The sequence below is a fragment of the Molothrus aeneus genome, chromosome 10 (genome assembly GCF_037042795.1).
Source record: "Molothrus aeneus isolate 106 chromosome 10, BPBGC_Maene_1.0, whole genome shotgun sequence".
Taxonomy (NCBI): domain Eukaryota; kingdom Metazoa; phylum Chordata; class Aves; order Passeriformes; family Icteridae; genus Molothrus; species Molothrus aeneus.
Window position 1 is genome coordinate 12155109 of NC_089655.1, and position 144179 is coordinate 12299287.

The following is a 144179-nucleotide window of genomic DNA, read 5'->3' on the forward strand; positions in this document are numbered from 1 at the left end:
GGGCCGAAAAAAGGGAGAGCCCTTGAGCTCCTTCACACCTTCACCACAGACAGAGAGATCTGGGCATTATTTGCTTCTTTCCAGCTGAGAAGGAGTAAGCACAGCTGAGCTGAATTCCTGTGGATCGTGTAAATGCAACATTGTTCTCCAGATTTAATCACTTCTGGACTACTTTTGGAACAAGCCTGCTGCATAAGAAATTGTTCCATAGGAATAAACATCTGCATCTTGCCAGATCAACCACAGTTTACAAGATGGGATTTATGCTGACTTTCTTCTAGCCAAGGGAGGGGAAGAGATACATGAAGTTTGCTGGAATAAAAGCAACTCTTCAATTTCTTCAGCAGTTTTTAATGGTAGAGTGAATTTTTTTTTCCATCCTTTGCCTGACAATGGGAAGGTTCAGTCTTGAGGAACTCGAGACAAACCATTCTTGCTTGAAATTTGATGAAGACCTCTCCCTTGCCTAGGCTGGGGTGAATTTGTCTGGAACAGCCTTGTTATAAAAGAGTTTAGTCTTTGTCACTAGTGTGACTCTTCCCATGTTTTGTCACTTCAGGACTGCAGGTCTCCATTTCTGTACCAGACTGAATTTGGGACCTATCTGCATTCTGAGCTGTGGCTGCATCTATTTGGGGATGGTTGGTCTCCAGCTAATCTTCCACTTCCTAAGGACAGGGTAAAGGAGCAAATTCCCCACCAGCAGGAGGTAGGAAACACTCCAAAAATCAGCAATTCGCAGAGCACAGACATTATTTAAACACTGGGAAACTAATATTTGATTTCTTCATGCCAGAAGCAATAGCCAGGAGACAGGATGGGATTAGCTGGACTATGTGAGAAAAGAGCTGTTGCAGTGTTTTGTTAAGTTATTAGGTTGGTTTGTTCCAATCCCCTTCTGTCTGAAAATGGTTCTGCCCCAGTTCTCCCTTCCCGCCTTTGGAGCTGTCTGTCTTCCTGGCTCCACCTCAGCCAACAATGTATCCCCTAAACTCCGCCCTGGTTTCCCTGGAAACCCTTGGATCTTTTCTTCTGATCCCTCCCCGGTACCCCGCCAATCACTCTCACTCCCCACCCTTACTGCTAGAATGTTCCAGCAGGGGAGTTCGATGGTTGGCTGAGGAACCGGGGCCCCTCCCCGGAATGTTTCCCATTGGTGCTGCCCACGTGTCAATCCCTTGGACCCCACTCCCCACTTCACCCCCATTGGCCCAATGCCTGGCACCTCCCTTGTTCTCCCTACCCCTTAAAACCTGCTGTCAGCCGCTGCCCCGTCTTCTCCTGTCGGTCCCTCCGGGGTTCATTAAAGCCTGGATTAAGCCACAGTTGGAGGCCGCCCTCTTCTTTCCGCTGGTTGCAGCCTTTACCAGACTCCGTCCTGCCCAAGGTGTGCCTACAGCCGCCAGCTGGGCACTGCCTTAGGCGCTATCCCGAAGGCAGCTCTCGGGAGAAGGGCCCCTCGTGCTGCTGGCAGTGCTGGAGCTAGCCGGACGCTGACAATTGAGAGCCACTGATGCAAAGAGCATCTCCTTTTCTTGTGCTTAATTCATGAGTAGTGAGAGCTGAGGAACACAGGTTAATATAGCTTGTTTTGGTACTTACATTGCTAATTAACAATTGTCTCTGCAAAACCCCAGCACTGTCACATCTGTTACTCCAACAAAGCTGACTTCCCAAGACTCCTCTAGGAGCAATGGCAAGGAAAAGGTGTTTGAGGCAGCTGCAAGAAGAACCTGAGCTCCAATTGCTCTTACCAGAGCAGCACAGCTCAGGTGTGTGCCAGGGTCATGGGGCAGAGTTGGTCTCACTAATATATGATACTGATATTTATGGCCCTCAGAAACAAAATCACATCAAGCACAGAGATTCAGGTTATTTAATTCTTGTGAAGATGCAAGCTGTGCATAGCAGTGCTCCAAACAAAAGGAAAGGGGTTCAATCTTTAAGCAGCAGGACTTGACTCTACACGCAGTTAACATAAAGCAATAAGCTGTGTAGTCTTGGATCATTGGTAAAATCCCCCTCTGAATCCAGAAATGCACTTTGTGGCTGGGTCTGACTGTTGCCATAGGCCAAACCAACATCTTCAATCCAAACACAACCTCAAACAGAGGAAGCTGAGGTCAGACAGTTGTGGCTTGGGTTCATGTCTGCTTGCTACCAAGTCAAAGGCTTCCGTCTCAAAAACAGAGTGCTAATGATCAAGTGACAATCCAAATGCAAACAAGAAAAAAGCACCAAGACAACATCTGGAAGCAATACTGGTAGGAAGAGAACATGAAGACGTGGCCAAATGCTTCGCTGCCAAAGAGGGGTGAAAAAAAAAATATTTATGACAAGGGGCTTTTCCCTGCCTGTGTTCAAAGAACATCAACAGAGCATCTGTGCAGAATAAAAGACAAGGAAAGAAAGTACATACGTGGCGAGGGAATGAGGAAAGTAGAAACTGCTAGAAAAGCAACTCCTGGCTAGCTAAGGAAATAGAAGCTGATTAGCATGCAGTCAGTTGAGATCCACACAATAAATAGCATAATCAGCATTCATACACATCTGTCCAATAAAGCCTGAAGGAGCCACCATTTTCCCTTAACAATCTCCAAGTTTAAATCAGAAATTACCATGCACTGGCAAAGTCAAATTTCTGAAATCTTTCTTGCCACGATCAATCCATTGATTAAGCATCAGCATAACACAAGGAGTCAAATTAATAAAATCCTCTGGAAAATTTTACACTAGTGCTTAGGCTGTAGTGACTGCTGAAACAATGAATGCAGAAGAATTCCAGAGATGAGCCACCAAAGAAAATACACTGAAGCAGAAGGAAATTTTTAAAGCAAATCTGTGCATTTCCTGAAATGGTAATTTTGCTGGATTTGGCTTCTGACAAGGAGGAGGGAGTAAAAAAAAAAAAATTTAAAAGTTACTTTTCTCTCCTCTTTGCAGCAACTTTAACAGAAACATTCCTCTTTATTTCCTGTCCAGTTCTTATACCCACACACCTTCAGAGCAGATTTCCAAATGCTAGGAGATAGAGAGAGATTCAGGACAAATATTTATTCTGTTCTGGGAGGGAGGAAGCGAGGGACAGCAAAACCCAGGTATGTTGTCTTAAAAAAAGAGAGAGTGATGGATGTTGCCAAAAGCACCCATGGCTTGGTTTCCATTTCCCAGCTGCCAGTGCCTCTCTGCAGGAGGCTGAGGCTCCCAGTGCTGTGGGGAGAGCCTGGCAGCAGCCAGGGCTCGTGGTCTCTGTCCTCAGGGATGAGCTTTGGCACAAGCCTTCAAGCTGAACTTCCTCCTCATGGCTGCAAACACAGAAGCCAACACCCATTAGAGTCAGGACATGGAAAAAGCTGTGGTCTGTAAAAGCTGCTTTTAGAAGACCTGGTTCTGCAGCTGAAAGCACTTCTAACCTACTGTTGAATTATACAATGGAGCAAGAGACAAATTTCCACCCCTGCTTGAAGTGAGTTTCACAGGCTTTATTCTTCCTCTGAATCACTTCAGCTCTGAAACAGTCTTCCAGTTAAAAAGCCATTTCTGAAAGCACCTCCATCCAAATGACAATTCAGATAAAATATACTACACACATTTATTTGTCCTTAATAGTCTCTTCCTTGATGGATATATACTTTCCATACATCTACAAAATGAAACCTGACCAGAGATGTGAAGAATTCCTGAGGATGCAAGATCTGATGAGTGAGCAGCTGCTTCATCAGCAGCCATACAGCTCTTGATTTAGAGGCTTCATTCACTCAGAGCTGAGGAACATCTTCTGTGCCTGATGCTATAAATGTCAGTCAGGACTAGAAATGGCAGCAGGACATTTCTGTTGTTGCTTCCCAGGCTTGTCACCTGAGCCCAGTGAAGCTGAACAGGTGATGGAGGGAGCAGATGCCCTGACAGTGGCACAGCAGCCCAAATATTGCATCCACACCTCCTCCTGTGCTCCTGCAGCGAGGATGGCTGTCAAGGGAAAGCAGAGCCAAAAAACAAAGAGGTTTCCCTGCACCCACCCACAGCCCAAAGCACAGACTGAACCCATTCCACATCTCCCAACTTTCCAGCGAAGGGACAACAGCTCTCCAGCACTGCTTCATCCTTTCACAACTATCTGGGACTGCCAGATCTGCATTGATCCCTGGCCAAGAATGACCTCTCAGGATAAACACAGCATGACCTACCCAGCTGACAGCCCAGCTGTGGTTGCAAAGGGCTGCAGGATAACCAGTGTACGCAGCACTGCGGCGCTGGTGAGGCAGGGCTGACACGTGGCACAAGAGCCACTCCATGCACCTTCCTCTTTCCAACACTGCTTTCTCTGTGAAGAAAGTTGTCCTTTCCCCCTTGCCCCATCACTCTGATTTAACCTGACTCATTACTACCAACGACAGAAATCCCATGATAAATAAAGATACTTGCTACGTTTTCCATTCTCATAGGAAAAAAGGTTCTTAACCCTTCACGTGCTCCTTTAGTGCATTTAAAGGAGCAAAACATTAAGTAGCCACCAAACAAGATAAGGATTTTTTTTTCTGGATTAATCTTTAAGGCCAGTTTAGGAATTCCCTTATTTTCCAGCTATTTTTTTAGAAAATGCTATTCCCATTTCCATAGCTAGAAAGGAAATCCCACAGCAGAGAAAAGGCTCAAAACTGTAACTTCAGCTCACACAGAAGATGACATCAACAATCTCAAGTAAGAAAAAAATTGCAGTTGTATTCTCTGACCTGCCACACCCTTAAAATCAAAAGCCAATCCAAAAAATTTAAACTGGCTTTACTCACAAATAATTTGCCTTTTCTGATAATGACTTCCTTTGACAATAAAGTTACATTGAAACAAGTGAACTTTGCCAACAGAGAATTTATGAGGTAACACAAAGATTTCACATTCTATTAGTTAGCAGCTCAAGATCTTTGATTCCAGAGCAGATAAAGAAACTAAATTAAAAATTAATATTCATAAAACATAATAGCCCAAGCATTTTACAGGTTTAAGGTGTAAAATGTACATAATTTTTCCTCTTTGTATTTTTCACTGAAGCCTACAAACCCCATAATTGGTTAATGCACTCACTGAAGTATACAAAGTTTCCATTTCAATTTTTCTGACTTGACTGAGTAGAAAAATACATCAAATTAGAGCTGATGAAAATTGCTCTATTCACCTTCCTCTTGTTAAGAAACTTCAAGACATGGGTCTGTGCAATTTTTTTTTAAATATAGTTTTAAGTTCTATATTATTTTTTTGACCTGGCTTTGAAAATGTACAACTAAACATGTATGTCAATGGTCACCTGAAATATTTGAGTGTTTTGGAATTAAGGAATTAAGACATTTTAAAAATAAATTAGGGTTTCAATATTTGGAACAGTCAATAATTTCAAAGAAACATGATGACATTTTACCTCCTGGGAGGTAAGTTATTTTCTCTTATCCAAATAATTAGCAGAAAGGCCTGGAAAAGGGGTCACACCTCTCCAGGTAACTTCATACTCACCACCATACATCATATGGAAATAGCACATTCAACCACCATCTAGGAAAACATTAACCAAATAATTAGCCCCATCATGTATTAACACAACCTCTGTATATTAACATTCAGATTTACAAAAGCCCTGACCAAAGACAGACCACAGCAGTGAAACATGGCACAGGTCACCTGCTCCCAGAGCCACCAGCTCAGGATGAAGGGCTGGCCTGTGGGAGCTCAGAAACTGCTCTTGCCTGGAGCCCTCTGTGTCCATCTCATCCCACTGGCTGCACAGACCACTCACAGAAAATCCGGAAACCTCATCTGTGCTTTTTTACAGAGCATAGCTCTGTCGAGCTCTGAAGAAGCAGTTTAAAAATTTACACTTCAAGAACACTTGAGAATAAAGATCCCTTGTCTCTGCCTGCCTTGCTCCTGTCTCCATTGATGCACAAGCCATCGGCCACCCATGCTTGTTTTTGTCCCTGGAAAGCTGACATCTGGCAAACACATGAGAGCACCAGAGTCAGAGGTAGCATTTCATTAGAAGGTAGAACAGGTACAGGAGAGGCTGAGCACAGAGCAGGAGGGTGAGGCTCTCTGCTGATCAGGGAAGGGAAGAGATGCTCCCACGGCATCGCTTTGGCTCTGCTGCCGCTCTTGGCTCCCGCAGTCCGGCTGATTTTGGGCTCACACCAGAAGACATTTTTAGAAAGTAACAGAATAGCACCAGGAAAGAGATCCTGTCCTGCACCAAACATCAGCTTGTGGGGAAAGTTTTGCCTTTGTTTCCTTGCTGTGCAGAGGGAGCTGGCAGAGGCTGTGTCTGCTGTCCCTGCTCGGAGCCCCTCCTGCCCCAGCCCCGCTGCCGGGAAGCGCTCGCAGCACCCGCAGCCGCTCACCCAGGGGCCAAGGCCAAGGCTGGAAACTGAGACTCTGCAGCCTCTTCCCAGATTTGCTGCCAAATGGAAGGAACAAATCAGTTCTGAGCCACAATTTTCCCATCAAAAGCTTTGACGCACTCAGATGAAAGGCTGTGCGAGCGCTGCTGTGTTACCAGACGCTATTTCATCCTCTCCCAGGTTGCAAATTGCAACTTCCACCTAGAAATGTGGGTATGCAAGTATTATTCATGACATTATTAGGGGCATGTGGACAAATGCACTGCACAAATATGAGCACATTGCTTGACTTGACTCCTATAACTGTACCTTTAGTATTATGTTGGAAGTATTTTTGCAGCTTTTATTTCTGTCCTAATTTCTATTATCCAGACCCCATCCTGGTTTTAACAAGCATCTGTACAATTCAGTTTTGGCTGCAAGATGGCAGACAGGATAAAGGCACTAGTTTATTTGCAACTTCTACTCACCAGAGAAAAAGTACATGGATAAGACAAAGTCTTTGTTTCCTTCCACTGTCTCTGCTCATACATTTATTAACTGGTTCAAATATTTTGACCTCCCCAGCAAATTACAGAAGAGAGCTTATAGAACACACAGATCCTGAAATTAAATGAGAAAGGTCATTCCCAATAAGCTTACGTCAAATGTGCAGAAATTCAGCATATTGCAGGCATGGCCCCAAAACGGGTCCTATTATTTCATTGTTCATACACTTTAAGTGTTTCAAAATCATGGTTATTTAGTCCCTATTTATCAGTTTTAAACATTATTCCTGTAAGCAGCCTTCAGTAACCACCAAATAAATCAAATAATGTTCTTGTGTTATATTTATGCAATACATACCCAAGATAGCAGAATAAATTACCAGAAGCTTAGCAGACAGGAGACTATTGTAGGACTATCCAAAACTCACTCCTAAATTATAAGCATTTTTTCATGCTGTTATTATTCTTGGTTTAAGTTTAGCGAATATGAGAATTCTAGTAGCCTTCTGCCCCAAGTTCTCATGAAAACGAGCACAAAAAGCAACTTTACATATTCAGAGGGCCTTCTTTTGAGCTTCATGTGTTATCATTTAACTAAAACATAATGCACTCCAGCTTGCAGAGGGCAGCAGTTCAGTTCAAAGAGTTTTAACACACCTTCAAATAATTTCCTGAATGATAAATACAAAATTGACAGTATGCAAAGCTGTTCGTCCACTATCTATGCAAGTCTTCAGACAGTCCTGAACTTACAGCTAGTCTAAAAAGGAAAGGAAAGTTCTATTTTGGCATTTGGTTTGAATATATTTATTTCTGAACTGAAGGAGGGATGAAGAGAGAGGAACTGGGGCCTGGAGAAGCATACCATGAAGAAACCATGCTTCACATTTAAGTAGCATTTTTATTGCCAGTGGTATTTGGCTGTGTTGTTGGACTGTTTTCTCCTTTCCCACACCACTCTACTACACAGAAAAACATTCATAATTCAAAACTTAGGCAGTTGGAAAGCTAGATGAAAAGGAAGAATATTCTCTTTATCAAGGTTCACTTTATACACAGGGCTATCAACATGCTGAACTCAAGCCAGGTGGGAGCACAGAAAGAAGCTCTGTATCTTCAACCAACTTCCAGGAATCCAAGAGAAGCAGTGAAATGTTCCATAAAACAGTGAGGAAAGACTGCAGGCATCTCTGTAATCACTTTACCAGTGGACCACAGGCGTTTAGGAAAACACTGGGTTCAAGAAAGGAGTTGGCACAAGGGATGGAGAAGTGCCATGGCTCAGCAGTGCTCTGCTTGCACCATGGGACACTGCAGCAGCAACACACAAGGAAGGCAGCACAGTAAAGGCAAAGATTAATGATTAAATTTATCTAACAACTGCTGGCAAGGAAACAAAGAATAAACTAAAGGTGGGGTGGGAGAATGTGGGGGTTCCAATTAGTGGCCTTATAAATAATTCTTATTGTTTCAACTGGCCAAATGTGAGAAATGACAGCAGAGATGCCTGCTGGGAACTCAGCCCCTTACAACAGAAAATGGAAGACAATAGTGGAGCTGTTAACTTCTGACATGATCAATACATTTCACTCTCCATTACAGCCTGGCAAGTGGATTGAAATAAGACATTTAATGTTATTTTTTGCATGAAGGATAGACTGTGATATGCAACGTTGTCACTTGCTCACTCAATTCCACTGCCTTGCACTTTTTCTAAACTCATTTCCTATGGATTAAGATTTATAACTTTGCTTTGTATACATCTACTTGGTTCCATTATTAAAGAAAAAAATCCCAACAAACAAAAACTCAAAAAATCAAACTCACAAACTTATTTCCTTCCTTTTAAAAATGAAGCTGAATCCCAAATCAGTTTTCTTTAGTAGGGTTTTTTTAAAAAAAATCTGCAAGCTTCAGTAGTGAGAGGAAAACATTCTTATCATTAGCAACAAACACTCATCACTTCTTAGACATTTAAAAAAGATAAAAATCTAGTAAACTTTGCTGTAAGTTTTTATCATGAGCAGATTTTCTGTGGAAGATACTCAGTCCAAAAGAGCTTCCTTGGCTTGCCTTTGAAGTAAAGAAGCAGCACTACAATACAGCATGCTGCTCATAAAATCTTCAGCTTGGAGATAAGCACATCAAAAACAATAGGGCAAAGGCAGATGGGAATATTTGTAAAAGAATTATACAGAAGCAAAATTTATATTTGAGATACTTATCCCATGAAGCTTGTCCAAGACACCAGAACTGTGGACCTATGCTCTCTCAACCCTTGGCCTCTGTGGTCTCACTATCAAATCACACCTCCTGCTTTGCAGGAAATAGATAAATTAGCACATTAGGCCCAAGTATTTTGCAAACTTCTTACCTGTTCTTATGTATCCACAAGCCGAGGACATGAAGCTGTGTGCAAAAGCTTGCTCTAGCTGAAATTAATCCTTACATTAACAACCTGCACTCACAGATGCAATCAGGGTCAGTACTCCATGAAACCTGTCAAAAATACACCTGTCCCTGTACTTGACTCCTTTCTGCCTGCTAGCTCAGCAGAACTTACCCTGGAAATTTAATGCCAAGCATGAGACTGGGCAGGTATTAGAGCATTGCATGTGGGGGCATCTCAGCTAAGGAACCTTGACTAGGTTGGTAGTTTGGCTTTATTTCTGAATACATATGTTTTTATGAAATCCCTCATTTTGGTTGTACATGAAGAAAAGACCCTTCAGGAATAAAATCTGCAACTAGAAGCTCTTTTTAAAGAGAGTTAAAATTATGCCAAAAGAAAAAAAAAATTGTCTTCAGGCTGTGGTATTTTGATGACATTGCTCAAGTGCCATCTCAGGGCTCTGGTCATAAAATCCTCCATGTAGGGAATATTTTTGTTGTCTCAATGGCTGCAAAGTTTTTCTCTCTTCTGCAATATACTCTCTATTTATTTATTTTGAGCTTCTGATTTCCAGCACTCGAATGCTGCTATAGCAGTACATTGATGTACTTTTGTTCCCTTGATACTAAAAGTAAATAAAAATGGAAACAGCTTGCCAAGAACAGATCCATTTATTTGCTCAGAAAACATTTCAAGAACACCTGCACAGCTATTCTGGAAACATACTGGGAAGTCCATTCAGCCTTTCCTGTTTGTGTACTTTCAGGTAGATTATGTCTACCTAATGCTGGAAAACAGAGCATTTTCCATAGCACTATGTTCAAGCTAAAAAACATCTCATTTTTCTTACTTTTGTTATTTGAACAGCTAACATGGATCAATTAATTCATGTGAAGTTCATATTCGTATCCCCTTTTTTCAGTAATAATTAAAGAAAAATGAAGCCATCTCTGTGTACTCTCCTACATGCCCTAATTTTCAGAAAAATGGAATAATTTTTTTCAGCATGAGCTGCACAATGAAAAACCCCTATTTGCAGAACAAGGCCAAGCTACAGTTAGGCTATAGGAAAAAATGAAGCACAGGTTTGTGTTCATACACATACATTGATAGATGATGAGATGAAGGCTAAAAAGCCCTGACCAAAGACAGGCCACAGCAGTGAAACATGGCACAGGTCACCTGCTCCCAGAGCCACCAGCTCAGGATGAAGGGCTGGCCTGTGGGAGCTCAGAAACTGCTCTTGCCTGGAGCCCTCTGTGTCCATCTCATCCCACTGGCTGCACAGACCACTCACAGAAAATCCGGAAACCTCATCTGTGCTTTTTTACAGAGCATAGCTCTGTCGAGCTCTGAAGAAGCAGTTTAAAAATTTACACTTCAAGAACACTTGAGAATAAAGATCCCTTGTCTCTGCCTGCCTTGCTCCTGCCTCCATTGATGCACAAGCCATCGGCCACCCATGCTTGTTTTTGTCCCTGGAAAGCTGACATCTGGCAAACACATGAGATGTGGAGGGGGCACAGTTTGGATGGAGAGACGTGCACTGTATGCCTGAGCGATGGGAACACAGGCAAGGAGGCTAAGAGAACTAAAAGTTCATAGCACATGTGGCCAAAATGCTCTCATGCAGATTAACACATGTGATTGAAGTATAAGAACTGAGAATTTCCTCTATTTTCAAGCAACTCTATCAAAATCTCCAGTTTACAATTCGTGATGGCATAGCAAAGATAAGTCTGCGACAGCTGGATCTCGAAATTCTACAGCAAATCACTATTTTATATACCAGGACCTAGCCTACTTTACGTGGTACATGTTTTAAACAATGACCAAATGCTTGAAATAGCTGCCTGGGTGAATCACAGTGTACAAAAGGGATTCAGAGATGATGAGTCTCTAAATTTGGCTGTGCCAGAAGTTCATTGTTGCACTCTGTACCCGTCCACCTCGTACATTCTCCCAGCCCTGCCAAAGAGAAATCTAGCTTCTAGTAGCTTATACTTAATACTCTCTGCCCCAGCTTCTCATGCATTCTATTTACTTCATGCTGGAGTATCTTCCTTTAGAAGGGACTTGTTACAGAAATAAGTGCAATACACTTCTTTCCATGTCTATGTTAGAAGTCTCTGAGGAAAAAGCAAGTTAACCCCCCAAATCTTCATCTCTCATAAGCTCAGAGATTTGATATAATTTAGGAACTAAAACATCAGAGGACTTAATCTTTGAAAAGCATGCTCCATTTTCTCTAAGCTCCTTATACACATCCTGGGGCAACTAAGTTGGATCAAACTCTAGCAGTAAACCCTAGATTTCTCTTTAATCAGTGTGCTTACTGTGGGATCAGAGCAGGATGAAGCTTACTCTCTCTGGTACCCTCACCAATTTCATCTCTCCATCCTGACTACTACCACAAGAGGTGGAGAAAGACCTATCGTTCAAATATCAACATGACAAGCTGAACACTTTGAAGTTGAACTTTCCCTTACAGAAGAGTGATAATTGTTACCAGTCAGCAATTTGCTTTAAGGAACAAAAGCCTGAGCAGTTATTCTGCTAGTCCTGCTGCCAGACACATGGAGAAGTGGAAAACAGCAAGGCTGCAAAGCTCCTCTTCACACACAGTGATGACCGTGTGAAGAGAGAGACCAGTGACCCATGTCTGTGGAAGATGAAAGCCTCAAGTGTCAGCAAAGCCCACTCTGAAGGGTAGGTCCTGATGTTTTAAACTATTAAATATGGTAAACCATCTCATGGGCTTACATTACTGCTCACACTGATTGTCATTCCAACTCAGGCTCTGAAAACACAACGCTTTCATGCCCTGTCTACACTACAGACATTGCAGCAAGGAAGTAGCTTCTAATAAATGTATTCTGCTCCTCTCTCTCTACAGACTGCAGAAACAAAGTGGAAACTTAACAGAGTTACTGGTAGTTGAGCAACTCCTCTCACAACTAAGCAAAATTCTGGCAAACAGGGGAACTCTGGTTTGAGGCAACAGACCAGTTCCTGAGTCTGTTACTCTATGACTATACATCTCCCTTGCCAACTGCAGGCACTCAGACATTCAACAACCATAAAACAGCAGCAAGTGGAACAGGCAAGTACAAAGGGATGCACAGGACCCACAACACAAGCAGGTTTTTTCAAGAAAGCCCAGTTTTCCCCACTGCCTGAGCAGCACAGCATCACCCCAGGCCAGGACCCTCCTCGCTGGCCAGGCTCTCAGCTTTACTGCTTCTGCAGCTGCACTGATGCCAGCACAGGCTGTAACCATGCTGACTGAAATCCTACTTTTGAATTGTTGCCACACTCTATTAAATAACTTAAGATTAATATGATTTTATCAGAGAGCTGATCTTATATTTGATCCCTGTGCAAAATAATCCTGAGGGGCATTGCTTTAACACAACCAAAAAGCTCTTGTGAAGTTTAATCCAGAAAACTCGCTTTCCAGAAGCAATAAATTGCCAAGAGAAAAAGATGGTTTTCCAACATGTTGTGCATTTTGGCATGGTAGACTTTGAGACAGTCAGCATCAAGTTTCTTTAAATTAAGAAAAAGATAAGTATCTCAAATATAAATATTTCAATTTTTTCTGCAAATTAGGGCACATAGGAGAGTACACAGAGATGGCTTCATTTTTCTTTAAATATTACTGAAAAAAGAGGGGATATGAATATGAACTTCACATTAATTAATTGATCCATGTTAGCTGTTCAAATCTTTTTCCACTTCTGGAAAGTGAGGCTGCATTTAACAGCCTTTGCATCATGCCAGGATATCAAGTGCTTCTCAGACCTCCTCCTGTTAGCTGTTCGTTCCTTGTCAGTAGGAACAGGGCTCTGTGCAAACAGCTGCAGAAGGAAGGAATTGTGTAGGGTGAATTCTGAACTTCCACCCATCCCTTCCCTCCTTCTGCCCTCCCCCTAGCCCTGAAATACAATAAAATGCAGCCACCACCTGTAAGTGGGATGCACTTATACAGATTTGACCCATATGTCAAATAGGAAGAGAATTACACACAGAAGAGGGGGAAAAAAAATTAAAAATAGACAAAGTGCCAAATACCTCACTGAAGAAAATAAAAGCTTCTCTTTCCATTTCTATTTAAGGTTTTGACCTAGGTTCTTCAGAACTGCTGAGCAAGACTATCTGCTTTATTATATTCCAACTTCTTACATTAAGATACAGAAAGTATTTGTGTTGGAAAGCCATTTAAGTGGCACTTCCACCATCTAGGTACAACAAAATCCTGGCAGTCATAAATTCATTATTTATTTTTCCAACTCTACAGTTGACACTACTAGTGTAAATCTCATCTCTAAGAATTACCAATATCAATTCTACAAATGTATTTTTGTGAAAGCTCTGCCCTCCAATTCATAGTCTGCTGTGGAATCCAAAAAATTCAAAAAAAAGTACTAGTCAAGTAATTTTTTTGACACCTCAATCATAGGGGCTGCTGAGACAGATAGTGTCTTCCCTTCCACTCTCAAAAATAGCAGAGCAGCTTACTCTGCCATGCAAGAAAGTGAGAATTCACAGAGGCAAAGATTCAAAAAAATACTTACTCATTCCAGAACTGAATCCACTGAAGACCATATCAGAAATAAATCATATAAAACTGAAGTTCTTCAAAAAGCTCACTGCAGTAGCTAAAGAGAAAAATCTAAACCAGTTCTTTCAAGCAGAGAAACAAAAGCAAAACTGGTTACACACACGTGGGAGGAAAGAAGTACAAGGGTCCTTACTAAATTTTCTGTCTCTTCAATATTTCTATCTGCTGCAAAAGAGAAGCTGCTGTGGAAGCCCTGCACTGAATTAGCATTTAGTCCATGAATGCAGCAGACGTGGGGGAAAAATCATTATAAAGAAACAGGCACAATCAAATAGGTTTCATTATTATTGCCTCACTGAAAAAAACCTATTCTTTTGGGGCTTGTTAGTCTTACTCCTACCCACTCCCAGTAAGCATGAAACAGCAATCCTCTGGGAACAAAAAAATGAACTGGCAAATAGATAGTGGAATTACTTGTTGAACAGTGATGTTAAAGAAGATTAAATGTGTAAAACAAAACCAAAAGCACTGAACATTTCTTAGGAGTACAGCTGGAATAGCTCACAAATATGAAATAAAACCAAGCTACATTCAGTATTTTTAAGCAAAAGGAGACTTCAGAAATCTATTGCCTATAGACTGTTCTCTTACCCACACCACAGTCTCTCCAAGCACTTAACAGTGAAAAGTGAAGCCTGATCAAAGCAGAACAAACAAAATACTTTACAAATGCCTCATCTGTTGCAGAGCACCCTTATGTCCCTGTACTCCTGAGGTTTCTCATGCACTGCTGGAATTTAATTGCTGCTGTATCTTCTATGCCCCAAAACAAACTTTACTAAAGAGAAACGAGAGTCTACGTGCTTTTAAAAGTAACAAAATATAGAGAATCTTCTAATAGTGGCACTTCTGTTTAGTCTATGTGATTTCATATCCTCACATTCCAACAGGAGGGCAAAGCTTTCAGGACTGATTCAGGTGAACTGTTCAGAAAAAAAATTCTTTTCCTGGCCTGTGTGAGTTCCCAAGAAGTTAATGAGAACACTTCCATACCTGCTGCTGTCCACTTGAAAGGCAGCTGCCACCCTTTGCAAATACTTTATTGAAAGAAGAAAGAAGAGAACATTAGTAACTCGAGCATGGCAATCACATTTTCCCTTCCAACAAATGTGCAGCACAGTAAACACAGAGTTACTTGTCACTACGTGACAGAGTAAACTAAGAGTTGCAAACACAAAAATTTAGCAGTAATTAAAGCCCTCAGGGTTTTCTTCAGGCAAAATGCACACAGAAAAGATAAATTTTGCTGACAATTACAGAATGCATAACTAAAATACAAGTTATGGGGGAGAGGAAAAATTCTGCAGAAATCCAGAAACTCCCCTGTGCTACAGGATTGTATTTCTGTGATTTTTTTTCCAAGAAATCTCCTCAAAAGAATAAACTGCCTGTTAACTGATCCAATGGTAAAATATATTATTCTGTTCTAAGTTAGCCTAAGAGACCACAGACAAATGCTCAGAAAAAGATTACTAACAAAGGCTGTTTTCATTCTGAAGGCTTGAGGACTTTCTTATCTGTAAGGTTTGTCTAAGCACAGGCAGTAGAGAGAGAGACACTGAGACAGCTGTTCCACACCAGGAAACAAAGCTGAGGGATGGCAACCCCCAAATATTAGCCTGAAAAGCAGAAAAGTTAACAGTGTAAAGAGAAATTGAAAGAAAACAAAAAAATTTCCTGTCCAAAGCCATCCCTTTTCAAACTAGCCCATTTTAATATATTATTGAGGTTAACTCACTTTGATGTATTTGCTTCAGCATAACTTTAAATATGGCTAAAACTCATTCCTCAAAACTGCAGAACAGGGACATAAGCAGATGTGGTTATTTTCAGTAAAAGAAAAATATTTGAAACCCTCTCCTAATCCTGTCAGCTGCAAATAAAGTTTCTGTTTAGAAAGTGTGATAGAAACCTTCTATAAAGATACACAGTTAAAAAGTGAACTGCTGTTTAGATCATCAAACAGCCTCCATATAAAAACAAACCCAGGAACCATCGCTCCTGCTGAGGTCGTTCTGCAAGTCTAATGCAAGGCTTGGTACAGAGGAACTCACTGAAATAACTCCAGTAGCAAACAACCCAAAATCTGACATGCCCATCTCCCACCTAGATGGGATCATTAGAAAATATTTGTCAGTAAAGCAGTATTTTAAGAACAGTCACAAATGCAAAGAAACTACCTGACACAGTCAAGTAACAGCTGCTCCATTAATTTAAAATTACCCTTTATTTTTCTCAAGGTTTTCCAACGTGTTGTGCATTTTGGCACGGTAGACTTTGAGACAGTCAGCTTCAAGTTTCTTTAAATTACAAACAGTAGATACAGTAGGAATATTTTAAACCAATTTCTTCAAAATAAATGTCAAGTTATGACCCTTAGCTTTAAAAGAGACTGCCACCATTTCATTTTCCTGATACAAAATTCAAGTAATTTTAAGAGTAGAAAACTGTCCCTATAAAACATCCTATTAAAATTTACCAGCATTCTGAAAATAAGCATCAAATTTCCAGTATCCATTGGGTGCAACTACACATTTAGAAAAATAACTCACTTTAAACAAAGGTCACTTGCTGAAGAAAAGTAAGTTTTCAATAGGATAAGTTCTCAGAACAAATGATAAAACATTTCCTCCTTAGATAAAGGATTTCATCCTTGTTCCATCTCTGCAATTAATTTATTTTTTTCTTCTAAGGGTGTACATTTCAGTATTGACAATGAATACAGAGACGTTTTCCCTTCGGTACAAACCAGCATATAGAATTATTGCTTACCAGAAACAACTGTAAACAAGATTCATTTGATTTTGTTTTTATGCTGTGATTTTCCTTTCTTTGGTTGGCACCAAATATACAGACCACCAAACTTTAGCTGTGTCACTTAACTGAATGAAAACCACGATCAATTTTTGCGATGATTTTGTATTTAGCATTCCTTGGGTTTTGGGTTTTTTTCAACAAAGAAATGGGTTCACTGTGCTTTTCCATTTTCTCTCCTTACCCACTCTTTAGGACAGCAGAATGGAAAAACAAGTAGGACATGTTTGCTTTGGGACTCAAGGCTCAGAGCAGATATCAAGAAATCTCCAACAATATTAGAACATTTTCTGTTTTCCTCCTTTTAGCCCAAAGTACCTCTGCTGTGTAGTAACAGTAACTTAGTTTCTTTTATCACCATCTTCCAGAAGAGATCTATAAATAAATGTTTATGTAAAGAACACTGCTGTTGAAGAGGACAAAGAAAAATAAAATTAAGGATCAATGAACGATACTGCAATGTATCTTGTGCCATTCAAGATTGGAAGTCCTTCGTGTAAATGTGTAAGTCTTCCTGGGTGCATGAAGCTCCATCCTTTCCTGGGGGACTCAATGGAGCAGTTGTACCTAAGGAATTTACATCCACCTCCCTGTAGTAAAAACACAAACACAATAAACCCCAAACATTTATCTTGGGCTTTAATAAATTCCTTTTTATAAATCCATCACTTCAAATAATTTGCTATTAACAGGCTGGGTTTTTTTCTTTTACCATCCCTTAGCAAGGTTGTTTACATGACACCATCTTTAGAGCATTAATTAACAGACAAGCATTTGCAATCAGATTTCCCCTTGTCTTGCTTTAGCATTCACTGCATAACAACTCATTCAAGCAACAAATCTGACAAACAGATCTTCAATAACTTCACTATAGATTCTAGCAGAGAGAAGCAAATTGTGTTCACAGGTCTTGGTTCAGGACTGCACCCCTACCCAGGACAGCACTTAAACAAATCTTGAATGAATTAATCTGGCTGCTGATTTCACTCCAAAGGTGTACTTTCTAAAATAGTAAGTGTGCCAAGCACATTTATTAGTGTTAAGTACTATGAATGATAAAGGCTTATAAACACAACAGGTTAAATTTCTCTGTAAGTAAAAGTTGGATATTATTGCCACTGCCCTGCCTAGCTCCACACTCTGGGGAATGTTTTATTTGAATCAATATCAGACCAGAAAATAATTTAGCTCAGAAAAAACCTAAACAGATATAAGAGTTATGAATTTTCATACTGTGGCTGATCTAAAAAAGAACCATTAAAAATTCTACAGAAAAAAAGTCACTTGAGTCAACTTGGCACTTTTTAAACTCTTTTGAAAAACTGGTTTTCACTGTACAGAAACGAAGCATTTCAGAAATGTTAAAAATGAAATGACTAACATCACCTAAGTTTTTCTTCAAAGCCCTTCTCTCCCACCATCTGAAACCAGTCTGATCAATTCAGCCTGCCTGCATCAACAGTTCTGGATCCTGAAGCTGAGCAAATTTAGCGCTTGTCAAAAAACCACAAGGCAATTTGTGATGTGCAACTTTTCCTTCTCAGCTGGGTCTCTATATGTGTTCGTGTCTAATATTAGATCCTCAAAGAGCAACATTTTTAAAGCCAGTAACTCACCTGGAAGTCCTCTCCTACTTTGTTGAGGGCGATGTTGATTGTGAACGTAGAGGAGTCGTGGTGAGGTCTGAGCGACCGCTGTCTGTCAGGGCTGTATTTCACAACAAAGTTCAGCAGAGCATAGCCCTGCAACAAAACACAGCCAGACCTCAAGCTGTGAACTGTCAAGTCACACACAGGATTCCTGGGAGTTTGTTTAAAGCCGAGTTAAAATAAAAAGTCAACAACATTCATCTTTAACTACTGCTATGCCATACATAAACTCCCCAAGCAAACCAAAGAGGTGTATTCATTAAAATACTTAAATTTAGTCACACCATGGAGTAATTTCTGCAAAAGCTTTCAAGCCATACCTTGGTATAGTAGCCAGCAAAGACTTTTAGTGTGACTGGGGCAATGAACTCTCGTATGAAATGCAGCCATTCATTATCCAGTCCTATTTGCTTCATGTGAATGTCATCGGTTGGGACATTTTCATAACCTCCAGAAATGCGGCTGTCCTAGTGAAAACACCACAAATAGCTTGGAAACAGGAACATGGGATGGTTCTGACATTTCAACAAATATTTATTTGAAATCTGCAGAATCACAGAACTGCAACAAAGCAACGTTTCAGGGGCTGTCTGTACAGCAATTCCACAGCTAACTGCCAAGGAAGAAAGTGTGCTGAGAGCAAAAATCCAAAGATTTTGTAGGATGAGGCAATATTCAGATGTGTCACCTGTAAATAAAAGGGCTTCTTGGGATAATAAGTTTTATTTATTGAGCTGCAGATGCAACTGAAATTCAATCAGATCAAGAGACTTCAGGCCTCAACCTGACAGGGTAATATATGATGAAATAATTTGAAGATAAAAATATGTTAAAATTCTTTCCAGAGGCTCCTACCTACATAATAATTATGACTATAGTTTCTCATGGTACCACATTTGTGAATAAGAGAAACATTCCTCTGATTTTAGTGGTAGTTAATAAATACCTTGAATTCTCTGAGAATGTTGACACAGTATCTCATAACATTTTCAGGTAACTCCTTAGGGGGACAAGTCTGACAAATCAGTACTTAAGAGGTAAATGAATAAAACTTGTCTGAACAGTTATCAACAGCTATCCAAATTCAGCCTTGGGTAACTGTCAGGTGTCTGCTACAGAGCTGCACCACTGTTGGTGTCCAATCTGCTGATTCCAAGTCTGTCCTGGGTTTATGTGGCACAGCTTGGGCAGCAGGAGGGCTGCAGGGGTGGCCTTTGTGAGAAACTGCTGGAAACTTCCCCTGTGGAGCCAATGCCAGCCACATCTGCCACTGGCCAAAGCTGAGCCCAGCAGTGACAGAGACAGCACCCCTGTGGTGGCAGTGCCTTTCAGAAAGGGGATAAATGGGGGGAAGGTGTTCTTAAAAGGTTGTTTCATTGCTCATTGTATTACCAATTGAACCAGAGTAGAAAGTAAACTAATTTCCTCAAACTGAGTCTGTTTTGCCCTGTGTTGGCTATTGAATGAATCTCTCTCTGTCCTTATCTCTCTAGTAAAACTTTTTTTACTTTCTCTCTCCTGTCCAGTTGAGGGCAGTGACAGAGTGACTTTGGTGGGTGCCTGGCATCCAGCCAGGGTCAGCACACCATAACATTAATTGAAGAATGCCTCTAAATCTACTGAAGAAGCAGCAGTACACGGTAGACTAAACTAAGCACTTCATACCAGGAAGCAGAAGTTTCAGACCATTGGCAATTGTTGGAATGTTTGTTTGTTGCAGGACACTGTGACTTACTGTTGTAAAAGTAGTTAAGATCACTTGTTAAGATTATGTTTATATAGGCTGACACTTACTTGGTGTTTTCCACCAGACCATTGCCCAAAATGTTCCATTTCTTCTACTAATTCATCACAGGCAGTGTCAGAAAATATGGGAAACCAAAACACATCTGGACAGGGCTACAAAAAAACAATTAAAAACTTGATTCTCAAGCACATTCTCACAAAAGCAAAAACTTTGAGCTACATTCAAAGCCCTGACCCAGCACTAAGAGTGTATCAGTGCACCCAACACCTTCTGTGCCTTATGGCTCTAAATGACAACCGTGGTCTTCCACATTACAGGTTAATATGGGAAAACAGATTAAAACTGAATATTGCTTTACACAGAGAAAACTTATCCCAGCTTTTTAGAGAGGCAATGTTCATTAAATCACTGTCCCTAATTGTCACAACTGACCATCCAACACAAGTGCTCTGTCCAGATCAGTTGCATAAAAGCAAGCAGCCTATATCAAATGGCAAAAATTCAGTTCTAATCCAAAACATTAAAAAACTGTTTAGTCACAGACCAAAACAGCATTTGCATGGAAGTATTTACTGCATGCCAATTTATTATCAGTCAGTCACACAAACTTCTAAAAAACTACTTATACTCACCTGTTCTACTATGTTATCAGTGAAGATCTTTGAGTAGTTTGGATTTATGTAAGTTTCCTTCCAATCCTAAAAAAAAGTTATTTAAAAAAATATTACAACAGAACAATGACATTTGCAAGTGATAAAAAATTATTTATACTCTATTCATTTGCTTTACTGAAAGCACCAGAAACAATTTTAGAATTTCATATTCTCAAACAAACTCATTCCCATCATGTCAAAAATCATGAAACCTGTTACCTCAGGGCCATATCTCCAATTTCATGCTCTGGTCACCAGCTGGCTTGCTGATATGATATATTGTCATTTGCTTGGATGGGTAAGAACACCTTTTAGCACATGATCAATATTTAGCACACAGTAAACAAAAGTTCTCCAAATAAAGCCTTTAAATTTCAAGCCCTTAATAATATATAAATTTATACTTTTTTTTAAAATGAAATAACTTCTTAGCAATAATTAGATGCATACCACAGGATTCTCAAATATCTGCCAGAGATCATTGTTGTAGTGGGAAGTATTGTAATTGGCTGTAGAAAGAAGTCTTCCAAATTCATGTCTGTTGGTAATGTACATGAAAACACCCTATACCAATTAGAGAAAGCATCATTAGCAAAACTGTCCATCTTAGCAAAGCTTTAAAAAGGTTTTCATGATTGTGCTTTTATAAAATATAATCACACATTTTTACACATATATTGTAAAAGTGCATCCTAATTTTCAAAGGGTTGACTCTAATCACCAACTACTCTTCATAACCTCTTTTTTACAAGCATTTACTTGCATTTATTTTCTAAACACATTAAACTAAAACATATATTGTTGAGAATATACGTAGAGTTATAGAAAGGAAAAAGCAGAGGAGTGATTGTTTGATTTGCTTTCCAGAAAACTTAAGCAGACACACTGAAAGAATCTGATCTCAAACTGAAAATGCTCACACACAAGAAAACCAACATCTAGGGTTTAATTTCAAATTAAAACCTGAAAGAATAAGCTAACAATCAAAGGGTTCATGAGAGTCAGAACAAGAAACTTATTTCAGAGTATTCACTACATGATCCATCTGGTGAATTGGCCTGAAATAAAAAGATATTGGCAAATACAGCACACAAGAATATTCAGATCAGCATCCAAAACAGCTGAGCACTGAAGTCTGTTCATGTAATTATATGGAAGATATCAAGTAAGATACAGCTGTATTATCAAGCTATCAACAGAAGGTATTAACAGAACTCTCTTGATTAGAAGTAGTAGCAGAAAATAGTATTTTTAAAAGAAACTTAGGTTCTAAGTTTCTAAAAGAAACTTAGGTTCTAAACTTTTTTAGTTTAAGGTTTTTCAGACTAAAACTTTTTTTCTGAAATATTTGCAACTTGGATTTGCAGCAGATGAAGACATTACCATTTGGGTACTTTGGTACTTCTGTCTATGTTTTTGTCTGAAAAAGAGTTAAACTGTTAGAAAGATAATGATTATGTTAAACATGCCCAGTACTGGGCACTTATCAAATCATAAAATAGCTGCAGCAGAGAGAATAAGGAGGGCCTGGGTGAAAAAAAAACAGCTTAAAGTGACAATGTGGTCACTGAGGGGGCCTGGCAGACCTACAAGTGATCTGAGCTTTACTCCTTCCTAGGACTGCTCCATCCATTTTAGCTACAGAAGCAGTGTCAGCACACCTTGACCTCAGAAGCACTGAGAAACCCCCCTGAGGAAACAAAGAGCCCCTCTGAGATGCTTTCAGCTGGGCATGAAAAACCTGTCCCTGGCAAAACCTGAACCTCAGCAGACTGAAGAGAAAGCCAGAGCAGTGTTTCATCAGAGGAAGTGGACAGAGGAGAAGTGTCTTCCTGGGGTAGAGTGATACTGCATGTAATAATAACTAATTAATAAAAAACAAATAAAGCAACACCTTTGGGGCTCTGAGCATATGGAATGTTTCCGAAGAAGGGGAGTCTTTTTCCCTTTGTAAAGTCTAAAATGAAGGAGAATCATCATCAGTTTTCTGACACAATCTCTTTCTCTTTTCCCAGCTACTTTTAGGTTTCCACAGGTACATCAGGGAAATAGCAGCCTTTGACCAAAAGCTGAAATGCCTTTACAGACAACATGCATCTCCAAGCAAAGCTCTTCATACACATGTCAAAGCTGCTTCCACCAGCCCCTTCTTATCTGCTGCAATACAAAAACAAGCACGTACCAAACCCTCCTACAGCCCAGACTGACAGAGAGGAAAAGAGGAAGCAATTTTCTCATGAGCCAGTCAGATTAGTTTAATGAGCACATGGAAAGCACAGGTTTTGCAGGAACTGATGCTGAGGAGGTTTGGATACAACAGGACTGGACAGGGATGTTCTGAAGAATCAGTACAAACAGAGGAGATCATGCCTTGTTATGAGGGAATAAAAAAATTAATACTTGCCAACTTTTCTTGTTCAATTCAGCAAAAATATTTTTCAATGCTACAGTGTCTGGAAATAGGTCTGGTTTAGGTCTTATTTGTCTCTGTGCTGAAACTAGTGTAAATATCAGTAGAAATATGGATTTACAGATTCATAACTCTACAGTACAAATAAGTTCTCTCATTACTTCCAGGTTAACACAAGTAGTATTTATCTGATACAGTTTTAATCTATCTAGAAAAATTAATGAGTAATTCATGCTCCCTAAGATTCATACCTTTCCTTAAATCATCTAGGCTTTTTATTTAACACTGCCCATCATTAGTTTCAATATATATCTACTTCATAAAAAATGGCAAAACATTCCAACTCAGTCTCCTGGAAGTTTCACACTGTATAAAAATGTGCACAGTAGAGATGATCCAAATGCATTGGCAAATTTTAAGTCATAGACAGCAGAGCAGGTGAGCTCTCTTTCATCTACTGAGTTTGTGCCAAGGAGAAAGATATTTTAACCTCAACAGAAATTTCCAGGGAATTTAACTAGAAAACACCATGCATTCATTGCATCAGTGCATTGACCTTGAGAAAACCTCTGTTCTCAACAATTTAAAAAAATACACCTGAAAAGTTTTATCACACAAAAATTGGCCAGTACTTTGAATTAGAAGTAAAATATAATATCCAAGATCAATCAATGAAGCAGTCTATGAGTACAGCAGGACACAAAGAAATGTGTGTATTTGCAAGCAAGCTGTTTCAGATACACCTTACCATCTCCCTGGCATTCCTGCAGAGTGCCATATCAGGATCCAGCTTATCACGCATGAAGTAGTTCTTTTCTTTCATCTCAGATCTCAGAGTCTGTCCCTTAATTAAGTATATATTAGCCATGTAAGGGATATTCCATACTCCTCTGTTGAAAATGAGAAAAAGAAAAACCAACACAAAAATAGTTTAAAGCTATGAAAACCAATTTGTTGCCTATTCTACTAAATCAGCATCTCTGTATTTGCTGACAAGACTAAGCAAGTTGCAAGGAGAAGAAGCTGAAAGGTTCCCAAGACACTTGGAAAACTACATCTGGACATCTCAAAAGTAGGCGTAGGCAGTAATTCAATTTTTATGAAATACTGTTATAAAAATATTGCAAGGTCAAATTCTCTGTGGAATTTTAACTACACGTGTACTTCATGTTTCCATAGTTAAGGCCATCAGTCAAACTCTCTTTTAATATTATTTTACAATACCAGATGGAGAAAGTAACTCCAAAACAGATTTTTAAATGAGTTTAAAGACTTCACTGAGACTCCACATAGCTGGTCTGACCTCCTCACACAAATACCCACAGACCACAGTAGGCCATGTATTTATGTGAGTTGAGCCAATTTCAACACAAAAGCATTGCTTTCAAAATGCTCCCTCTGCAGATTTCCCCCCCTCTCGGTGCCACAAGCACATCTTTTAGTACAGCAGGACTGAAAACAAGCCAGTCCTATTCAAGCAGTCTGTTTCAGACCCTTTTGTTCTTCCAGAGCAAAGAAAAGGCATCCCCATATGGAACAGTCAAGCTTAGAACAATTTATATCACATTAATTTAGGGGAGGGATAAACCCAAAAGTTTATCCTAGACAAAGTATTGCTGAAGAACTCCTTAAGATATTTGTGACATCATATACAGGATGAAACACACAAAGCAATTATAGCTGTTCCATTGATTAAGCATTTGCCCCAATGAGTTGACAGTCATTTAATGAATACAACAACCATTCCTTTTGCCTGAAGTTCCAGGGATGTAGAGTTTTGGGTTTGCTTTTTGTTTATCTTGCCTATTTCTGTACTGTACACTGACACCATCAGACAGGTACCAGTAATGGCTGTGTCCAGACCTAACCCCAGCTCATCACATTAAACACTTGGCCTTTTTTGTCAAGCTGTGAGTGGGAGCAAACAAGTGAATTTCTATGAAACAAAAACCACAAAACAATATATCTAACCTCATCTCTCCAGGAGTAATACCATACTCATATATCTTCATGCAATATGTTGCTAATAACCACTGGATGCCCTGACTTTAAGAATTAGTTTGCAGTTACTTACACTCTGTTCCCTTGGACAATGTCCACATAATCTTCTGATCGAGCATAATAACCATCAGGGCTCAGAGCACCCCAGAAATTGGACCAAAGCTTCCCGTGGCGAGTTACTAGTGGAGCAATTATCTTCCTGTGAAGTGACAGATTGAATAAGAAAATAGGAAAATCTGAAACTGAAATTCACATCAGGAATTGCTGTTTGACAGGAATAAAATGCTTTGTGAATTGTTGGCCCCCAAGCCTGTTATGAACTATGGCAATGAAATACCACAAGTAAACAAAGAGAATTTAACTCTGCAAAAACAAAATAGGATCATATTTTCTCTGGACAGACCCCAGAGAATCCTGTCAATTTAGAGGAAATTCTACAAAATAAGAGATTTACTATACCTGTTCTGTTCTATTAGTATTCTTAAAGTTTTTGGGTTTGTCAGCACGACATCCGCATCTATGCTTAAGTAATATTCACACGTTTTATCCTGGCGACAAAGGTCCCTAAAAAGACAAAAAAGAATTATTAACTCATGTTAATAAGAGTGTCCACATGGACACATGTCCAGAAAAAATTCACAAACAAAACAAACACAAAGCTTTTTAAAAAACCCAAACTACAAGTAAGTACTGAACTGATTCATTGCATTAAAGTCCTCTGCAGCACAGTATTGTAAAGAAAGGTGTCTTTAGACTACAGTAGTTTCCTTAACTAGAAGATTAAAATACATGGATTAGATGACTTATATTTTTCTTTTAATTAACTAAGTGGCCTCTAGCCTTTCCTAAGTCCAGTAATGCCTTCTATAGAGTGCCCTAATAGAAAATGGGGCAGGGGGAACGTGCCATTAATTTATACAGCTGGGTATCAGTACAATCACTTAACAGTGAAGAATGACCTTATTTAGTAAGCTCCTCTAGCTAGTGGCTGTAATGCTGTCTTTGGAAAAAGATTCCACAGATGCAATCTGAATGGTAATTGAAACCTTATGGAGAGTGTAAGACAAAAAGTTATAAACTTTTATAAAGAAACATATATTTAAAGACCTCTTCTTTGTCTTTTTGACCTACAAGAACAACAAAGTTGGTAAAGAGAAATATAAACCAATTGCAAAGGCAGTGAATTTATACTGGAGAAAGTAACGGAATGTCCCCATACACAATTTCTATCAGTTGTGAATTTGATCTCAGAAGAATAAACTGCACAAATTCCCATGCCTTCAAGAGAAAGACAAAGAAAACACATTCTACTGTAAATATGAAAGATACACAGACTATGTTTGTATGTTTCTGGCAGGGAGGACTTGCTAGGCCAAAACTTGGTATAGTGAATTCAGTTTTCCTATGCCATCAGAATAAGAGGAGATTATCATACTTTTAGAGAAGGTGGAACAATCTCCTCAATCAATACTACAGTGATAGCTTCCTATCATGCAGGTAGCATTACTGAATTTGTCTATTTTCCCTATTTTAATTCCACCATAACAGCTTGCAACATTATCTTAATTCTTGTTTTAAAATATCTATAATAAGTGCTTTAGTTCAATTTCCACTTGATTTGATACCTTTTATACTGCACTTGGCATTAGATGTAAAATTTTTTCCAAAAACATTCAGCTCCTTTATCCTTATTCTAGTGAGGAAAATAGACCTGAGACCAGACTTGATCCCAGTCCAGGGTTCCAGCCACAACACTTGCCAGCACTGCCCCAAAAGCAGGTAAACCCTCTGGTGCTAACAAAAACATGAAGAGAATTAATGCTTTTAATTATGAAAATGTGATAAAGTGGAACAAATTTATATTTAGTTATAGGCAAATATACCTGGAAAATTACTTACATAATAGCAAAACGCATCATCCTTTAACTTTTGCCTTTTTTTCTGCCCCCATCCCTTTTAAATCCAGACCCAGAAAATTCTGTTCCAACTGGTCCCTGTGCTTAGTGTTAGAAACCCTCCTGTGCCTCATTCACATAATAATCCAAACCACAAAATACTAAATTAAAAGTTTTGGTCTAAGGCACACTCAGTCATTCAGTACTCAATTGAGAACTCTCTAAAATCATTCCTGTCCTAAACAGTCAGGAAATTTCAAGGTTACTATTCTGACTTATTTTTTCCTCCTATTTCTTTCTCTACAGTGTTGGACTGGATCCCCACATGGCAGAACTTATCCTTCACATCTGACATGATGGCTTGTATCTAAAAATGCTGGAAGAATTATGCTGCAAGCATGAAGTTTTGCCATTTGGTGATCCTTGGCACTTTAAGGTCACTTAAAAAAATATCTCCCCAAAACACTACAGGTTTCACATGGAGGGAAAGAAAGTGATAAAAGGATGAGTCAAAATTAATAAAGCAAACACAGTCTCCAGAAATTAATGCATCTTTCCTTTAGGCTTTCAGTGTTGCCCAGTAGCTTTGCCCAAGGAAATAAATGTAACCCTTTATATTCTCGTGCTTTAGAGTATTACATTCTTACAGTGCATGCTAACCTCTCCAGAGTTAGAAATCCCAGATTATATGTGAAACTATTGTATGCATACCCAGGTCACTCCAAGGAACAGTGGAAATTGTTTTCTGGCAAAGCTCATGTGTAAAATGCTTCCTTATCTACATTCAAAGGCTAAACCCTTCAATCTACTTGCTTTCCACCCCACCTGCTCTGAAGTAAGACCAAATGTTGAAAAGACAGATGTGTCCTTGTACATCACTTAGGACAATTTCAGTGCAGCAATTAACAACAATTCAGAAGAAAGCCAAGATTTTTGGTTGGCAGTGTGAAGTGAAGCTCATCAGTTTAAAGTATTTTGCAACCAGAGTGATGTTTGACTGAGTTTACAAACCACAAGTCCATCTGGAACAGTGACCTCATCTGAAAATGGGAGAATATCACAGCTCTTCCCTTCATCACACTTTCCACTGAGACAGTCCAAGGATCTGCTTGGTTGTGACAGAGACATATTGGCCACCCAATTTCTCTGCCATTGGGCCATCTCTCTTTTTTTTTAGACATAGTTTAAACTTGTAATTAATCAAGTTATCATTTTCAGACCTCTCAGTTTGGAAATACAATTCTAAATATGGACTGCAAGCCCAGAGGGAGAACACTTAAATCATTTGACAGACCTCTGAAAGAAAAGGTGTTCTAGATACAAGTCTGCAGCCAAAAGCCTGGGTGACATCTCCTGCTATTTAGGGTTACATTTTGCATCTCTCCAGACAGCCACAACGTGCACATTCCCACTTAAAACCTGAGATAAATGGCATTTTTTATTAAGTTTTGGAGAATTCCTACCCTGTTCTGTTACTAATATTTTTGAGGGAGGAACAAAAAAGAACCAACTACCCCAAAAGAGAAGTCCTGTAGGCTGTAAGTACCAGGAGCAAAAAATATTATGGAAAGCATACTTTTTATAAATAAAACCTCAGAAGTGAATATTTCCCAACTTCCCGTTATTACTTGAACATATTTAATTGCTTTTCATGTTTTCTGTCATAACAAATTCTGTAACAGCTGGCTGAAATCTCATCTGCAACCAAGGCAAAAACAAAGATGATTTTTCCTTCAAGAAAAAAAGAACTAACTGTAAGAACTCATACTTTATAGAGAAAGGCTAAAAAAAAAGACATGAAACACTTGAGTGGCATTTCCAAGTGTTGCTATAAGTCAGTAGGTTCTACCAAAAGATGACAGGTTTCCAGCTCTTTGGGTGGGATTTAGTATTACTATAGATATTGATGGCACTGAAGATCCTGCCTTATGTTGTTCATATAACAGCAAAGAGCAAAAGGCAACTCCAGAAACTCCACCTCAGTTACACATAACATGCCCCAAAAAAAGTTTGTCATGACTGTACATCTGCTTTAGAGAGTATTAGAGAGAGAGAAAGACTGATTTATAAACATGTGAAAGGGTGCTTACACTACCACTGGCCATCTGCAGCATTTCCTAGAAAGGCAAGGGGAGAGGTGTGGACCTCAGCCAGAGATCAGCCTTCAGCACAACAAGGCCCCATTCAAACAAACTTCCAACAACACCACAGAGACTCAGGACTTCATTCTTTCAGCTGAGCCTATGAACAGCCTATGCTCAACCTCTGAACAGAAATGGCCTTTTGAAATTAACTTCTGTGCTCTGACACTGGGGGAAGATCTGGCAGAAGAATGAGTCAAAGTTTTATGATGGAATGAATCCATTTTTTACTGCAAATAAACATTTTTTTATTGCAAATGCTGCAGGGCCACAGCAAGGTGGGATCCTGCTGGGATCCTGGGCTGAGAATTCAACGGCATCATGTGTCTGATGTGCTGGGAGAGCCACAAGCACTCTTGCAGGGGCCAGCTGCAGCACTAAAGGGACCCTGTGACAGGCAGGGCAGACAGGGGATACAAACTCCAAGGTTCAACTGGGGCACAGAAAGTGCCAGGTTAAAAAGCTAAAGTTTTCAATGCTCTAGTATGAACAAAAGAAAAAAGCAAGACCAAACATAAGATGAAGTCAGTTGTCTTTGTGAGAAATTTCTGCTTGAGCACTTCTGAAGGATATTCCTGCCCCTTTGAACCACAGGAGGAAAGAGAATTCAGTCACCTGTACATCCAGGTCAAGCTTTAACCATATGCTAACTTAAATATAATGTCACTTTAGAAAAAAGAAAAAGGAGTAAACACTAGGACAAGGAGCAATTGTTAAAAGCATATCCAATGCAAAAATGAAAAAAATTCTGCAGTAAGGTAGCTGGAAAATAAAAAAAAATACCATGCATTGTCTAGGCTATCATCACAAGACAAGATGACAGACTATTGAAGTAGCCCAAACCAGAGAGATTTTTTCACAATGATCAACAGCTTTTTATATTAGACAGAAACCATACTTGACATACCACACTTGACAATTCATGTCTTATGTCTAGATCTTTTCTACCACAAAAGCTCCCATTTTCACAGGTGAAGATGTAAACATTAAAGGCACAAAATAATACACGTGGCAAGATGAAAAAATGTGAGTGTATGCACCACTATAACACATTTAATAAATTAGAACCTACATTCCCATGTTCCGGGCTTCTGCTTGACTCAGGTTTTCTTCAGGTCCAACAATTTTAATATTTCTGATAATGTTCTTGGCTTTTTCCCAGAATTTCTTGATGTGCTTTTCATGATAAACCTCCTGTAATCATGTAAACATTTTTTATTGCAAATGCAAGGCACCAGTAAGTATGAATCATAAACACAGTGTCCAAGAACACACTGTATTCTGTCCTAAAGAAACAGATGCCAAACAGTGTTTGAAGATATTCCAGTATATCTGTCATTAAAATGAACCTCCTCTGTCCAAAACTTTAGGAAAATAATCCCACACATCAGCAGTATTAATCAAAGCTGTACAACAATGCAAGATGCACAAACTAGCTATGCATTATTTTTCAGGATATATATGTTACAGTCTTTAGAACCCACCCTACAACCTCAGTGGCATGCTGGAGTTTTTTATGCTTCTCCAGAATCACTTTAAAGAGGGAGCTGTACCTGTACCAAATTGTACAGGCACAGCCATTGTGTCTTTAAAATGCAGTCCCACTGATTGTTCCTTTACTTCCTATTTACCCTCCTCCTTACCTTTCTATTTATCTCTATTTAAGAGCTCTCAGCTGCACACAATCATTCCAAACCAGTGCCCTCATTGTAGCTTTTGCCTATTATGGCTGCCATTAGAATAATTGAAATATTGGGTAGGGGTTTTCCCCCTCTATAATAAAAAGCTGTTCAGTCTATATTCTATTTCAAACACCATAAAACTTTTGGCTGAAGCTACAAAACCAACACAGGCTGCAATTCCCATGTGCCCATCACATTTATACTCTCAAAATCCCCTTACAAAACCACAATGAACACTTTAGAGATAAGCTCTACTTCTATCACTGATCCCCTTTTTGCTATCATATCAACAGCAATGCACGCACACTGAAAAGGGGTACAACTAAATTTTACTCCCATTTCTCTTCCAGCCTCATGTTTTTTCCAAAATAATTGCACACATTTGACACCTCACTCATTAAAATCACAGAATCACAGAATTATTTGGGTTGGAAGGGACTTTAAATATCTCCTTCCAACCCCCCTGCCTTGGGCAGGAACATCTTCCATTGGACCAGGCTGCCCAAAGCAGCAATACTGACTGGAGTCACTGGGGAAGTATCAGCAATGCCAGATCATTAGGTAATTAGCACAAAGAATTCAAAAACAACTTATCTGCAGTGCCAGCCAAAATACATCTGAACACACCAATCTTTCCATGGGACCCAGCAGGAGTGCCAACAGAAATAAAAATGCACTGGGATAGCAGCAAGATGAAAACAAGGCCCCATGTCAACTATCAGGTGACAGTTGTTAATTTTGTGTCACTGATGCTCAGTGCTGAGGGGGTCAGCAGTTGGCTCAGATGGTCACTGCAGGCCCCTTCCAGCTGGAACTGTCCTGTTCCTATTTTACTCTATTGTTGTATGTCAGTCAGTACTTCCTCCAGAAGCACATACTTCAAAACACATTTTTTTCATTAGTAAAATAATCTAAGCAGTTTCTTTAAATAGAATTCAGCAAGTCCTGACACATTTGCATTTAATTTTTCCAGCTCTGCATAGTAAATTCTGAAGGATTATCTCTTCCTATGCACTTTAACTGTGTTCTTACATCAAATGCATGTACTCCACACTTTGATTCATTGCATAATTTCCAACACTGAAGCTTTGTACAATGATAAAGTCATACTTACATTATTATGAACGAAGATACTGAGTGCCTCCCGTGGGTAGTCCAGAGTCAACAGTCTGTCTAAAAATTTAGTTAGGAAAGGAGTGGGTTGTTCAATGAAAACACCAATTTTTACTCTTGGATATTCCTAAAAAAAATGATATTTTGATACAACCAATAAGACTTGCCTCTTTTCTAAGATTATTTATAGTAAAGAGCAACTAACGTCATGTAGTAAACTTAGTCCACACAGCTTTCACACAATCAAAACCAGTGTGCTCAGAAGTGCTATGCACCCCATTATTTTCACTGGCTTTACATAATAAGGGAAGACAACAGATTTAATATCGGTATAAGACACACACTGGAAGTAGAAAATAATGTAATATGGTTTTAAAATTCTTACTTTAAAAAAACCCACCAAAACAGCAAAAGAATCATTTAAGGAAATACACCTAAAACTGAATGGCTTTTTTTAAAGGTACAGACACAGATTACATTTACAAGAAAATATAGAAGAGAGCAGTTTTTTAAAAATAGTTAAAGAATAAATACCACTAAATATTTTACTCAGCTGTACCTTAAGCCAAAGACTGCAATACCCTTCTATAAATGTATATGCACTATTTCTCCCCATGCATTTTAACTGGGCCCTGCATTCCTTCCCTACTCACTGATTTTAGAAAGATCTTTACTAAACTAACAGAGCTGCTATCCTTACATCCAAGAATACTGAACTTTCATGGCCCTTATTTTAAAGTGAATTCACATATTTTGATGGTATTTGGCTGCTTTGTATGTGTTTGATAGAAATCATGAGATCATGACCACTAAAAGAAACACAGACAGCACTTTTTTGTAGTCCTGAAATGTATTACTGCATTTTAACCTTCAAAGGCCTCAACTCCTACACAAAGAAATACACTGACTAAAAATTATTTCCATCTCTAAACCAGACAATTACTATAAAAATCTAGTCCATTACAAGGCTCAGAGAGAAACCTTATATGAGCATAAAAGGCTGCCAGCTAGCTCTTTAAACAGGCCAACACCCACTTGAGAAGTGTCTGGATAAAGCATCAACACAGGCTGAGGTTTCACAGCGTCACTGTCTACATGGGAACCCAGAAACACCCAGTGCCCTGACCCCTCCTGCTCACAGCTGCAAAGCTCATAAGGACTGCTGGGGAAGCACAGACACCCCAAAACCTGCAGAGCAATCAGCAGTGCACTGCTGTGTCTCCAGCAAAGCACCTGTGCCCCTCTCTGGTGGCACTGCTGAGGCTGGCACAGGCACTGGTGCCTGTTGAGTTTGAGAGGGTCCCCAGGGCGAGGTGAGAGGTGAGAATCTGACTCCATGTTCTCAGAAGGCTGATTTATTATTTTATGCTATTATACTGTGTTGTATTATGCTATATGATGTGCTATATTATATGCTATACTGCAACTATAATAAAGAAAGAGAAAGGATACAGACAGAAGTCTTAACAAGAATGAATAATAAAAACTCATGACTGACTCCTCAGACTCCAACACAGCTGATGGTGATTGGTCATTGTGTAAAAAGAATTCACATGAAACCAATCCAACATGCACCTGTTGGTAAACAATCTCCAGCCACATTCCAAAGCAGCAAAACAGGGAGAAGTAAATGAGATAATATTGGTTTTTCTCTGAGGCTTCTCATCTTCCCAGGAGAAGAAATCCTGGCAAAGGGATTTTTCAGAAAATATGACAGTGACAGGTGCCACTGATGGCCAGGGACAAGGAAAGCTGCCCAGGCTAAGCTGGGCACACTGAGCTACAACTGCTGCAGCCACTGTACTTTGTAATTTCTCTAACTCAGAGTCATCTCCCCTTGTTCTCCAGGGGAAACAGAAAGAGGTTCAGGCTGGATGTGCAAAGGCTATGGGGACAATGAGGAATTACTGACACTGCTTCATTACACTGAAATGTGAACCACTTGGCTCTACACTGACATCTCAGTGTGGCCAAAGCACAATGGTTAAAAAATTAGGGGGAAAAATTCCTGTAAACTGCATCTCCTCAAAGCACAGAGTTCATCAATTCAGACCTTGGTTTACCACAAAGAGTTGTCACTGCATAATCTGAATCTAGGTCACAATGAGCATTTTGAGTATGTGAAATCAAAAGTTTCCTCTCAGCAAAACCACTTTGGGAATACCCAGTTTGCACCCAGATGTTGCATTTTCTCTGACAGATTTTCTCATTTCAGTGAGGTCATGTTTTTGACTTTTAAAGTTCACTTTTTAATAAACAGTAGTTGAGTGTAAGACAATTTTTGGAAGAAACACAGGACAATGTCTCAGTACAATTGCACAGAACAAAGTCCAGGATCTCTTGCCACAAGAGTTGCCAGTGAAATGAGAAAAGGAGTGAGATCATCCTTTTCAGCCACACTGGAAAGTCTCCACACCAGTAAGAAGCTTTAGAATTTAAAAGCATTTCTAGGGAGGTTAAGTTGGGGAACAAACTTAATTTAGGTTTCAGAAAAAAAAAAAAAAACCAAAAAACTGCAAAAAATCCTTAAGAATGTAGCAACAATTTGCAGTCCAGGTGCCCTCTTCGACTTATTTTCCATTATGCTGCTTCTACCTGAACAGGTGGTTAATTTGGGGGTGGCAGAGGCTGCTGACATTACCAGAGGAGAGCAGTTACTGAGTTTTCCCACACCTCAGTCATGATTGCAGCCCAGAAGATCCTGTTTCTGTCAAAAGGACAAGGACTGAGCAGAGACCTTGCACATGTACCCCTGAGCTCCTTTGTAGGCACTCCCAAAAAAAAAGGGAAAATCCTCAGAAGATATGAATGTATAAATGCAGGCAGTTAAATAAAACAATATGGAGAAAATTATTAGAGGCACAGAAGAGGAACTGCTCTTTTCACTGAAAATTTCTTGTTCAGTAGCACCCAGATTGGCCTGAACAGAGAGCACGTTCAGAAAATGAAATCCTGCTGGTACTGAGAAATGCCTGAAGTAAACACCTCCCCTGAGGCCAAGGAAAAGCCTTGTTATTTCTTCTGGCAGAGTGAGTGAGGCATGAAGTCCAAAGAATGCACTACAGTAAAGAAGACACATTCCAAGCAGATGTATATAAACTATAAGAAGCCTTCCAGTAAATCATTGCATCCCCCTTACTGGCTTTCAGATTTAACTGCTCCAAAACCACATCTTAAATACCAACACCATTGGAAAAAAATCTTTGACAACATCTTTTCCTCAGGTAAAATTTATGATGGGAGTACATATGCTATTTAATTGTAACATCATTCAAATGTTTATCTTAAAAGAGAAAAGAAAATTTAAAAACAGAGAAAGAATCTGAAAGTTATTAAAATTCCAGCAAAAACTTTTTTAGTTTATATTCCAGTCCATTAGCTACTTATTGCCCAGAAATTCTTTCACTTTTTCCTTTCATTACAAAGATAACAAGCCACTATTTCTTCATGCTATTCTTAACATGATCTTCCAAAGACCTGTTTTCATTCAAACCTTCAATACAGAACAGAAATGAAACATCTGCTGGAAAGATCCTGTTAGACATAATCAGAATTTACTTTTTCGTCCAAGTCTTACAATTCCACATGGTAGAGGTCAGTATTTACTCTGCCTCAAATTTACTGTGTACAAGCTGAAATATTTACAGAGACATGAAAGACATCATGCTTGGAGTGGAAGAGCCAAAGCTGCCAAGTACTGGGAACACACACATGCCGTGTGTGTGTGTATTTGTGCTACAAGAATGCTGAAAACTGTACTGAAATCCAGAGCTTCTTCTACAGAAACACATTTGCTTACATAATACAAATATTTGCATTTTCCTCTACAAGGCAAAGCAGTTTTGGACTGTTTAATTTCAGAAAATAGTAACTGTAGGCATGCTGGTTGACTATTAAACTCGATTTGCAACAAAGTTGCTCAAATGATGTATATTGACTGTCGCCCTGATTTTTTAGGATTTTCTAAACCTTCTGATGTTTACATTCTTGTAACAAACTTTGTCACACACTTTCTGTAAATAAATTATTGTTTTGCATTCTTTTATGGAGGAGGAGAAATTTGATGGACTGTTGGTTTGTCCAGTGTCATTGGAGAGGTGGCACTTTCACCCTCCAATCCACTGTCACTTTTGGAAAACTATAGATGTTGGAGTCAGAAAATAAACTTCCCTTTTCTTCACCTTGAGAGCAGCAGTGTGTGCCCTCGTGTTGTTTCGTGTCCTATAGTGACATCTGACTATTTTGTAGGTCAAAAAATCTGAAATATCTAGAGTTTCTCTACCTCTTCCCAAATTCTAATAACTCTCTAGAACCTTGCACAATTCAAAAATTGTTCATTCACCCTCAGTGAACAGAGGTGAAAATCTGGAGGTCTTTTGGGTATGGCATCATCTTCAGTAACACTGTGCAAACCTGTATTAAAATAGATGTATAAAAATACTCCTGAAAGTAGTAAAACACATTGCATGAAGAAGCCATTTGGCCTCAGGAATCACTGAACATCTCTCAGCTGCACCCAAAGGGCCTTGCTCCAGTGCAGGGTGCTCTTACCTTTACTGCTGACAGGTCTAGTAAGTCCAGATCACAAATACTGCAGCCAGCTTCCCGTGTCCAAGCATTGGGAATATAGTTTCCCAAATAATTCAGGTGAATCTGATACATAAATGAACAATTTAAATTAACAAAATATGCATGCAAAGGATGATCTGTACATTTCAAACAATTCAGGTTTACTCATTCAATCACTTGTAAGTAAAGGCAACTGACAGGAAACAAACAAAAAAATAGCAGGTAAAAACTTTATCTTAGTCTTTTTGTTGAAAAAAACAGATTACATATGTACCATGAAGTCTACAAAAATAATTATATCATAAAAATTACATGCACTTGAGGTGAAAAATAAAACTATTACACATCAGAATGTAAAAATTATTTGGTATACATTTTGAGAAGTGTATCTAACCAGAGCAATTTACTAATCTGCAGATTGGAGAGATTAAGTACAAAGCAAGAGTACCTCATGAATAAAACACTTTTATGTACTGGGAGTGAATTACGGGATTTTTTTTTAATGCTAGTCTATTTACAAACTAGAGAAAACTTTTTGCCTAATATACTATTGCCCCTTTGATTCCATCCTGGATTTAAAACAGAAGAATTTAACCACACTGACAAAGTGATGCGTCACAAAAGTTTCCTTTTTGTTTTTAAAACATCATTACAGGCAGAGGTGGAGTGTTGTTTTTTTAAATGTAGCATAACTCTTGTATTAATATAAGAAGTTCCTGTGCAGTTTGCCCAACTGTAAAATACAGAACCTTTCCTTTTATTGGCAACACATCAGCAAAGCCACTGATGACAGAATTTGAGGATTTAATTGAGGCAAAAATTGAAGGAATTGGTGATACATTTCACCCCTACTGAGTAGTTATAAGGAAAACAGATAAAGGCATCATAATATTCACTGATTCCAAAATCAAAATACAATTATAAAAATAAAGAAGAAGCAGTCCCTGGGATATTAGTGGGTTCATTCTCCTGGAAAGGCATTTTTCTGAAAATAAGGACCTACAGTAAGGGACATCTATTCAGAAGAAATTAGAAAGCAGCCATGGCCAATCCTTCAGCCAACAGACACTATTGTAAATGATCCATCTGTACACTTTGCACAGGACAAAGAGATGCAGCTGCCACATTACCAAAACACAGCCATTTCTCTGAGAAACTGTGCAGGGACCTCTGAACCACTGAATCCTCACACATGAACAGAATCTGTCCAAACAGCTATTTCACAAGGCAGACAGGGCCCTACAGCCTGCCCAAAGCTGACAAGCCATGGGCACAGTGACAGCAGTGATCAGTGACACTGAAGGCAATGGCAAAGCCAGCCACACCTGTACCCAGACAGACACACTTACACAGAGGCTTGTTCTTTTGCCTAAATGCAATGTATTTTTTATATATGTGTACACACACACACACCTGTGTCTAGGGTAGGAACAGATGTGTTACTCTTTTGTATCCCAGCCCATCACTCTTGGCTAGATTATCCTGCCCCCTATTATTCTGATTTAATAACCAGATGGACATTCTTCACTGGCTTCAAGAACAGCTCTGTGCTAGTGAAAAAATTAACAAAAGCTTACTTGCTTCTAATATCCCATGCTAGGATGAATCTGGGAGCAAAATGAGTTGTTTCAGCAACAATATCAAGCTACAGTGACAGCAGAATAACATGAATTCAAAGAGGGCTTTTATCCTCCCAATTCCTAATAACATTAAATGGAAATGTGCACTGGTAGTGTGCTATGACTGTTTCATACTCCCCCACTATTTTATTTTTTGCCTTCATGGATGTCTTGGTTTTACATGAAAATAAAACCAAATTGTCACTCACTTTAGTTGGACCATTTCCATGAATGGTGACTGGTAGGGTGTCATACACTGAATTCCTTGCTCTTACTTTTCCTTCTTCAAATTTCAAAAGGACTTCATCTGAAAATCAACAAAGCAGTACAGTAAGTTCATAAAAAAGCTAAAACTTCAGAGTTTTTAAGTCCTTGATGATAAAATATACCTTGCTGTTGCTATCATTGTCAGTATTATTTATTTAGAAGCTTTTGTTCACTTTTTCTAACTAGATCTTGAATTCTAAGCTCCTTATGATAAAAAAGGTGATATCAAACCTCATAGTTTCTCAACAGTAGTAGCTTCAGTATTGCTATTTATAGAGAAATCAGTTATTTCAGATACGATCGGACTACAAAAAAGTTGTTCCAAAGTTAAAGGTCAGATGTAAGAAAGGAAGTTTGCACAGATGCATTTTTCCATTTAAATTCATGACAGTTAAATAAAGAGAATTCTACATTATTCAACTTCATTATGTACAGCTGTTTGCTTGAAAACATCTAAAATGCAATTTTAATTACTAATCTTACTCCTGTAATTAAGTTTTGGAAAGGCAAATAGAAAAATTATCCTTAACTCTATATTTACTGCCAACTTCATCTATTTAAAACTATTTTTCCCATTTTAAACCAAATATTTTACAATAAGAGCATTCAATTAACAATCAACCCAAAAGACCTGTAACTAATCTGGTGATCAGCTTTACCCATCCAAACACTTCCTTAAAATAAGCACATGTTTAAAGAGCTACACTCATGGTTAAGCAGAGGAAGAAGTGTTAATAACAGTTAATGAAACACACAATGTGCCAATCACACACTTACCAACAGCTCCATTTAGGGTCTGGAAAATTGTACATTTGTGGTCCAAAGTAATGTTAATGCGCTCCTGAAATCAAAGCACCAGAGCTGTTGAGGCATTCTAAAAGCCAATGTTTTTACAGCCACACTGCAATTATACCACAGTGGCAGCAAGGAATCAGGGAAAATGTGTTCATCAGATTGCTATATTTGTCTGTATTCCCAAGTTGTGCAGTTCTATACCAATCAGTTTTGCATATGCAGAAACTTTAAACTTGAAGGATAAAGGTCATAACTCTCCACAGGAACTGCAATTTTGCAGTATAAGCCAAAGAAAATTTGTGTCTTAAAAAAAAACAAACTAACAAGTCTTCGCCAAGAAACAAAACATGCTGTGTTTCAGAGTCACAAAAATATAAAAGTCAAATTTAAGTATCATGTCAGAATATAAAACACTGGTGGTTTTAAAACATGTTCCTAATGTTGTATTACTAATCCTAGCTTACTTTAAATACCACGTTTTAGCATTTTTAAAATGCTGATTCAGGTATGTAACATTTAAAACACACTTAAAAACAGATTACGTCCTTTTTTTTGGTCTTCCAAGATCTTCTAGCACATTCTACAGCGTTGGGCACATTATTACTACCCAGAGAATCAGTGGTGATGTACAGTAAGCACCATGGAGGTGTTTTGAATCCTGGTGCAGCAGTGCTCTGCACAGACACACAGTTTTGGTCTAGAACACAAACCATTTAGACAACCAATTATGTTACTTCTGACTTGGATGCAGAATCAGCTTTAGTATCTCTACACCCTGTCTCTTCAATTGCATACCTGGCATCTGACTGGACTTGCATGTAAGCAACTCAGTCATTAGAGGCTGGAGGGAATTTCCCATGAGGAGCAGCTGAGGTTTGTCTAGTTTAGAGGAGCTGCTCCCTGCAGCTTCATGAGGAGGGCAAGGGGACAGGGAGGTGCTGAGCTGGTGGGGATGGTTCAAAGCTGCACCAGGGAAGGTTCAGCCTGGACATTAGGAAGCATTTCTTTATGAACAGGGTGGTCAAAGCCTGGATCAGTTCCTAGAGAGGTTGTCAATACCTCCAGCCTGTCAAGTGCTTAAAAATCATTTGGGCAACGAGCTTAGTAACACACTTTAGCTTTTGGTCAGGCCCATATTGGTCAGCCAGTCAGACTAGATGATCACTGCAGGTCCCTTCCAACAGAAATATTCCATTCTATTTCTGAATCTGTATTCCAACAGGCCTGATTTGCCATTAAGTTATGCCAGAAACAAATGTACATATTTCAAAAACTTTGCATCTGCCTTAAGCACACAAATTACCAAAATCCTTCTCAAAATTCTTCTGTATCAGTTTCTAAAGTCTTTGTGCATCAATATATTGTCAGCTTCCCTTATCCCTCTTTTTGCAGCACCAGGGACATACCTCTAACACCTATCACGCTTCAACGCTGCAGCTCAGCAGAGAACTTTGTTAAGTGAGGACACAGGAGGTCTTCACCCAAAATTTACAATGCAGCTTTATTGAACTTATTTGCACAGAAAGCTGAAGGCAGGATCTGAAATGGCAGCAAGCCAAAGTATAAAACACTGGATCAGCAAGTAGTTCAGTGACACCCTGGCAAAATGCCACATTCTCTGGCCGTCAAACTGCCAAGTACAGGGGACCCTCATTGAGATAAATGTGTCTGATCATATACCTCAGAGCTGTTATTTCTAACAATGAAGCACAGCCTGCCTGGGGCTGAAGGCAGCCTGAAATAATAAATCAAGTCATGACCCTTTGGGAGCCTGTTCATCATTGCAGCAGTAGGAACCTCAGGAGAACAAACAACTGTCAACATGGCACTCCAGTATAGACAGCATTCCTGTCTTTTCATCCCCTGGTGTTTTATGAGGAGCAGCATGTTCTTTCAAGCAGAAAGAAAAGAGAAAGCAAGTTACTACCTACCCTTGCCAATGGGTCAACATAGATTTTGGTGTAAAATAGCTGGTCATCATCATTATCCTGCAGATTCCATTGCTGCACAATACGATTTATGGATGGAGCATAACCAATAAATCCTGCAACATCACACACAGAGGTTATTTCCATAAAAACACTACCCTGCCAACGCTGTCCAGCCACCAGGTATTTCATTCTGAGTGCTGCCAGTAAAGAAAAACTATGAAATTTATGAAACTTGGCTCAAAATCCAATCTTCTTCCTGAGGTATGTAACAGGTCTGTTTCAAAAAGTTAATTAATAATTATTGGCTATTTTTATACTAATGGTATTTTAAGGAAAAAAATAAATCAGATCTGTCCAGGATAGTTCTGAGAAGGCCAAAGCATGATATCAGACTATCACTTTCTCAAGAAGCCCATCTGTGGAAAAAGATTCCTTTTCATCAATCACTTCTTACTGGCAGAGACACCAGAATCTAATACTGCCAGAAATACAATGAGAATTCAACACAAAACCAATATACACAAAAATAAAAAAGATAGGACAGATAGGTGAGGAAAAGAAGCAGGGACATTCCCAGATCTGCACACTGAAGAAGGGTGCCCCAGAAATGACACACTCAATAGCTTCTGCACAGCACAGTGTTTGTATCAGTGCATGTATTAATCAAGTGCTAAATTATTAGCAAAGCTGGCATTTAAAGGAGGATTCCAGAATTCATCTGTCATTGAGATTACAGGGAGTAGCTCCCACTCCCTGTAGAAGGAGCTGTGTAAGGCATGCTGCCAGGCCAGGCAGAGCTGCCAGCACATCCACCCTGTGTGCAGAGACCTCCAGAGTTTGGGAATTCTGTGACCAGGCTATAAATAGCACGTGCTGCTCTGCTGGGCCTGTGCTCTGCATTGTTCCTGCAGCAATGGGGTCATCCTTGCACAGCATTACAATGCCATGCACAGCTGCTTGCTAGACCCTGACATATTTATCTGCTTTTTACAAGTTATTGTCAAACACACATTGTGCAAATTTGAATGGAAACTATGCCTGAGCACAGAAGAGGAGCTATTCAGGTGGGGAGGAAGATGACAGCATACCCAGTCATCAGTTTTGCACTTGGGTAATTCAGGAACAGCTCCACATACAACAAGTACACAGAATGGATAACAGAGATGGGTCATGCTCAAGTTCAAGTGTTTGAGGATCCCACTTGCCTCCTGAGTTCAGGAATCGTTTCCCACTCCGGACAACAGGATATTTGTCTGCCAGCCTTTGATCTGGCCAAATCAGTCCATCTGCTGCAAACACCACCTTGTGATTGGTTTCCTGAAACTTCTTTAGCAGCTCTTCAGGGCCCCCGGCAAAGATAACATCATAGCTTAAAAGGAAAGAAAATACATCCGTTAGGTTGGTTTAATTTTAATGTTTCTGTGTTCAAAACTGGACTATTCAAATTTAAAAATCAAACAGCCCTTTTATTCTGAAAAATGATTCAATTAAATCATATTTAACAACCATGTAAAAATTCTATACCCTTCTAGGAGAGATACTTCAATCAGTACTACTTCTCCAAAGTAGTTTCTCCTCCTGCTTTTTAGTCTGCCACATTTTGGACATTCTTTTTTCTTCAAATTTTGTTTATCTGAAATTGATTTTCCTATTTCAGGTATTTTGCTTATGTTTTTAAGAACAACAATATAAAATATCAAACTTTAACAGATGAAAGGTAGGACTGAAAGATGACTTAGATTACTAGATTACTGAGAAAATCTAGATGATCTTGTTCCTAAACACAACAGCACTGACTCTTAGCTCTCAATGAAGTCTAGTTGCCCATAAAAAGTGTATTGCATCCTGACAAGGCATAGATTTCTCCTTCAATCTCTTTAATGTGCTAAAGACTTAAAAGGCTCAAAGTATACAATACCTATTTATGAAAAACTTTACCTGCCTTTGAGTCACAATTCCTATTGAGAATCAAGGCCCAAAGGTGGGGCTCATCTTTGGGTGTTAGACACAGCCAAAGGTCAGCAGTGTGCCAAAGCAGAAAGAAACCTGCCTGGGTTTGGCCAAGGTCCTGTAAGAATGGAGCATCCCAAGCCTGGTGGTTTCTTGTGGCTGAGCCAAATCTAAATCAATGCCTGGTGGGCACAGGGGGTTGGGAACACACCAAGCAAACAAACCAATCCCCCCACCATGGGCAGGGACGCCACACACTGGACCAGCCTGCTCAAAGCCCCACCCAATCTGGCCTGGAACTCGGAATTTGCCAGGGATTGGGCATCCCCAGCTGCTCTGGGTCACCTGTGCCAATGCCTCCCACTTCAAGGTTCGCTTAACGCAGCATGAAGAATGTCACAGTGAAATTGGAATCACATCACAGATTAGTCTCTGGCTGAAGCAGCAAAAAGTTTTAATGGCAGCATCTCAGCCTTGCAGTTTCCTCATCTGAACACAGGAATATTCTTGCCCTACACATATATCTTAAAGATTGAAAATCACTAGCCCTGATATCAGGCAAAGTAACAGTAGAGCTACCAAAAACCAAGGTCTAACCTTGACCAAGACTTGTCTTGCAAAGCCTTTTAGCTGGGCTTACTAGGACAGCAGCACTCCCACCTGCAGTACACAGAATATTTTGCATTGCAATGGATTACCCAGAAATAGTGCCAACAGATCAACCATTACTGACTTATGGTCCCCCTTTATTACAGCTCTGAAATTATTCAAGATGTCATTTCTTCAAAGAGGATTTCATGAAATTGGCCTAAGAGAACTGAACAACAGCTGGCTTACAAATGTAAAAAAATATTTTCACCACAAAGCAAAGTATAAACCCTGGAGAGGAACTGTGTTATGTAGTCTATATAAGTACGTGGTTTTCTGAAAACTCTGCTATGTTTTTCTGCAACTTTGGCAGAAGAACGCATGAAAGAAATTGTACGTTTTGGACCTTCCTCAGTTTCACAAAAATGCCTGGTTCTGCCCAAATTTACAGGAATACATTTCGCTCCCTTTTCCATTCAATTTCTACAGCCCGTCTCAATGCCAGAGCAAGTCTGTAGAACACACAAGAAACAGGAGACACATTGAAGACAGACAAAAAGAGATCTGTCTGAGGCTTTAGCTTAACAGCTCATGGCAGGCTGTGCTTCTCCTCTGTGACCAGGGTAGTGCTGCTGCTGCTAGGGCTTACAGCTGCAGGAAGGAACCAAACACCCTGGAACATTGCTTCCAAGGACTGTCATTCTGTGAAAGGAAGCCAAAGTTGAGCAACAGGCTGGGCCAGCCACAGGCTCTGCTTGTCAAAGGGATATGCTACTTAATAGAGCACAGTTTGTAACCCTAAACCCAGAGCTGAGCTGCTAAACTGCAATGGATATCATGCAGCTCCATTAACCCAGCAGGAACCTACACTTGCCAGTAATGGTCAAGGCCCTCTTTTCAGGAGGTGATTTAATGCCACCACACCTCTTCCTGGGCAGGACCTCCCCCTTGCTGACAGGACCCTCATCAGCTGCTTTATGAGGCTCCTACTTTTCTTGTCAAGCAAAAGGAAAACTTCTTAACACCTGTAAATGCATCATTTGCTTTGTTTACCTGCTCTGTCACGTAACATTTGGCCTATTCAGACCCCATCTCCTGCTGGAAGAGGGGATTCACTTCAGGTCTACACCACTAAAGCCATCACAAAACAGGCCCCAAGACTATCCTTGACAGTTTATACTGTTATTAGAGGTGACACAATGACTTACTTTAAACAAGACTTCAAAATTTGACAGGGAAAAAGAGTGTGGACGTATCCAGGAAAAAGCAGGCTTCCCTGGCAAGCAGGAACAGCTCAAAGACTCTTTTATTTATTCTTCACAAATCCTTCAAATTAAATAGAAAGCAAGAAGAAAAAAAAGAAGAAAGAAAGAAAGAAAAAAAACCCCAGAAAGTTTCCACAACCTAATCCCATTTCCTGAAGCTCCCAGATGGCAGATGCTTGGGACTGGAATCCACCCCTCCCTCCCTCCCTCTCCTTTGCAGCAGCAAAGCATCCTGGCTATGCACCCTGCACCCCCAGCAACACAGGGAAGCAGCAGCAGACACTCAGCTGCTCTAGAACTGACCATGCAACCATGCAAGTTTTGCATCCACAACTTCAACAATCAGAACTTGCTGCTAATGGAGCTGCAGGGTGAGAGCTCAAAATACAAGATAGTGCCTACTAGTGCCTAGCAATGTCACAAAACAGAGACAAAACTATTTTGTCACTTAGACTCTGTCCCCACCAGGACCACACCTTAACCATTTTGAGATACATAGAAAATATAATTATTCCTTCGTTTCTGATGAATGTTAAAAAAAAATTTACAACAAAACAAACAACAAACTGAGAGGCTTCAAAATTCTTCCACGATACAAAGAGATGTCTGTGAGAGTTCTGGATGAACAGTCACAGCACCAACCAATTTATCCAGTCTACATTGGCCATTAGCCAGTTCAATCTGAAATGGTCCAAAACAAGCCAGAAGTTGGCTGAAACAAAAACAAGCCTAATTTCAACCGTGTTCCATCTGCAGGCATTTTGCTATCTACACATAGGCACAAGCTGTCCACAGAAGAAGCTCAAACTATTTCCAGAATTGTGAGCCATATAAAAAACTGCTGAAAAAAAAAACCCCAAACTAAGAAACTAAGTTTAAGTAAACAGCTCCCTAGAAATTACTTTCCTAGTTACAGTAAGCAAACCAGACATTTCCTTTCCCCATCCCCAAGATTAATATTCCAAATGCTTCACAATGAATATAATAAAAAACACTTGAAGAAGAAAGGAAGTTCATGACATTTGTCTTTTCCAAACTTACTGCCACATTGATCAGTGTTTAAATTGCAAACCAGGATTTCTGGAAATGCAAAAGCTCGTTAGAATTAAAATATAATGCTAGAATCACCAAACTGTTTTTTTCTCTCCTGTCTGGAATCAGTTCCACCAGCTTTAAACAAATATGTACTTGGGATTTTGGACTTCAGGAACTTGGGAGGCCTTAAATCCTGTGATTTTTCATGGGAAGAAAGATTATGGCTTTTGCACTTGGACACACATGATCCTCTGTACTCTCTCATCTGTGCCAGCAGACAGCCTGCCCCTCCAGAGAGCAAATTATGGTGGAGAAAAATTTGAGCTAGACCTCTGTATCAATGTGATAATAAATTTGCATATTTTACCACATAGGAAGAAAATAGTGATGAATTAGGATAATAAATTCAGAAACAAAGAAATTCAATGTAAGTAGAAAACATTTGGGAAATGCTTGTTTTATCTGAGCTTTAGCACAGAACAAAATCTTTGAAATTAACCTTTAAAAGTTTCAGTTCTGGTATGATTAGTAGGACAACACTATGAACAAACACATAAAGTATTTACTTTTAGAAAGATAGGTTTTTCATTTAGCAAATGCAAAATTGAACAAGTCAATAAAAAAATAAATTCAAAAACTGGATGTGCATCTCCAAACTAGGTAACTTTTACAGACCTAAGCATGCATAAAAAAATATTAAGCATAATAGGCATCCCTTATAATGCTTATTTATAAATTAGTGACAATTATTTAGATTTTTTTGCTTTCCAGGTATTTCTTTTACTCATCACAAGAGGAAAAATTGGAACAGAAAATTAAGTAATGTATTTGAATTTACTACCAGTTTAATGGCTACTCCAACTTTCCCAAAGTGTTAACTTATGCAAAACAAATTAACTTTCCATAAATTGCCAGTGTCCAGACACTTTGCCTCGTGACGATGTCTGCTGTGCAAAACCTGCCAAGCCCTGAAAAAGTGCCCCTAAGTTTCTTCAACTGTCAAGTTTTCAATACATAAAGCAGTTAAAAGCTGGAATAGAATTCTGGAGCAGACATTCCAGCATGAGGTGGCACAGCAGCATGGGTGAACTCATCCAGGACTCTCTCCAAGCTCACTCTCAGCTGCGCCTCTCCAAGGCTGCCTGGCACCACTGGAGCTTCCTGTCCCTGATTCCAGACATGGCCCCACACTTTCCTTGCAGTGATTATGTCAGAGCTGTGACCCTGCTCTGGTTAACAGCAGTGTGGAAGAGCCTGGTGGCTGCTGCAAGCTGGATTCTGAGCTACTCTGGCCATGCTGCTGTCACAGGAGGAAAATAACAGGAAGAGAAAAAGCAGAGGGAAGCAATAGAGAAAGTGTGATTTGAACACATTTGAGCTCTATGCTTTCAGTGACAGGAGAAGCCTATCTGGCCTGCAGGGAGGATGTTCAAACGTAGCTGTGCTGTGAGCTATAATCTGGCACCTGCAGCAGCACTGTCTCTCCATGCTTCCATCACACAGGGAGCACAGGCACCAGGCTACGTCTGACACCAAGACTCTTGTTTCAGCTCTCTAGCACAGACATTCTCCTGTTAAATGCTTTCCTCAGGGAGCCATTTTCCAGCTTCCCCCATATCACTGTTACTTCATGGAACAAGATTATGCCTCTGGTCCCTACTGGACACTTTATTTCTGGAGCTGCTTTTGCTCCCCTCACATCCACACTCCCAGCCTGCAGCCACATCCTGCTCTCACTGCAGCTGAACAGCGAGAGGACGGACAAATGCTTGCCTGAAAGCCTGTCAGCTCCCAGGAACATTTTTTTACCCCCTGGAGGCAGCAGAACTATGAACAACTCTTACATCTGTAAATCTGTTAAAAAGTAACAATTGCTCCAAAAGCAATCCGCTATTTTTATGAATGAAGAAAGATGCCAACTCTCTCAAATAAAACAGTGAAGAACAAAAGCATCATGAAACTTTCAGCATGTCACAGGAGCTACTTTTGCATGTCTACCCAGAGTAAAACACAAAGACAAGAAGCCAGGTTTGCTCACCATTCCACAAACAGTACAACCAAGTCCTCTTGATCAGCATAGCTTTCAATGCCCTCCTTCAGCAGCCGAACTTTCTGCCCTCCGCCAATAGAGTTGGGCAGCTCACCACCTTTCCATTCTTCACCTTTTCCAAGAACCTGCAATAAGAGGGAAAAAAAAAGCACTTTTTGCTAGTACCCAAACCCATGAGGCTTTTTTAAAGCAGACCCTTATTGAAAACAGATGCTAAAGCAGAAGCAGCAACACATTGAAGCCAGCACTTCCAGCATTGTAGGTTTTCCATGTCTGAAGCAACATTCAGCACAATGACATCACTGCAAAAACATGAGAGAGACATTTCTTAACCAAATAAGAATCAAGCAATTGCCTGCTACTGCCATTTACTCAAATGGGTCTCCTTCAGGAAAAAAAAATAGAAAAAAAAATAAAGCTAAGGATTGTTTCAAACTCTGTATTAGAAAAACATTCTGAATGAGACCTTTAAAATTCAATAACATCCCTTTAGGAACAGGAGGCACAAAAGACCTAGGTGGGTCAGGGTATAACTAATTCAAATTGCAAGTTTTTTGTACAAAAAGGAAAGTATAGGTTTTCCAGTATACAGCTCACTGCTAAAACTGAGTTAAACATAAAACTCCTCCCCAGCCAAGCAGTATAGCAGATTACATGTCAAAAAAGGGGAAAAAAAAAGCCCTTTATGTATTTTGTACTTAAAGTTTTTGGAACATATAAAGCCTGGAAGAACTACATTGCATGATGTTTTGGACAAATCTGCAAAGCTAAAAGATGTATCCAGAGCTCAGGCTGCTCAGGTGCTCTAGTACAGCTTTATCATATTAGGGAAGGTTTTCTCAGTCCTCTAAATTCAGTGGTAGAAGTCAAAGACCCAAATAATTTCCTATTTATAGTGCAGGCACTGTGGTAAGTAAGAAGAAAAATTTCATAACAGCATCTGAATTCCTGGATTTTCTCTTGGCAGAAGCAATTTTGGGGAAAGTTTAGAAGGCTAGTGCCCTCCCTTTTTCCCAAGGTCATGCAGAGGCCAACCTAAGTACGTGACATACAGAGGCATGGAGCAAGGCAGAAAAGGCTGGAAAGAATGATAGAGACACATTGTCCTCTCAGAAATTACAGGCTCCTGGGAAACACAGAAATTTTCAGTTGTGAGCCTCCCTCCTTCCTTGCAGCAGTGTTGCAGCCTTGCTTGAGGAAAGAGATCCAAAGCCCTTGAGTGCAGTACAGCTCCCAGAAGTGTTCATACAAACAAAATCAGCCACACTGAAAAACAAGGCTCTGTGATAAAATGTGCCAGAACCTGTGGGTGAGGAGGATGCTGACCATGATAGCTACAAACCCCTGAAGCAGCTCCTAAGGCAGTGGAAGCACCTCCCTCCCACGGTGGTTCAGAGGGACATCAGCAGGTAAGCTACAGGGAGAGCAGCAGGTGCCCTTCCTGCCCCCCAGCTCTGCTGTTCCCTCTGTCCCAGCACACAATGTAGCTAAGGCAAGGTCAGCTACCAATTACTGGTTGTGTTTTACAGCATGGACAGCACAAACATTTGGTACAAAACACACACAATACCTTCACTGTGTAGTTGAAATGCTTTGCCGTTCGCATGAAGCGGTGAAAGCCATCGGTTTCTTTAGTTGCTACAGTAAAGACTAGAAGTTTATCTGAGGAAGAAAAGGAAAGAACACATGTATTAATATGTTTTCAGGGCACAGTTTGTGACATAAAATGCAATGAACAGCAGCACTAGCTCAGGGGGCTCTATGACTTCCTGCATTTCATTCAAAGAGAGGAGGCAATGATGCTGCCACAGTTCAGGTGTGAGACATTACCAAACAACAACTGCTATGGGCAAGGTGCAGTATTTAAAATTATCCTCTGGAAGAGAAAGCAAAGAAGCCTATCTACTCTGTAAACAACTAGTTCAAGACACAAAAACAGTGTGAGTACTAGACAGGAAGAAATCTTCAAAACAAAAATAACTTACTACTTTTCAGGCTGAGCTAATCATGTTACCTCTTACCACACAACTGAGTAGAGGTAAGAAAACTTCACCCAACCCCAGTAGCTCCCTTGAAAGTCAACAGTGCATACTCTCCATGAAAATAAGCCAAAAAACCCAACCAATGAAACCAAACCCCCAACAAACAGCATTTAGTGCTTTTAAGTCCTTGGGCAGAGACAGAAGAGCAAGGAGTTTCCTTGGTTTGTTTTTTTTTCAGAGCATAGGTACATTACAGCACTGCTAATTTTGCCCTCTTATTGCACACAGGCAAGTGACCATGCAACCAATTTCCTCCTCACATTCCAGAGCTTTTAACACAGTTCAAATGGGGTCATGAATTTCCACTAAATAGCTTCCCAATTAAACCACTGAACAACATTTAGAAACCTATGTAATATGCTGCATAATGAAACTAAATAATTTGAAGCTATGAGAAGGTTTTATCCCTATCTGAAATCAAGTATTTAATCAAATCAGCCTAGATGTCAGAGTACATTGCAGCTTCCCCAATTCAGGCCAAGTTCAAGCAATAGCTGTGCTCTAACCAGAGCCCATGAGATGAATCCTAACAATAAAATAAAACTAATCACCTATGATGAGTATTCCAGACAGAGTGCCTGTTACTGCATTACTTGCCAAAAAAACATCTTCTGGATTTACCTTCCTTAATCCAGTAACATGTGCAAGAAGTGTCTGCTGTGGAAAACATTCCTATTAACTCTTCAGCCTCATCCACCACCACAGGCTCAGCAGCCCTCAGACAGCCAGGACATCATCCTGAGTGTATTCAAACCACTCACCACTCCCCATTCTGTTTTATGTGACACCAGCAAAAGTTAACACAAAAGATGATGACCCAGTTCCCACGTTATAGAAGAAATGCACTTTGCAACTCACTCATGCAATGCTCTGCAGCCAATACTTCAAGTATATTGACACAGGCAGAAATACCTGTCAGAATACAGACATAGTTTGTAGAGCAGCATAAAACCCCCTGTCCTCATGAAATTCAAGTCTGTCTGAAGTACCCACATCAGGCAAACTCTGCAGACCAGTCTCAGGTGGCACTTGTACTGTTTCCACTGACACACAGCTCAGACTCAGCCCTGGTCACCTCCAGAGCATCCTGCCAGGTGTGACAGTGCTCTGGCTGCTCCGTCCTCCCCAGCAGCTCCACTGGTGCACATGGGGTAGAGCAGGGATAAGACAAGCACATGGGATACCACCTCTGCTTTTGCTACTGGTCTCAGTTTAAGGGTGCTCCTGACCCAGGTGGTGTTCCTGCAAATTGCAGAAAACTTGATCTGCTTTGTGACCCTGCTCTTCCCCAGACACCCCTTGAACAGGTGTAACCTTTAAGCAGTGACAGCACCCTGTGCCCAGTACCTACAGCACCAAAACCAACCTGTGCCTTCAGCAGGGCTCCTGCAGTTTTATCTGACACTGCCCAAGCTCCTCAGCTACAGACAACATCTCTACCTGCCCTCCCCACTACACACAATTTTCGGGATTTCTCTCACATCCTGCTATTGCCTTTTTTTCTTTTCTTTATTTTTTTCCTTGGGTGGGGGTGTCTGGGAGGCATGTCTGTGAACAGGGGGGCAAGGCACAATCCTTTTCCTCAAAGGTCCTAGAGACAATTTTAACTGCCAGCTCTACCAAACCCGACACTCCTGCAATACAATATGCAACAAAGAAGAAACTAGAAATATTATAACTTCTTCCATCAACTCAACTTGAACCTCCAAAAATTTTGGAAAGACAGATTTGGAAGATAAGAGGGGGAAAAAGGTGGAGCAAATTAAGTGCTAGCACACTTTGGTAGCAAAGAATCAGAAGAAAATCTTCCAAATACATCTCAAAAGGACAGGAGGACCTCACAGTGCAATGAGTTCACATGGACTCACAATGAGACAGAAACAGAGCAGTAATGACTCAATACCTTCCAAACAGTTTATTACAAAGATCATGCAATTTCAAGTAATTCTACTGAAATCACCACAAAATGAATAAAGAACATTGTATCTTAGACTGTGACTAAAACGGAACTGAAGGCAGAGGAGGATTTTCCTCTATAAAGGAAATTAAGACTACTTTGTTCAAGCACTACATTTTCAAATTACAGGGAACTGGAAAAATCTGATCATACCAGAATTGCATCATCAAGCCAACTGGATCCATTATTAAAAGTTTCCTAGGTGACCAGCTCACTGACTCTAACCATGGAATTTGGTTTGAAGAAGGCATATTTCACACCTACACATTGCTAAGAAATGCTAACAGCAAAGATCTCAAAAATCTGTACTTGACAACATGATGGAAATGACAGAATGTGGGCTGCATCAGATTCCTTCCACAGTTACTAAGTCAAAGAAAGTTTAAACTAACATACAAGTACAGTTTGGCAAGCAAAAAATAATCTAGTGTTCTTTATGGGATATTGTTACTCTCTCTTAATGGAATACACATTATTCATATATTTCAAGATTCACTATGGAGTCTGGTATGTTACTTGACTTTTGTGGAACAGGAGGAAAGAGAATAATGTGCCAAATCATAAGGGATTTCAACCCGAACTATACAAAATGAAGAAAGCTGAGCAGGCAAACAGTTTATACTGATATGAAATGGTAAATGAGCCTGTACTGCACCACCAGACAATGAAGCAATCTAAAAGGGCTGCCAGATTTGGAAGATAATTGCGGAAGATAATGGTGGTTGCAAACAGTCACAGAACAAAAGAAAGCTATTTTAAAGGTACTGTTTACACCAGAAATGTTATCCTTTTAACATGCTTATCCATGGTCTTTTTTTTAATTAGACTTGAAGAAGTTGAAGAGGCTTTATTTTATGCCTTTGTTGCACCACTCACTTTTAAGTGCAGGTGGTACTTAAATAATTTTTTAAGTGCAGCAGAACTGTAATTATAGCATTTGAAGTCCCCTTAGAATTGGAATTTCTTTCTAGATTACTTAGTCTTCACTGGGGCCTCTTTTGATTTGTTTGGTTTTTTCAGTGGTTTGGTTTTTTTAAGTTGTGTCTGACCAAAGAGCAGAGAAACATGCTTTTATTCTATATATAGTATAAATAGAGAGACAATGGAAACTGCAGCAAATGATAGTTACCTTGGCACATTATAGAGGGCATTATTAACCAAATGAGAAAAGCAGAACCATCCTCCTCCAGCTAATAAAAATATTAACCTAGTTCCTGTAGGTTGCTGTGATTATATTTAGATGTGACAACTTGAACAGTTTCACTGGCAGATTTCCACTAAACATAGCATGGGAGATGTTTGTTTCTTCCAGTGGAAGTGAGTGAAGAGAATGCTTCTGACCACTAAATACTTCTGCTAATTTCTTTTCGACCTTTTCAACTTCATGCACTTTGAAAAAAATCTATTCCTTGCTTACTACATTTAGGTACAATAACTTCTTGGAACACTTATCCCAGTTGTGTGTAGCAACATGGATACAGTGACTTCCATGATCTTGCAGGAGTGTCAATGTGAAGCACACCATTCCCAAGGCAGTAAGTTTATCCAAGTGTCATTTCCATTTTGGGACGTGCTCAGCTATTTCAGCTGCTGCCACCCACAGTGTCCCTGGGCACAGAGCAGGTTTGGCCCCAGGATGCCCTGTGGGTGCAGAGGCTCAGGGCTGCACCAGAGCCCTCCCTGCACAGAGAGGCTGAGTGAGCCCCCAGCAGCATCCCTGTCTCCAGCTGGGCAGTGAAGACCCAGGCACAGCAGTGGAAGCATGTCTGCAATTACTCAGACCCCAAGCTGCCTCTGCAGCCTGGTACTCGCCAGTGAGAGCACTGCAAAATCCCCCAAGGAATTCCAGCTGCAGCCAGACACCATTCCTGCTTCACCCTCCCCTCCACAAACCCCCATCCTCCATCAGGGTGTCCCCCCAAGGAGCTCTGCGGTGTGATCTTCACACAGGCTGCAGCTCTGCAGTGCAACCCTGACTATCCACCCCACACAGGGACAAATACAATCCTGGGAGTGTCTTCCAACAGGAACAGCATCCTCAAAGTTGAGCACAAACTTGAAGAGCACAAACTTGAAGAGCACAAAACCCAATTTTTCCACATGCTTTCAAGACAAGCTGAAGCTCTGCAGACAACTAGAGAATCACCAGTGGTGCCAACTGCAACTTCCCCATTTATATGGGCTCAGCCTGTATGCTCACAATCCCAGGAACCATTAAGACAGCTTCCATGAGCCCAAGAACACAGCAGGTGGTGCCCCTGCTTCCCACTGGCAGGGTGCTGAGATGCCACAGAGGGCACGGGCTGGTGGCTCCCCCACACACAACCTGCCAGAGGCACCTTGGCACTCACCCAGGGCATTGCTGAGCTTGGCAATTACTTCCACAAGTCAGTTTGTGTAAAAAGGAAATGTAAACCCTATGCTGAAGTTCAACAGGAAGGCACGAAAAAAAAAAATCTCTCAAGAGCTCCATGCCAGGTATGCGTTCAGTTACTAGGACGAAATTGTGTCAGACAGATTTCCGATAGTCACACCCACAAAACAGCTGCTCTGTTTTGAAAACAAGCCTGAGAGGGCACAAGTTTAGCCAAGAAAAGTATATCCAGTGACTAACAGAATTCATTTTTACATGCAAATTAGAAACCCTCCAGCACACAAGTTGTGAAAGACAACAGCACTGCACACAGAGCACATGCAGCGCATTAGGAAATCCAGTGAAAGTTTATCAAAACAACCCACTTCTAGACTTTTTTTGCTGCTACTTCCAGGGACCTGACTGCATCATAAATATTTATTTCCAGAAACAAGATCAATAAACCAGGGGCTTTGCCTTCAGTGAATTGCCTGGCAAGGTCTAAGCCAGGAATTGCTGTGGCAGGACTGCTTTAAGTAGCGGTGACCTTTCTCCTCGTATCCTGGCAAAGAAGCATGCAAAGAACTACAGTCATTCCTCACACACCCACATGGTTCTTATTTATCTTGAATGAACGCTCTCAGAGATTACTACATAATTTCTACCAGGGGTTGTGGGCACTGGTATAGTAGCTTCAGAGCAGCCAACACTGAGGATATTGCTCACAGCCACACAGAAGCTGACATTTAGTCCTTGGATTCTACTACAGACTTCTCTGGAGTAGAAGTGAGCTGCAAGATCAAAGGACATCTGTTCATGGTACCCCATTATGACATTAAAATCTATCTCTATCTTTAAAACTAGTGGCTTATAATGGTAAACAAATGAAGTTTGGTACTTGTAATACATTTTTATCCATATTCTAGTGTCTACATGAAACAGCTTACTTTCCTGTTTGCAGATTACATCCCACCCTGAGCTGCTCAACACAGGAATGATTGCTCATTTAATGGAAAGACTGATACCCAAAGTCAGTTATTACAATATGCAAAATAAATTAACAGCAAGCTAATAAATGAGTTGCTAGATATCAGAGAAAAAGCTTGGAAACTGAAGGATACTAGGAATACTTCTGTGGGTTTAAGGAAAAAAAAAAAAAACCAGACAAAATGGAAAAGAAAGGTCTGGTAGTACTAAAGCATAGGCTGAACAGATACCTGGAAGAAGCACATGGATGTATCCACAGTCATTGATAAAGCTGTGTAGTTATCTACTCTGTCTCCTGAATCTCTGGTACTGTGGGAAACCAACAGGATATAGTTTCCCACAAAAACAAACAGAAAAAGAAAAAGAAAAAAAAGGAAGGAAAAAACCCCAAACAAACTCCAAGCAAATCACAGACTTGATTCAGCATGCCTTGACACCTCACAGAAGTATGCTTCTCTATCATTGGAGATATGCACTAAAGCTCAACACAACTGAAAAACGTTTTCAGTATGGATTCCTCTTGAACTTAAAGAGCACAAAACCCAATTCCTCCACATGCTTTCATGGCAAGCTGAGGCTCTGCAGATAACTCAAGAAGCACCAGTGGTGCCAACAGCAACTTCCCCATTTATATGGACTCAGACCATATGCCCAAAACCCCAAGAACCATTAAGACAGCTAAAATACCACAGAGCACTTTCAAAATCCAGATCTTTTAGCACAACACAATCTTACACTTATCACTGACAAAGGCAATATTAGACTTTACAAAAAGGAATTTGGATTTTCCACTATGAATAGGAGTTATTGCCTAAACTTAGGATTCCATGTCAAAATATTTGAAAATCCGCATACTCTGAAAAGATGTCAAACAGCTGGAGATGGGAAAAACCCATCATAAACAATATAACCATGATTATAAGTTATACCTACAGACATATGCTTAGTTACTGTAATCCAGCAGCAAACAAAGATCTGAAATACACAATGAGAAAAACACAAACTATATGTACATCTATGCATACACACATCCAGTGAGAGTTTGTGATGTACATGTGCTCAAATAAAGCAGTAAGCCAACAGAAGAGTTTCTGGTCAAATAAAACTTTTGGCATAAAGAGAGAAAAGACAGAGCCATCCAACAGCTGTTTATTTTCCCCCTAGGATTCTTTAGAAACACAACAATGTGCTGAAATAGCAAACATGGTCATCTTCTTTTCTCAGGAAATAAATGTGCATTACGCTGCAGGAGGGGGAAAGATGACTGGGGCATAAAACAATACTACTTCATACTTGGGAGTCCTGAAGTTTTTTTAATCTCATCTTTATACAATGCTCAGTTCAGAACACTGCTGCATGCCTCCACTCATCCCACACTTCACTGCTTCCCCGAGAGGCAGACTGGCTTCAAAGCCCCACTAACCATAGCCATGATCACATTATAAGATTGGATTCTCTGCAGTTCAGTAGTATGGTTGGATTGATGCTAAAAACTATCCTTGGATGGGAGAAAATATGCTTGAAAAGCTCATGAGCGATCAGAAAGTGGTACAAGTTAAAATACACAATAAAATTAGAATTAAAAGATAGCAAGTTAAGAGCAGTCATGGATTGCCAAACACCTGGTACATACTGATTTTCTATACCAATACAATTCTTGTGTGAGAGAGAAGGTTTTCTAGGAACCAAAGCCTTTAAAGGCCAGAATTTGAAGAAACTGACCTTACTGTACAGACCTCAGTATCTGTTTTCCTCTGTATGACAAATCTACCTTTAATCACTGCACTTCTATGCATACAGGTCTTACTGCAAAATACAGACAGTAACACAAACATTACTTTTGTAATTTCCAAAAACTTATGAGGTTCTTCTAAGGTACTTCTGTCTTTAAGCCGTTGCAAACAGTTTATAGCCACAATTGGAATTTATGATTATTACTGGCATCTATCAGGATCACTCAATGCATGGGCTGTCTATGGATAATCCTTCCTGTGCTCTTCCACATTATCTGTAAATCTTGCTGAGGTTACTGAGCAATAGCTGCTGGTATTGAAGCTGCCAACAGTGTCCCAAGATAGCGAATAGATCTAATAAAGGCAAGAAGCCTTCAGAAGCTCTCTGGGCAAAGAAGTATACAAAGTATCATTTCCCAGTTTCAAATATCTGTATTGTTGTAACTTCCCCAGCTACAGTACACGCTGCCTGTTCCAGGGCTCTCCCTCTTCTCATGTGTTTCACAGGAACAGAGAAGCTGAGTTAGCAAAAACACATCCTTGCACTAAGCAGGAGCTGCTCTCAATTTTCTCACAGTAGACAATCTATGTTAGATTAGCACTTGCTAACACACAGCCCCTGGACAGGACACTATAATTTTTTTTCCCTTTTTTTTCCTACAAACTGAAATTCCCTCAGGCTGTAATTCGCAGCATGCCGTGGTGTGAACAGGCACTTTCCTCTCCCGGGCAGAGTGACTCAAATGGCAAGCGTACAGAGCTGCTGCTCACTGCTGTCTTTTAGCACACTGGTTCTGATGTCACACCATTGCAGCAGCTAAAACACTTACATTAAAATGATCAAATGTTGAAGAGAGCCAGTTCAAAACCAATTAAATAAACATTTATGACACACAAATCACAGCTCTTTCTGTGTATGTCTATCCATACCTACACACACTTTCAAAGGTTAGCAGGAACTCTCAGCATACAACTGGTTTCAGGAAACATTTGAAAGCTGATTATGTCTCGGCTCTTAACTTACTTGCTTTAATTCAGAAGTATTGAATATATAGTCAACAAGAGCTCATTAAGAACTGTATGTGCACTCATCAATCACGCAGTCAGCCCCGAGCACAGCACTGGCCAGTGCTCAGGCCTGCACTCACTCTAATACAAGATTTCCTTGTTTTGATAGTTAAACAAAGCCAAATACAAGCAGCAGTAAAGTGCTTTTCCATCAGCTTCAGACGACTTGGATGAGACTCTGCATACTGAGTCAGCTATCCTGCAGTAAGGCAAAGATAAGACGTGTTCCTTAGTTCCCAAACTAAGAAAAAAATTAAAATCCACTGTTTGTAAATGACATCATTGCCATGCATGAAGGAACTCCTAGCCGCCTAACTTCCTGACAAATGGGGAACAGATCAGGTTGCAGCTGTTTATGGGTGCCCAAATGAAACCACAAACATCTTGAAAGGCAGTGGATGGAGTCATGGCACAGGCTGTGCCTTGCCTGAACGCACGGCTTGGAGAGCCCTGCTATAAACTGTCATCAGGGCTGTGCAGCTGAGAGCAGGATACAATTAGCATCAGCTGGCTAAGTGAGAAAGTTTACTCAGCTTCTGCCTTTGTGCAGCCTTGCCCTCTCTTGTCTCTCTCATAAATATGTATCTGCAGAAGAGCATGTTCCTTCTCGGGCTGTTGCTTAACAAACCCAGCTGTTTAAACAGAAGCAGTCACACACAGCACCAGGCATGGCTGAAGTCAATCTTTTGACAGTTAATCAATCCATCAATGAAACTCAGCGGTTAAGATTTGCAATAATAGTTTCTCCTTCAACTAGTCTTTAAAAAAAAGAGAACAGAGAGGAATTGAGCTGGAAGTGGGGCCATCCTGAAGACCCACAGCTGTCCTTCATCATCCTTGGTGCCTGCACTGCGGTTCATGTTGTGAGCAGATGCTACCACCCAGATCAGTCAGTTCATTTGAAAAAGCTGCCCTACAGCTTCACATCTGGCCCTGTGTCCGAACACTGGGCATGTAAAATTCTTCACACACAAGAGACACTACCCCAGAAATAAATTAAAAAAAAAAAAAAAAACCATACTTTTTGAAGTTCCCTTTTCTGTGTGAACAAGAAATTCAAACTCCACACTTGTGCCCTGTCCTGTACAACTCAGTTGTTCAAATCTTGAAATAAAAATTCTGTCCTACTTGAGACACAAGACACCATGACATGGCATGTATGATGTATATTTAAAGGTATTTTTAACATCATACATTTCACCCAGCAGCTTCAGGTATTGAAGTTATGGGCCTGGTTCTGATGCAACACAATAGCTTTACAGTGAAGTAAGGCAGAATTAAATAAAATGCTTACAAAGACACTGTATTAAAGTTTTATGTGAATTACAAAATTAATCTACTTTTAATTTACAAAGAAGAAAAAATTAAAAGAGCAATGCTATCAAATGTTGATTAGTTTCTGCACAGCTGATTTCAGCAAGAATGGGCTAATTCAGCACATTAACACAGAACCACAGGTACAGAATTCATTCTCAGAGGAGTGGCACTTAAATAACAAGTCTATTTTTGTTAAGCATTTTTTTGTCTTTGTTTCCTTACAGTATGTTTCCTTTAATTAAAAACACTGCTGCTTTAAAAACATACTTGCTCTTTCCTTACAAAAACAGATATCTGGAATAAAACTGCAACCTTTTGTATTTAGTCTCCTTATCACCAGTATAATCCATATTTTTAAAATCAAATTCACCTTAAAGAAAAAATCGAGAAGCAGGTGTATTAATCCTAAAGCTACTTGTAGTGTCAGGCTGTGCTTGCAAGCACGTATTCCTTGAGAGTTAAGTGTCATTTATTCTCCAGAACTACATTACTACACATGAGATACAAACCTGCTGCTAGTCTGGTCAAGCTGTATTTTGTGCTGGAGAGAACCCTGCTACTGTTTAAATTAAGAGGGATCAAAAATATTCTTTCCTTTCCGACCTGTTTGCAACTGGTCTCTCAAAAACTATAAAAAACTGACATTATAAACAAAAATGCCCTTACTGCAACCATGCTAATTCCCCTTGACAAGGGAATTCACTTAAACAGCATGTCAATTAATTTGTAATTCAGACTGGCAGCTCTAAACAAATGGAAAGATACTGCTTTTGATTACACAGTGCAATAGTGCTAATTCAACAGACAAACTAAACATTTCCCCATGAAAATACAAAGTCACTTATGCTTAAGTAAGCAGCAGTGAAGGAAAAAGCTAAAAAACTTGCCCATAAATGATAAATCCCCACAATATGCTACCAACCAAAAGAAAACCCTGAGAAATAATGTTAGTTTAGATCCTTGACAGAAATACATTTCACACAAACCACCCCTGGGTCAGATAAATATAGTGGTCATTCCACTGTGTCCCTTCAGTGCAATTTACAGCATCCAGTGCTGATGATAAAGGTCACAACTGCTTCACTTCTCCTTGCTTTAACTGAAAATGCATTTTACAATCAAAGTTGCAGTAACCCCACCGTATATCATAGCAAAGCAATGACACATCCAACCCTGTGGTGTACTTCCACAGCTTAATTATTACATTCACCTATGAAAAGAAAGAAATAAATCTACAGGATTTTTTTGTTTGGTTGGTTTGGTTTAGCTGGCATTGTGCAGCCTCTAACCCAAGTGCTATAGAGAATTCAGACTGCAAACCTTAGGTATCCTCAAGGATGAGTATTTTCCAGGAAAAAATACACGATGAAAGCACAACTTCACTGCTCTGCCCCTCTACCACAATGTTCGCTTATTTTTAACTGACTTCCAAACACCCACACCTCCCACTACACACTGTTTCATTTGTCATTCACTATTTATTTCAAAGCTGGAAGCTAAAGATATCTCCATGAGTAGGTAATAATTCCATCTAAGTGGTGCACACTGCTGGTACCGGCATGATGTGCCCCAGACACAGGTAACCCAAGCGCTGCCTACTGCAGTCAGTTCTGCCTTCATCACCCTCTGCTTTTCCCCTTCTCCTCTAAAGAGCAGCTTTTTCATGCAGTCCTCACAAAAAGGGTACAAAACTCCCAAGAGATCTGGAGAAGGTTTTTCCACAACACAGGTTTATGTAGCAGTTTTGGGTACTGTGGTGACAAAAGGTGACAGAAATAGCACCAGTAAAGAGGCAAGAGACAGAAAAGTGGGCAGAGAGACAGAGGCAGGCACAGAGAGCTGTGCTTATGGCCTCTCCTTCCCCAAGCATGTAGAGTCTGTCAGTACTTCTAATAAGTACATCAGGATGGTTGAATGACTAAATTTTCTTGTTTGGGCACCACGGGTGACCCAGAAGGAAAGGCCTATTGATCGCTGTCACTCAGAGCACTCGGGCTGAGCCCAAATGAACAGAAATGGCAGCAGTACAAGCTGTAGCTCAAAACGCAGTACATGCTGGCTGTAACTCCTTGCAGAGTTAGACCAGCCAGCAGTTACTGCTGGAATCATTTGTGACCAGCACTTGAGGGACGCTGGGGTGCAGGAGAGCCCAGTGGCTCAGTGCTCCATAGCCAGCCAAGCCACCACACCTCCCAGCCCAGCTGCTCTGGGAAGCCACCCACGCTGCTGGAGCCCCCAGGCCACCCCTCCTGCTTTGGGAGGGCACACGGACAACCTCAAACCACGGGGCCCACTTCAACCCCTGCCTGACGGCCGCCATCACAACCTGGGCCCCAAGGCCTCAGCGCAGCTCCGGCCGAGCCGCCACAGCTGCGCTGGGGAACAGACTCACGGGCTGCAAAGGCATTTTCCTGCAAACAGCTGATGGATAAAACATCCTAGGTGAGAACATCATTTACATCTGCTGCCAAGAGAGTGTCTGCCTCTCACACAATCACAAATGTCATTTCCACCGACTTTCTGCGTGTCACAATAAGCAATCTGCAAGCAGCAAGCGTGGTGCAATGAAAATATTTCAGCGCTGATGTTTTAACACAGAAACTTTTGCATCTCCAGCACACAGGAGCCAGTGTTTCAGAGCTCAACAGTGCTCTTCTCTGTATGGCCTGAAACATAACCCTGCGGCCAAGGAAGGAGCAGAGGGATTTCTGCAAACACACTTTGCCACAGGGCCGCACTGATTGCTCCTTGTAAGCGGTGCTGTGCAACAGGCAGCTCTCCCAAAATCACTTTTCCAAGCCTTTCTGAGGAAGGTCTGATTAAGAAATAAAGATGCAGCTTGGCAGTTGGTTCCAGACAGTCTTGTTAGAGCTTTTGTTGCAAGCAACACTAACGGACTGCAGTAAAAACTGACATGTAAATTGCAATTGTAAATTGACATGTCTTCACCAGCTGTTTTACACTGAATTGTACAAAGTATCAATAGACTAGAAATTGAAAGACAGATTTCTAGAAATAGAGGCACCATAAGGTCTGTTTACTGTATTACTTCTTCAAGTAATACAGCACAGACTTAGGGAAAACATTTAAGGGTTAAAATTGGAATAAAAACAAGTAACACAGCAGGCAGTGTCTGAGGTCAAGAAACTGCTCTCAGAGTGGTTCAGTTCAGCAGAGAATTGCTACAACTCAGGCTGCTCGTGTCTAAATTAAAAAGAATTAAGATCTTCCTGCATGAGCACCTTATATAAAACTACCAGTGCTTTCTTGCACTGTAACTTGTGTAGAATCATTTTTATTATTGATACAGACAAGGCAGTCTATTTTTGGGCTGCTGAATCATACATTGCTGTCTGGAATAGGGACTCTGCCTTGCACACATTTGAAAAGCAGAAGGATCAAAGAAGAATCCTTACCATGCCAACTATTAGTTCACACCAGCCTGAGAGCCCACATTTCAAGTGCAGTTAAAACAAAACATTATTTGAACAGATATGTTTGCGGGAATAACTGTTTGCCACAACTAATTTCCAAAGAAGTTCAACTTACAATCTCACTGCCCTGAAAACAGGGATAGGAGCTCAGCTTTTTGCTCAAACCCGTCCCCTGGGGGTGCATTCTGAGGGGCAGCAAGGGCTGAAGAGCAATGCTCACACCCCCCCAACACACAGCAACCACATCATAGCCTTCGGAGAAACACTCTGAACAGACAAAAATAGCAAAATATTACAAAAACTGGAAGTTAGAACTTCATTGAGTTGTCTGGAATTCTTCAACAGTTTTGGTTTTTATAAATTATTTTAACTTTTTATACTACTTATCAACTAAAGCAGTAGTTTTAATATCAAACTTAGAACCTGCTGACAAAACTTGCTGCTCAAATAAAGAAGCCTCATTGTTCACCCCAGAAGAAATTAAGCTAGGTATTAAAAATAACTTGATAACTCTGGAGAAAACAAGCCAAGAAATGAAACTATTTTGGATTTCATGCGATAATAATGTAGTGGGATGAAATGCTTAGAATAGAAATCAGAAGTACAGACTCTAAACAGTCTTAGAGCAAAAAAGAGGTTTTGGCATATTGTTGGATATCCATGTGTTTGGACACCTCTCTCTGAGGGAATTTCCTGTATATATTATTTTACATGTTGAAGATAAAATTTCTTTCTACATCCCGGCTCCTTGAAGCAAACACCACTACACGAGCGAAAGGCAGGGAAGGCTCTAAGGCTCTGCAGGACGGGAAGGGGCACTGGAGTCTCCGGCTGACTTTTGCACGAAGATGAACCTCATCAGCAGTTGCTCAAGTTCAGAGAAGCAGTGACTGATGCTAGTGCTTTTTTGAGCACTGGAAAAATATGTTCATCAACACCTTGTCTCGTGGAGACGGGAGAAAAAGGGCGGGGGAGCTGGCAATGAGAAAGTTTAGGAGTCTCAATTCCCCTTAAGGAATCCTTTTTCTTTTTTTTCTTTTTTCCCTTCCCTTAAGTGGAATTAGGCATCTATGAACTCCTGGGCGGGTTAAGACAGTTTCAGCCGAGCGGTTCGTCTCGACAACAACCCGGGGAGCGCTGCCCCGGCGGTCCCTTCCCCCAGCGCTGAGCCGCTCCGCGTTACCGTGCGGGGCAAGGACGGGCCGGTGAGGAATAAAAAAATAAATAAATAGAAATAACCCGGCCAAGCGGCGGGTCCCAGCGTTCCCTTCCTGGCGGATGTTGCCGAGCCGCAAGGCACAAAGGGACCGATGCCGCCCGGCCAGCCGCGCATCCCCGCCGCCTCACACACCTCCTGCGGGCACGGCCACCGCATCCCGGCCCCCGCACCGCATCCCATTCCAGGCCCCGCACCGCATCCCATCCCGGCCCCCGCACCGCATCCCATCCCGGCCCCCGCACCGCATCCCATCCCGGCCCCCGCACCGCGCTCACCTGCGGGACCGGGGCGCCGCTCCGCCGCCGCCGGCAGCGCCAGGGCCAGCAGCGCCGGCAGCAGGAGCCGCGGCCACCGGGCGCCGCTCCTCGCCATCTTCGCCCTCCGCACCCGCCGGCCTGGCCGCGCCAGCAGCCCCCGGCAGCGGGGGAAAGGGGCGGGCGTGGAAAAGGAGCGGGGAGAAGGCGCCTGGGGACGGCGGCGGGCAGACAGCGCTGCTCCTCCTCCTCCTCCGCCTCCTCTCCGCGGCGGGCGGCAGCCACGGGCGCTCCCCCCGCGCCGGGCTTTATACGGCGGTGGGAGGGAGGGCCGGGGCACCGGCGGCGCTGCAGGAGCCGCTGTCGGCGCACGGTGCCGCCACCGCCGCCGCCGGGGAGGGGCGAGCGGCCAAGCCCCGCCTCGGCCCCGCCGCCGCGGGCGCTGCACAGGCGCGGCCCCGGGGATGGGAGCGGGGTTCGGCCGTGCCAGCTGGGTGCTGCTTGCTGTGCCAGCAGCTACACTCGCCTGCCCCGCCAGACACTTGCTCAGTGCTTTCACTGGCCATTATGCGTCGATAAACGCACTCCCAAACATGTGGTTTTGTTGGGAGAGTGTGAGTGCCTGAAGCCGCCACGCCGTGAGCCCATAGAAACGACGCGACCCTTCCGCCGGTGTGCCCTGATGGCATCGGGAGCGCGCTGCCCATCGCTCTGCTTGAGAAGGACGCGTCTGTCAAAACCTCCATCCCCTCAGCATTCAGCTGACTTGGTACAAAACAAAACACACAAGACTGCTACATTTTTACCATTAAATAATAGCTAAAAAAATCACCGCAGGCAAGCTCGGTTATGATAAAGTGTACTGGCCCACCTTCACTCTTTTTCTTATTGTGATGCAAAGCATATTCAAGTAAATACCATAAATGTCTAAAAGTGACTTTTAAAAACATATTTATTACCATAAGTGTTTAAAAGTGGCATAAAATTTTAAAAGCAGATGTCAACCTATTGACATCAGTGTAGATTTACACCTTGGAAATACTATTTGAAGACCAAAGGCATTATCCAAAACAAAAATTAGTGGTGAAAGTAAGATTCATGTATTTGAGTTCCATGTATATAACCATCAAAAAGACACCTCATTTTTTATCTGAAATGTCTCTATGGGCTTAACAGATGTTCTTTTTTGGACCTATAGAGAACAGAAAAAAAAGGAGGGGAAAGAAAGGGAAAAGTTGACCTGGGCTACTACGGCTCTAAGTGCGTGCTGTTATTTGGAACCTAGGGCAGACACCAGAACCTGCATTATTCTCCCAGATGGTTTATGGTTAATCAGAAGAGCTCATTCTTTCTAGATCAGACTGCACAGACAGCAGAGATGGAGAGTAAGCCAAATAAAAGGACTGGGTCCTTGGTCTGAAGGAGCTTCTGCAATGTAGAGGCTCATGAAAGCAGCAGCTGGGAACTAAAAATGTAATTATGCAATTGACGGAGAAGCAAAAATGATCCTCCAGTTTTTGGGAAATTACTCATTATGTACTTTTTCCTCCCACCTCTTCCAGGCACACCAGAGAACAAATATGTTGTGAATGCAGACAGTATGACCACATTACTGCACACATCCATGAACAGCCTCTGCTCATTCCTCCAAGAAGCAGCACCACTGCTGCTGATCACCTCACCACATTAGCTGAAAATGATCAATGCCATGACTGGGTTGATCCTGCAAGTACATCTGTCTTCAGGGTTGGTTTTTCAATAAACAAGTTCAAGAAATTTGGCTAATGGAAAATGAAGATGGAAAAAATAGTTAATCTGTCACAGCTGTAGTTTTAAGGTAGAAAACAGTTTAAACAAGCATTTCAAAAGAGGTCCTCAACAGATCAAATCTCACCTCAGATCCAGTACAGCTTAATGGTAACACTTATACTGAGAGATAGAAAGTGTAATTGCAAAGCTGAAAAAAACCCCATTGAGAATAAATCACTAAAGACATGTAGAACACAGTACCATCAACCCTGAAAGAAATCACAGATTTCTTCAATAAAGTCTAAGAGGAAAAAACAAGACCATTGGGTATAATTTCAGAATACCATGGAGATGATGTCATGGCTCCCAGGGATGGAATGGAAATCAGACAAAGCTTCAGCCCCTAGAATTGAGGGTAAAATCAGTGGCTGATGGTCATGTACATATCCAGTGCTTTGAGAAATCAAAGCCATAAGCAGCTGCTTTCACCAGAGAAAATACACAGGTCCTGAAACAGCACTGTTAGGTGGAAACCAATGGGCATAAAGAGGAGAGAGTGTCCAAGAGGAATCCTAGGAGGCATTTTGTTATCAAAATGTACAAGTAAACAGTAGCAGGGAAGAATGAAAAGAATTGGTGAAAGAACCCTGTAAATATGCAACAGTGAAAGAAAAGGAAATAGCTGGCAAAGACAGATTTCTAAAGTAGGAGGAGAATGGGTTGAAGGGACTGTGATATAAACACAGCTCGTACCTGCAAGTGCAAGCCCGGACTTGGACTAGAAATTTATGCATTTTCTTGTTATTTTCCATGGTCTCTTGAAGGCTAGTTTCAATTTTAGACTCTTCTTAGAAAATCCAAGCTTTGTCCCCAGAGAGAAAACAGAGCTGAAAGCTACCCAAAATACTGCTTTCAAAGTGACAGATGTGGTCAAGACTTCTCCTACCCCCAGAGGCTTCACTCGGACATTGGCTGATGGAAAGGAAAATGCTTGTGAAACTCCAGAACTGAGCTGCACCAGCTGTGCAGTGCCCAGGGGCTCTCTCTTGCCCTGCTCTCACAGACACTTGGGTTGGGAATGCTGCTTTTGTGCACAAATACCAACTGCAAGGCCTGAACTGGCAGCTGGTGGTTAGCAGGGTCTTCAGCTCTCCTATTTAGCCTTTTTCCCTTTCCTCTGCAACAAGGCAATTTCTTCATAAGAAATGAATACATTTTGTTAAGTAGGCATGGAGGACAGCAGAGAGTTTTAGTTGTGAGGCCTTGAACGTGGGAGCCCAAGGATTTTTTTTTTCCTAAAACTACAGCAGTAGTGAGGAAAACAAGAATGAGAGCAACTACAAGCAATACTCACTTCCAAAAGTAACTGTGTAAAGTGATTTTCTAATCTCATAATCAGTTACCAAATTTATTTATTTTTCAGACCCTGTGTATTTTCAACAGCTCAGCAATAATATCTGAAATTAAGATGGCAAGTATTTGGGAAAAATTCTACAGAATTATCTTCTGCAGAAGACAACAGCTTCCTGAATTGTTTCTAAGCCTAATTCCTTTGGTAGCTCTTCCTTGATATTTAGAGAGTTCTTTTACAGTCCCAGTAACTCCCTGTCTGTATCTGTCCATCCGTACCTCCTTTTCCCGGTCCCCTAATTGTCTGTAGGAAATTATCATGAGGTTAGAAACCCATCTTACCCAAACCACCACCAATTTTATATTTCAAAATGCATGTAGCCAATGCCACGTGGAATGGAAACAAAGTTCACTGCAGTACCAGCCCACCACTGCAGCCAAAGGGAGGGAGGTCCTGTTGCAGAAAGCCTTCTAAACCACAGGAACTTCTTATGAGACCTTTTTCACATCCTCTAATTACTCTTCATCTCACTGTCCTTAAAACAAAAACCAGTGTGTGCAGCTGCAGTGCTTTTCCTCTCCTTGAATTCACCTCACCTTGCATCTAGGCCTCAAAACCATTCTTTTATTCTGGAGCCCCACTAGATTACCTTTTCCACAAAAGCTAAAATGGAGAAGCATTGGTCACGTCCTTCCCTAACCTTGTAACACTAAAATTATTCATTATACATTAATAAAAACAAAAGAAAAATAACATTGATGAGTGGAAAGCCACAGACAGAAGAGATTTTCAGCAATTGCCCAGCAGCAGCATTCCAAGAATAAAATAAAATCATTGTGCAAGGATCCCAAGTTCCTAACCTCAAAAAAGATCGTAATTTTCTAACAGATAATAAAGTTTTGTCTGGGCAAAATCAGATATTCCCCGTGTATTTTCAAGAGCAGCAGTCATTAGTTATTTGCTATAAAGAACAAATTGATTCATCTCCTATTCCAGATTTTCCTCTCAAATGTCTTCCTTGTTGCATAAATTTTGTCCTCTCTGTGTGTTACAGCAGTAATTCCATAGCAGTGATTTCACTGCCTGGGTCAAGTGGATATAAACTATAAAATTAAATAAAAGGTTTTGACTTCTTGCTTATATCATGGATCTAATTTATTAATCAGTTACATGAGTTCACTTTTAAAACTAGATTTGTAAAAGACCTTTGAGATAGCAAGTCATACCAATTTTTCCAGTTAAATTATTTACCTAGTGTAATTTCTAAAAAGAAAATACTAGTTTTGAATTATAAATTCAACACATATGAGTATTTTACATGAGTCGGGGTAAGCTGAAAATAGATGTTTGCTATTATAGAATAATACTAATAGGAATTGACATTCCAAATTAATTTAAAAAAAATAAAAACCCCTTGTCAATCATAGCAAAATACCTTCTTCAGATATATTTAGTTTAGATGCCTGAAGTTGATTAAATTTGACCACAAGCCATTGAAACACTAGCATTAAACTAGGATTAATTTTTCTTCTTTTTCAAGAAAAAACATCAATAGGGACGTGAAAGTCCATCTGGCAATAACATGGCATCAAATTGTACCTCACACTGACTTAGTATGTGTGTGCAGGCCTGTAATAAGCCTCTTAAGTACTTCAACCCTAATAGGAACTCTTCCATAGACAAATTATTTCCAAAGAATCAGGCTAAATGGCACTGAAATTCTAGTCTCGCTGTCTGGAAATAGTTTCTCTTTGGTTGCCTCCCTTTAATTTAACCTCAATTTCAAGCAGAATATTTCTCTGAGGTGCTGCCCCAGGGGTGTGATTATGGGTGTGATCCAGCCATGGCCAAGAGCTGCCAAGTGCTCCTCAGGAATGCTGAGCCCCCGCGGATTTCCAGGGATGCTCAGCACCTTTCACTGTGGAGCACTGGGGGAACCTTTTGGGTTGGAGTCAGGGTTTCTTTCCCAAACCACCCAATCAGAAATTACTTCATTTCATTCACTCATTTATAATTTTAGCTATAACCAGCCCATATGAGCAAAAGATTAATAGGGCTAGCAAGCATTTCCAGGGTATAATTGGCTGTCATCCCATAATTACTCAAAGAGATTGAATGAGTGGCTTTGAAATTACAAGGAGAGTTGCATTCTTTTACTGAGATGGGAGCAGCAAAACATGAATACCCATGAAAAGCCCTGCTAAGTTTTTGTCTGTGGTCCATCCTTTAGCATTTAGGACACGGTTGCTCCAGCCTCAAGGGCCTATCCTGTGGTACAGAAGTCAGTGAGCACCATAAGAGTGTTAATCCTGCTGATCTGGCCTTAAACCAGATGCATTAGTCCTCTGGTACTGCATCTAGTGGACACAAAGGTCTGATCCTCATTTTTCACTTCCATTGCATTCATTTTTATGTGATTTATATAGGCAAAGAAACTGAGAATTAAATCCTGCAGAGTAATCCCTGCTGATCATGGTTGATCTTGTAAAGATTTCACTCCCATCACCCAATAAACTATAAAATGCTTCCCACAGCCTCAAATGAGAGGTGTTGAAATGCACAATTCATCAACATGACTAAAGTGTTGCTTTTGTTATAGTTTGGAGATGCAGAAAAGAATATAATAGAAAAGGAAGCAGCATTCAAGAAAACTGGCAAAAAGAAAAATAATTTTAAACATTTGCTGTGTGGGATTAATAGAAACTAGTAGAAAAAATGCCTGTAAGAAATTTTCTGGAGCTGGGAAGTGATTGGAGTTTTGTGTCTGTCAAAACCCCATCACTGCAGAAGTGTTCACTGAAGTGAGCCTGTGGTGTTGAGCAGGCTGGGGGGTGTCACACGTGTGTGATCCATAAGGGAGGGGAGCTCACAATGGGTTTTACAATACTTCCCCTAAAACTGGCTATTTTTGTGATTTCAGAAGACCAGAGGAGAGTTCTAGAGTGGCAATTTGGGAAAAACCACTGGAGCAGAGAACCATGTCCCACAAGTATTCCCCTATGGGAAGACATCAGATTTTATACCCTCTGTTACTGAAATGGTTTTGGTCAAAATTTCTTTTCCTTCTTCCCCTGCTCTGGGAGTTTTATGTCTGTTCTGTCTATCCACAATGATCTCATTCTCTCCAGCTGACTTGTTTGAGGTAAATAGAAACTGCTGTCCTAATTTTGACAGGTAGTTTTGGGGTTTTTTTTAGTAATTTAGTTTGATTTATAACAAAACTGCCATTAAATTAGTCTTATTCCTACTTCCTGTATGATGCAAATGAAGAATCCCAGATGGCCCAAAAACAACTTCTGGCAGCGTTTCTGGAGCACTAGATTCAGGAGAGAAAAGAAAGGAGATGGTCTGGCCATTATTTGGCTGCTGCAAAGTCCCTTTCCACAGAGCCTTTCAGCTCCCACTTTTCAGCAGGCAGTATGTGAAAGAGCAGCCTCAGGAAAGGTGAAGGGAAGCTAAGAACCACAGATTTTTCTTAATTTAGTGGCTAGTCAAAATATTATATGGCTTTTCAATACCCAACTATTTTGCCTCATGACAAAAAAACCTTTTACAGGGAAAAAAGGTGGCAGCCAATAAAAACAAGGAGAGTAAAAATAGCATATTTAAATGAACAGTTAAATACAGTTACCAGGAAGGCTGAGGTTGTGAGCAGTGTCCCTGGCAGAAGCAAGGAAACAAGAAAATCTCATGACTCAATCAGTAGGGGAGTGTGCTTTCAGACTTAGAAACATTTAGGAGCTTTACACCTTTGAGGGCTTTTTCTCATCCTCTTCTCTCATCTTGCATTGTGTGTGTACATAACTTTATTTGTTAACAGGGGATATGAAGGGATGTTATTCAGATCACTCCTAGAAAGCTCTCTCTGCAGAGCAGCCATCCCAAGTGCTGGCTCACACTTGTGTACTCCATCCCTTCACTCAGTGGCTGAGGGCAAGGGTGAGAGCAAAACACATTCAGAGCTTTAACACTGAAATGGCCAGGAGTTACTGAAGGGATGAAAAAATGTTAGGTTACAGGCTGTGTGCTGTGAAAGGGAAATGCATCCAGTCTGAGTGGTTCTTCTCTATTGTATTTTTTAGGCCAGTGAGTAAAAGCACACATCCTTTTTAAGGCTGGCAGCTTGACTGTTCTCAGCTTACACAGAAAGGGGCACAGAAGAGGCAAACTTTGAAAAGCAGCACAGTTCTGATGAATGTTATCCACTCCGTGTTCAAGACAACTCACCTGTCTATCGTTCATAGAGAGACTGAAATAAATTGAGGACTTCCAACAGAACCTCAAGAGAACTCTTTTCAAAAGATTTTGAAATTTAATTATTTTTTAGCACATCACTCGACAGAATCCAGGAGAATGGCTACTTTGAATTCAGAGACTGCAATTTGTGCTTATTTAGTTTGGATGCTCAAGAAGATGAAGTCTCTAACTAAAATAATTCTGATGACTTGTCAAGATTGGCAAAACCTGACATTGGCAGTACATTTGGTTCTGGCTTTAGGAGGGTAGTTTCAGGGGTGATCTGGCTCTTCACATCCAGACAATCCTAGGCCTGTGGTGTTCAAGGCAACATACAGATTGATTCTGCATTAGGGAACATGACGGAAAGAAATTCCTTTCTATATAAAGAAAACCAAACAGACTATATGTATTGGAAGGCAGCAATATCCTCCAGAGTGGGGAGAAAATGGTGATGGATAAACAGCAGAAGTCCCAGGTAGCCCTGCAGTACCCCAGCACTCTGAATGGCTGCTCATAAAGCTCCAGGCAGAATTTAGAAAGTGGCCAAAATAGCACATAAACTGAATATCAGGTGCTGACATACCTGGGTCTCTGTCTTCTTCTGCTTTTTCCTCTTTCTCAGTCTTTTCTCACCCATCAAGAGGATATGAGTAGTTTAAAATGCTGCAGCCAAAATCACTTTTGTAGAGTGTAGAAGATGGAAAATTACAGTTCTCAAGCTAACAGTACCCTCAGACAAACTGTGCAGGCAGCCTCTGTTCCAGGGTACCTCAAGGAGGAGGGACACTTGTAGGCACAGAGCACACATCCCAGGAAGGCTCCTAATAAATGGCCAGGAAAAAGCCAGATTGTTGCCATGGCAAAGAAAAGGGGTTGACACAAGTTCCTTTTCCTTGTATCCCTGTACCAAAGTAAGGCTATACTGGCCTTTGAGACATTTACACAGTAACATTGTTCTTTGATAAAGCCAGAATGAAATAAGGAAACACCTCTAGCCCCTGTATCTAACTCTGGCAGGCACCTATCTAGCAAATTATCACCTCTGCAAAACCCTTACATACAGGAAAGTCTTCTTAATGTGGCTCTCCCATTGTGCTTACATTCTGCCTGCTACAATTTAGAATTTAGCTGAAAATATGACTGCAGAACTCACTGTGGCTCAGCTATAATGCTCCCCACATGTAGTGAGAATACTGATTATTACTTGCATTCAGGTTCCTAGAGTGGCATTTGTACATGTGATTCAGGAAACACTGAGGTCAGTAATGCTACTTTTGTTACTCTGCTTGAAAAAGCTACATAAACTTGTGTGTTAACCCACTAAATTCTTCCTAACCAGAGATATGTGATATAAATTATAAACAAAAAAAAATACCTTTATATCAGCTATTATATTATTTCCCTTTCATTCATCCTCATTTTCAAGATGCTTCTTTCAAAGTCTTTCAAAGATAAAAAGTGTTTAGTAAACATCTTTCCTCAGCAGGAGCATTAAGTAATCTTAGCAATTATTATGAATTAGATTTTGCTATGGATATCAGTTTGGTAAATAGGGTATTGTTTGACTCCAGAGAGGGGTCAGACACATTGTGCACAGTATTGCAGTGACAGACTGCAAGAGCTCACTGAGCACCACCTGGACTAGCAGGGGGCTAGCAGTTTGAATGATGATCTTGAGACTGTTACTAAATATTTCCTGAGCCATCAGGACTCCTCAAACCACTGTATAAAGCTATTGTGAGGTATTATTATTGCCACAGGCTATTCATATTACCCAATTTAAAGGTTCAACCCCCAAGAGGTAATAGTGATAACATCCCCAGCTTTCCAGTCTAAAGAATAGAAATCACTTGCTTCGAAAATAAAATATAATCTTTAAATTGGACCCTGCTCAAATAGCTACCAAAGCCAGAGAGAGCTCTATGACAGAATTTCCAACACCTATTGAAAGCAACGTAAATGTAGAAAAAAAATCCCCTCTAAATCACAGATATTCAGGACAATTTATACACTGCTAAAGTCAGGCTTCTGCAAAATCTCACTGGCAGCCTCTTTCTGTTCCTGATAGCTGATGTGTCTTCTTCCAAATGAGTATCAGAGAGAATGAAGTTTCTTCTTGTTTTAGTAAGAGTAGGCCATTTAATCCTGCTCTTCATCTCTTCCTTCTGCTGTTCATGAGCAGCCCAGATTGCTGTTTATCAATATACATTTGTTCTGTTGAGTTATTACAAATAATTCTCCAGTTCTCAAACATAACTCTAGCCTTTTATTCCCCCTATGCCCTAGGACTGTAATTGAGACAGCTGATGATGTATGTAGCTGAATATAAACTTCCATAAACAGAGGCTGTGAGCTGGAACTCAGCTGCACGTAGGCCATCCACACACTTTTTCCACTCTGACTCCTTCTCCCTGCATCCACTTGGGGAAGTTGTTTTGGCTGATTCCACGTCACACCAATGACCAACTGGAGTGAGGAAAAGGCTCCTGGCTAAATGTCCACAGTTCTCAGTCAGCACACCAGGAATCCCAGGTGAGATGCACTCCTTTTCTCTTCTGAAAGGGATCTGCACTCTCCAGGCAACCCTCAAAGCTTTGCAGCTGTTTGTGGAGCCTGTCCTCTCCACCTCTCCAAAGACAAGGAACTTGCTGCAGCAATCAAAACTTTACTGGCTGTGTTTGTTTTTCATATAGTGCAGACAGGGGATATTAGGCAGGAATTTTCTTTACAATCACAGTTTATACCATTTACTCTTGTTCTTTTCATCCCAGAGAAAGCCTAACCTTTTCCCATGGAATTTCTTTAAAGTGAGTCACAGAAGTCAACTGCTGCCCAGGCACTCACAGGAAAGGAGGATTTACATTTCATGTGTGTTTTTAGGAACACTCTCCTGTCACACCATTCATCTCCATGATTAAATTAGGTCATTCTTTTGCTTTTCCCCTCTTTGTATTGTAGAGGAAAACAGACGTGATTTATCAGTCTGTCATTATGGAGGAGGCTTCATTCTGAATTTGTCCATTCACTTCTAACTCCAGGCAAACTTCAGCCTGTGATTCCCATCATTTTGGGCTCCATAACCAGAGAGCATGACTGGGCAAAGACTTGGATACTTTGGTGATTAAATATTTATAAAACACCTAATTTAGGTGGATGGGAGCAAGGAAGCAACACTTCTCTGTGACGTGGTCTCCCCACAACCCACTGGAAACTATTTGGCAGTAAGCAAAGATGCAGAAAGCAGGTACCAGCAAATGTGCTCTGTTTCTCCATGTGTGCTGTGCCGGAGGTGCCTGTTGATGGCAGGTCCCTGGGGGACAGCAGGTGACACTGGCAATGGGACCTCAGCCCCCCTGCACAGCACCTGGCTCCTCCTGCACTGCCCTACTGCTGTAGGGGACCCTCTGCCTTTCCAGTGGTGATGGGGAAGAGAATGCTACTCTTAAGGATTGAAATGCTTTCCAGACTTCTACAGATTTTAAATTTATTGAATGAATTCTTAATCTCACAGCAAAACACCTTTGGGAGCTGCCTATGCAAACTTTCAAACCAAAGTAATCTTTTGCACTTGGGATCCTTTCTATTAATAGCATGGAACTGATGGGACTTGGAAGAAACTCAGTTACTGCTCCACAGTCCCAGAAATCTCCAACAAACAGGGTCTTGTCTAACTAAATCTAATATAATCATTAATTCAAGGATCATTATTTAGAGAATTCCATCACATACAAAAACTTTAGACACAAAATTGCTAGATTAACAGGACCATCCTCATTGTTCCACCTGACTGCTTTTTTTCTTTCTTTTGGGAGAAAAAAAATTATAGTACTTATATTTTAACATGAGAAGAGACACTTGATCAGGTGTTCTGACCAGAATGTCACACTCACTGCATTTCTCTTTCATACACTCATATTACAGCCAAACATGAACATGTGTTGGATTAAAGCATTTTGGTCCTCAGCAGAGTAAATTGTTGATGCCATGCTGACAGCCTGTTAACAGCCATCAGCTATTACTAGAATAGCTGTGGGAGTTTGCAGGAAGGCAATTGGGAATGCTTTATCAATACAGATTTACCTCAGCAGCAGAAGGACAGATAGCATCACTTGTTGCAGCCTGGGTGGAAAATGCCTTATTCTTCCTCCTAGCCAAAGAAAAAGCACCTGAATAAAAATGAATTGCAGGGAGACGGCTCAGGAGATGTCTGGGTGGATGCTAAAAGTCTCAGGGAAGGAATGAAGCTTCAGAAATTGCAACAGTTTTCCAATTTTTACCTGTAATCAGGCAGCACACCTCCAAAGAAAGCTTTTCTTTCCAAGTAGGCTCTCATCATGCTCTTTTATCCAGTCACTCCAGACTGCAGCTTGATTATTCAGCTGAGATTTCAAGCCCTGATATTTTTAGCACCATTTTCTTGCTTTTTCCCTTTGTCAGCAGGTATATTTGCATTTTTAAGTAGTCAAATTCTAATAATAAATGTAGGTTAGTGAAAAATCCCCTAATCTGTACCTAGATATAAATACTGCTCTGGCTGGATCTGAGCTGGGATGCAGAGATTTATCAGTGGTGTTAGGTGCCCTGTGGACCAGGTAGCTCCTTGTCTTTGACTTTGCCCATCTTGGCTCAAAGGATTTTTGAGTCAAATGTCTTTTGCAGATGTTTACACCTCAGTACCCCTCAATACCTCTTTCTGAAAAGATAAAAACTTCACTTGTGCACACTTCTCTCTGCAAATTTGGTTTGAGTTCCTCTCATAGTGAGAAGTTTTGCTAAATTTCACCACATCATTACTGAAGTGCAAATCCCCAGGAAAAACAATTTGCTGAAAAGATTTCATATTTGCAGCTTAAGAGATGCTGATTAGTTGGTGTTTTACTCTGGCATCAAACTGTAGTATCTTCCTTAGAGCATGCATAACCACTGAATTTTTAAATTTATTTTCATTCCTTTTCATTAATATGCAATTTTGCACAAATATTTTATTCAGCTACGCATATTGCTTAAAAAGTTGAACACCATAAATGGAGCACAAGCACTGTACAAAAATTTAGTTGATTTATTCAACAGATTGTGCCTTCTTCTGTCTTGCTTTCTTCTCTACCACTACCACATTAACTAATTCTTTTTTCCTTTTATTTTCCTATATTTTCCCTTTTTTTTTTTTAATGTTCTGCAACATATAGGTAAGTTCTTGTTCATTTCAATGGCTGGCTTTAATTCTTGGTGCAATCTAATATTAGCTTACCACCTCTAACAGCCCTTCCAAAGTTTGTTCAGTGGAAAGGACAGGGCACAGTGAGCCCTTGTCTGTGCTGAAAAACTTTGCTTGTGTTTCTTTTCTGTCCCAATCTGGCACCAAGCAGAATTCAGGCATAAACAGTGTCGGCAAGCTGAGTCTGTCTGCTGAAAGACCTATATTTTCCATGAGCCACAAATCCTGCTCTCAGAAAAACTAGACTATAAAACAGTGTGCTCAGTCCCTTCATGCAGTCATATGCAGTGGGATAAAAAAAAAAAAAAAAAAAAAGTTTTATACCAGTTAAAAAGCAAGATTGGCTGCAGGAGCAAAGGAAGGCAGGATTTAGGTGTTGATGTGCAGGTCTTTGCCAGACCTACACACTCTTGCAGTATGAGGATTCATTTTGTTCACATTCCCCAGAGCAAGTGCTGCTCTGTGTGGTTATGTGTGGCTGGAGGGAGCCACAGTAAGAGCAGGAGGCTGAACTTGAGCTGAAATATTGCCTGAGCTTGGGAAAGATCATAAAGAACCAAAGGAACAACTTGCAGCATGTACAGACTGCTGGAGGCAGCTCCTCAGTGATGAACATGACAGCTCAGTTGTACAGCAGGGTACAACTAAACAGAAAGCAGACAGCACAAAGAAATGCTTGTGCAAGGTCAGATACCCTGGGAGGTTGTGTTGTTCAAATTGTGCCAAAAAAATCCCCACATTCAGGAGAAACTGTACACTTCCAAAAGAGCAGGATTACACTTCAGAGCAGGAACGTGCAGCCAGGACCCCAATTAGAAAACACTACTGTACTGATGAGCTGGTCATACATAATACCAGCAAAATGCTGCTGTAAACCCCAAGGTCAAGGCAGCCCCAAAGTCTTGAGTGTCTTCAGGGCCAAAATATATGACTGGGTCATTTAAATTAGCAAGTTACCTTTTGTTTATACTTCTCTTTTTATGAATAGCTTTAATTATAGCCTTCAGCACAAGCCTCAGTTATCCTGGGAGTTTCCATGCAGCTTTTGCTGCCCACAGCTTTCTCCTGGGGCTCCTGGGAGCTCAGTGAAGCACCACAGTGCCAGCCGTGCCTCCCAGCCCCACAGGCAGTGCCATGGCAGAGCTGCAGTGACTGCACACTTCCCTTTGAACTGCACCTTTGTCCATGCAGTGATGTGCAGTTGCATGGGAATTCTCCTGAGGTTGAACATCTCCATGGCATTCCCTCTGCAGCACAGGAATCAAGGAACTGGAGGCTCCTGACCAGTGGTACCTGCACTGCACTAGCCCAGTGCACCTTTGTTTTTTGGCATGCATTTGCCCTTGGGACTAAGGGTGGTTGTGCACCAGGGGCACTGGGAGCAGCGAGGTCCTGGCACACACAGCTCTGTGCTTGTGCTCAGCCTCCCACCAGGGTCTGCCTGCTCCTTGGAAAAGGCAAGCAACAAAGGAGAAATATCGACTGCCTCAGATGCTACCACCTGCCCTGGTTCAATAAGTAGGCCAGCTAAAGGTTAAACCAGCTGAGGCATAAGCAGCAAGTTTAAATTTAACAAAATAAAAAAAATAAAAAAAGAAAGAGAGATGAAAACAAAACCAAAGCTGGGGGGACTGACAGTCCACACCACAGCCATTCCCACTGAGCCATCTCATGTCTAGGGGGCTAAATGCACCTTAAGACATAAATCAGTGACTTTAAACCAGCAATGAAATCAGCCTGTTTCCTTGATGCACCCTGCTGTGATATATTAATAGCTTTTTGCTTTCTATAGTAAATTCTGTCAGAAATCATAGTCCAATTCCAAATTATACCATTTACCAAGCCTAATGCAACTTTAAGGACATTACACAGTATTTTGTCTAAGCATTTTAAATCAATCATGATTTAACATGCACATTTTTTAATTTTCCTAGTGGTGTGTAATTGCATTTGAAGCTTAGGATTTTGCTGCTTTGGTGGGAAAGGCACATCTAGGTTTCCACACTCATGTAGGGAATACATACTTTGGAGATAGTGTAATGTGAAATTCCTCCACTGAGAAAATCAGAATGACATATAAGGAAACTGCCTGAAGATCTCAGAGCCAGGTTTAAGCAGTGGAAAGATAATTTCTGTGCTAACACTGCCACCCATCGAAAAATAAGAGGCACAGTCATTGTATGTCCCTGTTTTCCTCTCTTCTTCCTCTTTGGTATGCTGCAATGTTTTCATGGATATTTTCTCCTCATTGCTGTCTTTAATAATGTTATCAGGTACAAATTGTATATAAACTAAACCTGTGGTAGGTCAGGTGGTAGGTCAAATATAGCTATAAACCAGAAGATAAATTGTCTCCAGAACAAAATCAGTAACATGTGGAAGTCTCCCTGTGAATGGTGACAGGGAGCTACTGAACCCCAGCACAAAAACATGGCATGTATCACCATACACACCATGAAAGTACATGCAGAGCCCTGACCCAACAGCATTCCACCAGCTGGGCTCTTCCCTCCACCCTGGGAGAGCTGAACTTTTCCTTTGTTAGAGGAAGAATCTCCCTCTGACCTCTGGCTATTTTCTCTGCAGTTCTTATACCTTTTTTATCTCCTGCCTCATGAAAGTTAAGATCAAACCACGTGATTGCTTTTTGCTTAACGTGGCTCTTTACCTTGTGGTGGAGTGGTGGTTTCCCCTTGAGGCAGCCCAGAGCTGATTCCTTGCCCTGGCTGTGGGAGGTTTCCTTATCTTCAGGTGTCTCTGGTTTCACAGCTTCTTCCCTGAATCCTGCTTTCACCATTTCCTCTGGCAAATTATTAACATCCATCTCATACAATGGCCATTAGCAGTGAAACACTTGAACCATGAAATTTTGCAGTAAATTCCCTTGCACAAAGATTTGATTTTCTTTATTATCTCCTGCATTTCCCAAGAGTTACCCCTGCACCTACAGTAGAGGGAGTTAATTTAGCTCAGGAAACCAGCTGCTCTCTCCTTCCCTAACTCATCTTTTGCTGTGCAGTCCTCTCCCACTCTCAGCTTCTGGTCAAAGTTATTCTTGTTAGTAAAGCCAGCACGAGGTACATGAGAGATGTAAAGGCTGTCCTTGGGTCAACAAAAAGACCCAAGGAGACTCTTTTATGAACCTTGCAAATATGAAATAAAATTATTTTTAAAAGGCAAACTGTCATACTTTAATACTTTAAAACAATGCTCCTTCTCTTTTCCAATTAGCAAGGTTATTAGCAAAAACCCAATCTTGCTTATGACTAAAGTAGTAAATCACTTTTTTTAAACACTTATAACTTTGTTTTCTGGAAAGTGGAATTAATTATGTTTTTCTATTGAGCATCATCATATAAATTATGGTTTTGTGTGCTATATGAACCCCAGGGTTTTATTAAGTGACTGCATCTCCTCTGCAACTAGAGATAAAAAACTTACCAGGATGGCACAGATGGAAAGGTCATTAACAGAGGTAGAAAAATCCATCTGCAAATCTCACTCTGTAAAGGGTTTTACATAACAGCTCAATCTCACTGAGATGCTATTGAATAACAGGCAGCATGCTGGAAATCTTCTAATGCAGATCCACAGCCTGGATTTATGGACAGGGGGTTAAATCATTGTATTGCTTATTGTCTGAAGGATGAAGAGTGGAGAGGTCTGGACTGGTGATTTCTTAAATATTGATGTTGTTATGATTCTTTCAAAATGAAAAAAAAAAGACAGCTCAAAGAATGATTTTTTCTTCATTTAACAGATTTTCAGAAATGAGCAAGTCTCCAGAAGTTCTTGAAAAATTTAAAGACTAACCATTTTTCAATTACATAGCAACATTGAAAAATGAGATGCTAAAGGCAATAAGATACTGTTTGGGTAACTAGGGAGTTAGCCCTGGACAGCTTTAGTTAGGACTTCCCATGCAATATTTTTACCTTATGAAAGAGTGTGAACTGTTTCACAAGACAGAAGTTTATGAGGTGTGTAACCAGAGTTATCCAGTTCCCCAGCTGATGGAAAGTTCCTCCAAGTCCAATGCTCTCTCTGTTGTTTTATGATCTGAGGTTGCAGAACTTCTTTCCAATTCTTACCACAATTCTGGCAAATCTAAGATGCTTAGCTGCCACTTCTTACTCCTTAGCTGGATTCACTTATTCTCTCAGGTTATCTAAATTTTCACCTGATTTGCTAAATACATGGTAAGGAATAAACTGCAACAATCTGACCACTAAACTTGAGCAGCACAAAATCAAAAAAATCTAAATGGGCAACAGTAAAACTTACACAACTTCACTGTTGCATTTCACTGTATTTGAGAAACCTGTGTGTAAGCACAGATATATTTGAGTAGGCTTCACACAATTGTCACTGCTTGCAACTGAAATTCTTAAGATACAAGAATTACTACAAGATCAACTTACACATCTTGATGTGAGGTTGATCTTTCTTAATGATTTGCATTCTCCCATTCTTTCCTTACTGCCCTACAGAGATGTACATTAATTTTTCTACATAATTTTGTGTGCAAGATTATTGGAACAATGCTGCTTCCAGGACTTAGGGTGAATAACTAAGAAAAAAAAATTGGAATGAAAAAATTTTAATTACTTGGAGGAATGAAAACAGTCTCCTGGTTATGTCCTATTAGGCCAACCTCCTAACACCTCACTTAAATTTGCATGCCCCCCCCAGTTTAATGTCAGCAGATGAATTTAGAATACAAGATCCTTTTCACCAAAGGCAAAGGTAACCCTGTTTTGTCTACTTGCAAAATATTATTCCATCCATCCCTCAAACAGCCATTGACCTCATTCTAATGCAAATTGTAAATTTAAATTCTATGCAGCACCTGCCATGGAAGTAAATAGGTATTTTCAAATACTCCCAAACAATGTTTATAAAAATATTTGAATAACTGCTGAAGTGCAGGGATCAAATATGCTTGAGCCTGGGACTTCAGAACTACAGACAGAAATGAAGCTGTGTGTCACCCCTTGCAGGAAAAATAATAATGATGGACTGAGCCAAGTGAATCCCTAGAGGACAGGTCTGGTTTCTAATACATGTACCTTCTACTCCTAACTCAAGGAGCCAGAAAATTTCAGCAGATTTTAGCAAGATTGGATTTCCTCATTAACAGATGGTCAATAAAGCACAAAATATTTTTTTTTTCATTTACAACAACTAAGTTATAATATTTAGTTGATTCCTTAAGAATAGTGCTGATGAATCAAAAATGCACCTCCAGCAACTCCATATACAAAGAAATTTAGCATCAGAAGCTAATTTAACAAGGAGTAATGTACAATTTAAAGACTTTCAGAACAGTCTGGACTGTTGTCCCAAATTTGCACAATTATTCCAACATCAAAGAGAATCCAGGTACCCAGCAGCAATGGCATTTCTCTTTTTTTTTACTTTTTCACTGGCCAGAAGCAACCAATAAATTGAAAATACTGAACAGAAGGACTCTTCAGCAGGACTAGAATGCAACTGAAAATACTGGCAAGGACTTCTCCCCACAGCTGGATGCCCAGAACCATTCTGTGCATGTGCTTGTGTGCAGGTAAGAAATTGCAACTCATCCATTGCTTGGACATTTAAATAAAATATTTAAATAATTTAGATAAAGCTAAAAATGCTAAGAAGTTTACCTGCCATTCCATGTGTCTGCTTTTGAAGTGAAACTGCTCTGTTTATGCAGAACACTTGTTCTGTTTACTCTGTGCCCTCAAAACAACAGACAGACTCACAATCTGTGAAAACCATGGACTAAATGAGGAGCACAGAGGACTGGAGAAACTGAGAAGTAACTAACAGTTTTTCCTTGCCTCAGGCCACATTCCTGCACAAGGCAATTATTAAAGGATTATGAAACAGAAGCAGGCACAGACAGCTTTATTTCCTGTCACCTCTACACTTCTGTTGATGAACATGCAAGGCTTAAGTTTCAGAACAGCCCAAATAAGAAAACTGGGTCATGCTCAGGAGGAGTCATATTTGAGAATATATCCATCACTAGAGGTGCTGGGTGGACCTTGGCTGGGCGCCAGGTGCCCACCAGGCCACTCCATGCCTCCCCTTCTCAGAGGGACAGGGGAGATAAAATATGACACAAAACAACTTGTAGGTTAGGATAAAGCAGTTTACTAGAAGAAAAGTTTGTGTGTGCATAAACAAAGTAAAAAAAAAAAGAAATTTTATTCTGTACTTCCCATTGGAATGCCCAGCCACTTCCTGGGAAGCAGGGCTTCAGCATGGAAGTGATTGTTTGGGAAGGCAAACACTGCAAAAACTGAATGCAACACCTTCCTCCTCCTTTTCTTATCTTTGATACCTGAGCTGATGTCATACATTGTGGAATGCCCCTTTGGCCAATTTGTGCCAGCTGGCCCGGCTGTGTCCCCTGCCAGGACCTTGCCCACTCCCAGCCTCCTCAAAGCAGGTGGTGACATATTTTATGAAAAATCCCATTGCCAGGATCTTTTCTCCTGAGAAGCTGGGAAGCTTCAGCTTCTCCATGTTTTGCTACTTTGGAATGTGATCTGGAGAATTGTTTACTCAGCACGTGAATTGTTTTTACTTGATGACAAATCAAAGGTCCAGCTGTGTTGGGATTCTGGTCAGTCACAGGTTTTTATTATTCATTCCTTTCTAGCTTTCTGATTCTCCTTTCTTCTCTTTCTTTAGTATAGTTTTAATATATCATTTTCTTTTAATATAATATATATTGTAAAATAATACATCAGCCTTCTGAAACATGGAGTCAAGATTGTCATCTCTTCCCTCATCCTGGGACCCTCAAACACCACCATAAGGTGAAATGCTGGAGAGAAGAGCTGGGCCAGCACTGCTCAGCTGCACCAAAACACTGCTGGGCTCTCAGCAGGGCAAAGCACAGCTCTGTGAGGGCTGCTGGGGAAATAAACTCCAGCTCACACACACCCAGGACACCAGAGTAACTATATTTTACACTCATTCCAGATAGTTCTGTTCAAGTGCATTCCTTTGCTCTGAATGTATATATTTGATAGATGGAAACAACAGAATGTGAACACCAAGGCAAAACTACCAAAGAAGAATACCCAGGAAAATATCAGTGTCTCCTTATTAGGCTTAGATTATTATTAATATTGAATACAGAAGTAGTCCTCTCTTTTAGGAATCAAAGAATTATTATAGTAGTTATAAATAACTACTATAATTAGTTACTTTAAAATTGCAGAGTTCTTGGGGGAAAAAAAGGTTGCTATACATTTCTCTAAATGATATTATTGATCTGTCCAGATAAAGAGCTCTTATTTGAATACTACAAATTATTTCACCATATTAAAAAATAATAGATAAGACCATAAAGCTTTTAGCTTACAGAAATGTAACTATAACATGTACATTTCTCATATTCTTACTGGAGGTCAGCAATTCATTGGAAAGTTGGGAGATCCATGTTCTTCTTCCTTCCATAGAGAACATCTAGATTTCATTACCAAAACTCCTGCTTGCTGATGCTTAATTACCACTATGCTCAAAAAACATGAAGTCCTAAGGGGACAAAAAAAAGGCAAACAAAACAAATAATTACAATTATTAAATGTGGTTCTTAGTTCCAAGATCCTCTGGCTGCATTGCACCTGATGTACACCTTCCTCTAAGAAACCTGAAAGGCTGAGAAGAAGGGGGAGGCACATTTGCCATGCCCTCACCACCTGGGTCTCTCAGAATGGGACATCCACAGAGACAGAAAGATAGTGAAAGATCAACATGGGAACTTCTAATTTATAATTAATTGATAGCCAAAGCTATGCTTCCTTTACTCTGGATTTCTGCTCTTTGTTCAACCTGACTTATTCCCTCTCATTTTCCCTCAGACTGGAGTCCATCACAATAATGGCTGCCTTTAGTTTACTGGTGGGGGCCCCATTTCTGTGCCTGAAAGTCCAGGTTGCTCCCACTCACTAATGCCGCACTTGATGCATTGGTAGCACAGGAACACACACAGCTAAAGAAAACCCTGCTCGTGCTCAGGGCTGTCACAGGTTGGAGAGACCTTTCCAAACTCAGGGCCTTTTCCTGTCCCTCTGCAGCCCAGCCAGCACAGAAGCAGTGCATGTTCTAGAACGGTACCTTGATGCAGAATTGTACTGTACACTGGAGCATGTTCCACACTGCTTTCAAAGAGGACACTGAGCTGCTCTGCACTATTGACTATTGCTGAGAAGTGCTCTGACAAGTTCCATGAGCTCACCCTCCACAGTAGTCCCTCCATTTGGAAATTACTGCTCTGAGAGCATCAATCCTGCTCAGTTCAGTGCTTCACATGCTTCCAAAGAGAGCTGGGAGACAGTGGCTGCAGCATTCAGCTGCCCACCAGCCCAGTGGGCTGCTTGGGCTTTGGACAATGGGTCTCTTGGCTATTTCTAATCTGTATTTTTCTGCTTTCACCATCCAGAAATTTGCTTTCCTCTGCTAACGAGTCTGTAAGAAGTCTTCCCTTTTCATTTTTTCAGTCCCACCAAACATGAAACTCTTATTAAATACAATTATCTCTGCATGTAGTCTAGAATAAGCATATTGTCTAAAATAATTCTGCGCTGCCTTTTGTGGTCAGTTTTACACATAGAAGTTCACAGGCTGAAACCCACTTGAAGGAGCTCAAAATTAACTCCTTTACCATCACAATTTAAACATGGAGATGAAAAATTTAGTTTATGTTGATGTATTAGTGAACAACTTACAATCAGGAAGCAAGCACCAATCATGACAGCTTTCATTTTCACATCAAGGTCCATTGGGAATGAGATTCCAAAGTTATCTGTGTCTGTAAACATTTCCCGCACAATACCAGTCCACTGCTTAGAAATCCTCCCAACAGGACAAGTCTCATCCAGAGACATCACCTATAGTTTAATAAAAAAAAATTAAAAGCATCATCAAACCTGTCATTCATAACATTCCCAAATCCATTTTGGAATAGATCCATTTAAAAGCTTCAGACTGTTATTTTAATTAATACAGTAATTAGTGCAAGGGTTTGTACCAAAAGGCAATCAGACTATCAGAAAGTTGGTCTAAAGTATCAGAGGCGTGAACTTGATTCTGAATCTGACTGGGAAGTTCAATTCCTTGATGGTGCTGGGATACACACTCTGCTGGAAGTGGTGTCTTTTAGCCAGGACAGTGAATTAGTTTCTCTTGCCACTCATCAGGAACCGCTCCAGTGAAAATTAAACAAATTACATTCTTCTGCTCAAAAGCAGAGGTTAGCCCTCTGACAACATTACGTTTTCTAAAGTTAGAGCCACTCTTCTGGGTCATGTGAAAGATTAATTTCCAAAATAAAATTATATAAATTTGCTGTAGTAACTATTTGCAACATTTTTTTAAACATTAAATTGTAGCTTTGTTATCTTTTACTTAATGTCCACAAAAACAATGTTACATTAACCAATATTATTTTAAAAGGAAAATTGTAACTCTTCACTCATTCAACTCTGTATTTCAAGTCTAAATTATCTTAACTTAGTAGTTCATTGAATGATTATTAGATGATTAAATAAGGGGTTGAAGGAAGTAATTTTAATAAATACCTGATACAGCTTATTATATTTTCTTTAGACCCTGACATAACAGATTCAAAAAGATTTTGCTGCTAAATATAACAATTATTTCTGTGCAGCCACAGAGAATTCTCAGTGATCACTGATGAGTGGCTTTAACACGTAATTTCTGGAAGTTTTTCTGGTTTATCTAGAGTAATTAAGGTATCTAGAGAAGTCATTTGATTATACCAGCATTAAAAGATGATGTAGAAATTACTTAATATATACAATTCAATTGATAGGTAGTAAGTTGAGCGACAAACTAATACCAAACTACTATCTCAAAACAGACACATGCAAACAATTTTTACATTGCATACCTCAAAATGAATGTCCTCACAACACCGGCACACAACACATGGGCCATTAATTTTCAGAATATCCTTTCTTTTCTCATCTTGAATGGTAAACTTTGGCAGGCAGACATGCCAGTTCTGGACAACATAACCAACTATTGTTCCTGGAGGCGCCTGGACTTCCAGCTTCACAAGGAAGAGAAAACCTCCAAGTGAATGATCATGCTGTCACATGCTAGTGAGACAAAACCCACACCAGCACACAAATGAAAAACAACCTATTTTTCCACAACAACCTGGCCTTACAAAGCATTTTGCTGTGAGTGTTTTCAGAAGACCACTCAGATTGCAGACCTCTTATTCAGCTTTTGCCTTCAAGAAAAAAGTAAGAGACTCCTCAGGCTCTGGAGGCACACAAACTATGCATCCACAATATAAAGACCAAAGTCCAGTGAAAGAAAGGCAATGAATATCCCAAAAGCATTCAGTGAAGGCATTGAAGGGTGCAGCTACTACAAATGCCTCAGCAGGAGCTCTGAGTAGGCTTAGACTTAGAGTTTCAGAAGTTGTATCATTCCAGAATTATGTTAATATTTAAAAAACCTCATGATCTCCTATGTTGAATGCCACTATAGCTTTCAGAGCTGTAAAATGAAAACTAGCTGTTAGTCTATGAAAGCTGTTGCCTTATTGTTCCATTCCAAATGCAGATTTCAGCACCAGCCACAAGTTCCCCAGCATGCTGCTCAGTCAGACTTTCCACTACCCCAATCAGAACTGGCCAGCGAGCCCAAGTGCTGCAGCTCACTTCACTCTTCCCAGACCAAGAACCCCACAGATCTCTCTTCCCACCCCTTACTGGCAAAACCCAGACTCATTTCACCTCACCTCCTGATTCAAGACAAGGCCACCTTAGAGCTGCACAGGAGGTGCCTGTCTGAGGAGGAGGAGGGGGAAGGCAGAGAGAGGCAGAGCTCACCTCCTGCAGGCAGCAGGGGCAGCAGCAGGCGCTGCAGCGGAGGGGCCTGTGCAGCCTTATCACCTCGCGGCCCAGGTTATCAGTTATCCTCACGGTGAAGGGCCGGGAGGGCCCGCAGCAGTTCCTGGTCAGGCAATCAGTGTCCTCTGCTGCAAAGTACACCCTCTGCCCCAGGGCGTTCTTCAGCTCGTATTTGTTGTTTTCTTCAAAGCCAGTCACAACTGAAAAAAGGAGGAAAAACCAGCTAAATTCCTAGGAGGGTCTGGTCAGACAATTCCTGCTCTTTGGGAAGGCAAAGCCTCTCTCAAAGTCTGTCAGAGGCAGCTCCTGGCGAAGGGAAATGATGGAAAGGACCCTCAAGCAGTGAAGCCTGATGAAGTTTAAGGGAAGAAGCCACCATGAGCAAGGACATGTGGGAAAAAACTGAGATTCCCATCTGTCCCCAGTGTCCCGTCCCCCCGCCCCGTCCACAGGCACCTGAATAAGGACCACCATTACCAATAGCACAGCAGGGAAGGTTCTCAGGGGAGAATTGAATGGATAAGAGTTAAAGAGAGTTGTGAATTTGGGGGTGAAGCCAGAAAAGGGCACAAATAAGTTCAGAATAAGAAAGCCACAAAAAACCCTCCCAGTCAAGAATTACAGCAGCACACATCAAAAGCAACAAGAGCCAGGACAGAAATTTTAATTAATTTCTATAACAAATGAGAGCACTCTTATAAGCTGTAGAAAGAACCAGAAAGAAAAATGCAGCAGTAACATTAGAGGTTATCTGGGATGTGTGGTCTATTTTATTCCTTCTATTTGACAGGCATTGATAACACAACTTGGATCTTCTTAAAGCACAGAATGAGGGGAGCAGAAGGAAAGCCACTCAGTTTGCTAAAATAGCAGGATTGCCTGTAAAAGGGATCAAAGCCACATGCTAGTCCATGGATTTAGGTGGGATATGACAAGACAGAAAATAAAATCTTTAAGTAAGGAAGAGAGTAGAAATCATTGTTAACAGTAACATTGGAAATGTGTGGCTTCATCTATATTTAGCTATATATCAACTACAGCATTTATAACCAAGATTATTCAGTTGCATTGCTGTGTATCTTTTGAGATATGGAACCTGCTGAAAATCTTCTTCCCTCCTATTTTTCCTTCCTCTCCTCCACTTCTTCAGGACTTCTGCAGGAATTGAGACAGGTAATACAAGACAAAGGTAGTAATCACCTTAAAAATAGTGTCAAAGAAAGCCTAAACTTCACTCTTCTTGGGATTATTAGATTGAAATACTTTGTACTTACTCTCAAGAACTTCAAGTTGCTGATGAATTAATATCTGGTCAATCTGGTCATGGTTGAAAAATTAAACAGAAGAAACAGTTAACAAGTTACAACTGAGAAAAACTGTCATTTCAAGAAGCACTGCTGTTTCATTTTAGAATTAAAATGTATGGATCAATACCCTGTGCAGAGGCAGATTATCTCCCATCTAAGATATGGAAGAGCTCACTCCCCTCCTTGGCCTGTCCCCTGCCAGGTTAGCAGAGAGTGCTCCAGGGCACGGAGCTGATGGGGGCAGCTGAACCCAAACTGGTCTGGGGACAAGCACACAGGGCTCACACACCTCCTTTCAGGACTCAGAGCCTCAGAGAGCTCTCACATCATGTCCCAGAGACTCCACACAGACAAAAGCAGGAAATGGGGGTATTTTAGAGTAGAAGCCCAGATACTGCTCAGCTCTAAGGAAAATTCAGGGGAAAATCAGCCTCTCATTAGTGGGGTTTTTTTTGCCCCTTTTTTTTTTTTAGCACTTTGCAGAACTGGCAGCAATACATCAGTATTAATCTTTCCAGTGCTGAGATGAACTGTATTTTACACTACAAAGACATATTCATTAGTGTGGAAACAATTCTTATTTTGCTATTAGTGTTCTCTATGCTGTGAAGTATGACTGGCAGCTCTACTAGCAATATTAAGAGGTGTGAAGAAAGCATCATATAGAAAATGAAGTGCTTCTAATGTGCTAGAGTTTCCCATATAATAGACATTTATTCTGTGCACCTTTTCAAAATACATTACATCTCCCAAAGAGTAACTTCAGAAATGGGAGGGATGTATGAGAGACCTCTGTCTCTCATCCTTTAACACTCTACTTTCCAGAAAGATACTCCATGAACAAGTGCTGCATCTCTAACAGGTATCTCTGCATTCAGACAACAGAAAAGGCTCCACTTAGCAGCCCACAAGCAGCAGCCTATTCAGCTGCATCACACCCAGATGCTTTATTTGGCTATTTCATGGGTGCAGGCTGCTTCCCAGAGCAGAATGCCTCATCTCTAGGGAAGGAGGAGGGGTGCAGGTACCTGTGTGAGGTACTCCAGTCCAGGAGGGCAGTTGGGAATAGAAGGAGGGATAGGCATCCAGATTGTCCCATCCATGGTGGGCTGGCTCTGGACAGGTGGAGGGACAAATCCACCTGAGAACCCCATGGGCTGTGCCTGGAATCCATAGTTCCCTGCACCTGTGACATTTGGCATGGTAGGAGAGATGTGGTTATGAAAATTAAATGTTGGAAAATAATTGCCCTGTCCATCTTCAAAAGAGTAATTTATTAACTCTTTGGAACTATGGAGATCCTTATACCTTATTTATTTCAGTTATGAATACAATAACTCTCATGAAGGGAGTTACACTGTCGTGGGAGGTTCTGATGCCTCAGACAAAACCAAACCAAATAGATTAAAAAAATTGCACCATTCTTAAATACAGAAGAAATTTCATTCACACAAAGACAGTCAAAAAACAGAAATAAATAAATTAAGGTTATTTCTAAGTAGAGAAGAAAGAATACTTTAAATTACATTAAAAGCATTGGCATTTATGCACTGTCAGTTGAGCAAATGAGGAATTTTAATACAAAGTTTTCCTGGAACTATACCTTCTACTTTTGTGAAAGAAAATATCCTTTTAGCAAAGTTCATCTATAGTTTTCAAACCAGTTGACTTGTAGACTTTCAGGCCACACCAGTTTAGCACCAAATTTCACAATACATTACAACACATGAACCAGTGCACGTGAAAGTTCAGGCTGTGGCCATGGTGCCTCAGGTGATGTAAGGTGGCCACATCACTGACCCCAGAGAAGAATCCTCCCCTGGGAATTCAAAATCACTTTTATGTCTGAGCACAGGCTTTGCAAACCAACTACCTCCTGCTATTGTGGGCAAGTGTGTGCACATACAATTACTCAAAATAACAATGCCCCTGCAACTTCCACGGCACAAGCAGTGAATGCTTGCTCCCTGCTATAGCCAGCTGTACTTACACACCTCAGAGTGCCTTGTCCCAGGATGCACAAGCTTTAATTTATGAACAGCACAGTAACTTTGGCCAAACATTTTGCTTTTTACCTCTGACTTATGCTCTGAGCCTGATTGTTAGATATTTATTGTGATTTGGTTCTTCAGAAAGAAATCATTGCCAGAATGAGAGAAGCTGTTCAGGAGTGCTGCATTTTGAAGTGGAGCAGAAAACGAGACAGAAGAGGAGAGAGCAAGTGAGGGAAAGTGTAAGGTGTAACCACCTGCAAAGTACAGCAACAGAGTAAGAAACAGGAACTGAATACATGCAGAACTGCAAGAGAAAAACAATTCTTTCTTCACTTCTGTACTTCTATAGGAAAATAAAGTGAAATACTGAAGTAACATGGCAATTAAAAAGTCTGATTACCAGTAAGAACCTGCTGCACATGAATTGCAATCAGTAACATCCAGCAAACCTGCCTAGCAAACTCCCCACAGTGACCACTGAGGAACACCTGACATTTTTAACTCCTACCCCTGCTTAGCACATACTAAAATGTAGAACCACAAAGGAAAGAAATGACCTTTCAGCAAAACTGAAGTTAAAAGAAACTCCATAGAATTAATAGCAGAAAGGTAAATTGGAGATGATCACCCTTTTCTAACCCCATATTCCCCATGCTTATTTCCTAATGGTCTCACAGATCTGTAACCAAGCCACCCACCTTGGTAAGCCCCAGGGACCTGCTGAGGGGAGCCATAGGGCATTCCAGGTGCTGTGGCAGGTGGAGGTCCTGGAAGAATGAAAATACACTCTGAGTATGGATCATTTCCTCCTGCCCTGGGTGAAAGATCCCCAGCACTGACTTCTTTTCCAGAGTACACACAGAACAAAATCTAGGCAGCTGTTTTCTGTACAGCAAAAACACACATCAAGATTGTATTGATGAGCAATGTATGCATCAACAAAACTGACTGGAGTTCTGGTCCTTAAAGCACAGAAAAAAGACAGGTACTGCACAGGATGTCATGAAGATGTCACAGAATCACAGAACTGTTCAGCTGGGAAGGGACCTCCTGAGATCATCCAGTCCAACCAGGGTCAGTTCACTCCGCCTGGAGCAAAGATGCTTTTGTTCATTGATATTTAGAAAGAGGCTTGAATTCAAAGCATTGCCAGGAACTGACAGGCTGCCCTCCAGTACAGAACATGGCAGAGAGCCATTCCCCTCTGTGTAAAAACTTTTCTCCCAACTTCTTCAAGTTCAGATTACAGTAATGCCTCACCAGCAGATGAGAAGTGTTATGGATTTAAAAACATTTACCATCTTCAGTTTTTAATAATAAGTAACTTGAATTTCAAGATTACTAAATTATTTATTATTTTTGCTTAACTTCAGAAATCAAGATCGGAAAATATAAGCTCTACATTTTGTAAAATCTTCCATTTTAAAATGTAAATAATTTCAGGTTAAAGCGTTCATACATATTTCATATAATTAGAAGGTAAGCTAATAGCTAAGCTAATATTGCTTGAATGTGCTTTGATGTTAGCAAAAGTTGACATTTTGGTTATATTTTACTCACCTTGCATTGTTGAAGATCTGCTTGTAATTCTGCAAAAGAACATTTTTTTCTCATGATTTTTTACATACTTTCACATAAGAGCTATTCAGAGTTCTCTATTATTGATAAAAGATATTTGTCTCTCTAAACTGTATGGGAAAGTCAAATTACAAATACAAGCAAAAAAACCCTTAAATATCTCAGCTTCCTTCTAGGCTATGTCTCAACTACTACTTAAGTCTGAGTTTTCTATGCCTACAGTCATGCTTTGGGTATCCTGAAATCATCCTCCACTCAGAAGAGCATTGGGATGTGCAAGACTCCACTGTGCAGCCATTCAGAAATATCCTGTAATTCATATGAACAATTTACTGCAGTAATTTAAGGGCAGCTGGCTCAGTGCATTGATGTTGCCCACAAAACCTGCTCAGGTAAACCAGTTCTTCAAGCTATTCCATTTCTCTAGTGGTACTACTAAATAACACATATCCAATATTTGCCTTCACAGGATAACAAAGTGTGGTTACCAAGAGAAATAAAAAAAAAAAAAACAACAAACTAAAACCAACCAAACAACACAGCCCACAGCAAAAAAAAAAAAAAACAAAAAAAAAAAAACAAAAAACAAAAAAAAAACCCAAAAAAACCAAACAAAAAACCGCACAAAACAATCTAACCCAAACCAAAACTACACACAAAAACCCAAAAACCCCCACTTACTGATACCACTTAAACCTTGAGAGTTATCTCTTTCTCTGGGGTAATGAGTGAAGCAAGGCAACAGCAGGAACTGCTATTACAGACAGATCCAAAACAGCCAGGAGATCAAAACATGGAACTGTAAAAAAGAATGGTACAGGCACTCATTTTTAATAAGATTGAAAACTTTAAAATAAAAAAAAAATAATCTAGTTGTTCTCTAGAAATAATCCAATTCAAGTTAAACCATGAATATAATTTGTCTGTTATGATTCTTCTAACTACTTCATTTCAATGAGGATGGCTGGTCAAAGCTGGGAAGTGAAACTGAAAGCAATTCCTTCCTGTTTTTCATTCTCTGAGTAAAAGCAGCTCTCACGGGGCGATGTCTGATTGCTTCTGGAATGTCATGCAGATTCAGTTGCTCTTAAATTCCTTTTTAATATACTCCTTCTTCTACTTTACTAACTCTTCTTTACTAACAAATTCACTGTCCTGTTACGCATACTTTAATTGGGTTCTGGTCATAGGGTAGATTGGATTGTAGTCACTGTCGGAATGTAGGAATATCACAAATTATAGAAGAATAAAACTAGCAAAAGATCAGTTTATGCAGTGAAATGTTCCAGCAACATGAACTTCAATGAAATACTGAGAATTATAACTAAACCCCTTGGTAAAGGGAGAGTAGAGAGAGAATCACATGATTTATTTAAAAGAAAGGCTTTGTAATTGTCCAGAATCTTTCATTGTCCCTATAATCACACACACCAGCCACTGTACAATCTAGGATTTAGAAAAGGTTGATGTGCTCTGTAGTAGGAAGTAATAAGGATTTTACAAAGCTCAGCCCTCATTTCATCCCTAGATCCTTTTTTATGAATGCCTATGTTTCTTTCTGGTCACTTTCTCATTTTCAGAACTACATAAACCAGCTGCATGTCCCTTAGCCTGATGCATGTCACTAGATATGCTGCAAGTAATTATGTCCTAATTATGTTAACTATAGGTCTTCTGCTTTTTATCAGAAAAATAGAATACTAGCATGACAAGTAGATTAATTTCTTCTCCAGCTCAGTAAAATGTTGCAAAGAGCACGTTAATGTAATGTAAGCTCCCAAGCATAAACATGCTTAGTTACACAACAAGCCAAGCCCTTTCCAAGATTTCCAAGAAGTTTTAATATTCAAAAAGCAGGAAGCTGAATAACCAGGAGGCATGCAATAGTTTCAATAGTTTTCCTTTTGAGGCTTTTTTCTTTTTTTTTTTTAACGTTGCATTCTCTTAGACTGTTCAGCCCCTGGATTTGAACCCTGACCACTGGAGAAACAGTATGCTTAAAAAATCATCTCATTGATCTATTTCAATGAGTTGGTTTCAATGTTAAGAAAATATTATTCAGAGAAGGAATTACTCTTTTTTTTTGTTCTGACGGAGAAGGATACGGAAGGATACCCTGTCCCTTACAGCGGCTTTTCTCCCGGGAGCGCCAGCCCCGGGCAGCACAGCCCGGTCCCCGCGCGGGGCTCAGGCTCGGCGGGACAAGGAGCGATGCGCCCCATCCCCGGGCACGGGACCGCGGCTGCCTCGCCCGAGGGGCTCTCCGGGACAGCCCGGGCAGCAGCAGCAGCAGCACCTCCCTTAACCCAGTCGCTGCCAGCGAGCTCCTCCTCTGCAGGGAGCAGTTCCAACCAAGCCGCGCTGCCCAGCCGGACACACGCAGGGCTCCCCGCCCCAGCCCCGCGGATCCCGGCCCATCCCGTGAGGAGAGCCCCGGGATACCTGACGGGAGCGCCTGCCAGGAGCCCCGCTCGCTGAGGAGGCTCCGCTGTGCCCGTGTCCCGCTGTGCCCGTGTCCGTCCCGCGAGCTCCCAGCGCTGCGGGGCGGGAGCGAGGGCAGGGCTGGCAGCAGTTTCCTGCGCGGAGCCCAGCCCTGCCCAGAAACGCCGCTATTTCAACAGCTTCGCTATTCGTGACATTTTCTTTTTCCACGTCTATCGGCAACAACGCTGATTCAGTCCCTTTACAATTAATTAATTAACTCAATTTCTGCCGTTTAGTCAGCGGACATCAGGTTGCATACACGTGATAACGGCAAGTTCTATATCCACCCTGAAAAGAGAACAAATGTATCTGGAACAATTTTACCTTGTTTATAAGGCAGGATCTCAGGAGGAAAAATATATTTATGTGGACCTCATAGTAACAGGAAGAAGAACGTGCAACAATGAATTGTTTGGGAAACAAAGGACTTGGGGAAAGTTGGCTCACGCCCTGATTAACAGCTCTGATGAACAGACCTTCTGCATCCTCTTTTGTACATTCATGCACATCAGATTGGAGCTGCTGGTGTCCACGTATCCCGAAGGAAAGTTTCTTCAAAGAAAACTGTATTTCATGTAAACCGCATCAATTAATCACAGTAATTGGTGCATGCATAAAACCCAAGACTGGGGATTCAATAAGTGCAGTTCACTTTGTACATACTCTGTAGTCTTTGTCTTCAACCTCCCAAAATAAGGTCTCCATTTCAATATTGAACTTTCCATAAACAATATTAAACCAAAAAAACCCCACCCCAAACTATTGTTCTAGCCCTGCACTGGATTTCACCTAAACACCAGATTTGACAGGGATTTGAGGATTTTATTTTGCTTGTTTCCTCAGGTACAGAAGAATCTAATCTAAAGCTGACTAGCATTTTCCCCACACATCTGCACTGAGTCCACTAAGAGGATTAATAGCAGACACCAAGAAATAGGTTTTAAACATCTCTTAAGAAATAGGTATAGAATTATTTTGACATGGTTGGAAAATTATAAATACATGGAAGCTTTTGATACTACCCTTCTTTTTTACAGGAATATAGTATAGTTATATTTAACTTCAGATTTATACACTGAAATTGAAACTGTATTGCCAAGCAAACATGACTTTTTGACACAGAGTTGAACAGTATTTCTTAGATGAGAATATCATTGTCCTACCAGAGAGAACAAAGATAGCAGCATATCTCTTCCTCTCACATATCTGTAAGTAGGGGAAAAACTTATTCACCTGCAGTGGCAGAAAAAAAGATGACATGATTCACAAAATGCAAATTAATTTATCAGTCTTTCCCAGATCAAATAATGCCTTTTCTTATCTAGCTAGGATCACTGATGTAACTGACAGTCAGTGCTTTTCTGTTAGATCAGGGGGTTGAAATGGCCAGTACCTTTTAATTGTGTGCAGATTTAATCAGCAGGGGAATGCCTAAAACATTAAGAAAGAAAGTTAGAATTGTTTCAGGAGAAATAAGAAAATGACCATGCTCCTAGTAATTTAGTCTTTTAGGTTTAAGCATGTTTACCTGAAAAGAAAGATTCTGTGTAGATTCTTGACCCCAATTTCTAAGATTTCTGTGTCGCTTATGGTTTGGATATTCAGAACATTACTTTCTACTGCTTTAAGTTCTGATGCTCCTGATGCTGGTTCCTCATCTGATCCTGTGGTGCCCAGCACCAGAAGTGGGACCAGTTCCTGCACCCGCTTCTCATGCAGAGGTCTCCAGTAAGCTGGAGTTGGGGTGATGGAAGCAGCTCTCTTCTTTCTTGTTAACATCCCCTCACCAGCTTCTTTTCTCTCAGTGCTCAGGCAGGACATCTGTGTGAGGGGACACAGGAGGAAGTTCACTCAGGGCTGTACATGAGAGCAAACAGCCTTTGTGCAGCTCAAACTCTGTTTCACCTCATTTAACCTCAGGCATGGCATTGTTTGCACTGCTGAAGGAAATAAAAGTGGTTACCAGGGGGTTTGCACCTTCTGTGCCTGTGGACACAATCCCAACAGAAGGCTCCCTTCTCTAGTGTTTATAATCTAGAAAGCAAACCTGGAACAGCAACAGGCATGGGAGATGAAGAGAAAGGTAAGCTGAGAGTAGTTGTCTTTGTAGAAAGGACATAGGATGGGAGGTTTGAGGCACAAACTTGAGGAGGCTACCAGGAAATAAATTAAAAGACAGAACAAAAGAAAAAGAAGGAATAGAGGAGAAAGAAAGAGGGAACATAGAAAAAGAAGATTCTTCTCAGTGGCAGGCCAGGAAAAGCTCCTGAGCTGCACTGGCTGGAGCTCCAGCCATGGGGTGCAATTTCTTTTTTCTGCTGTTTGCCATCCTTCACTTGTGCACATTTTGGGAAAACTTTTAACTGTAACTGTAACTGTAAAGATAATTCCTTTATCTTTAGCTTACAGTGCTTAGGCTGCGCTCACATGTGCAGTGGTTATTTTAGCCCTAGAAACTGTGGGCCTCAGCAATGCTGCTGGAAGGTGATTTAAATATGCAGAAGAATTGGCAGGAATGTTTTTAGCATGTCTGTATGAATTTGGGGAGATGTAATGAGTCTGAATCAGTTACATAGGTTTAAACTCTCTTCTCTAGCTGTGGTGTGAGGGTTAGGCAGAGAGATCCTCCTCATGCCCCATGCTGAAAATAAAAGTGATTCCACTTTCTGATACTGAAATTACAGCATTAGTTTTATTCTCAACTTTTGATAACAAAGTGATAATGACCTGATACAATTTCCACAATATTTAGAACTTGCTTGGAAAATTTAGATTTTAAAAGACTGCCTCCAACTAACTATTCACATTTAAGGAATCTTCTCCAGAACCAGTAAGTTATTTTCCTTTTTTCCATTTATAGTACCTTTTACATCCAAAGTAGTAGTGGTTTTGAAAGCAAATAGGTAGGCAAATAATGTAATGTTTCCAATAGGCAAAATCTACATTTCAACACTGCATGATGAATCTACCATGAGCACACCACCAGTGTGACAGACAGGATGTACATGCAGTAAAAGGCAGTTTAAATCCAAGCATTTAAAAAAGTACATAAATTGCTATTCTTGGTATTAGTGTCACTATTTCTTTGATGTGGAACTGGGGAAATGGATTCCATCCTGCTAACATTTGATAGGCATCTGACATCCCCTGAATCTCAGTGTAGGTCTTCTTTTGTCTTGGTAGTTAGGCCTTCACTAATTTAATAAAATATACATCCATGAAGCCAGAAGAAGCAGCTAACAAATCATCTCTGTATTAAAGATTTGTAATTGAGAAATTGCAAACAGGCCTGTTTCACTTACTTGATTTCATTTAACAATGTCAAGCCAGTCATCAAGCCTGCAGTCAGGGTTAGGTTTTCCTTTGAGAGGGAAACTGGGTGAAAATGGGTTTAGTGTTGTAATGGTTTAGTTAATTCAGCATCCAGATAACATCAGTGAACAGTTATGAATTCCAAACCACATAAACTAGCATCCCTTATATTTTTATGTATCCTGGGGAGCAGCATGTCCCCCTGTGCTGTCACTAACAATTGTAATGATCACTCACAGGGTAAAAGCAATTCCCGCAGAGAGCTGTCAGCCATCACCATCAGTCCTTCCTCAAGGTACTCCAACACAAGGGGAAAGCAACAACTGAACAACAATGGAAGCAGTACCACACACTTGGTTTTGCTACTACATGTTTTTGTGCCACAGCAGTTTCTTTCTCAGCCTTAGAAGGGAGCTAAATAAAGTTTCACTGCTGCCAGTCATGCAAGGTTTTGAACGTCAGCGCTGTAGATGAACCAGCATAAGCTGCTTTGCAGTTGGAAAATGGGATATTGGGAGGAAAAGAGCAACTCAATATAAAGAAATAGGCCATTACAGTTTACAGCATTTGGGATTAGCTGTGGTACCAACAGTTTAAAATGCAGCTTGTGTAAATCCTGTTTTCTGCTAAAGGGGTATTGCTACTGCAAGCAGGTACTTAGAGGGAACATTTTCCTAGGCATGGTTTTGTTCCTAAAAAGTATAAATAATTCCAGCTTAATTAATGAAATACACCAAAAAATCAAGTCAGGACAATCCCATCCTGGGCAGACATCCTGCTCTGTATGTCAAAGCTGGCACTCTGAACTACCAGGCTGCTCAGTTATCTTTGTGGTTTCTGGGGGAGAAAGGAAGCCGAATTCTTTCATTTAGGCACTGATGCAGGCAAAACTGAATCATACAGCAGCAGTGAGATGTTAGTGGTCCTTGAACTTTCCCTCCCTCCAATGCCTTTTCTCACAAGCACATACCAAGTGTGGGTGGGATTCACTGGCCAAACTGCTCTAGGGCCAACATTCCTGCACCACTGTGGAACTGGAATTGTATAAAGCAGTCATGGCAGGACACCACAGGCCTTGAGCTGACACTCCCCTTTGAAAATGAAGATAAAGCAAGGAAGCCTGTAAGCAGCAGCCCTCTGCCATGGTGCACAGGGTGCCTCTGGCTCCAGGGCAGGAGTCCCTCTGCTCCCTTTGCCCATCCTCTGGAGCCCCTGCTCACCAGTCACACCTCTCTGAGCACAGCAAAGAATGTAATGCAGCACTCAGCCCAAGCACTTTTATCAACAGGAGGACAAATGGAGCAATGCTGATACACAGAACCAGGCTGAGGGAAGGATGTTTTTAAAACCAGTGAAGTCCAAGTTAATGTGTTTCATAACAGCCTCATCTGACAAAAATGTACTGGGACATTGAGGCTTCTGTTAATTAAGAAGATAATTAAAAAGTTGTAAATGTAGGACCACTAGATCTGTAAGAGTTTATGAGGTGAATTTACAGCTCAATTAGGAATGAAAATTGAGGAAGCCCAGCACCAAGCACTGCTTCTTACACAGACAGCTGGGGGATTTCAGGAGGTTTGGAAGCTGGAGAGGAGAAAACGTAGGAAAAGGAAAATGGAAAATATTTAAATCAAATATAAATCCTGTTCACTATTAAGACCTAGTCACCCATGTCAGGTACTGTAAACTCTTTCCTCACACTGATTACCTGGGATGTGGAATAATCACACATGAAGAAATTGCTCATCAAGGCAGTGGGCCCCATGCTCAGTCCAGAGCCACTTCCCAGAAATCCTGAGCACAGCTTTCAGGAGGTTCACATTTAGTCCTATTATTTCCTAAATCAAGTTTGCCAGATTTGTTACTCCCAGCCCGGAAGGTTTTTTCTCCCTGGTTGCTGTATCATGCAGTATTATAAATTGTATTTGCCATCCAATCTCTGATTCAATTCTTTAGTGTAATTGAGCTGCTGGTTGTTACTGACCAGGTTGTTACAGATGCCCTCTCCTCTCTTCTCCTCTCCCTTCAACCACGTCCCTGCTGGCAGGGCAGCAGCAGCACATCCACACTGCCTGTGCTGATGGGAGGGAACTCCTGGCCAGGCTGGTGCTCCCTTCCAGCTGTGACAGCTGTGCTGTGTGCTGCCAGAGGGGACCCACCTCCAGCCAGCCCTGCCCAGCTGCTTCTGCACTGCTGCAGGACCCACACTGCCCCTGATTCCGAGAGGTCCCACAGCCTGCACTTGCAGCTCCTGCCAGCTGGATGGGATGGGGGGGGCTACAAAGCCTGTGCAGGCAGGCTCTGCAAGTTTCTGGAACCAGTATGTTCCTGAAGCAGGTTTTCAAAATTGAAGTCTTTTTCACACTGGTACTTACAATTATTCTATATGGTTCTCCTCCAGTGATCTTTCCCAGAATTTCAGAGCATGTGATTTCTGCCCAATTAGATCTATATTAGCATTAATCAGCATTCTCTATGGCTTTACAATGTTTTACACCATTTCTAGTTATTCTCTCTGAACTAATAATATAAAATATTTGCTGTTAGAGCTGTCTACAGTTGCACTGGACTCATCTGACAGAAGGCCTTATGACCTGATCCAAACCCTAACATTTGTTTTATCAGGCTTTCATCAAAACCCTGTGGTTTTAATGCTTCACTGAGGTGCTGGAACTCTAAACCCTACTACCTCAACCATGACTGCAGTTAAGATGATATATTTGCTTTATAAATTAGACACTGAACAAAGCTATTTAAAAAATTTACTTTCTGGGACATCATGGGAAAAGAGAGGAATCTGAGACTTTTTTTTTTTAGTACCTCTACAATGATGTATCTGCTTCAGGAATGGCTTCTATTTCAGTTTATTATAATGATTTTAGATTAAAAAATTCACCAAGAAAGCTAATACATATTTGTAGTAATAAATACATATGGTGCTCAGCACATCAATGCTGCATGAAGCATTTTGCATCTCTGCAGATTTTCTTAAACATTTTTTCTCTCTTAATCATCTCTTATCAGTTACATTCCTGAAGTACAAGAAAAAAGAACAGATCAGCAATGCAGTAAAGAATTATGACTACACCAAGCAGGATCACCAAGCTTACTTTTAGCAAAGATCCATAATTCTTTTCCACCGAGAATGTATTTGTAAAGACTGTATTAGACTTCACTTCTGATTGAAAACATTAATCTACTCTTAGAAATATCTTATTCTCTTTGTGTCCTCCTCCAACCCCTGCTAATTTTTGTTCCCATACTCTTTCCTTAGCTCATGTTACCCTGATTTTGCAGGGATTTGTTTCCATCAGACTTCTCCTCTTCTGAAGCTCCACAACCGTTTACCCTTCCCATTTGACAGGGCCAAGGGTCTTACCCTGGGTGGTGACAGCTCAGCTAAAACCTCCTGTCCAATGGAACCAGTCAAACACAGACCTGGCAGGAGAGAACTGCAAAAGACCATAAGAGTCAAGATAAACCATTTTATGGGGCTGCTTCAAATGAGTGTGTTAGTTGGGCCATTCATGTATCTTTTTTATGCCCCAGCCATAAAACTACACCTCTTTATGACAATAGCAGGTTGTATGGAAGTCCAAAGTATAAACTTAGTGGAGGAGGGAAGTTCACCTGTTGATAAAACACAAATCTTGAACAGAACACCTGGTCCCACTGGCTCCAATCACTGCAGCTAAAAGCAAACAGTTTCATCTTACAGAAGTTTTTGTGGATCACATGCACATGGCTTTATTTGGGTGCCACTCCTGCTGGCACAGATGATCTTGGCATATCAATTGCTGCTCCTGTGCCCTTATTGAACAAAGTATTTGCCAATGACACACCTGCCTGTTTGCACAAGGGCTTCTCTCCACTGCCCTGCCGAGATTTAATGTCTCTGGTCCTTATTTTATTGCTCTGAAACTTTCACATCTTCTCCTCCCTCACTGTTTGCCATTATTGAGTAAAACAGGAGAAACTGCACCCGTTAACCTTTTTCCTCAGCAGCAAGGACAGAGCCCCACATGCCTTGTGTTTGTAACAGTGCAAGAACTGGTTATGGTATCACAATGATGAATACTGAATGAGCGTCCACCCTAGACAAAAGACATTTAATGACCCATCTTGCAGATCAGCAAAAAGGAAAAGAATACCTTTGATCTTCTGTTAGGCTCAATTAGGAAAGGGAAGTGATCAAACTATGGGTCTGCACTGACTGACTCTGCAAGGGCAATATCCACCGTGTCCCGGAGGGTGAAATAGACTGCACACCCTAATTCTTGGTGGTATTTCACTCTTCTGTGAGTTTTTATTTCATTTTGTATCAGGCCCTTGAGAGTCTGAAAGCGATAAAAGCAGACATAAAACTCTTCCTAATAGGGAGCCATTTAATTAATTTATTTACCAAATTGTTCATTTAAGTAATGACCCACTTGTCCTAGCTTCTGCTAAACTTGTTTTTGTCTCAACTGTTGCATTTTCAGAGCATTGAAGTGATGCTGCTCTCATATGGTAGGCTTACTTAAGTGAAAACATTTCAGAATCAAAGATTTAAAACTGTCCAAACTCTAAGGAGTTTCTTGGTTGAAATACTAATATTTTTTAAAGTTCTTTGACTTTCAAACCATAATATTTGTAAATTAGTCTTATTTTCAAGGGTTCCAAGCACGGTGTTTGGCAACCCAGTCCTGGGCAACGCCAAAGGCTAAACAATGCACTCCTTGTGGGTCTCTACCCAGGTGTTCTGAGCCTTAATCTACAATTATTTGGAACTAGAGATAGGAGAGGAGATTAAATAAACAAATTCTACAATGGTTTGGTTTGCAATGGACTTAAAGCTCATCTTGTTCCAATCCCCTGCCATGGGCAAGGTCACCTTCCACTATCCCAGGCTGCCCCATCCAGCTTGGCATTGGACACTTCCACAGATGGGGCAGCCACAGCTTCTCTGGGCCACCTGTGACAGAGTTTTACCACCTCACAATAAAGAATTTCTTCCTTGTATCTAATGTAAACCTCCTCTTTTCCCATTTAAAACCATCCCCCCTTGTCTTGTCACTACACACCCTTGCCAAAAGTCCCTCTCCAACTTTCATGTAGCAACTTTAGGTACTGAAAGGTGCCATAACAACCCCAACTCTCTCAGCTTATCACAGAAAGTCCTCTGCATTATTAATTAATTAATCAATTATTAACAAATTGTTTTTTAAAATATTTTCTTAATCCTGTCCTATACACTCAGCACACTGTCCTACACATAATAGCCAAAATATCTCCCCTGGATTTGCATAGTAAATAGGACTTTTTCTCTTTTAAATAAAACAGGATTTTGACACTTTGGGTTCTTCAGGGAGCCCAGAAGAAATATTTAAAAAAATGCTCAAAACTTTCTCTTGAATTCTAGAAAAGTGTGAAACATACAAGGTATCTCTAGTAGCAATCCTTGCTCTGATCCCAGGCTGCATTTCCTTTCTCAGTTCTTGTTGGTATAAATGGGCATTAGCATGACACCTGCTTAAAAGACATGTGGATAGAAAATTAAGACAGTCATAATGTCCAAAATGTACCCAAGGTTCTGCAAGCAATCCATAGATGACTAAGAAAAGACTTTTGCAGCAATACTGGACCTTGACATGTGTACTGTGATATTTCCTTTAGGGCCTTGGGCAACGTGGTCTAGTGAAAAGTGTCCCTGCCCATGGCAGGGAGGTGGAACTCAGTAATCTTTAAGGTTTCTTCCAATCCAAACCATTCTGTGGTTCTATGATCTGGAGGGGGTAGAAAGAGAAAATGCCCATGGTCATTTCTAGATAGAAACAGGTGTTTCTCACAGAGCAATGTCTGTAACAGAAGCTTGCAGGATGTTTCGTGGTTTGGTTGTTGCTGTGTATGGGTTTTCTATACAAAACACCAGAAGTGTAAATAGAGCACTTACCTAATGTGACTGGAACAGAGAAAAACAAATCCTTCAAATGAGTATCTTAAAGTGGAAAAGCACATCAAGGATGAAATGACTTGCAGGTAATTTTTCCTTCAATACTCACCTTGAGTTGAATTAAACTAGGATTTATGATTCTAACACAGAACATACCATTCTAATTTAAAAGAAACCAATACAACAACTGAGGGTCAGAAGGAGGAAATTTCTTTTGTTTTTTGTTTGTTTTTTTTTTTTTTTTCCCAAAACAGCTTCATTTATACAACTCTATTAGAAAATGTCCATTTTGGATCATTTCTCGGTTTGTCTAATCCAACAAATAACCAAATTGACACAAAAATATTTTTTTAATATAATACAGCCAGCAAAGTCTATGAAGAGAAGTACTTTTGCATCCACCAAATTATCAGACAACCAAAGAATATCAGAACTTACAGCAACTCTGTGTCTTCACTCCCTTACAGGAAGTGTCTGATCTTCCCACGGGCAAACCAACTTCTCCCCACGTGCTGGTGCCACCTGGGTTTGTGGCACTACAGTGGATTTCCCCCCCTCTGCCCCAGCACACAGTGACAGACCACCATGACATGACTTTTTCCCACAGAAACCTTCCACTTTTCTAGGTACAGCACCACACAGCACTCTCCTTTACACATGGCACCTTCTGTTTCTGCAGATGGGGAGTGTCCTGGGGCTGGGCTTCTCCTCTGCCCACCTGCAGAAGCTGGAGACATGCTCCAGGTGCAAAAGACTAGGTTGGGTACTGACCAGAGGAGCTCACTTTGTGGTAGACAGTATTCTGCCCATGCCCTGACCAGATCTCATAAAATAACTAATAATTCAGCTGTAAATACAGGCAGGAAAGATAATCCAGTATTGTGTGGCAAAGGTTTCATATCAGACAGAGAAAATGAAATCCTTCAGTTAAGAGCAGAATTTAATTAGAGGTTAAAGGGTATGTTGAACTTCCATCAGCATCCTGGGTGAAAAAAGGATGATGTGTGAAAAGCTAAATACTGTCATAATGAGCTGTTGCTGCCATCTACTGAACACACGGAGTGTGAACTACACAGATTTACCGTTTGGCTACTGATCAGAAATATTTGCTTGGCTGGATAAGGTAAAATTTCTGTTTCTTTAGAGCAATCACGTTTCTTTCTAGATGATATCCAGGACATGAGTTTGCTTTAGAAAAACATTGTGACCCTTTGGGAGATTCTGAATTCTCCTTTGGGACCCACTCCTAGCCCGTGGGGGAACTGGGAATTGTGAACAGTGAGCATATGTAGCTCCCATCATGTGAAACACACTGCTATTCATAAGAAAGAGTAATTAGTTAGAGCTACAGGTTGTTAAGACCTTAAAACACATTAGCTCTTCTTTAGCAACAGCATGCAGAATCCATGCTGAGGGTGGATACCTGCCCTGTGTGGCAGCTGTAGTTCAGAGGAGTGATCTCCCAGCTGGAAAAGCACTGGCAGTGGCATTGAATCTCCACCAGGATGCTGAAGGGTGGCACAGAGGTCAAGCAGCCTGCTGAGAGAGCTCTAAGCACCAAGAGCTGTCCCAGCCCCACTGCTTGTTTTATCCAGGGGATGAGCCTGTTCTTGTATGTCCCAGAAGCTGCCCCTGAGTGTAAACAGAGGCATTCAAACATACTCATATACATACACATTAACAGCAAAAAGCCTTTGAATTAACACAAAACGCAGCAACAAAGTCACTAAGTGTGAGAAATCCCATGTTATCATCTGGTTGGAATTAACTGTAAATTATATGCACATATTGCTTACCTACAAGGTATATACATGGGTGCTCACAGCCAAATTCAGCCCTGTGGGTAAATAAAACCTTATTTGGTGTTGACTTCAATGAGGCTGGACACATTTGCTTAGAGACATCTTTGGCTTGTTAGGGGCCAGAAGAGGACTGGAAGTTTCAGGGGAAAACTGGAAGATAGGTGGGGATCCTGCTCAGCTTAAGGCAATGAATTCAGTCGAGTGTTCAGCCACACACAGCTCAGTAACAGGGCACCAGAGCCAAGATTATGGCTACAGTAACAGTGACTTCTGTCTAAAATGGCAAAGGGATTTAAAGAGACAAAAAAAATAATCTGGTTCTTTTTCTCAGTCTACATTCAGGCATGTGGGAGCTGCATTTGACAGAACGGCACCAGTGTGAGAACAGCAAAAAGCATCCTGTGTTCCGCTGCAAATCCTGTATTCCTCTGCAAATGCTGTATTCCTCTGCAAATTCCGGAATTTCCACACGAGGGAGCCTCTGGCCCACGAAGCTCACAGGGCGCTTCCTCCCGGGAAAGGTGGCAGCAGAGGTTCCCTGCGAGCTCCCAATTCGTGCAGCCTGATTGCGACTGCTATGAGTCACAGCAAGAGCCAGAAGTGAAATGGTTAACAGATAATGATGATTGTCAGAGCTTGTTAACCACAATTATTTTCAAGACATATGTAAATCTGTATAAATACCTAAGTGTGGTATATAATCTAAAACATACTGTTTAAATCTATAAGCATTCCTGAGTTAATTTCACTATGGGAACGTTAGTTGCAACTTCCTGACTTCACTGTGTTTGAATTCATATCCATGAACATTAATTTAAAATTAGTCTAAATATTTGTTGAGAAGTAATCACCTGATAAATTTAGCTCTTTTTCATTTTTATGAATTATTCATTATCTCCTCTCTTTCCGTTGATGTGTTGGTTGTTTTCAAGAATTGAATTACTGGTTGACACTAAAAAAAAAAAAAATTCCAGCATTTCTAGTGATTTGTAAAACGTTGCCCTTAGAAACTTGACTGGTGACTGTGAGAGCAATTGGGTTTGCCACCAATATTTTATGCCACTGGTTTGCTTCTTGAAGAGAGATTTTCAGAGGCATAAGCAAGTTGATACAGCAAACAATTTGCAACAACAGCAAAAAAATCTGTTTATGTCTTGCATATATATCATTCCTACAAAGGAAGCTTGTATTAGCAAAAGTTGGTGGAACTGTTTGGGAACACTGAGGTGTGGTTGCAGAAATGAAGAACCATGTGAAACTGCTGAACTGTGAAAAGCTCCTTCTGCCCAGTCATCACAGAAAATACCTGAGCTTGCCAAAGGAAAAGAATAATTCTATTCCAGGATGGCCTCAGGCAAGTCTGAATGAAAAATTATCAGCCATCAGATATTACAAAGAGCAACAAACCTTTTCAGAAAAGCCTTGAGCAGATGGCAGCAAGGCTCCTTAACCCTGGCTGGTACAAAGGGAAGTGATTTGTGAGCCTCCAGCACACAGAGGACCATCACTCAAACTTTATCTATGGCCTGCCTTCAGTGCAAATAGTGGAAGACCAGATTTTCAGAGTAGAACTTATATTCCCAAGTCTAGGGCTGGAAGTCTAATTTCTGGCTGCCACTCATTAAAACAATCTTTGTCACAAAATTAATTTACTAGCAAACGTAACTTCCACTCTTCCAACTCACTGAAACAGATAACAACTTCAACTTCCCATCGGGTATGTCTTTATATTTGTTACTTTCAAATCAGTTTGCTACTATTAATTAAATAACAAATCAGAAAATTACTTCTAAAATTATAAAAAAGCAAAAGCCCCAGAACACACCCTCATGGGGTTAGAAACTGGTACCAGCACTTGCAAAACATCAAAGGCTTCTCTAAACTTAGACTTTCATCAGTGATGCTGCAAGCCTTCATCTAATCTTTCATGATTTCCCATACAGGAACATCAAAAGAGAAAGAAGAGAATAGCACTGTTCCAAAGCAACAGTGCTCTGTGTGAAAAGTATGTGTTTAGCTATTACACATAAAAAATATAAGTGGGAAATTATTATTTACATGAGACATCTTTTAATAAACATCGTCATTAGCTCCCTGTCTTTTCCTATAAGGAACAAGGATTTTTGCAGTTCAAAATCATGTCCAAAGCTCAAGCGATTTCTGGAAGAAAATGAAAAAGAATTAGAAATGTATAAGCCTTCAAAGCAAGAAGATAAATTTATGTTCATTTTTACCTACTGAAACACATTCTGCATATTTCATTGTTTCTGTCATCTTGTTATAATCCATCCAAAGAGTTTTCAAAGAACATTAAGTCCTACAAATAAACAAACTATGCATTAGATATGGAAGGCACAAAAATGCAAAAATTACTATCAAAAGTCTTACTTGCAAGCTTTTGTTACATAAAGTATTTATATTAGTCAATCACTTTTCATCGCTGCCACTGAGAAACAGTTTTGGAGGGGGCAATCCAAAATCTTAACTGTCATTTCTATCCTACTAAAAGCAAAATTTCTGATTTGTTGTTGGAATTTTAAAGCAAACACTTTTCATTGAATAATTTAAATAGTATTATCATTTTGGTTGTCTCTGATGTAAGTATCACAGATCATTTTGAAACCATTTCATGTTAATACAATTACTTTGGCAAAAGAGCTACACAGCAAATATCAATTTCTAATTCTAGAAAACATGCATCTTAACTTCATATTTACACCTAGCACTGAATATTTACCCCTAGCACTTCTCATATGGTTCTTATGGTTATCTTCACAAGAGAATTTTTGTAGGAATTTTCATGTGACCTGAAGGTCTTACATACAACACTCAACAGAATCGTTGAATTGGTTTGAAATTACCATCAGAAACAATATAACTTTTTTTTTTTTGGTTCATACACTTGTTCAAACACAATAAAGGGTTTGGGGGAGTTTGGTAGGTTTGACATGTATGTTGAGATTCGATTCTGCCATACAAAATATTGAACTGCATGTGTAATACTATTTAAACTGTTTAATAAACAAAAATTTAGGAACATTAAAAAAAACGCTGACATAAAAATTAAAATGTTTTAGTTAATTTATCTTATAGGTACTGGATTTGGTTTTCCAACGCATTTTCATTTTTGTAGTTCTCAGCTGACAGCAAGGGTCCCTTTGGCCCTGGTCTGCACAGCTCTATAGACCTGCCCATCCACCTGCACACTTACAATGAGGAAACAAGCACCAATCATGACTGCCTTGATCCTCACGTCGAGATCCACAGGAACCTGGATCCCAAAGTTGGCGGTGTTGGTGAAGACGTTGTTGACAAATCCAGACCAATACTTGGAAATTTTGCCGATCGTTGTCATCTCATTCAGAGTTTTTACCTGCACAAAGGAAAAACAGGAACAGACATAAATGTAAACAAATCAAGTGCACACTGATGACATCTCCACAGAATTAATGACTGTGTCCTGACATGCTGAGTATGCTATAGTTGTCAGGTTCTCCTTTTATTGTTATTGCTGCGATGTTCTATTAGTGTCAAATTTCCCTTTACGAGTAGCACGCAAGAAAGGGTCTCAAGTTTGGAAATATCAGCATCTTTAGAGCGGACAAAAAGTGGGAGAAAGCAATCTTGAAAGTTTATGACAGTTATGCCTTTCTTTCACAGAGTTGTGGGTTTTTTTCTCTCTCCTGTTTTTTATATTCTCCTAGCCCCACTGCTGTGGACCACTGTCCTCTCAGGGTCAGGCATGTTCTCAATCATGCAGTAATTCACATGTTTCTTACAGTATACTGAAATTTCAGACAATACCCACTGGAGTCTTCTAATTTGGCTAATGAGTTAATAAGTTGATAAACCCAAAAATTCCTTTATGGTTCTTAACTAAAGCAAAGCACTTTGTTCACATCAGAAAACTCTGTTCAGGGTTTCTTCAAGTATCTCCGATTCTCCCTCTCACCTGAGAAATTTATTCAAAGTAGTAAAACTTTTAAATTGTTAACACTTGTACAAAACATACCTCAAAGTCAACATCTTCAAAACAGCCACAGGTTGCATATGGGCCAATTATTTTTAGCACATCTTCTTTACTTTCATTCTGTATGGTGAACTTTGGCAGAAAAGGGTCCCAGTTCTGTACAACATACCCAGCTACTGTACCTGGTGGGGACTGAACTTCTAACTAGCAAACAAAGAAAACAAAAAACGTTTTAGCTGATTGTATCTTAATATATTTTTCCATGATAGTGTATTGTTTATATAATGACAAGATATTTATCTACTGAATACAGTAACATCGTTTTACCAAACATGGAACTGGATATTGCAGAACTGTCTAACAGTGTTGTTAAATACAGTGGACAATACGAAACTCAAAAGCTGCACCAGAAACCAACATGTTACATACAATAAGACTTTATAAAAGCTATGAGCTGGGAAAAAAATGTATTGTATTCAGGCAGTATCCTAGAAGCTTATTTTAAGTAGTTGTATTACCAAAGGACTTTTTCTTTAAAAATCCTGTCAAGGATAAGTGCTAAGAAGGTAAGTGGATGAGCTAACCTGTAAACCATTTTCATAACACAAGAAAGATGTCTGAATAAAGGAGAGTCAAAAAATACAGAGGAAAGACCTGATGCTCTATGGGATTTGCATTTTTCACTCCAAGCAGCTTACTTCCATGTTCTGCCATTTCCCAGAGATACGTGGCCCTGAAGAGGCAGATGCATGGAGCGAAGGCTCAGCCTCCTCAGAGATCTGCTTCCAAGTCCCACCCCCAGATCCCAGTGGCCTTCACAGTTTCCATCCTTCCCCCTCCTGGAGTTCAGTGGGTGATGCAAGGAGCATCTTGGGGTGTCACCTGACTGGAGAGACATCACCAGACACCAAAGCTTTGTGTGGGATGTCAGCAAAGCCAGGTCCCATGGAAGGGAGGAGGCAGAGCCAGGTCCCATGGAAGGGAGGATGGAGGAAGGGAGGGAACAGAACTCAATCATCAAGAGTTGTGTCCACCCATAGGGGGCTGTGAATTCCTGAATTGCTCCCTGCCACCCTGGAGGAGCTGCCCAGCGAGATGCTGGGACAGAGGGCATCAGGGATCCCCTCACCTCCTGCAGGAAGCAGGGGAAGCAGCAGCTGGTGCACCTCAGGGGCCGGATGACGCGGATCACCTCGCGGCCGGCGTTATCCGCGATGCTGATGGTGAAGGCCCGGAGGGGCGCGCACAGCTTGCGGTCAAAGCAGCCGTTCTCTTCCACTGCAAAGTAAACTCTCTGTCCCAAGGGGTTCTTTATCTCGTATTTGCTGGAGGTCTCTGTGCCAAGTATGGCTAATAAAGCAAAACAAGCAGAATGTTAACTTAACATAATCTTTGTTATTACTTTAGTATAATGTTAGTGTGTATATATATATGAGCATTTATTTTAGAAGTCTATGACAAAGATTTTTTTTAAATTGTTTTGAAGTAGCAACACAAAGAAAATATACAGGGAAATAATAATGCCAGGTCTGTATTTTGAAGGAATTAATTCAGAGTTTGATTTGCTGTACACTAAAGTACGTATCGCAACAGAGAATTCAGATCCTGAGTTTTTGGTATGGGCTTTTTCTGGGTTTATCATCTGTGAAAAGTAACATCCTGAGACTACCCCACCTCAGTGAAAAGGTTATTTGAGAATCAGGCCAAAACCATTCTGAATGGGAGAAATACATTCTACAGTATTTTACTGGTAGTAAAATTTTACAGTATTTAATACTTGTTCGTTACTTTGAAATTCTGAGAAACTAAATAATTATAAAATCTTTTGCTTAATTTTATGTTTTCTGTCCTTCGTTTCTCTCTTTGCCTTGTTTCTCGTAGTATGTTACTTATTGTTAGATAAATGTTTCCATTGAAAGAGGGTTAAGCTTTAACAACACTGAGAGGGAAGTGTCTGAGGGAGAGAATTTGGGACATTTGTAGAGACTACTCATCCCTCAGTGTTTTGCTGCAGAACAGGCAAACAATAAAGTGAGCCTTCCCCACCCTATCACTGCATAACAGCCTGACACAGGGCAGCAGGAGGGTTCACAGTCACTTCAGTGAGCTGGGGGCAAGACTTGGATGGCTTTTGGGGACACCCATGTACCAGCACTGCTAAAGGGTGACAAGGATTGCACCATACCTTCCAGAAGATCCACTTGCTGATGAATAATTATCTGGTCCAGCTGCTTAAAAAAAATAAACAAGATGGTGGGTCTTGGATAGGTCTGGAGCCACTAATGGTCCCATGTCTATTTTTATTGCTCATCTTCCTGTGATTAAGATTTCTTTCCTTACACAGGTGCGCAGGTTTTGTGCCTGAAGGATATCTCAAGTCACACTTTGGACTTCACTATGAAATTATAGCTGAGGAATGTGACATTAGGTGCTGTGGCCTTGTAATTCACCCACACGCTTAAAGAAAAATAATCCTCACTGGGGGAATAAGGCAGACAAAAGAAACAGAAAGCAGAATTCACTCTTGCTCCCGTTGCTCTCCTTGTCAGAGGGGAAGTTCCTCACCCCAAACCCAAGGCTGGTGCTGGGCACCATGGCAGCACAGGAGTGAATGATCCTGGGCTCAGGGTCAAAATGTGCAGTGGCCACATCCCAAAGGACCTTGCTGGAGCAGCCCAGCAGGGCAGGCAGGGGATGCCAACGGTGGCACAAGCCAGCTTTAACGCTCTGATCTCAGGAACACAAGCCCTGCACCCCGAATCTGGCCAATGGTCATGCCAGAGTGCCAGAATGAGCAAAACAACAATGAAACACTCAGCTGGCTAAAAATGTCTTTTACAAATATCTTTGTAACCACGAGCTGGTTACAAATGCAGGAGAAAAACTGCTTGCCATGATACCTAGCTTTGCTGTGCTTATCGTCCCTCCAACATTATTCTTTCGTGGAGAACAGTTGTTAGCATTATAAAACCAGCAAGACTTAATTCCAGTCTACCTTTCAGTTTTATGTGACTTTTTATGCCTGTTTTATGTGACAGTTTTAGGCTTTACCAATCTCTTTTCAGTAATTTTTCTGTAAACTCCTGATGAAGAAACGCTTGGCACAGGGTTTTGTCCTTACTCACAGCTGCAGACACAAAGCACACAGCAACCTTCTGAGACCAGCATGGCACAGCTCTCCAGAGCCTGGATATTTTAAATTTGATAAATCTTGCCTGGTACATACTCAAACTGTTGCAGACATTTGTCACTTCTTGTCAGCTCCTGCAGCTAGTTCAGGCTGCAAGGAGAAGCTGGGAAAAGGAGGAACTTCTTAATCCCTTTCATTAATCTCGGAAATGTGCATGCCAGTAATTGAAATAATAAAAAATATTTAGACGTAAAAATATTCTCCCAAGAATCTTTGCTGTTTGTTGTTTGGGTCTCATGAGAGAGCTCTTGGAGCTCATGGGAAGGGCTCTGCTGATGGAAAGACAATAAAAAAAGTTAAAGATGGTAGAGCTATTTTAATATTTTAGTATTTATTTTAACATGGATTTCTTTTTCCCATGTAGTCTTTCACAGGGAAAAGAAAACTAATGACCCTGAATTGTTAAAAGCTTTGAGTGATTTTGGTCGATTGGTTTGCTGTGCACAATGTATAAACAATGTTGAGACAACACAGCAGTAGCACTTGTAATCCCAGTTTTGCCTTTCACTGGTTTCTGCAGGGCAGTTATTCTGCTGCATTTTTATTGGGGCACTTGTGGATTGAGGGAATTCTGCACTTGCATTTGAAAGCACTCAAAGCCCTTTGGCTTAACAAGGGTCTGGTCCCCTTCAGCTCAGATATGTTAAAATTCCTTATACGCAGCTAATTCTCAGTATTCACTTCTATGGGCATCAAATTTACATTTAATCAGTCTAACCAAGTCTAAACAAAGAAGCTTTTTACAAAAGTAGTTAAACCTGAGTGGTGGCACAACATGCAGTTGAAATACTCAAAACATTCTTCTCCAAGGTTTTACCTGTCTATTCCTGCTGTGGGAAAAAGCTCATTTGATTTTTGTTATGGTCACTGAACTACTCTTTGAGCTATGGCTGTAATCTGGAAGACAGTAATGAAGTTTAGGTAACTTTTTTCTGTAGGAAGTTATTAAAGCGTCATAGAAAGCTGATGTGTTTGCTGAGGCAGAAGCAGTTTTTTGCCCTTCTCTGGTGCACCTCAAGAATCAGAATGATTCCTTCACCTGAACTCACTCTGGGTGTGGATCTGCAGAGTGGAATGTTGCTGGCTGGCCTTTACCTACAGGACATACATTTTCCTTTCCTCTCATCCAATTTAGAATAATTTGTTGCTATTTAGAATAAGATTGTAGGGATCTCTCTGAGACTGACTAAATTTGGATTCTTGTATCACAATCAAATATGTCATGGTCTTATTGAGAAATACATTCAGCTTTCTCAAATCTATCCAGTTCTCTTGCCCAATCCTGCTGGAGAACGTAATTTCTATTTGTTATTCTGTATTTATTCACAGCCACTCTCTATATAATCTTTCTTCTAGTAACGAAATTCTATAGATCAAATATGTCTCTTTCCCACAGTTTGTTTACTCTCCTAGGCACTCAGTACGGTTCCCTCTCCAATACTGCTGTTTTCAGTCTACAGATAACACAGATGGAGTCTTGTTTTAAAGAAGGTTCTCTGCTCCCTGTGCACTTCCAGTAGCACCTCTCTGTGCCTGTTTCCAAGAGTTTGGACCCTCTTTTCCCCAATGCACACAGCACCAGAATGAAACACAGTCTTTTAGAAATCTTCCCAGTAGCATAAATAATTTCCAAGTTCTGCTAGAAACATCTTCATTCAAGCATTTAATTCTGTGAAAATCTCTTAGTCCATGAGGATAAATCCAAAGGGATTACACCTGCAGCTGTGAATCCCGCGTGCATTCTGCAGGCAGCCCTGCTGGTGGGACCTCCTTTATCCTATCCTCCATCCTATCCTCCATCTATCCTCCATCCATCCTGAAGGAGCCCCTTTCATTAGCCACAGGGCCAGTGTGGCTCCAGCATCACACACCAAAAGGTTCTGCAGCACATGGAAACTCGAGCTGTGGGAACATGCCAGCCAGCAGCACTGCACACACGCTTCCCGCTTTTCAGACTGCAGAGAGAACTGAGAATCCTTAGCAAGGGCTGCAGCACAGGCCAAGAACAGGCATGAATGAGGTCTTCAGTTCCAGCTCTAGCTCTGAGAGTGACCTGCGCTCCTTTGTCTTAACATCAGATGCAAAGCTTCTATAAAATGGAGTGACAGTATTTGCTTGCCTGACCTGTCTGGGTAAATCTGAAGTGCAATTTATGTTCATACAGGAGCCTGAATATGTTACTTGCCAAGTACTGACTAGCACAATCTCTTTTAGACTAAAAAAATGTAGCTTCCACAGTCTGTAAGCAAATGCTTGTGTAATTGACAACACATATCATTTTGTGCTCAGGCATCTTGAAATGAAACTCATCACTCCACATGAAAGACTGCTTCTGAAGAGTTCTCCATTTCATTACTATCTAGGTAACTTAGCTCCAAATATAAAATACATTCAATTTCTGCTTCTATACAAAACTAGCAGAAATGTGTGCCTAAAATACATATCTTGAGTGAAGTAAACATTTCCCAGCATCACCAAAATGCAAACACAGCAGAGGTGTATCAGAATCATGATCTGACTATGCTGGGGGCCTGGCACAGGGCATGTGACACCTTACTCAGCATGTAAGAGTGGAGCAGAGCTGCAGACCATCAGTGCTCTGAGCTCCAGGAGCTGAGAGATTTCCCAGAGCAAAAGGGACAGCCACATGTTTAGCAGTAGGATGGAGAAGAGTTAAGCATTCATTTTTCTTCCCCACCTATGATCCACTTCTCTGCCTCCATTTTCAAGCATTTTCCTCTCTCAGGTATTATCACTTTCTTCCTCACACCGAGTTAATGTCAGTTTGCAGCCACTCAGACTTATGCTCATCTAATTTCTATAAAATGAATGGCAAGCTTCTTTCTCCTATGTTCCTTATCTCATAGTAATATCAAACAACAAAAAAGCCTCTCCATCTCAACCTACCCTGCCCCCAAGAGGAAAAACCCAAACAACCTCAACCCCCAGGGTATCAAAGCAACATAAAAGGAAAACATAACAATTCTAACAGTCAGAAAGATTCAGGACCTGGTTCAGGTACTCCAGACCAGGTGGCAAATTATGAGTGTGTGATGCTTGCTTCCAGAGACTTGTTGGTTCAACAGGCGTATTCTGCTGAGGAGTGTCAGAAGAACCAGGGAGGTAATCCTTAAAGATTAGTTTGGTTTGTCCCTGAGATTCTGCAGAAAAAAAAAAAAGAGAAAAAATGCAGAAATATCAGGACCAAGGAATAGCTAGGAGCTTCTTGGATCAAAGCTGGAACAATAACATCATTCTGTATGTGATTGTATCAGTACTTCAGGTCAGGACCCAAAAGGAATCTCCTGATTGTCCAACACATCGAGCACTGATTATAAAGCTGCCTTGGGATATGCAAAGGGGAATCACTGCAAAGAGGAATCACTGCAGATGAAGTTAAATCAGGAGTTGTGGTTTTGGAGGGCACCTGATCTGCTCTGACAGCTGGTGAGCACAGAGCCTGTGTGGCAAGGCTGGAGCTGGCCTGGACTCACACTCAGGGTGGCCAGAAGCCCTCAGCACAGGCTGCCCAGCCCTGCTCCCTGTGAGCTGCCCCATGGGCCAGTGTGTCCTGAGCTGTTGAGGGCTGGCTCCCAGCAAGATGCTTCCCAGCATCCTGAGGGCACCCATAATTTCTCTTAATTAGAGATAACCTTCCCAGGGATCTCAGATTCCCCAAGCTGGATATTACAACCCTGATATCAAAGTCTACACAGCCTCTTATAGTGTATTATTCATTATTATCTTAATGAATGGATCAGACATCATTATGCTGGGTTTTCTGGTTTGCTACCACAAGAAGTCCTTTAGGGCACAGTGATGGTGACCTTGGCCAGGGCTGTGAAGGCAATGAGAGCATTTACTGCCAGAGGCACCTGTAAATGCACTCTGCTCCACAGGCACAGGCACCTTCTCCCACAGCACAGGGAGCACCTTAACCACTGGACTGCCAAAAAATTCCTGCTAGTTTTTCCAGGTACACTGTTCCTTGGCCTTCAGCAACACTGGTTCTGCAGGAACCAGGAGGAGCAAACTGAAGCTCTCCCCATCCAAATGGCAAATCCTTGTATTGAGCTGAGCCCGTGTGATTTGGCAGGAAAGCAGTCCCCAAAATGATCGTTTTTATCACATGTGACAATACTTAGACACAATGGGATTTGAGGTCCAGAAGGAATTTTGGCTCTAAGTCTGAATCTCTTTTTGCTATTGTGCGTTTAAATGAGATCTTTTAGTATTATTTGAACTCGCTGTGAAAGATTCATCATTCAATCATATTTTGATCTTAATTTGTCTTTGCAGCCACTGCTTTCTTTCAAAGTCTGAGACCACAGGAAGAAGTAACCCCTTTGAATTTGTTGCTGGCTTTTAAAAATGTATAACTGGGTAATAAATATTTTATATCCTCTTCTGCATCATTTTACCTCACAGGGTTCTGTTACTGCCGTAACTCTTGTTGTTACATGAAATGCCACGAAGTAGCCCAGTGTAAGTGTTATTCTTGAATAATAAAGAGGGAAAAAAGACAACAAATTGCAGTTCTACCTGTCAAATTTTAAGCTATACAAAAACCAAACAGTAAATACATTAAATATTAATGACAATATGAGCTAGTCTGACACTTTGTCTATTTTTGTGTATGATTCCCATTTCATTGCTAGCATGGAGAACCTTAAAAGTTACCATATGATACAGTGAGTATTCTGTACAAACATAATTTGTAGAGTTGCATATTCCTGAAAGAGGTGAATTGTCAGTTTCTTCATACTAAAAATCATATTCCACACCATTACTATTTAACCATTTTTCCTAACTGATATACAGGAAAAATATGCAAAACCACATTTCTCTTAAATGGCTAAAGCTAAACAAAATTTAAAACAAAAAACTCTATATTGCAAGAGTAAAACAAGGTTGCAAAACCTGCCTGCTCCTGTGTACCTTTTAGTGTTCTAATGCAGAATGGCTTGAGTGTTTCAGGGAAAGAAGGAGGGATAAACATTTGGCAAACATAGTGAGACTTTTGCTGAAACTCCCAGGGCCAACACATGCCTCTGCACATGCCTACAGAATGACCTCCATGGAGTTGCACTCAAGAGAAAAAGATTTGTATCTTTCTGCTTAGATGAAGCATTTGCAAACCTGGAGAAAATGAATTGTGAAGGCTGCTTAGATCAAATGCTGCACGTTTGCCCATTGCCCTGAGTAATCAATGGCTACTGCTGAAGTCAGTACGTGACAGACACGCCCAAAGAGGAGTATTCTGATTAAATTCGGTTATTCTTCAGTTATTATTCTTCATAGGGGGGTTGTCAGGTCTCTGGCCAGTTTTGAATGCTATTTTCGAAGTGAAATAGGGAAGAAGTGTGCAAAAATAGTGACACCCTTGGCTCAGTACCCACCCTTGCCAGGCATTCTGTACCAACAGATTTAAGCACCAAGATACCAAGACTAAATTTTCTGACTGAATGCAGAGGCTAACATTTTATAATATATTTTATTCAAATAACATCCTACTATAGATTTTAGTCTCCTTAGGAGCCTCTTGCATGCTGGATGCTGAAAAATTAAAGGAAGACAAAACAACTGTGCTTTGACTGATGTGGTTTTATCCTGAAACCCTCATTACATCAGACTGCTGATTGCTGGAAAGGCACAAGACTGTGGTTTTCTGTAAACACGATCTAAAAATATAGACTACAGATGCACTTACCTTGAGAGGCCATGAAGCTTCCTGAGTTACTTCTTCAAAGGAAGCCGGGTTAAAAGAAAGGGCTTTTCTTGTTGCAGCAAATAAAACAAGGCTCACAGCATGCACAGGACTTCAGAGGGTGTCTGTGTCCAGGCTATCGCCGGCAGAGCGCGGCGGGAGCGGCACCGAGCGCTGCGCGGCCGCGGGGGGAGCGCCCGGACCCTGCACCCATCCGTGCTGGGGAGAGAGGGAAAAGAGCTCAGCCAGCACTCAGAGACAAAGCTGCAGCGTGCCCACCGCCTAAACGAGCACCTTAGAACCAAAATCCTGCTTTATGATGTCTGTGGTTATTCTGAGAATATAAAGATTCTGCTTTTAGTTCAGTGTTTGTGTCTCCACTTTTTCAGGCTATCCGGTAAAGACAGAGGAGCCAATGAAGTTGTGGATAGCTCATCCCCAGAAGTGTTTAAAGCCAGCTCTGAGCCCCCTGGTCCAGGGAAATCTGTGCCTGTCCAAGTCAGGGGGTTTGGAACGAGATCATCTTAAAGGTCCCTTCTAACTCGGGTCACTCTATGATTCTATGATTTCCCTACAGCCCACCCCAGTGAACATTTTCCGTGCACAGAGCAGGAAAAGCCGTCTTGGATTTCTCACTGGATTCCATCCATGTAACGTTAGCCAGAGGATGTCCTCCAAGGGATGCCATGCCTACACCCAGTCCCAGAAAATCATCCTGCACATTCATTCCTCCACCACCATGCCCCCACAACACATCCACACAGGACTCTGCTGATCCCTGTGAGGTGGTTGAACTGAGTTTGGAGAACTGAAATAGTCTGGCAGTGTTTGTCCTAGACAAGCACTGTACAAAATGGGAACATATATAATTACCCTCATTGCAGTGGGAGGAAAAGATGAGGAGAAGAAAGGAGGGTAATGTTCACTTACCAGCTCATATTCCTGCCTTGAGTGCCCAAGTTGCTGTGGAAATCATCAGGCAGATGTGATCTGCAGGCAGCTGGGATGCACGACTGCAAGAATGGCAGAGCCTATGCACAGAGCCCAGCAGAGAGCCCAGCAGAGCACAGGGAGGTGCTGGGGACCATTTCCTGTCCTCTTTGCTACTGCAAGTTGCACTGGTTTGAATCTATCTGAAGTACGGTTGAGCAGAATAAATTCCAGAGTTTACAGCTCAGGAAGATGCTGATGAGAATTCTCTGAAGGAAGAAGACCAAAAACCCATCCCAAAAAACCCCAAAATCATACAGAACCTTATTTTCATAGACTAAAGTAGCAAATGCAAGAGCCTCAGATCTACTCATGGATTTGGCTGCATGAAGTTTCCCAGGAGTTTATCACTGCCTGCTTGAGAACTCCCTGGGTGCAGTGGCAAGCACAACCCAACCCAGGAGCCAGACCCTGCTGTGCTCAACCTGGAATCAACCAGAGAAGTAACAGAGACAAACGTTTTGGTGATTGAAAAATAGGTTCTGAACAAATCCTTTTGGATTAGGAGGGAAGTTTGACATAACTGGAAATAAAAATTAAGAATGACCAAAAGTTTTTGCTTCCTTTCTCCCTGTCAAGGATGGGCTTTTTGGAGCAGAGGCTCTAATCCAGAGAGCAGACACAAAGCCTAAAAAAAAGAAGAAAAAGTACAGGGAAAGCTCTGGATAAATATAGTAAACATATCTCTTAAAATGATAGATGAGCATTCAAATGAGATGGCACTCAATTATCTCTAAAAATTAATAAAGACTTATTTTACCTCCCAGAAAATTATAGGGCAAAAAAAGTCCCAGTAATTCTGTCACTACATAAAACAGTCATAATACATTAAGAAAAGTTCCTCAAACAGACAAAACACATTTAAAAATATATGCTGAAAAGAGAAGTTTATAAAGCATTTTTTGAGAAGTCCAAGTGATTTGTTTGCTGACCCAGGCTCTGCCCAAGAGCTGCCCTGGCAGCACAGGCAGCCTCCCCTCCCTGCAGGAGCCAGGTTTCATTTTCCTGCTGCTCATGAAATAAACATTTCCCTGAAATAGTTCTGCCCCAAAGAACTAATTTTTATGACATTATTTGCAAAATTGCAGTAAATGGGTAACAGAAAGAAATACAACTTGGCTTTAAGTACATTTTTGTAGTGTTTTTTTCTTTTTTCTTCACATCTTTTACCCCATTCCTATTGTTTTATTCCAAAGCAATAATTTTAGTAGAATATATCAGTAGATTTCTGAAGGATTTGCAAACAATAATCTTGCACCAGCATAAATCCTTACAAATAAAACCACATATTTAATAATTTAATCTGACTTTTTGGTGTGCGCTTTTTTTTAAAATAAATACTCATATATTGGTCCAAATATGCTGCTGCCATGATTAAAAGCATTCTCACTAAGACATCAGGTACATAAGACTTGATCATATTTATTCAGACACAAAGACAGCCATTCTTTGGTGCCCTTTAGATAGGCACAGGAGGAGCACTCAAGAAATGAGGACAAACATTAAAGAATTGTGTACTACTACTTCTAACCATATTTTAGGGCCTTCAGGAAGCAGAGCAGCAGCACCCAAAGGAGAATTTCACCAAGACAATGAACTGGCTGCCTCTGCCCTTGAAGAAGGCCCAGGGGAGCCAAATCACTGCCTGCATTGACTCTACCAGTCAGAGTCTCAGCAGTGAAATAGAGTACACTGCCTTCCTCTGCATGAATGTGCTGGGCACCTGAAACACATTCACAGCTAGTAAAAAAAAAAAAAAAAAAAAAAAAAAAAAGAAGAAGAAATTGAGTCATACATTCCTGCTACGTCTAAAACATTTCCTTGATCCCATGCTGTAAAGCTGATAAAAATTGATGGTCAAATCCTTAGAAGGCACAAGTTAGCATGGATCCATCAGAATCAATGAGCCTATCCAGATCAGGGCAAGCAGTGCTTGGCTAGAGGAGTTTATACATCTAAGACCTTTTTTTTTTTCCTTAAAGAAAAATTGCATCTTTTCTATAACTACCAGTTCCACAAAGGCCCAGAGATCCATCCCTGCTGAGCTGAGGTACAAGCACCACTGCAGTTAATGGTTATTACATAAATTACTGCAGCCTGCAGGAACCATATCCATGGACTCAGACATCCTTGTCCTCAGCACAGAAGCAGAACACAGATTTTCCTCCAGAAAGCATGTAGTAACAGCCAACCAGGTGGATCAAGAGAGCAAAAATGTCACATAGCTCAGCATAGGTGCCATTTCTCTGGAGCCTAATCACTCTTCCATTTTCTACAGGCACCACAGGAGGAGTATGGCAATGGTTTCACAAAAAACACCTTCACAAGAGAAAAACAGGAGACAGTACAAATTTCAGTAACAAATTTCAAAGTATTAGGAAAAGCTGTTTGATTTCTCGTCCTGCTCCCTGCTGTTCAGAAAACTGCTCTGTGAGCCTGGTGCGAGGTGTTTGTCCCTGTACTCAGCAGGAGAAGATGGCACTCCCCTTTCCCCACTGTACCACTACAGACTCCTCCAGGTAAGAAGAAATTTCCTATCAATCTCCATGAGTTCAGGCAAGAGAGCTCAGTCCCTCCCCACCTGCCCTTCCTGAGCCCCAGGCAGCCAGGGATGCCCTGTGCCATGCAGAACAGACAGGGAGCAGCACACGGGCACCAGGAGAGGCTGGGAGCAGCACAGGGGCACCAGGAGAGGCTGGGAGCAGCACACGGGCACCAGGAGAGGCTGGGAGCAGCACATGGGCACCAGGAGAGGCTGGGAGCAGCACATGGGCACCAGGAGAGGCTGGGAGCAGCACATGGGCACCAGGACAGGGTGGGAGCAGCACACGGGCACCAGGAGGGGCTGAGAGCAGCACACGGGCACCAGGAGCAGCACAAGGGCACCAGGAGCAGCACAAGGGCACCAGGATGGGCTGGGAGCAGCACATGGGCACCAGGAGAGGCTGGGAGCAGCACACGGGCACCAGGAGCAGCACAAGGGCACCAGGACGGGCTGGGAGCAGCACACGGGCACCAGGATGGGCTGGGAGCAGTACAAGGGCACCAGGACGGGCTGGGAGCAGCACACGGGCACCAGGATGGGCTGGGAGCAGCACACGGGCACCAGGACACGCACCTGAGCATCACCAGTCACAGTCTGAGCTTCCCTGCTGCTGAGAGGGGACATCACCAATCACTGTTTTCATTCTAGATTTCCCTTCCTCAAATATCAATTGTGACCAGCATTAAAATGCAGTTATTGCCATTTTTAATAGGAAATACTATAGCCTTATTTCTTCCTTTTTCTTGTCTTCCCTTTAGCAGAGGGAGAAATGCTGAGAGCAATCATAACTATCAGACTGTGACCCTGCGCAATTACAAGCCCCAAGTTACATTATTTCACCAAGTATTGCTTTCCGCACTGGAGACAAAAAAAAACCCCAAAAAACCCAAAAAGCCCAAACAATTTCTTAAATCAGCCAGCACCTAATAGGGTTCTCACCTTGAACTTTAGTTTGTGAGGCGTCTTGCTTGAGCTGGTGCCTCCGGGAGCTCCTCCCCTGCAAGGACGCCTGCACAGACGCTGGAATTCCGCAGGCAGCGCCCGGCGCCGCTGCGGAGCCGCCTCCTGAGGTAGCACTGCCAGGAGCTGCTGCACAAGGCGCCTGTCGTGCACCAACTCACAGCAAAACGCAACCTTTAAAATAACAGCTCTCCAGCAAGCTGATCTTATTGTGCGTTCAACTCCGCTGGGAGAAATGGGATCAAAATAGCGATCTCAAAGGGATTGTGGAAGGGAAGAAACCTTTGGAGTGTTTGTGGCTGGAGATGGCACATGGTACTGAATACGTATCGGAGGTTTTAATGCTAGCAAGTATTGATGTGGATCAGAAACGAAATAGAGGTGTCAGCAGAATACAACAATCCACTGGAAATATATAAAGCAGCTTCCATACCAAATCTTGACAAAGGAGAAAGAGAAGGCTTTGGCACGGGGTTTGTCTCTTTGGGGGGTTTTAGGGAAGCAGGTGCGTTTGGGTTTTGGTTTTGTCAATGTTTTTTGTTTTGTTTTTTTTTTTTTGAAGTATATTTCTGTTGCACTGAGTTTTAAAGTTTTTTTAATAATCTCTAAAATCTCGTTATGAAAATATAGCCTTTGAGGGGCTGTGGGCACTGCCACTAAGCCTCATGCATGTCCTGGTTTCCTACCAGTTCTGAAACAGCTGCACAAAGCAATTAGTCCAAAAAAACTGAATTCATCCCCAGACCCAAATGTTTCACATTAATTTCAAATTTCAAATTTTAGTCACATTAAACAGGTTTTAGAATAAAAAGCAGAGAAGTGTGGCCATCAAGACTTAGGTAAGCAGAACGTGATTTAAGCAAAAAATAAGGCCAGGAAGGAGCAGCATAAAAGACCTGAATGCCTTGCACCAAAATCTGTACCAAAACTCACCACTGGTCATGAGGAAATTTCCAAACTGGTCTTTCACTTCTAAGTGATTTTGTTCTAAATAATGAACACATCTATCCTGAAGGTGAATCTATCCTGAAGATCTACTCTGCTCCAGATAAATATCCTTTAATATTAATTGGGTTTGAGTGCAAGAAAGAATAACTTCTCTGTGGCAAGAGCACATTGGAGGTCCACTGTTTACTTGATTTGACTGTACATTGGAAACAAAGATATTTTAGGATACTTTTCTGCTTTAGTAAACTGTCATTAATTTATTTTGAGAAGCTGGAATTAATTCCACCTGTTATTATTTTTACTTTTGCCTGAAACCAGCTGCCACATTCAACTGAAATTCACAAAACATCTCAAACTCTGTCTGCTGACTAAACACAAACTGAACAGTAACAGAACTGCCTCCTGCCTGTCCTTAATGCAGCCAATGCCTCTGAACACTTCACAGGCTGAAAGCAAACAGCAGACATTCTTCCTGGGAAGTCAGAAGCTTTCACAGGACTAACCATGCTCAGCAGTCCCTAACAATTAGATTAAGTGTTTGTCTCTAATTAAATTTTATACATTTAAGCCTATGATAAAATCGGATAAAGTGCTCTCTATACACTGGTATATTAGTAAGATTATTTCTGTCAGCTAGTACATTGAATGACAGAAGTCTTGGATACAAATTGCAATTAACACTCTTGTCAATGATGGAGAACTTTTTTGCTGGCCTTGAAAATTCATCAAACAAAATTAGAAGAATTGTGCTTTGCTGTAGAAGAAAAACTAGTGCTTCTCTCACACTTATCCCTCCTTTTTCCTCTCTCTTCTCTGAAACATCTAAATTGGAAGCAAGAGAAGTGAAATGCCAGAGTATGAGAAAACACTGTCAGATGCTTTTCCTTCTGTAAAAAAAATAAAAAAGTAAAAAACTTTGAAATTGAGATTGGCACCCACTGCCAGGTCAGCAGTGTGAGCTCCTACCAAGGCAGGTCCAGGTGAGGTCTGGCCATCCCAAGCTGCACCAAGAGCACAGCACAGCAGCAGCAAACCTGCACCAAGAGGAGACCCCGAGGACCCCCTGTGCTCAGGAGCTCTGGGCTTTGCCTCTCGGGTGGCTCTGCAGCCAAACTCCACTGGCAGCTTCTGGTGGGCTCCTGGAGCGCGGTTTGGTCCCAGCAGCAGGGATCAGACTGCACAGCCCAGGACTGAGCCAAATCTATTCTCAAGCACAGCAAGGGAGGCTGACCAGGAGACTGCCCTGAAACACTCTCTGTGAACTGAATCACCAGCATGCACACACCCAGCCCAGCACAGGATCTGCTGCCAGACCCCACCTTCCCTCCAGCAAACACATTCCAGTCAAGGTGCAGTACAGATTTATTTACATTACAATGCCTGCCCAAAGGTTCATTTTGCTAGTTCCACCCCCGGAAAACATGAGCCAACATTGCCAGGTGACTCTAGCAGGCTGCTGGGGTGACTGTTCACAGCTTACACAGAGCAGCTCAGACCTGGTGACCCAAAGCTGAACAGTTCTGTGCTCACTGAGAGCACAGGAGGGGACCAGTCCTGACACTCACATGCAGCCCACATTCTACGGTTTTTCAAAATCCAAGCTATTCCAAGATTATTCATTGATCTTCTCCACATTTTCAAAAAACTACCATTCAATATTCTGATTCTAAATTCAAACTAAATAAAACAATTTTTTTTTACTTTTTGAGGGAAGGAAGAAAAGAGAAATATATAAGACATCCATAAGATTTAATGGCATAATGGTAACTCTATTAGGACAGTAAAATTAATTTCAGTTTCCCTGAGGTATCTTATTTTAATTAACAAATCCATGATCCTGCTCTATTAATTAGCATACTGAAAGAATAATAAGTTTTAGAAGAGCTTAGTTGTGATAAAGCTTTTCATCCCCTAAAAAATAACAAAAGGAACTAAGAACCTCAATCCAATTTGTTTTCTACGTTTAGTATCAATGTTTTGAAATTCTACCCAATAGTACAGCATAACTATGAGTGTTTTCTTTTAATCTGAAAATGTTTTGGTTTTGCATTTTAGACATTCTACCTACTGAAGGCATGGGAGTGGCCCACTAAGTAATCCTTGCAGGATTCCAGGTAATTTTATTTTTCATATTATTTCCTATTGATAACCAATAGGGGAAACACATAGAATTTATTACAATCCTTATCTACTGTGGATTTTCCAGAAAAATAATGCAATAACAATTATCCAACTGTTAGCATCCCAACTGGGTCAAACAAACCCCAAGGAACTTATCTGGCACACCAGGCTACACAGTAAGAGTTTTGTGCCTCAGTTTGCCAGGACCATTCAGTGGGCACCAAGCAGCCACTTTACTACTGGTCCAATCACCCATTTTTATAGACATCTTCATGCATTAGTCTGCTTAAAGCAGATCTGGAAACCTGATTCTTTTTTCCAGGTTTGTTTTATATTCCTCTCTTCCTGTATCACAGGTCAATTACTGGCAAAACTAAAAAAAATAAAAAAACAACCAAAACCACAACAAGTTTTTCATTTGCTCTTGATCCCAAAAGCAACAAATCTGTACTTTTGATTCCTGCAAATCACTTTGCAGATTGCCTGTTATACCAAGTAAAAAAGGAAAATGTTAGCAAATCACCAGTGTGATTAGGTAAGCAAAAAAACCTAAGGAGAAAACTTGTGCATACATGAAAATGTCGAGATGCTCAGAACTTCAGAACTGCTTGTCCTGCAAAGACAGGCTGCTTCTTTGACCCAGCACCATCTGTAAAACAAATGAGAGCAAAAGTGAACACTAGGAGGTTGCGTGTGCACAATTTTTCTAATAAGTATGTCTTGACATCATTTTGCTTTCAAACTCCCAGGTTGAATCTTTTCAATGTTTTACAGAGGTACAGAACCCAAAACAGTTACTGTGTAACAGAAAGAAAATTACTAAGAATAGAGTTTGTAGAAATAGGTGAATTACTTAAAAGTATGTGTTGTAATGGAAAAGCCGTGCGACCTTCCCCAGCACGTCTGCCAAGGCTGCACATTCCCCTCTCTCCTCCAGCACTCACAGAGAGGGGAATGGCAGGAGCTGCTCTATTCCCATTACAAGATGCTCTGGTAGGAAGTTGGTCCTGCTGTCTCCCCATCTCAGCTCCCTCAGGATTGATCAGCTCTGTTGTACATCCCACGAGATGCCAAAGTGACACCCTGGTGCTACCCTGCCTCTGATGTATGCAGGAAAATGACAGATACTGTCTCAGATATTGTCTCTAAGGACTTCACAACCACGGACAGTTCATTGTCATAGACAACAACTTCTTGCAAGGCTGTCTAAATACTTCAGCTTTGTTTGCTTTATTTTTATTTTCACCTCCTTTTCATCACCATGTGGTCCATTGAGGAAGCCTAATTAGCATGTCCCTCTCATATCTTTGTTTTTTCTTCAGGCACCTAATAGCAATTATTGTCTGTGCTTATTTCCTACTGTTTATGTCCCAGGCATGTTAAAGAAGGATGATTGTCAGCAGAATTATTAACATGCCTTATCATCACTTTATTATGCATCTTTTTGAAAGGCTTTGTAATGTGTTTGGCAGTTCACTCAGAAAAATACAGAAGTTTAGAGAAACTTTCCCTTCCTCACAAGAAAACAGGGCAGTGCTTTCAGAGATTCATTGCTCTAAAATTTTATCTTCTGAGAAGAATCTGAATCTTGGAAGACTGAGACCACAGAAGCAGGGAATATCCTTATTTCATATTTTATGTTTTTTAATTAGGGCTTCTACATCTCAGGATTGATATTTTTGCTGTAGTGGGGACTGGCACAGATTGATTTTTTAAAGTAATTTTTCATTAATAGGAGTACTAAATTAATGCTTAATAATAGACTAAATAACATCTTAATTAGCCTGTGTTTGCCAGCTCTTATACTTCTTGAGTATCAGGTAATACAGAACCAGATACAGAACTCCAAGTCCCAGATTTGTTCAAAATAACCCCCCTCCTGCTAAACACACACACACCCTTTTTATGTAGTAATTATACTATTTTACTCTGATACTTACAGTTTGAATACAGTAGAAAGCCAGGGAGAGACTTGGCATGTCAAAACCAGAAAATGTATTAGTTATAGTAGCAAGAAATGAGAATAATGAAATACTGGAAGAAATTCTACTCTTGTTTATTGCAGCACAATAGTTTGTTCTGGTGACTAGTATATGAGTGTGGCATATATATATATATATATATATATATATATATATATATATATATATATATATATATATACACACACACACATACATATAAATCTACACAGAACTATACATTACATTTTATGGACTCCAACATTTGGTTAATGGTTACTAAATCTGGCATTTACAGAGACATTAGAAAAGATGGTATTTATTTGCAATTTTATTTCCCTCAGAGTGAAACATGGAATCTATACAGCTGTACAATGAAGATGATTAGAATTGCCAGAAATGAAGGCCTCCTGGGAAAAAAAAATATCAGTAGCATAGTTTAACTACATGAACCATAATTGCATTATTAGCTCTGCTGTGCTCTACCACAGGAAAGCTAATGACATGATTCTGAAGAAGCTTTATAGATTATGGAAAACTATATAACCTCTTGCTCTCCCATTGACAACACAACTCATTTGAGATCCCTGTCATTAAGGGAAGGAAAACTGTCTCATTTTTCACAAACCCTGTGAATATGTCTTTCCATGGATTTTAAACTTTAACTGTATATATGCCCATGGATCGGTAGCTGAAATAACAAATAACCACTTGTACAACCTTATCCATGGCAATTTTAGCTGTGAAATGTATTTTCAGTCCCAGTCCAACACATGATGACTGTTGCAGACGGAGTGAGGAAGAGGCATTCCCTGCTCCAGGTATGGACTTGGCAGCACCTGGAAGGTAGCAAGAGGATCATGATCATAATAATGACTATATTATATTATTATGTATTATTATTATCATCATATTATCATAAACTGACAGCAGAAGGAATTGTCTGTGGCTTTTCAGAGTTCTGATTGTACTTACTGTTTAATCAGTCTGCATACCGTTTACTAGCAGGTGTCCATTTTAAAAGCAGAAGACCAAAATAATTTTCATTATGTTCTGACAACATACAACAGTTATTGCCAGTGAGTGACTCCCACTTTGTCCTTCCCAGCCTCCAGGTTGCAAACACATAAATACATGATAACCATGACTTTTTCAGTAATTACTGAAATAGAAATGCGTAATCAAGGTTACTAAGTCTTGAAACACAAAAAGATCCAAGACACAATCTTCAAACACTGGGGTTGGGAGACATCTCCTCCATCACATGACACAAAACCAACTTGCTGGAATGTTTCACTTGAACACATTTGCTCCAGGACTCCTTGGAGACCTGCAACAACCCTCAGGGAGTCTTTCTCACTTTGTGTGTGCACTGATAGACACCTGTGGGTCTCCCCTGAGTTCCCCACCATACAAGGATCAGCTGTTTCTTTTTTCACTGGGAAGGCTTAAAAGTGAATTTGTGAGCTCTGTGGGAACTGAAAGAGAACCAGCCTTGGGGTTTTTCCAAATCCACAGCTCAAAGGTGGGCATAATTAATTTAGTCCAGTTTAGGTCTTGGATCACTGCACCCTCCAGGTCAGGGCAGCCCAGCTGGGCACTGAGAGCTGGATGAATATGACAATAGCCCTCACCCTACAGGGCTTGGACGGGCAGGTTTGCTCCTCTGCTGGCTCTGGGGCGCTGCTCCTGCCCTCACTGGCACCACAGAGGGACCGAGGGCACAAGGGGCAAGGCTTGCCTTTCAACGGGACATGGGCTAGCAGGGTAAAAAACGAGCACTAATTTATCAGCAAAGTGTCCTGTCACTATTTCCACATCATCTCCTGCATAACTCACTGCTGGGGCGATCCCCACTCGGCAAACCTGCTGCGCCCAAGAGGGTGAAGGAAACCCTGCAGCAAGGGAATTCCGAGGGGACATTGCATCCGCAGCCCACGGCGGAGGAGAGCGCTGCGTGCCCGTGCCCGGTGCCCAGCACTGTCCCCGGTGCCCAGCACTGTCCCCGGTGCCTATGCATGCCCCCAGTGCCCGTGCCCGGTGCCCAGCACTATCCCCGGCGCCTGTGCATGCCCCCGGTGCCGGTGCCCGGCGCTGTCCGTCCCGCTCCATGTGCGGGAGGATGTCCGTCCCGCTCCATGTGCGGGAGGATGTCCGTCCCGCTCCATGTGCGGGAGGATGTCCGTCCCGCTCCATGTGCGGGAGGATGTCCGTCCCGCTCCATGTGCGGGAGGATGTTGCCATCCAGCGGCCGCTCCCTCCCTTACAGAGCGCTCGCTCCCTCCGCGCCGCCGCTCCCCGGGCCATTCCCCACCCAGGACAGAACTCAGCTGCCTCCACATCACTCCTGATCCCAAGTGCTTTCCATCTCCAAAAAGGAGGAGGAAATTCAAAGCATCTAAATTAATTATCTGACCTATTTATTGATAAAATCCAACCAGGTGTTTTTGCCTCTCTAGCTGAGGAGCATAACATATAATTCTGATTCTGCTAAGAGAAGGTATGTAGGAAAGCATTGCCCTTTAAGCTGTTGTACATACTGCCGTACAAACCATAGGGGGCATTATGTTACCATGGTTTGTTCTTCTCGTTTATCAATTTTAAATTATATTCTGCTATTGTCATATTCATCCAGCTCTCAAAATCCCTGTCTTTACACCAATGCAAGAAATAAATGCAGAAAAATATGTTCTACGTAGTCTGCTGTTTCAAAAGTCTTTTCAGGACATTCAAAGCATGGGATTATGTTTGTTCTTATCTGCAACTTCATTTAGATCCATTTACATGCTCTGAAATGTGCAGGTTAATCTGTAAAGTGTCATTAATCTGTTCCTGAGTGAATGTACAAAGAAAGCAATGGACTAACCTTCAGGAAGAGATGAAAAAGGTCATTTAACACTCCTGGGCTCTGCACAGCATGGAAGTATTCCCTCATTGTTTACTGGAGAGGAAATGCAACTGCAGGTTGCACAAACTAACAGGTCTCTAAACAGTGCCTTCCACAAGCCTCTCCCAGTCTGTGCCCAGTTCAGCTCCCAGGGCCAGTGCCAGGTGTCCACGGAGGGAGGGTGAAGTGCTCATGGCTTCAGGTGCTCCCAAAGCACAATTTATAACCTTTGCATGCTTGCTGCAGTAAGAAGGTTTGAGGATCCTGTAAATGGCAGAAATAAAGGTAATTTCAAAACTGGCTCATAATTTTTGCTTACAGGAATTATCTTTCAGGCAGCAAGATGGAAAACTTTAAAGCACAGAAGTCACTGTGATTTAGCCCAAATTTTGGTATAAAAAGCAGGTGTAAATTAGCAAGCTTTGTGTTGAATCTAAACTTATTTTAAACTTTAGTCTGACAGGAAAAGTTTAATTGAAGAACAGATCCTCATCTTGTTTCCTTTACTAAGAAATATAGAAAAAAGAAAAAGCAGATTTTGTAGATTTTTTAACAATATTTAGACCACTTCAGAATACATACCAAACTCTTGGGGTGAGATCTGATACCCTCTATGGTATCAAGAGATCTTCCCAGTTCCTTGTTCAAATAAAGGTTTGCCAAAAAAAAAAAACCAGAAGTAATGGACAAAACCTAAAGTATTAGGTTGTAAAATGGCATTGAGGCTTGGGTTTTGCAAGGGAAAAAAATGAAATATCGGCCAATATTATTAAGAATCTTTAGGAAATTTCAAGTTTTTAGTATTCATAAATTCACTGCTTATTATAGACTGCGATCCAGAGAAGAAGGATAATATGATGAGAAAGGCAGGAACATTTTGTGGTAAAATGTATTTTTCTGAACAACTAACAATTTGATACTAAGGTGGTTCTCCAGAACTGCACTCTGTGTTTAATTCTGAAAGAGCTGGCATTTCATCATGCCATCCAGTTTCTCTCCCCTTCCTTTCAGCACAGAGATCCCTCAGATGCAGAAATGATGCACTGATGTTTCTTGGTCTCACATCTCAGCCACTCGATGCTGCCAGAAAACTTCTGCTGCAGAGAACAAAGCCAGCTGCACCTGTCTAATAACAGAAACAGTGCCTGAAATCTCCAAGAGAAGGAAGGGTGGGAGTGCAGTGACAGCAGTCACCATGGGTTGGACAGCTCACAGCACAGGACAGTGGTGCAGCACTGACCAGGCAGCAGCAGACAACCTCTAGTGCAGGAAGAGAGCCAGCTCCAGGAGCATTGGGACAGTGCTGCTTGTGCTGCTCAAAGTGACTGAACAAGGGGAGAGTTCAGTGCTCCTGACACCTACAGAAACACCAGCCAGAGAGAGACAGGGAGATGGGGCCATCTGATTTTATAGTATTAGTAGAATACTTGCCTAATTACAGAGAGCCTGTGGCAGTTGCAGGTGGAGATTTATCCATAGGTTTCCCATTCCTCTGAATGGAAAGTATTTATCCCTAGGTTTCCCATTCCTCTGAATGGAAAGCAGCAGGGGCTGGGCTCTTGGCATCCCATATAATGGCAGACACTTCAAGCAACCACCATTCCCTGGGCCCCATTTTAATTTTGGGGAAAGGATATGGACTCAGCTAGTGCCAGTTTTAGGGCTGTATTCTTTATTTTCAGAGACGTCACAGGACAAAGAGGAGATGAGCAAGGAACTCAAAGTTCCTAGGACTGTTGGCTATGGCACACCTGGTTTCTGGAATTTTCCCTTAAGATGTATTCCCTATTGAGTGTTTTTTACATGAGATGGTAAAAGAGAGCTGTGCCATTTAAAATTCAGGACTCTAAAATACCAGCAAGTGCAAAGACAACTGTTGGTAGTTTGAAATAATAATATATGTCTACAAAAGCCTTCTTTGTTATTTTATTTATGCCTCAATTATATCACTTCTAAAAACACAGTTTGGAAAGAAGGGCACAGCTCAGTGCATATCCTTTCACCTCCTTCATGCATATGAGTACACAAAATTCACCTCAGGGTCAGAAATCAAATGGTTATTATGGCTTCAGAAGGAACATCACACATGCCGTGCTCTGTGGTATCTCACAATACAGTCTCTTCATCTTCTCAGTTACCATCCACTCTTTATTAATAAGCAGTGAGCTCAAACAGAACAAAGCTTTAATCCTATACTTCTTTTGAGGAGGATGGTGTGCTATCCTCACTTGTTACAGCCTTCTCTTAGTGGTATCCACATACCATACACTTACAGTGATATTTACTTTCTTTTCATTTCCATTTAAGAGTATATTTTTCCACATCTTCCCCAGTGTATTTTAATCACTTGTTGAGCAATGCTATCACAGTCTGACTGCCTTGGTGTTACCATGCTTGGTGAGCTGCCAGAGCTTCCAGCAATAACAAAAGCCAGTTGCAGCCATTCCTATTATTCTGGCTGCCACTAGGAAAAGCTGGCAGACTCACGTTGTCTCTTTTGCAGCTGGGGGGCATATATGAGGTGTGTTTCATGTTTTCACAGCACTAGCTTGCATCACAGGAAAGCACAAAACTTAAATTTTAATTGGAATGATCATAGGTATCATTCTTGCCACTGTATATTATGTTAAGTTAATGAACTCAGGGAGATCCACTTGAACACCTCATTGCCATCAGCCCAATTCATTACAAACCTTATGCCTCATTTACATGGGTTCCTGGGTTCTTTTACTGGGGATGGGGAATATGCATCCACTGTTAGCAGCTCAACTTTCTTTCTCCCACTCACAAATTTTTACTTCTGACAGTCTGATGTAACAGGGGAACCAAAGAAGCATAAAAAGAATATACAGGACCTTAAATCAGTACTGTACTGTCAGGATTGGATGCTAAATATGAAGGAGGCATACAATAAGGTTTTGCAAAACTGTTCTTTTTTGTTTGGTTTTTTTTTTTTTTTTGTGGTGTGGGGTGGGAAGGTTTGCTTGGTGTTGGGTTTTCTGATCCTTTTACCTGTATATTTGCCATGGGAGGGTGAGGCAGCTTTTCCTACCATTCAGCAGGACTCTGTAATTGTGCTTTCCAGCACACTCCATGCACAGGAGGGAGGGCTCCTACCTTGCAGCTTTTGGTTCTTCTTTCCCTGCCCCCATTCTCCTTAAAGCTCATCTTGGTTTAATAAGAAAATAATCACAGCTGGTTTAGAGTTAAAATTAGCTTGAAGGAAAATGGAGCATCTCAAAAAGAAAAAAGGAAAAACCACAGAAAAGTCACGCTCCCTACAGCTTTGTCTGAACAATCCCTTCTGTGAGTTGACTTAGGAACTCTCCCATCTCATTTTACTGTTGTGCCATATATAGGAAGCTACTTCTGAATGAGAACACACCTGTGTATTTTTATTTACTGTTACTACTTTAGAGCTTGGTGTAAGGCCATTCCAGGGACAGGAGCAATGCTCTTTCTCTACCTGCTGCTTTTCCTTGGAGTTGTCAACCAGTCCACCTAGAAACTCTGCTCTTGCATAACTTACTTCTTTACTTCATTCATTTTTCTTTTTTTTATGAAGCCAGAAAACAGCTAATATTTTGTAGCTTTCATAATTTTTACATATGCTTCTTAAAAGTGAGCATTCAAAAAATACAACGGTGGAGAAACTCAAAGCTCCAAGGGCAAATTTTTTGAAAGAGCAGTTCCAGGGAAGCATGCACAAAGTACAAAACCCTCCAATTTCAAGGTCTCTTTCACCAGAAAGCCTGACTCAAGCCCATGGTGTGACAGAATTAGCAGGTAGCCCATGCAGTGCTCCTTAGTAAGTCTGTCTGGGAATGATGAGTAGAAGGTAGAGATCCTGATGACAGCATGCCTCCAGTAAATAGCTCATGTTAAATAAAGCTGGCAACTGCAAATCAGCCAAAGAATATTTTGTTCCCAAACCCAAGCATTTTCCTTCTAGTTTAGTCAACTCAGGCATTGCCTTCTGATTTGCACATAGCTTTGTGATATCACTTTCTCCTCACTAGCCATTAATAGATTAAAAATGGACAATTGCAATTAAGATCATCAAAATTCCCATTACAATATGGATCACATCTTTCTGTTCTGAGGATGAACAAACTGAAAAACCCAGAAGCATTAAAAGACCTCAAGCTCTTATCACAACTCCCAATCTATATGAAAGCTGAAAAATTTGTCGTGGGAGAAAAATATATTCTCTGGTGGAAAGCAGTGCAGCCTGTAACACTGCAGGGTTGAGAGCATGTATCTGTGCCCATGCAGGAGGTAAGTGCTGAACAGAACCCTGAGATATCTGAATGAACACCAGAGACACTGTGCCAATACCCAAATCTCAGCTGCTGTCAAGTGCTCTGTCATCCTGAAAGTGACTCAGGCAATCTCGAAGGATAGAGATTTTGCCATATTTTGACTTCTGCTAATCTTAGTGAGGCAACACCAATGTTTAATTCGCAAAAATTTCTTATCTGCCCACTCTTGCCCCCTTTGCAAGTGTTCTACAATGAGAAGATGAGAATATTACTTGGCTGTAAGAGAGTGGGTGGATAAGAGTAAAAAAAAATATTAAAATGGATGATGTGAATAATTAAAACCACTTTTCTATCTACTGAAGGGACAGAAAGCAGCAAGATGAAAGTGAAGTCGCTTGTTTTATGAGTCGCCTGGCCAATCAATACCATCCGTCAGCAGCAACTGTATAAACACATGCCCTGAGCAGAGCCTTTGTAGAGCCACCTGCACCCTGCTCCACACTGAACCTCAGTGACATTTCAAACATTCTCACGAGAAGTTTTCTGCAGCACAACATACTGCGGGGTGAGCAAATTACTGGAACATATGCACTGGTTGTTTAGGATTTTCAAGCAGGGATTTGAGTTGTTGGGAGTTTTTCTAACCAGTGCTGCTTTTGAACATTTGAAACCCCATATTCACTTCCATCCATGTCCCAAACAGATTTGACAAAACTTCGGCACACTTTGCAGCTTGACTCACAACTGCCAAATTCGCCAACCACTGTAAATCAGTTTAGCAGCAGTGAACTCAATGGAGAGGGATGAATTCAATCTAGCTGAGGATTAGCTATTGAATTTTATAGCAAAAAAAAAAAAAAAAAAAAAAAGAGGCATCTTGAGCAGTTATTTATTATTGGGCTATCAGGTTTATTTGGTTTTTGCAATGACAGAATCATAGGAGTGAATTGTCACTGCAGTAAGCAGGGGGTTATACATACAATTCTCATTAACAGTAGTATTTTTCTGGGGATTTTGCAATGCCAATGCCACCTAATCATTCCTAGATTTCATGCTTCTGCATGCACAAAGCAGAAGGAATAGGACTTAAGGAAGGTGAAGTGAAATTACTATGCCAAAAAAAAAAATCCCATCCTGATTTCATTACTGAACTTCACAATCCCCAAGCAATGTGAATGATACTTAACATTTTACACTGTATTCAAGGCAGTCATTACCTTAAGCAGTCTGCTCTCAGTCTCCACGTTTGCTCTATGGAATGTTTCTTTAATATAGACTTTAATATAAAAGGTCTATTTTGAAAGTCTATTTACAAGTCCATCTTTACATTAAACTTCTGCCAAAAGAAAATTTATTTATTAAAGATACTATTTACTCTTCTGTTTAGGCTTGAAATCAGCAGGTGGTTTTTGATTTCTTCAATGATCAAAAAACAATAACCCACAACTGCTTTAGTACATGTGAATAAAAGGAAAAAAACACATTGCTTCAGTCTCCTCCTCATATTTTTTCCTGGGTACTATTTTTTTTTTTTGCTCCATTCTCAAATGGTGTAGTGGTTGTCCAGAATCAGGGTAATTCAGTGTGCAAAGGCAGAACAGAAATGAGAGCTGTGGCAGGAGTGATGCATTTCCCACTAGCATTTTTACTGTCCTCTCTGCCCAGTCCTACACATGGACAGTGGTGCTGTGGATTCACCAACATTAAACTGCTTCTTCTTACACAATACTGGCAAATTCCTCACCAAAAGTTTTCAATCAATTGATTCTCAGGTACTAAATAGCATTGTCACTGACAGATCCTCAAAGTAGGTGACATTACAATACCAACAGTGGCACTGGGACATGGAGGGGACAGAAACCCAAGGAGAGAACACAGGCACATCTACCAAGCTTTCATGTGAAACTTCCACTATTTCTTTATCTCAGTCATGAGACAGCATTCATTAGTCTGTTCTCCCTCTGCCATCAAGACTGGGAGAAAAGAAAAAAACAAGCACAACCAAACTGTGAAAACATTCAGAATCAATTCTGGCAAAGGAAAAGGGAAAATTTCTTCACCTGCCCTGAAAATGAAATAAGCAATGAAGTATGGTATCAAAGTTCTGTAAATGAGATCTATTATTATGATAGAAACTGCTGTAGTTTCACAAAGCAGACAAAACATTTGATAACACATCTATTTCCTAAAAATGTGTAGTTTCACTGGAATTGAAATATTCCAAACAAAAGCTTGCACAAAGGGATATGCAGTACATCCCATATATTTCCATGGGAAATATTAAAGGAGTAAAGGGGGTTGAAGCATAAAGAGCATGACAGAAAATGTGTTTTTTCCAGTAAAAGCCAAAGGAATTCATTGTCAATACAGTGAGATTCCAAAGCTCCACACAGACTAGTTAGGCAACCCTATGTGCCTTGCCTAAACAAAACTTTTAGTGCAGTAACCACCTAATAATTCATTGGTAGATGTGTCAAAAAACAAACAAACAAACCCAAAACAAAACAGCCCTATAGGCAGAATATGTTAAGTCTCCTCATAAATCAGTAATTATCTTTCTCAGTGTGCTTCCCAGAACAGAACAGCATTACTGGAAGCAGTGGCTAAGCAAATACCTCACATTCCAGCCTCTTTCTGACCTTACCAAAAGTATAATACAGCATAACAGTTTTGTTTGCTTTTTTTTTTTAGATTTTTTGCTTGCAAAAATATTGTGAAAATGGCTTATTGATATTTAGAACAGCTCGTATTTTAGCTTGGGAGTCTTTGAGCAGTGGCCATCTCTTTATCTGGGACTTGGTGGTCACCTGTGCCAGCACCCAGTGGCACACATGGAGAGCCTGGATTGTTCTGCTGTGTGGCTGGATGGTAGAAACAGCACTGGCTCCAGAGAAATATTCTCCTGCAAAACCTGTTCTTAAGTTTCCACTGCAGAGCTGGGGATTTCTCAAAATCTTATGTTCTTCTAATGAAATAAAGTAAGCATCAGGAAAAAGCACTGAAATATATTTTTAAACTAGAATGAATTCAAAGGTGCTGCTGTCAAGATCATACACCACGCAATACAGAAATGTGTCTTAGCTGATCACATCCCACTGTAGTATAAAATAATTTTGAAAAGGCACCTTTTTCTGTCACCTTGTCTGACAAGCTTTATGTATTTTATTTGTATGCAAGTGAATGGCAGTTTATTGTGTCCCAGGGGATGAAGTATTAATGATCATTTGCTCCCTGCTGTGTGGCCTGTCATAATTTTGAAGAAAGACTGACAGAAGTAACAACCAATCAGTCTGGTAATACTCACCTGACAGTGGCCGCTCAGTCCCTTTTAACCAAGGTCCTTTGCCAAACCCTTAGGTAATTTTCATTTTAAAAACACAATTTTTGATAGCATCTGCCGATTGCTAGATAGGAGCAGACTAAACAAACTGAATATTTCTTTTGTGCAGCTGTCAGACTCCTATCTCAGCAGGTGTTTTCTGGAAAAAAAAGACTTCCAATCTGAAAGCCCATTTTGGTCAGCAAGAATCAATCTCTAAAACATTTGGCAATTTGTTATATCAATATCTTAACATGGTGAATTCCTTACAGCATATAAGAATTAAATCCAGTTCTGACAAGTAAATAGAAGGCAGAATTTTTTAAAATGATAGTACAAAGTCAAGTGTCAAAAAATCCCACAGATTTATACAATGTGTTGTCATTCATTTCTCTCTTCTCTGCAATGCTACCTGCTTCATTTTACCTCGAGGCTTGTGGAAAAACCCAGATAAAGACAGTTGTTACCAACTCTGACATGGAAATAACCCTACATTTTATTAGTCATTTTATATCATACAGCCTCACGGTAGATGCACTCTGAGCTATCAAAAAAAGTTTCAAGGAAATAATTTCCGAGTGTTTGCAGAGAACAGGGTACAGATGATTATGGAGAAGATTAGCAGATGTTGGTATCGACAGGCAGTTGCCATGTCCCCCACAAAAAGAGCTGTGCTCCTTTCCAAGCAACTGCTTTTCATTCCTGTTCACACAGAAACAATATGGAGTCCCAACACCCCTGCAATCTGCCTGAAAGCTAAATACTGATATAACTGATCTGGGTGAAAAACTGCTATTGGGGAGGAGGGAAATTAAAAATATGTGTGTGTGTGTGTGTGTATCTACACATATTAAAAATATGTGTACGTGGTGTGTGTCAGTGACAGGTGCACATCAGCTTGAGGCAAAGCCTGCCTCCTGGGTGACAGATAGGTTGTGACAAGGTGTGACACAGCTGATGGACCCTACCTGGAGGAAGCAGCATCACCCACTCCCTTCCCAGGGTGTGCTTTGGAGACCTAATGACAGCCAGTATCACTCAGGTGTTGCAGCAATAACATTTTGATGGAAATTAAATAGATACATTGCATCAAAGGCATTTGTATAAATGGCATAAGAAAGGGAAAGAGACTTGTTTGCTGCCTGCTGTTCTTTATATGCAAATCTTAATATATTACATGGCAACATACTTGCCTTGCATAGCCACATAAATGTTTTACTGTTTTATGAGATGTTTGCAATAAATGTGATTGATGATGATTTTTTTTTCATAATTGCCTATTAGAAATACACTATTTTGGTGACAAATCCTTAAGGGATATCTCAGTTTCAAAACTGAAGAGAATGAGAAGTACCTGTGCTAGGAATGGGGTGGTGCTGCTAACAAATGTCAAAAGGCACATTCAATCTGCTGGTTAATTTTACTCATACATTTCTTTAAGCTTGTTAGCATCCTTTCCAGGTTTACTGAGTTTTGCATTTCAATCAGATACAAAGATGTATAAAAATACTGCTACCGTACCTTAGGGCAGGCAAATAGCTTTAAGCTACACACACAAATAGTCACAAGGGTGAATAGCTATAATTATATTGGAGTGCATCCAAGAAACCAGCTATTCTGTTTATACTTCTTGCCTCTTTGAATTTATGTGCACTTCAAGCAAACATACTGTAAACCGATTTTAATACTAAAAATGTTGACCTTAGAATTACAGCTTCTTGACTATTTTTCATAAGGTTGCTGTTGTGCTGGAAAAGATGTAAATGTCTGGATAAAAATTTATAGCAGGAAAACTGGACCATTTGTAAAATAATCTTGGATATCAGTAATAGTCACTTTAAATGCAGCAATGCTGAAGATCTTTGCCCTACAGATTTAAAGCCAAATCCTGTCCTGAGCAATTCTGAAATTGATCGAGGTGCACAAACAGAAAGAAACCAACTCTATTATGCTGAGGTAGACGGGCGTTTTGAAAGCCTGAGTATCTGCAGGTTTCTTCCTGCACAAGCCACATCAGAGCGTGGAGACAGCTGCACGAATGCTCTAAAGGTCATACATGGATTTGCACTCATTAGTGGCCCTTGTAATTTATTTGTCAGGGGTTTGGCTCCATTGTTTACTTTAGACCTCTCATATGTATTGAGGAAGTGGCAGGAAAGCAGGACTAGAGCTGTTGGCATGAAAAATATGAATTATCTTCCCAGAGTATATGCAACTATATCCCTGTTATCCATATCCTGGCCACATAAAATCAAAGCCACAGCACAGGCAAGCTTATGTTTGTGTGTGCTGCTGAGCCCACTCCCAGCCACAGCTTTGCTTTGGCTTCTGTGGGGACTTAGAGCTTTGGTTTTTGCAGCATTAAGACATGAACAATGAGAACTCTTTTTGTACCACTTTGAGTTCTAGCAAAATTGCCAGGGTTACACTACTGCTGATGAAAATGCATCATCCACTCATTAGCAGTGCCCACAAAATATCAGTAACATATCAAGGAAATCAGCTGGCAAATATAATACTCAATAAGTATGCAAATAATCACTTAGGACAGAAGAATCTTCTGCAAAATTAACTGACAAAAAATTAATTTGTTATCATTTATCAAGCTTTTCAAATACATACATAGTACAATGGACTTTTTTGAGTTAAATTATAGGATAAAAATAGCAATTGTAAGCTAGTAAATGAATGGAACCAAACCCAGGACTTTCACATCTGTGAATTATTAGTCCCAGATTTCCATAACAATACATTTTTTTCTTCTAGGTTAATTGAATTAAGAGGAAATTTGTCCAATTTTTTGCCAAATAAATTAGATTTAATATATTAACTTGGGAAGACATCAGAGGAAATTTACTGGGTTCATTAGGCTTAGGAAATTAAGTTACAGAAAATTGTGCTTCTTTGTAATGGACTTAAGCAGTAATATTTAGCAGTCTGCCAAAGATACACATTTCTCATACAAAACAGATATAATCTGAAAGAGCCACTATTTCACAGCACCTGCAGTCATGATTTGTAATGGAAAGATTACTCCTACTTCTAAAACATCTAGAGAGCTCTACAGAATGGCAAACAATGTTAATTACAACCACAAAAATGAACCACTTGCCCATTATTAGGGGTAATGGCAAGGAGAGGTTACTCTGAATGACCAATAAAACCTGGGTAACCTGCTGAAGAGGTCCCAGGCAGACACTCCAGACTGGGCAGTGGCTGCATTATTCCCTGCTCAGCTGTGCCCACCCTCAGCACCACCCAGGCAGGGCAGGGAGCTCCCAGTCCAGTGCCCAGCCCAGCCTCTGTGTGGCTTCTCCGAATTCACAGGAAGATTAATCCACAGCCCAGACAAAACTGCCATGGTAACAGCATGTACTGAGGTACAGAGGGGCAAATTTGTGACTTGGGAGGTTTGGGATAGATATATTCTGGTGGAATGCAGGTGTGCCCAGGAAATGTAGGATAACACACACAACACTTCATGGAAGTGCTCCTATAACACTACCTTGAAGCATTTTGCAGTGACAAGTTAAGCAAGGTGTTCCCTCCATAATTCCCCACAGAGAGAAGCAGCCCAGGCAGAACTATTTTGTAGAAACTCCTTTGTGAATACATTATCTCCTATTAAAAAATAACCAGGTCAAAGAAACGAGAACAGGTAGGAAATAATCTTCAAGTCTTGTAAGGAGGGAAGGACCAAACCCTTTTCCAAATGAGCCAAAGAAGGAACCCTTCCCCTCCCGTGGTTGTATCCATGGCTGTGACAGCCCAGAGCTATTCCTAACCTGAATCAGGCCAAGGAGCTCAGTATCCTATGTGGTTACAGCCATTTCTGACAGCTCAGAGGGTACAACAGGAGAGACATTAAAACCTCTCAATCTAATCCTCAACCTGAATAGGAAGAGAAGAATTCAAGATGCTGAGTTCTCCTCCTGAGCAGGATGACACAATCACCTGGGTTGTGACCTTTTAGGAGAGCACTGTCAAGTCTCATTAAATTCCATCCTAGAGGTACAAAGATTTTCCAAAAAGTATTGGCACAACTGCACCACATTCCTACAAACGCTTGATGTTTGAAAAGTTACCTATGGCATGAAATTTTAAAAAGGATTTAAAAATTCTGAAATAGAACTGCCTTCCGCATGAAACAGAAACTAAAAAGGTTTGTCATGATCACCCTTAATTCTAACAGGAAGGATATTACTCAATATGAGGTCCTCCCTACCAAGGCAATTTATTCTGTCCACATGAAGACTGATCTGAGTGAGAGAACAAAGTGGCAGCCTCCTCATGATATCGCATGCACAGTTAGAACTCACGTGAAATGTAGTCTAGTTTGTAGCTAAATTTGGCCAAAATACCACAAATTAAAAACTTCTATCGGCAAAAAAAGCACCAAGGGTTAAACCAGTAGTTTCTTAATCTAAACACTTCAACAAAATGGGGTCACACAGTCACTAAAAACCTATCCTGAAAGAGCACTGCAGACTCCACAGAAAATCCTCACTCACTACTGCCTAAATTCACCCACCCAACTTCAGTAACCAGTGTTGATTCCAAAAGAGGGAAAGACACAACTTTTTCAGAGGGAAAAATAAAACCAACTCCCAGTAACTGAGGGGCCTTATAGCAGAGCTTCTCAATGGCCCCCGAATAACTGACAGCAAGGCTGCTCTGGAGCACTATTGCAGAGCCTTGCAGCAAAAGGGGATGGAGCAAGACAGACCTGCGCCACTGCACTTGGGTGGGTGCTTGTGGGCAAACATCCCCTTCTTCCAGGGATATATCAAGTGAAGTAACTGGAGTTGTTACTACTACCCTGCTCTTTGCTTTCCTTTCTTCACACAAATTGTCTTTTGCATCTTATTGCTCTCCCAGCTAGCAAGCAGATAATTTGATTTGCAGAAGAACGCACAGAGGACTCCTTAAGTGACGTATTCCAAACTACTGGCACTAACAAAATAACACTTCCATGGGCAACCTCAGCTCCCAGAAGGGTTTGTGTGATCTTGCAAGGATCAAGCAAATAGCACTTC

At 40.8% G+C, this 144179-nt stretch overlaps 3 protein-coding genes across 9 annotated transcripts; all 3 read right to left on the minus strand.

The window, feature by feature from the left end:
• Positions 1-16095: 16095 nt before the first annotated feature.
• Positions 16096-64652, minus strand: PLOD2 (procollagen-lysine,2-oxoglutarate 5-dioxygenase 2). 2 transcript variants are annotated; one of them, XM_066556686.1, is made up of 20 exons: positions 64447-64652; positions 49632-49723; positions 48050-48186; positions 42379-42542; positions 41174-41286; positions 39225-39288; positions 38390-38487; positions 36544-36645; positions 31994-32119; positions 30270-30391; positions 25621-25725; positions 25235-25360; positions 23909-24050; positions 22645-22707; positions 21201-21314; positions 20730-20795; positions 20145-20249; positions 18671-18817; positions 18318-18443; positions 16096-17291 (listed from the first exon to the last, which is right to left on the minus strand). In XM_066556686.1, exons 1-20 carry the CDS (start codon positions 64541-64543, stop codon positions 17136-17138), a joined length of 2265 nt encoding a protein of 754 aa, XP_066412783.1. In that variant the 5' UTR covers positions 64544-64652; the 3' UTR covers positions 16096-17135. The 2 variants fall into 2 exon arrangements, with proteins under 2 accessions (XP_066412783.1, XP_066412782.1); XM_066556685.1 differs by lacking the exon at positions 22645-22707 and having other exon boundaries at positions 64447-64642.
• An 18457-nt stretch (positions 64653-83109) lies between these two features.
• Positions 83110-95301, minus strand: PLSCR1 (phospholipid scramblase 1). 5 transcript variants are annotated; one of them, XM_066556442.1, is made up of 10 exons: positions 95196-95301; positions 93450-93552; positions 92736-92764; positions 91874-91942; positions 90210-90367; positions 89149-89191; positions 87854-88074; positions 86899-87060; positions 85715-85876; positions 83110-84521 (listed from the first exon to the last, which is right to left on the minus strand). In XM_066556442.1, exons 3-10 carry the CDS (start codon positions 92740-92742, stop codon positions 84489-84491), a joined length of 855 nt encoding a protein of 284 aa, XP_066412539.1. In that variant the 5' UTR covers positions 92743-92764; positions 93450-93552; positions 95196-95301; the 3' UTR covers positions 83110-84488. The 5 variants fall into 5 exon arrangements, with proteins under 5 accessions (XP_066412539.1, XP_066412538.1, XP_066412537.1 ...); XM_066556441.1 differs by having other exon boundaries at positions 93441-93552; XM_066556440.1 differs by having other exon boundaries at positions 93435-93552.
• A 9511-nt stretch (positions 95302-104812) lies between these two features.
• Positions 104813-119243, minus strand: PLSCR5 (phospholipid scramblase family member 5). Of its 2 annotated transcripts, none has more exons than XM_066556519.1 (8): positions 119154-119243; positions 116453-116604; positions 112439-112481; positions 111383-111603; positions 110296-110457; positions 109495-109656; positions 108522-108600; positions 104813-106113 (listed from the first exon to the last, which is right to left on the minus strand). In XM_066556519.1, the coding sequence occupies exons 1-7, from the start codon at positions 119164-119166 to the stop codon at positions 108562-108564; spliced, it is 792 nt and encodes a 263-aa protein (XP_066412616.1). In that variant the 5' UTR covers positions 119167-119243; the 3' UTR covers positions 104813-106113; positions 108522-108561. The 2 variants fall into 2 exon arrangements, with proteins under 2 accessions (XP_066412616.1, XP_066412615.1); XM_066556518.1 differs by lacking the exon at positions 104813-106113 and adding an exon at positions 108383-108443.
• Positions 119244-144179: the final 24936 nt, after the last annotated feature.

Excerpts from the sequence above, each read along its gene's own strand:
- PLSCR1 (XM_066556439.1), bottom strand. The coding sequence starts at position 92,778 with ATGTTCTTTTGCAGAATTACAAGCAGATCTTCAACAATGCAAG. Across the intron at positions 90,368-91,873 it reads GGTCCCTGGGGCTTACCAAG|GTGCAGGGAACTATGGATTC; the intron begins GTGGGTGGCTTG and ends CAAATGTCACAG. Across the intron at positions 87,061-87,853 it reads GCCCCTGCTGCCTGCAGGAG|CTGGAAGTCCAGGCGCCTCC; the intron begins GTGAGCTCTGCC and ends TTCCTTGTGAAG.
- PLSCR5 (XM_066556519.1), bottom strand. Across the intron at positions 112,482-116,452 it reads GTCTGGAGTACCTGAACCAG|CTGGACCAGATAATTATTCA; the intron begins GTCCTGAATCTT and ends TTTTTTAAGCAG. Across the intron at positions 111,604-112,438 it reads GCAAGTGGATCTTCTGGAAG|CCATACTTGGCACAGAGACC; the intron begins GTATGGTGCAAT and ends TTGCTTTATTAG.
- PLOD2 (XM_066556686.1), bottom strand. The coding sequence starts at position 64,543 with ATGGCGAGGAGCGGCGCCCGGTGGCCGCGGCTCCTGCTGCCGGCGCTG. Across the intron at positions 30,392-31,993 it reads GTATCTTCGTTCATAATAAT|GAGGTTTATCATGAAAAGCA; the intron begins GTAAGTATGACT and ends ACATGATTACAG. Across the intron at positions 20,250-20,729 it reads CTGATAACATAGTAGAACAG|CCCTGTCCAGATGTGTTTTG; the intron begins GTGAGTATAAGT and ends GTTTTTTTGTAG.